Source organism: Oncorhynchus mykiss, chromosome 23 (genome assembly GCF_057628025.1).
Source record: "Oncorhynchus mykiss isolate SJ-2025 chromosome 23, ASM5762802v1, whole genome shotgun sequence".
Lineage (NCBI taxonomy): Eukaryota > Metazoa > Chordata > Actinopteri > Salmoniformes > Salmonidae > Oncorhynchus > Oncorhynchus mykiss.
This window is the reverse complement of record NC_143044.1, coordinates 40757528-40901706: the sequence shown is the minus strand read 5'-3', so window position 1 is coordinate 40901706 and position 144179 is coordinate 40757528. Positions and strand designations below refer to the sequence as shown.

At 42.6% G+C, this 144179-nt stretch overlaps 3 protein-coding genes across 10 annotated transcripts; 2 read left to right on the top strand and 1 right to left on the bottom strand.

The window, feature by feature from the left end:
- The first annotated feature begins 39092 nt into the window (after nucleotides 1-39092).
- Nucleotides 39093-45227, top strand: LOC110503026 (galanin receptor 2a-like). Its single transcript, XM_090217493.1, has one exon. The coding sequence runs from the start codon at nucleotides 40435-40437 to the stop codon at nucleotides 41746-41748; it is 1314 nt and encodes a 437-aa protein (XP_090073619.1). The 5' UTR covers nucleotides 39093-40434; the 3' UTR covers nucleotides 41749-45227.
- A 16063-nt stretch (nucleotides 45228-61290) lies between these two features.
- On the bottom strand, nucleotides 61291-81895 carry LOC110502945 (COP9 signalosome complex subunit 1). Its single transcript, XM_090217485.1, has 14 exons — nucleotides 81353-81895; nucleotides 77733-77825; nucleotides 77364-77545; nucleotides 77087-77254; nucleotides 76471-76606; nucleotides 76040-76117; nucleotides 75865-75925; nucleotides 70038-70123; nucleotides 69593-69687; nucleotides 69384-69489; nucleotides 69064-69144; nucleotides 66908-67045; nucleotides 65428-65562; nucleotides 61291-62413 (listed from the first exon to the last, which is right to left on the bottom strand). The coding sequence occupies exons 1-14, from the start codon at nucleotides 81383-81385 to the stop codon at nucleotides 62339-62341; spliced, it is 1467 nt and encodes a 488-aa protein (XP_090073611.1). The 5' UTR covers nucleotides 81386-81895; the 3' UTR covers nucleotides 61291-62338.
- On the top strand, nucleotides 81885-120538 carry LOC110503025 (beta-1,3-N-acetylglucosaminyltransferase radical fringe). Of its 8 annotated transcripts, none has more exons than XM_090217490.1 (10): nucleotides 81885-82461; nucleotides 83033-83181; nucleotides 83898-84514; nucleotides 109330-109378; nucleotides 109556-109658; nucleotides 113492-113645; nucleotides 113775-113860; nucleotides 116684-116849; nucleotides 116955-117040; nucleotides 117342-120538. In XM_090217490.1, exons 3-10 carry the CDS (start codon nucleotides 83999-84001, stop codon nucleotides 117406-117408), a joined length of 1227 nt encoding a protein of 408 aa, XP_090073616.1. In that variant the 5' UTR covers nucleotides 81885-82461; nucleotides 83033-83181; nucleotides 83898-83998; the 3' UTR covers nucleotides 117409-120538. The 8 variants fall into 8 exon arrangements, with proteins under 8 accessions (XP_090073616.1, XP_090073617.1, XP_036816629.2 ...); XM_036960734.2 differs by having other exon boundaries at nucleotides 82058-82461; nucleotides 83110-83181; XM_090217491.1 differs by having other exon boundaries at nucleotides 81885-83181; nucleotides 113537-113645.
- Nucleotides 120539-144179: the final 23641 nt, after the last annotated feature.

Below are 144179 nucleotides of genomic sequence, written 5' to 3'. Positions count from 1 at the left end.
GTCACATTATGCTGGCTGTGATGTGTAATTCCTATGGGAAGCCAGCATTAGAATGTCCAACAGTTGGAATTTTTATTCACCCACAACCTGTATTCATAATGCCTGTTAGGGTTAGGAACATTGTCAGAATTAAGAATGTTGTCAGGAGACTACCTAGCCATTTAAACTGGAACAACCATTTCAGTAACGGGCTAAAAAGAATCTAACTAAATGATTGGATTAGTTTAGAAAAATTCATATTATTTATCTTTGTGTAGCATAAGATTAATTAATTAATCAATCAAAGTACTTGAAAAAACACAGATATTAAAAACTATTCAAAAAAAATAATACTTTCAGTAAAGCATGCTGGGTAAAAAGTTTATCTGTTATATTTTAAAATAATGTAGTTGGTGTGACTTCTCATTTAGTTTTGAGTCAGAACCACATAAACATTTGAAGTAATAATGGCTTTTCTTTGACTTTGATTGTCAAACCCTGATCTGTTTCCCCTGTCTTTGTGCTTGTCTGCACCTCTGCCTGCCGTTCTGTACCTTGCCATACTACCCTGGATTACTGACCTCTGCCTGCCGTTCTGTACCTTGCCATACTACCCTGGATTACTGACCTCTGCCTGCCGTTCTGTACCTTGCCATACTACCCTGGATTACTGACCTCTGCCTGCCGTTCTGTACCTTGCCATACTACCCTGGATTACTGACCTCTGCCTGCCGTTCTGTACCGTTCAGATTCTGCTCTGGACTACTGACCTCTGCGTGCCCTTGACCTGTCGTTTGCCTGTCCTCCTGTTTAAGTAATAAATGTTTGTTACTTTGAAACTGTCTGCATCTGGGTCTTTTCCTGAGCCTTGACATTGAGTTCAACTTACTATAATTATTTGAGTAAGAAATGCCTTGGGGTTAACAGTTTACCAGTAAAGATTTATGAAGTAGGAAATGAAGATACCACACTTTCTGGAATATGTTGGATTCCCAGTAATCCCTATCCTGTCCCTGGTCTACCTTCTGACAGTTAATAATGTGTGCTGAAGTTGCCTCTGTAGATACACACCTGTTTCTCTTCAAATCCCTTAAGTTCGTTGAAATTTAGAACAAATCCTGCAGGGGAGACAACAAATGCAGAAGCACTTATTAAAGTTCTTGTGGATGCTTATTTTTTAGTGCCACTGAAGCCCTGTTTATACGTGGTTCTAACATGCGGCCTTCGTCCTGATCTTGTTCACATGCTGATTGTGCCCAGATTTTTAGACAACTGTAGATGATTAAAAGACGCATTGTGATCTGATTGTGATTGTGACACTTATAAGTGTAAACAGACAACATCAGGTTAAGATCAGGACAAGTTCAGGACGAAGGACGCGTGTAAATGGCAGGTATAAACAGGGCTAGAGAGAAACTCAAGGGAAACCTGTATTTTCTCTAATAGTGGCAGAAGACTACTTATAGTTATTTCTGCTGGCCATGATGCACGGTTCCAATTTCATATGATGACCCTTGCATTATAACACAAGGACGATATCACACCTTTTGTGTGCAATAAGGGAGAAGCTGGGCAGATCGACACGTACACACACACCTAAATGCGCCACGCACACACACACACCAGGCACGTCCATAGACAGGAGTCTACCAGTGCTAAGCACATGTCCCTTTGTGCTCTCACTAGTCAAGTGAAGTGTCATTTTGGGTGGTATATAACAAAAAAATGGTATTGTTGTTCTGAACGCCCGGTATCCAAACATGCATGGCTTGAGAGGCTTGAGATGTGGTCACCAGTAGAGTGTGTGAAGCTAGCTACCTAGTTTAGATATCAACAGTAGTGCCACAGCTACATAACATTTTATTAACACTTGATAACACTTGATTTACATCATTATAGAGCTGCTGCTTCAAGGAGCGGGACTCTAACCCAGAAGAAATCCTGCTATGCACTCCGACAAACCATCAAACAGGCAAAACTTCAGTACAGGGCCAAGATCGAATCGTACTGCACCGGCTCTGACGCCAGTCGGATGTGGCAGGGCTTGCAAACTATTACAGACCACAAAGGCAAGCTCAGCCTCAAGCTGCCCAGTGACACAAGCCTACCAGATGAGCTAAATTACATCTATGCTCGCTTCGTGGCAAGTAACACTGATACATGCATGAGAGCATCAGCTGTTCCGGACGACTGTGTGATCATGCTCTCTGTAGCCGATGTGAGTAAGACATTTAAACAGGTCAACATTCAGACGGATTACCAGGACGTGTACTCCGAGCATAAGCTGACAAACTGGCAAGTGTCTTTACTGACATTTTCAACCTCTCCCTGTCTGTAATACCAACATGTTTCAAGCAGACCACCATAGTCCCTGTGCCCAAGAACACTAACGTAACCTGCCTAAATGACTACCGACCCGTAGCACTCACTTCTGTAGCCATGAAGTGCTTTGAAGGCTGGTCATGTCTCACATCAACACCATTATCCCGGAAAACCTAGACCCACTCCAATTTGCATACCGCCCCAACAGATCCACAGATGATGCAATCTCTATTAACACAGTGATTTCTGTAGTCATCATGTTGACTTGGGATGAATTTCTGGCTCTTCAAGTTTTGAGGTTGTAGCCCAAGCCAACAGCTGTGACATTTGTGCTATTTCACTCATTTCAGTATTCATGGCTTAGTTGTTATTGTGTTGTTGTTTTAATGTGTTATTTTTGTCTAAAAAGACACATGTCTTGTGCCATTGTTAGAAATGTCTTAGATTCACTCGAGGAGGGGTATTCAACTCTTACCCTACAATGTCCGGAGCCTGCTGGTTTTCTGTTCTACCTGATCATTATTTGTACCCACCAAGTGTCCCAGGTCTAACTCAGTCCCTGGTTAGAGGGGAAACATTTAAAAAGCAGTGGGACTGGCTTCCAGATCCAGAGTTGAGCTTGAGGGTACTAGAGCTTTAAAAGTATATGGGTTGCTGTGTAGCCTGAATATCTTTCACTCAGTTTCCCTGTATTCCAAAACATACAATGACAACAATGCCCTTTCTGTCTCTGTTTTTCTCTTTCTCTCTCTCCTCCTCATCCTCACTCCATCCTAGTCATTGTGTTAACCATGAGCACCTAGCAGTAGGTACAGTACATGAGATGTTTCTGCTCCCTGTCTCTCTCTCTCCTCCTCATCCTCACTCCATCCTAGTCATTGTGTTAACCATGAGCACCTAGTAGTAGGTACAGTACATGAGATGTTTCTGCTTCCTGTCTCTCTCTCACCTCCCTCTCTCCCTCTCCATTATCACCTGGGCTGTTTGTCCACTCTAACAGAAAACGGTCATTTATATGGTAATTCTGGGTATGCCCATCAATGTAAAAATGTATAGGGGATAGATTGGAGTGGCTGCAAGTCTTGAACCTTTACTAGTTGAGCATTTTGCCATGTGTCGTGGAAATTCAGTGCTGAGAGAGATTTGGTCATTTCTTCAAACAATCATCTTTATTTAAAATTGATTAATTATTGCAATAATGAGGCTGGTCGACCCCCCCACCCTTGAGTGTTGGACCGAGTAACCTAACCTTTACACAAATGCAGAGTACTATATATAGCTGACACTAACAATGCTCAGTCTTGGTTGGTTCAAACCCCCCCCCCCATGCAGACCAAAGTGCATCATAAGCAACTCTGGGTTCGTCCTGTCGTTATCTGCATGTGGGTTGTTGTCTTAACCCCACCCTGACTTAGTTTCCCAGATGCAAGGATGATTTTGAGACAATGAGGAATTGTTCTACTCCTAAACTATCCCTAGTTAAACACATGATTGTCTATGTAATGCAGTCTTTAACTTATTTGTCAGCTCACACCATCTCTGTTGACCATACGCCGGGTGAGCTGCAGGGAACTAGAGCGCAGACCATAAAAACACAGGATTTGTTCCTTCTGTAGCAATCTATTGGTCTCTTTTGTCTAACCATTTGTGATGTCCAGTTCACACCGTCCATCTCCTTGGTTTGTAGAGATTGTAATTCCAACCATTTCAACATGTACAGTGCCTTGCAAAAGTATTCTGTAAATAGTTATGCACGCTCAAGTTTTCTTTTTTTGTGTCTGATTTCTTATTTGTTTCACAATAAAAAATATTTTGCATCTTCAAAATGGTAGGCATGTTGTGTAAATCAAATGATACAAACTGCCCAAAAATCAAATGTAATTCAGGTTGTAAGGCAACAAAATAGTAAAAATGCCAAGGGGTGTGAATACTTTCGCAAGCCACTGTAGTTATCACACCTTAATCATCTAATTGTATTCTATATACGACCAAGGTCTTGGCAAAATGACCCTATCATTGTCATTGCCTAACGTCACATCTAGGACGTTCCTAATTCACGGTGTGTTGCTTAGGGCACTATCCTAAGTTGATAACTACATAAAAAGTCTACAGCTGTAAGGCACCAGTTTTGGGCAGTCTACAGGGATGACCTATGGACCTCTGGGGAAAAACTGGTGAGTACTGTAGCTGTAGAGTCAAAGGCCTCAGAGTAAATGTTAAACTTTACTAAGGCTGGTATTTTGTTCGGACCCTTAAGTGATCCGGCCATAAATCCTCATTAAATATTCCATTGTACATGTGTGTTTGTGCTTACACAAGCACACATACCAAGGGAAAGAAACAAAGTATCTGGGTAGGCTGCAACCTGTTCAGAATGAGTCTGATGTCACCAGATAATTTCCAGGTCAATGCCTGGAGGTCAGTAAGAATTGATGCCAACCTCAAGATGTGTTAAGGGGACCTGTAGTAGTTTTACTACGCGTCAATGTGTCTTACACCATTTTATTGGTGATAGGTATGAAGGTGTCTATTTCATAGCTATGTTATCCACGGAGGAGCTAACCTCACGATGGAAGTACTCTCTTAGCACTGAACCAGTCCTATGCAGTGTGATCATGGTTCATGACTTCTAATAACCTTCCTCCTGAATGAAGGGTTCTATTTATTAGTGGCATGTGTGTTAACCATCAGAAGAGTGTTCTGGAGATTCCCTTACACGTGTTGCAATCTGAGTGACTACTAACTCCTCTATCGCTATTCTCAATAGCAATTTGACCGATTGTGGCTGGACTGACTGTGCTGGCATTGTCACTGGTACTCAAGGGGACCAGTTGTCCTATCGATTTATTCTGAAATGTTATCCTACCAGAACACATAATTAGAGCATGTTACTACACATGGCAAGGAATGATTATTTTTTCCATTTGTTTTGTAGGTAGAACGTCCACTGCACCTCAGTACTATCTTAGATGTGTTCTAAGGTTATCCCCGTCGAGGGGCCTGTCTGAACCACACTGTTCTCATAGGGGAATTTACAACTAGATTTGTTTTCTGCTCCCCTATGTCCGGCAACTCCCTGTCTAGTCCTTGTGACTTATCTTTTTCCCTTATCTCAAAATGTGTTTGCTTTAGTTCTTCACTTAGTAGAACTTCTAGAAAACATTGGTCTATGTTTTGATCGTCCTTTAACCCTTGTGCTCTGACAATTGGTATGGGTTGAGTGCAGGAACGTAGCGAACAGCGGTAGCGGTAGTTGTGTCGATGACGACTTACTTTACAGTTATTTTGACGTGGTGGTTTTTGGAGTTTTGGTTCATGGTAGAAACAGTTGTTGTGCGTCATCTCTCAACGCTCCAATACCTGATAATACACCCTCTAACTGGAGTGAGTGGTCCAGGTCAAACTTCAAAACCGAGATGTCAAGGCTCTTGGGGTTTTGATGCCTCAAAATCTGTGCTTGCAAGCTCTCTGAGTTGTAAGATAGGCAAGCCAATGTGGACTGTAGGGCCCAAGTAGGTAATGAAGGTGGGATACATGTTCAACAGAAACATTTGTTTGAATGGTAACCGCTCTTCCATTCCTGTTTCAGTGAGTAGGCAAAAGTAAGCTGAACGAAGCCTATGATAGTAAGCTTGTGGGTGTTCATTCCGAGCTTGTTCGACAGTGTTAGCCAGTGAGCTATTGTGTTTGTGAGAATCAGCACTGTACAAATTGGCTTAATTATTTATTTACTAACTAAATAACAACAGAATTATATAAACACACACACGCAATAGGTCATATGTTGGTTACTAACATGATACAAAGAAAAGTCCCTGATGGACGAAATCGATATGACGGCTTGGTAGACAAGGGAAAGGGGTGGGGACAGCTCAAGAGCGGGAAACTCAGAGTGGACCCACATACATGCAGTTGATAACTACAATCATGGAAATGCTAATACTTTGAACATGAACAGCCGCTCATTCGAAAATAAATGGCAATTTACATATTTAGGAGAGTATGCATTTGTGTCTCTCTCTGTGATCGCCAGTCCTTCTGCTGGAGAGAGTCGACAAAGTCTATGGTTGCGTTCCTCTGGTCGCCATGAACTTTGTAGCTCTGTTATTATGGAAACGTCAGGCGTACTGATGGTTGTTGCATAGGGAAATGTTCTTGAGAATGGATCTTTCAGAGTAGCATTGTTCTTAGAGTTGATCTGTTAGAATAGATGCTTCTGCTGTAGTTGGTATCCTCGTCCTAGTCTTACGCACATTTTCAGCTGCAGACTGGTAAAGCGGTGTCTAAGATTTGCTCCTTCTGTAGAAATATATTGGTCTCTATTGTAGAACCATTCTCATTCTCCTCCAGTCTCCTTGGTTTGTAGAGATTTAAATTCCAGCAATTTCAACATGTAGCTACCGCTCCATGCTCTCTGGTCTAATGTAAATTTTGTCACGGGTGGTTTTATACACTTCTGGAAAAAGGGGGCATTCTATGACGCCGACGTATTGTCTGTGCTCACGTGGGTGTGGTCACTGACTAGTTAAAACTTTATATGAAAAACCATTCTCTCATTGAGAAGGCTAACATCACATTTCATCTTCTCATAATTAGTTTCATATTTAATCATATACGTTCCACAACATTTAGATGTCTGGTAACTGGTAAATATCCACATACAGAGATACAGTTATGTTGTTCTGCTGTGGTAGTTACATTACAAATAAGTAAGGAATTCGACATGATTGTTCTTTATGTACCCACGGACAATTTCAACTGATTGGAATACAGAAATATTGTTTCATTATTCAACCTTTTGAGGTTACCGTACTGCAAAGTCTTTCTCTGTGGTAACAAAGGGATTATCGACTTTCATTTAGGCTGAGTGGGGAAAAGAGTTTCGGTATTTACGACCGTCATAAACCTGATATGGGAGAGAGAGAGGGGGGCCTATGATCCTCACCAAAAAGGGGATGTCATGACAATGTTTATCACTGACAGTATGTAGGTAGAGGTACATATTTGTCCCCTGACAGTAGGTAGGTAGAGGTACATATTTATCACTGACAGCAGGTAGGTAGAGGTACATATTTATCACTGACAGTATGTAGGTAGAGGTATATATTTGTCACTGACAGTATGTAGGTAGAGGTACATATTTATCACTGACAGTATGTAGGTAGAGGTATATATTTGTCACTGACAGTATGTAGGTAGAGGTACATATTTATCAATGACAGCAGGTAGGTAGAGGTATATATTTGTCACTGACAGTATGTAGGTAGAGGTACATATTTATCAATGACAGCAGGTAGGTAGAGGTACATATTTATCATTGACAGTAGGTAGGTAGAGGTACATATTTATCACTGTCAGTAGGAAGGTAGAGGTACATATGTATCACTGACAGCAGGTAGGCAGAGGTACATATTTATCACTGACAGTAGGTAGGCAGAGTACATATCACTGACAGTAGGTAGGTAGAGTACATATCACTGACAGTAGGTAGGCAGAGTACATATCACTGACAGTAGGTAGGTAGAGTACATATCACTGACAGTAGGTAGATAGGGAAGTATCACTGACAGTAGGTAGGGAGAGTACATATCACTGACAGTAGGTAGGTAGAGTACATATCACTGACAGTAGGTAGGTAGAGTACATATCACTGACAGTAGGTAGGCAGAGTACATATCACTGACAGTAGGTAGGTAGAGTACATATCACTGACAGTAGGTAGGTAGAGTACATATCACTGACAGTAGGTAGATAGGGAAGTATCACTGACAGTAGGTAGGGAGAGTACATATCACTGACAGTAGGTAGATAGGGAAGTATCACTGACAGTAGGTAGGGAGAGTACATATCACTGACAGTAGGTAGGTAGAGTACATATCACTGACAGTAGGTAGGTAGAGTACATATCACTGACAGTAGGTAGGCAGAGTACATATCACTGACAGTAGGTAGGTAGAGTACATATCACTGACAGTAGGTAGGTAGAGTACATATCACTGACAGTAGGTAGATAGGGAAGTATCACTGACAGTAGGTAGGGAGAGTACATATCACTGACAGTAGGTAGGTAGAGTACATATCACTGATATTAGGTAGGTAGAGTACATATCACTGACAGTAGGTAGGCAGAGTACATATCACTGACAGTAGGTAGGTAGAGTACATATCACTGACAGTAGGTAGGCAGAGTACATATCACTGACAGTAGGTAGGTAGAGTACATATCACTGACAGTAGGTAGGCATAGTACATATCACTGACAGTAGGTAGGTAGAGGTACATTTTCATCACTGACAGTAGGAAGGTAGAGTACATATCACTGACAGTAGGTAGGTAGGTAGAGATACATATTTATCACTGACAGTAGGTAGGCAGAGTACATATATCTGACAGTAGGTAGAGCTACATATTTATCACTGACAGTAGGTAGGCAGAGTACATATCACTGACAGTAGCTAGGTAGAGGTACATATTTATCACTGACAGTAGGTAGGCAGAGTACATATCACTGACAGTAGGTAGGCAGAGTACATATCACTGACAGTAGGTCGGTAGAGGTACATATTTATCAATGACAGCAGGTAGGTAGAGGTATATATTTGTCACTGACAGTATGTAGGTAGAGGTACATATTTATCAATGACAGCAGGTAGGTAGAGGTACATATTTATCATTGACAGTAGGTAGGTAGAGGTACATATTTATCACTGTCAGTAGGAAGGTAGAGGTACATATGTATCACTGACAGCAGGTAGGCAGAGGTACATATTTATCACTGACAGTAGGTAGGCAGAGTACATATCACTGACAGTAGGTAGGTAGAGTACATATCACTGACAGTAGGTAGGCAGAGTACATATCACTGACAGTAGGTAGGTAGAGTACATATCACTGACAGTAGGTAGATAGGGAAGTATCACTGACAGTAGGTAGGGAGAGTACATATCACTGACAGTAGGTAGGTAGAGTACATATCACTGACAGTAGGTAGGTAGAGTACATATCACTGACAGTAGGTAGGCAGAGTACATATCACTGACAGTAGGTAGGTAGAGTACATATCACTGACAGTAGGTAGGTAGAGTACATATCACTGACAGTAGGTAGATAGGGAAGTATCACTGACAGTAGGTAGGGAGAGTACATATCACTGACAGTAGGTAGATAGGGAAGTATCACTGACAGTAGGTAGGGAGAGTACATATCACTGACAGTAGGTAGGTAGAGTACATATCACTGACAGTAGGTAGGTAGAGTACATATCACTGACAGTAGGTAGGCAGAGTACATATCACTGACAGTAGGTAGGTAGAGTACATATCACTGACAGTAGGTAGGTAGAGTACATATCACTGACAGTAGGTAGATAGGGAAGTATCACTGACAGTAGGTAGGGAGAGTACATATCACTGACAGTAGGTAGGTAGAGTACATATCACTGATATTAGGTAGGTAGAGTACATATCACTGACAGTAGGTAGGCAGAGTACATATCACTGACAGTAGGTAGGTAGAGTACATATCACTGACAGTAGGTAGGCAGAGTACATATCACTGACAGTAGGTAGGTAGAGTACATATCACTGACAGTAGGTAGGCATAGTACATATCACTGACAGTAGGTAGGTAGAGGTACATTTTCATCACTGACAGTAGGAAGGTAGAGTACATATCACTGACAGTAGGTAGGTAGGTAGAGATACATATTTATCACTGACAGTAGGTAGGCAGAGTACATATATCTGACAGTAGGTAGAGCTACATATTTATCACTGACAGTAGGTAGGCAGAGTACATATCACTGACAGTAGCTAGGTAGAGGTACATATTTATCACTGACAGTAGGTAGGCAGAGTACATATCACTGACAGTAGGTAGGCAGAGTACATATCACTGACAGTAGGTCGGTAGAGGTACATATTTATCACTGACAGTAGGTAGGCAGAGTACATATCACTGACAGTAGGTAGAGCTACATATTTATCACTGACAGTAGGTAGGCAGAGTACATATCACTGACAGTAGGTAGGTAGAGGTACATATTATATCACTGACAGTAGGTAGGCAGAGTACATATCACTGACAGTAGGTAGAGCTACATATTTATCACTGACAGTAGGTAGGCAGAGTACATATCACTGACAGTAGGTAGAGCTACATATTTATAACTGACAGTAGGTAGGCAGAGTACATATCACTGACAGTAGGTAGGTAGAGGTACATATCACTGACAGTAGGTAGGTAGAGGTACATATTATATCACTGACAGTAGGTAGGCAGAGTACATATCACTGACAGTAGGTAGAGTTACATATGTATCACTGACAGTAGGTAGGTAGGTAGAGGTACATATTATATCACTGACGGTAGGTAGGTAGAGATGCATATTTATCAATGACAGTAGGTAGGTAGGTAGAGATACATATTTATCAATGACAGTAGGTAGGTAGGTAGAGATACATATTTATCACTGACAGTAGGTAGGCAGAGTACATATCACTGACAGTAGGTAGGCAGAGTACATATCACTGACAGTAGGTAGGTAGAGTACATATCACCGACAGTAGGTAGGCAGAGTACATATCACTGACAGTAGCTAGGTAGAGGTACATATTTATCACTGACAGTAGGTAGGCAGAGTACATATCACTGACAGTAGGTAGGTAGAGGTACATATTATATCACTGACAGTAGGTAGGCAGAGTACATATCACTGACAGTAGGTAGAGGTACATATTTATCACTGACAGTAGGTAGGCAGAGTACATATCACTGACAGTAGGTAGAGCTACATATTTATCACTGACAGTAGGTAGGCAGAGTACATATCACTGACAGTAGGTAGAGCTACATATTTATCACTGACAGTAGGTAGGCAGAGTACATATCACTGACAGTAGGTAGAGCTACATATTTATCACTGACAGTAGGTAGGTAGAGTACATATCACCGACAGTAGGTAGGCAGAGTACATATCACTGACAGTAGGTCGGTAGAGGTACATATTTATCACTGACAGTAGGTAGGCAGAGTACATATCACTGACAGTAGGTAGAGCTACATATTTATCACTGACAGTAGGTAGGCAGAGTACATATCACTGACAGTAGGTAGGTAGAGGTACATATTATATCACTGACAGTAGGTAGGCAGAGTACATATCACTGACAGTAGGTAGAGCTACATATTTATCACTGACAGTAGGTAGGCAGAGTGCATATCACTGACAGTAGGTAGAGCTACATATTTATAACTGACAGTAGGTAGGCAGAGTACATATCACTGACAGTAGGTAGAACTACATATTTATCACTGACAGTAGGTAGGCAGAGTACATATCACTGACAGTAGGTAGGTAGAGGTACATATTATATCACTGACAGTAGGTAGGCAGAGTACATATCACTGACAGTAGGTAGAGTTACATATGTATCACTGACAGTAGGTAGGTAGGTAGAGGTATATATTATATCACTGACGGTAGGTAGGTAGAGATGCATATTTATCAATGACAGTAGGTAGGTAGGTAGAGATACATATTTATCAATGGCAGTAGGTAGGTAGGTAGAGATACATATTTATCACTGACAGTAGGTAGGCAGAGTACATATCACTGACAGTAGGTAGGTAGGTAGAGATACATATTTATCACTGACAGTAGGTAGGCAGAGTACATATCACTGACAGTAGGTAGAGCTACATATTTATCACTGACAGTAGGTAGGTAGAGTACATATCAGCGACAGTAGGTAGGCAGAGTACATATCACTGACAGTAGCTAGGTAGAGGTACATATTCATCACTGACAGTAGGTAGGCAGAGTACATATCACTGACAGTAGGTAGGTAGGTAGAGATACATATTTATCACTGACAGTAGGTAGAACTACATATTTATCACTGACAGTAGGTAGGCAGAGTACATATCACTGACAGTAGGTAGGTAGAGGTACATATTATATCACTGACAGTAGGTAGGCAGAGTACATATCACTGACAGTAGGTAGAGGTACATATGTATCACTGACAGTAGGTAGGCAGAGTACATATCACTGACAGTAGGTAGAGCTACATATTTATCACTGACAGTAGGTAGGCAGAGTACATATCACTGACAGTAGGTAGAGCTACATATTTATCACTGACAGTAGGTAGGCAGAGTACATATCACTGACAGTAGGTAGAGGGACATATTTATCACTGACAGTAGGTAGGTAGCGGTACATATTTATCACTGACAGTAGGTAGGCAGAGTACATATCACTGACAATAGGTAGAGGTACATATTTATCGCTGACAGTAGGTAGAAGTACATATTTATCACTGACAGTAGGTAGGTAGAGTACATTTGTATCACTGACAGTAGGTAGGCAGAGTACATATCACTGACAGTAGGTAGAGGTACATATTTATCACTGACAGTAGGTAGGCAGAGTACATATCACTGACAGTAGGTAGGTAGAGGTACATATTATATCACTGACGGTAGGTAGGTAGAGATGCATATTTATCAATGACAGTAGGTAGGTAGGTAGAGATACATATTTATCAATGACAGTAGGTAGGTAGGTGGAGATACATATTTATCACTGACAGTAGATAGGCAGAGTACATATCACTGAAAGTAGGTAGGTAGGTAGAGATACATATTTATCACTGACAGTAGGTAGGCAGAGTACATATCACTGACAGAAGGTAGAGCTACATATTTATCACTGACAGTAGGTAGGTAGATTACATATCACCGACAGTAGGTAGGCAGAGTACATATCACTGACAGTAGCTAGGTAGAGGTACATATTTATCACTGACAGTAGGTAGGCAGAGTACATATCACTGACAGTAGGTAGGTAGAGGTACATATTATATCACTGACAGTAGGTAGGCAGAGTACATATCACTGACAGTAGGTAGAGCTACATATTTATCACTGACAGTAGGTAGGCAGAGTACATATCACTGACAGTAGGTAGAGCTACACATTTATCACTGACAGTAGGTAGGCAGAGTACATATCACTGACAGTAGGTAGGGGTACATATTTATCACTGACAGTAGGTATAAGTACATATTTATCACTGACAGTAGGTAGGTAGAGTACATTTGTATCACTGACAGTAGGTAGGCAGAGTACATATCACTGACAGTAGGTAGGTAGAGGTACATATTTATCACTGACAGTAGGTAGGTAGAGGTACATATTTATCACTGACAGTAGGTAGGCAGAGTACATATCACTGACAGTAGGTATAGCTACATATTTATCACTGACAGTAGGTAGGTAGAGTACATATCAGCGACAGTAGGTAGGCAGAGTACATATCACTGACAGTAGGTAGGTAGAGGTCCATATTCATCACTGACAGTAGGTAGGTAGAGGTCCATATTCATCACTGACAGTAGGTAGGTAGAGGTCCATATTTATCACTGACAGTAGGTAGGTAGAGGTCCAAATTCATCACTGACATTAGGTAGGTAGAGGTCCATATTCATCACTGACAGTAGGTAGGTAGAGGGACATATTTATCACTGACAGTAGGTAGGTAGAGGTCCATATTTATCACTGACAGTAGGTAGGCAGAGTACATATCACTGACAGTAGGTAGAGCTACATATTTATCACTGACAGTAGGTAGGCAGAGTACATATCACTGACAGTAGGTAGAGCTACATATTTATCACTGACAGTAGGTAGGCAGAGTACATATCACTGACAGTAGGTAGAGGGACATATTTATCACTGACAGTAGGTAGGTAGCGGTACATATTTATCACTGACAGTAGGTAGGCAGAGTACATATCACTGACAATAGGTAGAGGTACATATTTATCGCTGACAGTAGGTAGAAGTACATATTTATCACTGACAGTAGGTAGGTAGAGTACATTTGTATCACTGACAGTAGGTAGGCAGAGTACATATCACTGACAGTAGGTAGAGGTACATATTTATCACTGACAGTAGGTAGGCAGAGTACATATCACTGACAGTAGGTAGGTAGAGGTACATATTATATCACTGACGGTAGGTAGGTAGAGATGCATATTTATCAATGACAGTAGGTAGGTAGGTAGAGATACATATTTATCAATGACAGTAGGTAGGTAGGTGGAGATACATATTTATCACTGACAGTAGATAGGCAGAGTACATATCACTGAAAGTAGGTAGGTAGGTAGAGATACATATTTATCACTGACAGTAGGTAGGCAGAGTACATATCACTGACAGAATGTAGAGCTACATATTTATCACTGACAGTAGGTAGGTAGAGTACATATCACCGACAGTAGGTAGGCAGAGTACATATCACTGACAGTAGCTAGGTAGAGGTACATATTTATCACTGACAGTAGGTAGGCAGAGTACATATCACTGACAGTAGGTAGGTAGAGGTACATATTATATCACTGACAGTAGGTAGGCAGAGTACATATCACTGACAGTAGGTAGAGCTACATATTTATCACTGACAGTAGGTAGGCAGAGTACATATCACTGACAGTAGGTAGAGCTACACATTTATCACTGACAGTAGGTAGGCAGAGTACATATCACTGACAGTAGGTAGGGGTACATATTTATCACTGACAGTAGGTATAAGTACATATTTATCACTGACAGTAGGTAGGTAGAGTACATTTGTATCACTGACAGTAGGTAGGCAGAGTACATATCACTGACAGTAGGTAGGTAGAGGTACATATTTATCACTGACAGTAGGTAGGTAGAGGTACATATTTATCACTGACAGTAGGTAGGCAGAGTACATATCACTGACAGTAGGTATAGCTACATATTTATCACTGACAGTAGGTAGGTAGAGTACATATCAGCGACAGTAGGTAGGCAGAGTACATATCACTGACAGTAGGTAGGTAGAGGTCCATATTCATCACTGACAGTAGGTAGGTAGAGGTCCATATTTATCACTGACAGTAGGTAGGTAGAGGTCCAAATTCATCACTGACATTAGGTAGGTAGAGGTCCATATTCATCACTGACAGTAGGTAGGTAGAGGGACATATTTATCACTGACAGTAGGTAGGTAGAGGTCCATATTTATCACTGACAGTAGGTAGGCAGAGTACATATCACTGACAGTAGGTAGAGGTACATATTTATCACTGACAGTAGGTAGAAGTACATATTTATCACTGACAGTAGGTAGGTAGAGTACATTTTTATCACTGACAGTAGGTAGGCAGAGTACATATCACTGACAGTAGGTAGAGGTACATATTTATCACTGACAGTATGTAGGCAGAGTACATATCACTGACAGTAGGTAGGTAGAGGTACATATTTATCACTGACAGTAGGTAGGTAGAGGTACATATTTATCACTGACAGTAGGTAGGTAGAGTACATATCACTGACAGTAGGTAGGTAGAGGTCCATATTCATCACTGACAGTAGGTAGGTAGAGGTCCATATTCATCACTGACAGTAGGTAGGTAGAGGTCCATATTTATCACTGACAGTAGGTAGTTAGAGGTACATATTTATCACTGACAGCAGGTAGGTAGAGTACATATCACTGACAGTAGGTAGGTAGAGGTCCATATTCATCACTGACAGTAGGTAGGTAGAGGTCCATATTCATCACTGACAGTAGGTAGGTAGAGGTCCATATTCATCACTGACAGTAGGTAGGTAGAGGTCCATATTCATCACTGACAGTAGGTAGGTAGAGGTCCATATTCATCACTGACAGTAGGTAGGTAGAGGTCCATATTCATCACTGACAGTAGGTAGGTAGAGGTCCATATTCATCACTGACAGTAGGTAGGTAGAGGTACATATTTATCACTGACAGTAGGTAGGTAGAGGTACATATTTATCAATGACAGTAGGTAGGTAGGTAGAGATACATATTTATCAATGGCAGTAGGTAGGCAGGTAGAGATACATATTTATCACTGACAGTAGGTAGGCAGAGTACATATCACTGACAGTAGGTAGGTAGGTAGAGATACATATTTATCACTGACAGTAGGTAGGCAGAGTACATATCACTGACAGTAGGTAGAGCTACATATTTATCACTGACAGTAGGTAGGTAGAGTACATATCAGCGACAGTAGGTAGGCAGAGTACATATCACTGACAGTAGCTAGGTAGAGGTACATATTCATCACTGACAGTAGGTAGGCAGAGTACATATCACTGACAGTAGGTAGGTAGAGGTACATATTATATCACTGACAGTAGGTAGGCAGAGTACATATCACTGACAGTAGGTAGAGGTACATATTTATCACTGACAGTAGGTAGGCAGAGTACATATTACTGACAGTAGGTAGAGCTACATATTTATCACTGACAGTAGGTAGGCAGAGTACATATCACTGACAGTAGGTAGAGCTACATATTTATCACTGACAGTAGGTAGGCAGAGTACATATCACTGACAGTAGGTAGAGGGACATATTTATCACTGACAGTAGGTAGGTAGCGGTACATATTTATCACTGACAGTAGGTAGGCAGAGTACATATCACTGACAATAGGTAGAGGTACATATTTATCGCTGACAGTAGGTAGAAGTACATATTTATCACTGACAGTAGGTAGGTAGAGTACATTTGTATCACTGACAGTAGGTAGGCAGAGTACATATCACTGACAGTAGGTAGAGGTACATATTTATCACTGACAGTAGGTAGGCAGATTACATATCACTGACAGTAGGTAGGTAGAGGTCCATATTCATCACTGACAGTAGGTAGGTAGAGGTCCATATTCATCACTGACAGTAGGTAGGTAGAGGTCCATATTTATCACTGACAGTAGGTAGTTAGAGGTACATATTTATCACTGACAGCAGGTAGGTAGAGTACATATCACTGACAGTAGGTAGGTAGAGGTCCATATTCATCACTGACAGTAGGTAGGTAGAGGTCCATATTCATCACTGACAGTAGGTAGGTAGAGGTCCATATTCATCACTGACAGTAGGTAGGTAGAGGTCCATATTCATCACTGACAGTAGGTAGGTAGAGGTCCATATTCATCACTGACAGTAGGTAGGTAGAGGTCCATATTCATCACTGACAGTAGGTAGGTAGAGGTCCATATTCATCACTGACAGTAGGTAGGTAGAGGTACATATTTATCACTGACAGTAGGTAGGTAGAGGTACATATTTATCAATGACAGTAGGTAGGTAGGTAGAGATACATATTTATCAATGGCAGTAGGTAGGTAGGTAGAGATACATATTTATCACTGACAGTAGGTAGGCAGAGTACATATCACTGACAGTAGGTAGGTAGGTAGAGATACATATTTATCACTGACAGTAGGTAGGCAGAGTACATATCACTGACAGTAGGTAGAGCTACATATTTATCACTGACAGTAGGTAGGTAGAGTACATATCAGCGACAGTAGGTAGGCAGAGTACATATCACTGACAGTAGCTAGGTAGAGGTACATATTCATCACTGACAGTAGGTAGGCAGAGTACATATCACTGACAGTAGGTAGGTAGAGGTACATATTATATCACTGACAGTAGGTAGGCAGAGTACATATCACTGACAGTAGGTAGAGGTACATATTTATCACTGACAGTAGGTAGGCAGAGTACATATTACTGACAGTAGGTAGAGCTACATATTTATCACTGACAGTAGGTAGGCAGAGTACATATCACTGACAGTAGGTAGAGCTACATATTTATCACTGACAGTAGGTAGGCAGAGTACATATCACTGACAGTAGGTAGAGGGACATATTTATCACTGACAGTAGGTAGGTAGCGGTACATATTTATCACTGACAGTAGGTAGGCAGAGTACATATCACTGACAATAGGTAGAGGTACATATTTATCGCTGACAGTAGGTAGAAGTACATATTTATCACTGACAGTAGGTAGGTAGAGTACATTTGTATCACTGACAGTAGGTAGGCAGAGTACATATCACTGACAGTGGGTAGAGGTACATATTTATCACTGACAGTAGGTAGGCAGATTACATATCACTGACAGTAGGTAGGTAGAGGTACATATTATATCACTGACGGTAGGTAGGTAGAGATGCATATTTATCAATGACAGTAGGTAGGTAGGTAGAGATACATATTTATCAATGACAGTAGGTAGGTAGGTGGAGATACATATTTATCACTGACAGTAGATAGGCAGAGTACATATCACTGAAAGTAGGTAGGTAGGTAGAGATACATATTTATCACTGACAGTAGGTAGGCAGAGTACATATCACTGACAGAAGGTAGAGCTACATATTTATCACTGACAGTAGGTAGGTAGAGTACATATCACCGACAGTAGGTAGGCAGAGTACATATCACTGACAGTAGCTAGGTAGAGGTACATATTTATCACTGACAGTAGGTAGGCAGAGTACATATCACTGACAGTAGGTAGGTAGAGGTACATATTATATCACTGACAGTAGGTAGGCAGAGTACATATCACTGACAGTAGGTAGAGCTACATATTTATCACTGACAGTAGGTAGGCAGAGTACATATCACTGACAGTAGGTAGAGCTACACATTTATCACTGACAGTAGGTAGGCAGAGTACATATCACTGACAGTAGGTAGAGGTACATATTTATCACTGACAGTAGGTAGAAGTACATATTTATCACTGACAGTAGGTAGGTAGAGTACATTTGTATCACTGACAGTAGGTAGGCAGAGTACATATCACTGACAGTAGGTAGGTAGAGGTACATATTTATCACTGACAGTAGGTAGGTAGAGGTACATATTTATCACTGACAGTAGGTAGGCAGAGTACATATCACTGACAGTAGGTATAGCTACATATTTATCACTGACAGCAGGTAGGTAGAGTACATATCAGCGACAGTAGGTAGGCAGAGTACATATCACTGACAGTAGGTAGGTAGAGGTCCATATTCATCACTGACAGTAGGTAGGTAGAGGTCCATATTCATCACTGACAGTAGGTAGGTAGAGGTCCATATTTATCACTGACAGTAGGTAGGTAGAGGTCCATATTCATCACTGACATTAGGTAGGTAGAGGTCCATATTCATCACTGACAGTAGGTAGGTAGAGGGACATATTTATCACTGACAGTAGGTAGGTAGAGGTCCATATTTATCACTGACAGTAGGTAGGCAGAGTACATATCACTGACAGTAGGTAGAGGTACATATTTATCACTGACAGTAGGTAGAAGTACATATTTATCACTGACAGTAGGTAGGTAGAGTACATTTTTATCACTGACAGTAGGTAGGCAGAGTACATATCACTGACAGTAGGTAGAGGTACATATTTATCACTGACAGTATGTAGGCAGAGTACATATCACTGACAGTAGGTAGGTAGAGGTACATATTTATCACTGACAGTAGGTATGTAGAGGTACATATTTATCAATAACAGTAGGTAGGTAGAGTACATATCACTGACAGTTGGTAGTGGTACATATTTATCACTGACAGTAGGTAGGTAGAGTACATATCACTGACAGTAGGTAGGTAGAGGTCCATATTCATCACTGACAGTAGGTAGGTAGAGGTCCATATTCATCACTGACAGTAGGTAGGTAGAGTACATATCACTGACAGTAGGTAGGTAGAGGTACATATTATATCACTGACAGTAGGTAGGCAGAGTACATATCACTGACAGTAGGTAGAGCTACATATTTATCACTGACAGTAGGTAGGCAGAGTACATATCACTGACAGTAGGTAGAGCTACACATTTATCACTGACAGTAGGTAGGCAGAGTACATATCACTGACAGTAGGTAGAGGTACATATTTATCACTGACAGTAGGTAGAAGTACATATTTATCACTGACAGTAGGTAGGTAGAGTACATTTGTATCACTGACAGTAGGTAGGCAGAGTACATATCACTGACAGTAGGTAGGTAGAGGTACATATTTATCACTGACAGTAGGTAGGTAGAGGTACATATTTATCACTGACAGTAGGTAGGCAGAGTACATATCACTGACAGTAGGTATAGCTACATATTTATCACTGACAGCAGGTAGGTAGAGTACATATCAGCGACAGTAGGTAGGCAGAGTACATATCACTGACAGTAGGTAGGTAGAGGTCCATATTCATCACTGACAGTAGGTAGGTAGAGGTCCATATTCATCACTGACAGTAGGTAGGTAGAGGTCCATATTTATCACTGACAGTAGGTAGGTAGAGGTCCATATTCATCACTGACATTAGGTAGGTAGAGGTCCATATTCATCACTGACAGTAGGTAGGTAGAGGGACATATTTATCACTGACAGTAGGTAGGTAGAGGTCCATATTTATCACTGACAGTAGGTAGGCAGAGTACATATCACTGACAGTAGGTAGAGGTACATATTTATCACTGACAGTAGGTAGAAGTACATATTTATCACTGACAGTAGGTAGGTAGAGTACATTTTTATCACTGACAGTAGGTAGGCAGAGTACATATCACTGACAGTAGGTAGAGGTACATATTTATCACTGACAGTATGTAGGCAGAGTACATATCACTGACAGTAGGTAGGTAGAGGTACATATTTATCACTGACAGTAGGTAGTTAGAGGTACATATTTATCACTGACAGCAGGTAGGTAGAGTACATATCACTGACAGTAGGTAGGTAGAGGTCCATATTCATCACTGACAGTAGGTAGGTAGAGGTCCATATTCATCACTGACAGTAGGTAGGTAGAGGTCCATATTCATCACTGACAGTAGGTAGGTAGAGGTCCATATTCATCACTGACAGTAGGTAGGTAGAGGTCCATATTCATCACTGACAGTAGGTAGGTAGAGGTACATATTTATCACTGACAGTAGGTAGGTAGAGATACATATTTATCACTGACAGTAGGTAGGCAGAGTACATATCACTGACAGTAGGTAGAGCTACATATTTATCACTGACAGTAGGTAGGCAGAGTACATATCACTGACAGTAGGTAGAGCTACATATTTATCACTGACAGTAGGTAGGCAGAGTACATATCACTGACAGTAGGTAGGCAGAGTACATATCACTGACAGTAGGTAGAGGTACATATTTATCACTGACAGTAGGTAGGTAGAGGTCCATATTCATCACTGACAGTAGGTAGGTAGAGGTCCATATTCATCACTGACAGTAGGTAGGTAGAGGTCCATATTCATCACTGACAGTAGGCCTGTCCATGATTGGGGACATATGGTCTCTTGAGTATTACAATTGGCGGCTCTCAATATTCTGAACCAGATTTCTCAGCCTAATCAATGAGAACATGAACGATGAATCTTCCGCTCATCACTGAGATGACAGCGCTGATATCGCCCAGGCCCATTTCCCTCGGAAAGGTCCAATCTTCCAAATGGAAGTAATAAAATATGGTTGAACCACTGATTTGGAACTGCTGTTATTGCAATGAATCCTCAAACTGCTGAGGTCTGAGTCTTAACTAGGGCCAGGATTTTTTTTTCTGACCATGTCAAAGAAACAGGAAAAACTCCAGGTCTTGGTAATGAGGACAGAGGGAGAATCTCAATTGCATAGTCATCGTGTCCTCACTTCTTGCCTCCTTCTCAAAACCCATTGGACGAAAAATCAAGAGGTCCCACCCCTCTGACCTTCTCCTCCAATTTGTTTTGAGAAGGAGGTGAAGAGTATTCAATTTCTCTCTCTCTCTCTCCCTCTTTCTTTCTCTCTCTCCTCTCTCTCCTCTTTCTCATTTTCTCTCCCATTCTCTCGCTCCTTCTTTCTCTCTCCTTCTCTCTCTCTCAGACATCAAGTACATTCAGTCTCTGATTGACAGTCTCTGATTGACAGTCCCTGAGTGGTATGGTAGGTAGATAAATAGCACCAGGCTTCCCATTGGGTTTCTTAACCTTAACTGCTCTCTGCAAAAAACCTGACTTAATGAGGAAAACTACAGAAGAGAATTGCTTATAACTGAAGACATAATTTGGCTTCTAATCTCTAGAAAGTTTTTGTTGTTCCTGTTAAATTGTATCGTGTCCAAAATGACTTTTAAGATTAGACTACCTCAGAGAACGTATCCCAAGTCTGACTGGTGTTTCACTTAACAGCAGGTGTTTGGCTATATTGAGCCCAATGGCATTTGAAATTGAGATTTGCACTACAGGTTGTGCTTACAGAAAAAGTTAAGACAGACTTGAACAAAGCTCTCAGTCTAGGGCTGTTAGAATGGACATTTGATTTGATTGAATAGGTTCCCATGATTATCTGGAATAAAAGGACAGAGAACCTGTGGTAAACCATAATCTATTATTATTCTGAATTCTCTAAATATGAATCCACATTTCCATTAGTGCAATTAAGAAAGCATTTAAAAATCGGACACCAAAAACACAAAACATGTCATGCCCTGACCGTAGAGATCTTTTTATTCTCTTTGTTTGGTTGGTCAGGGTGTGACGGGTGGGAAACTCTATGTTCTTTGTCTCTATGTTTTGGCCCGGTATGGTTCTCAATCAGGGACAGCTGTCTATCGTTGTCTCTGATTGGGAATCATACTTAAGCAGCCTGTTTTGCCACCTTAGTTTTGTGGGATGTTGTTTTTGTACATCTCTGTGTAGCCTACCGAATGTTACGTTCCTTTTCCTTTTTGTTGTTTTTAGGTGTTCATTTTTAATAAAGACAAAATCTACGCCTACCACGCTGCACCTTGGTCCGATCATTTCCACGAGCGTAACAAAACATGCTACATTAAAAGATAAATCTGTGAGCTGCCAGTAGTGACCTGGCCTTAAGAAAAAACACAAAAAAACAAGCATCTTTGCCTTTCCTGCACTGACACTTGACTGCTGAATGACTCAAATGTAAATGTCAACCCAGTCACTGTGACATCATCAGTCTGTTCTGGTGAGGTGTGCGTCTGTGTTATTAGAAACACCTCACCAGAACAGGCTGGTGATGTCATGGTAATTGGTTTGACATTAAGTACACCCAGGGATAAGGCCAGGTCTCTAATGGTGGGTTCTACTTTGTGTTTACCTGACCCTCTCACTCCGGCTATCTCGTGTTTCAACGTTTGTGTTGCCTCTGAGAGAGAAAGGAGCTCAGGTCCTTTATCATGCTAGAGTGGCATATTTATTAACCATTCACCTGCTGAACCTGTTGTTCACCAGACAGGAAAAGCAATTCAAAGAGTTCAAACAGAGGTTAACTCCACACCCTCCAAATTAACCAAACGTTTCATTACAATTCCATTGGAATTTAAACCATAGAATAAGATCGGTCAATTAATCGAATTCCCTCAAATACATAGACCAGGATTCAGACTGATCCGCATTAGGTCCGGATTCATCTCAAACTGAGTTTGCCAAACGGTGTAAATCTATGACTCTGTAGTATGTCTGTACTTCAGTTAATTAGGCCTTGGTGACAGCTTGGAATGGGGTTACACAGAGTAGCCTACAGCAGGTGGGTTATGATAGGCAGGGAGGTCACGGGTTGAATCAAATTAGAATGTAATGTGTAATTTCTTCAGGAGCACAGCATGTTCCAGGATTCAGTCAGGAGCACAGCATGTTCCAGGATTCAGTCAGGAGCACAGCATGTTCCAGGATTCAGTCAGGAGCACTGCATGGTCCAGGATCCAGTCAGGAGCACTGCATGTTCCAGGATCCAGTCAGGAGCAGTGTATGGTCCAGGATTCAGCCAGGAGCACTGCATGATCGAGGATTAAGTCAGGAGCACTGCACGGTCCAGGATTCAGTCAGGAGCACTGCATGATCCAGGATTATGTCAGGAGCACTGCATGGTCCAGGATTCAGTCAGGAGCACTGCATGATCCAGGATCCAGGCACTGTTTGGTCAATGATTCAGTCAGAAGCACTGCATGGTCCAGGATTCAGTCGGTAGCACTGCATGGTCCAGGATCCAGGCACTATTTGGTCAATGATTCAGCCCTGCACGGTCCAGTATTCAGTCAGGAGCACTGCATGGTCCAGGATCCAGGCACTGTTTGGTCAATGATTCAGTCAGAAGCACTGCATGGTCCAGGATTCAGTCGGTAGCACTGCATGGTCCAGGATCCAGGCACTATTTGGTCAATGATTCAGTCAGAAGCACTGCATGGTCCAGGATTCAGTCGGTAGCACTGCATGGTCCAGGATCCAGGCACTATTTGGTCAAGGATTCAGCCCTGCACGGTCCAGTATTCAGTCAGGAGCACTGCATGTTCCAGGATCCAGTCAGGAGCACTGTATGGTCCAGGATTCAGCCAGGAGCACTGCATGATCGAGGATTAAGTCAGGAGCACTGCACGGTCCAGGATTCAGTCAGGAGCACTGCATGATCCAGGATTATGTCAGGAGCACTGCATGGTCCAGGATTCAGTCAGGAGCACTGCATGGTCCAGGATCCAGGCACTGTTTGGTCAATGATTCAGTCAGAAGCACTGCATGGTCCAGGATTCAGTCGGTAGCACTGCATGGTCCAGGATCCAGGCACTATTTGGTCAATGATTCAGCCCTGCACGGTCCAGTATTCAGTCAGGAGCACTGCATGGTCCAGGATCCAGGCACTGTTTGGTCAATGATTCAGTCAGAAGCACTGCATGGTCCAGGATTCAGTCGGTAGCACTGCATGGTCCAGGATCCAGGCACTATTTGGTCAATGATTCAGTCAGAAGCACTGCATGGTCCAGGATTCAGTCGGTAGCACTGCATGGTCCAGGATCCAGGCACTATTTGGTCAAGGATTCAGCCCTGCACGGTCCAGTATTCAGTCAGGAGCACTGCATGGTCCAGGATCCAGCCACTGCTTGGTCCAGGATTCAGTCAGGTGCACTGCATGGTCCAGGATTCAGTCAGGAGCACTGCACGGTCCAGGATCCAGCCACTGCATGGTCCAGGATCCAGCCACTGCTTGGTCCAGGATTCAGTCAGGTGCACTGCATGGTCCAGGATTCAGTCAGGAGCACTGCACGGTCCAGGATTCAGTAGCAAAGATGTACTCCAAAATGAACTTGAGAACAATATTTATTTCACCTCCCAAGTTGATCAAACATCACTCATAGACAGTAACTCACACAACATCACTCCTTCAGAAAATAACTCACACAACATCACTTATACAGACAATAACACACACAACATCACTCATACAGACAGTAACTCATACAGACTGGTATTTCCCTCAACAGCATCCAGGTGCAGTGCTTTACAGAACACAACTAAAGTACCCACACCCCTGCTCTCATCTCTTATCCTTCCATATCATATGCCATACCCTGCCATACCCTGTCATACCCTGCTGTACCCTGACATACCCTGTCATACCCTGCTGTACCCTGACATACCCTGTCATACCCTGCCATAACCTGCCATACCCTGCTGTACCCTGCCATACCCTGTCATACCCTGCCATAACCTGCCATACCCTACTGTACCCTGCCATACCCTGTCATACCCTGCCACAACCTGCCATACCCTGCTGTACACTGCCATACCCTGTCATACCCTGCTGTACCCTGCCATACCCTGTCATACCCTGCTATACCCTGACATACCCTGTCATACCCTGCCATAACCTGCCATACCCTGCCATACCCTGCTGTACCCTGCCATAACCTGCCATACCCTGCTGTACCCTGCCATACCCTGTCATACCCTGCCATAACCTGCCATACCCTGCCATAACCTGCCATACCCTGCTGTACCCTGCCATAACCTGCCATACCCTGCTGTACCCTGCCATACCCTGTCATACCCTGCTGTACCCTGTCATACCCTGCCATAACCTGCCATACCCTGCCATAACCTGCCATACCCTGCTGTACCCTGCCATAACCTGCCATACCCTGCTGTACCCTGCCATACCCTGTCATACCCTGCTGTACCCTGACATACCCTGACATACCCTGTCATACCCTGCTGTACCCTGCCATACCCTGTCATACCCTGCTGTACCCTGCCATACCCTGTCATACCCTGCTGTACCCTGACATATCCTGTCATACCCTGCTGTACCCTGACATACCCTGCCATAACCCGCCATACCCTGCTGTACCCTGCCATACCCTGTCATACCCTGCTGTACCCTGACATACCCTGTCATACCCTGACATACCCTGTCATACCCTGCTGTACCCTGCCATAACCTGCCATACCCTGCTGTACCCTGCCATACCCTGCTGTACCCTGCCATACCCTGCTGTACCCTGCCATACCCTGCTGTACCCTGCCATACCCTGTCATACCCTGCTATACCCTGTCATACCCTGCTGTACCCTGACATGTTTAAGTAAGTAATAGCGCAGATGGTTTCAGCTTGAACATCCTAACACACACCAGATGGCCATGCCCTTGGTCATCTCATCAGCATATTTCTGCTGGAAATACTCCAGAGCTGCCATGTCTACTCACTGTCTCAACTGTCCTATGGGTAGAGTTATCTTAGCACCCTGGGTAGAAGAACTGTCTAATTGGGATTAAAATTACACAGGGTTGGAGGGCGTTCTGTATATCCTTCCTCTGGACACCCATTTCCATGTCTATTTTGATCAGGTTTTGTGCGTGTTTCTGAAATGGTCTCAGTATGAGTTTGTTGTGTGTTTGAGTGTGTGTTTGAGTGTGTCTTAGTGGAGGCTTCTGAGGGGAGGACAGTTTACAATAATGGCTGGAACAGAGCAAATGAAATGGAATCAAACAATGTGTTTGACGTATTTGATACCATTCCACTCATTCTGCTCCAGCCATTACCAGGAGCCTGTCCTCCCAAATTAAGGTGCCATCAACCTCCTGTGGTCTGTCTGTAGGGCATTCAGGGTTCGGGCTATGTATCCTTCCTTTTCATGTATTCTCCCTTTCGTTATTGGTTAAGATTTGGGCATGTTAGGGCAGCAGGGTAGCCTAGTGGTTAGAGTGTTGCACTAGTAACCGGAAGGTTGCAAGTTCAAACCCCTGAGCTGATAAGGTACAAATCTGTCGTTCTTCCCCTGAACAGGCAATTAACCCACTGTTCCTAGGCCGTCATTGAAAATAAGAATTTGTTCTTAACTGACTTGCCTGGTAAAATAAAAATAAATGTTTCTGAATTGGTCTCTGCATGTGTGTGTCTGTACTGTATTTCAGGGTTACACAATGACCAAATTATATGCATGATCATTTTTTCTACCCCGACCAGATGTGATCATGACACACAGGTTAAATGATCCTCTTGGGTTTTCTTGTATTGCTCTTTGTTTTTGTTGTCAGTGTTGTTTTGTTTCGCATTGTATGAATGTGTTGTCTACTAATGCTGTCACGTAGCTAGGAGTGGTGGGTGCGGAGTCAGGCGCAGAGAGCAGAGGTTTAGCGAAAACAGTATTTATTCCGGTAAGGTAATTGTCATGCCAACAACAACAGGCGAAAATAATGACAGACTCAAAACAGGACACCAAACAAAAAACTAAAAAACACAACCATCCACAAACAGAACAGAGAATGAGCCCGCACAAAAGCAGGCGGCATAGAAGTTTTAAATAGCCCTGAACCAAACCCCAAACGAGAAACAGGTGAAACAAATACAGACATAACCAACAGAAAAGGAAAAGGGATCGGTGGCAGCTAGTAGACCGGTGACGACGACCACCGAGCGCCACCCGAACAGGAAGAGGAGTCACCTTCGGTGGAAATCGTGATAAATGCTGTGTGGCCCGTTTGCCCCGTGTGGCTCATGTGGCTCATTTGGGTCATGTGGGTCATGTACCACCAGATGGCTGTGTGGCCCGTGTGGCTCGTGTGGCCCATGTACCACCAGGTAGCCGTGTGGCACGTGTACCACCAGATGGCTGTGTGGCCTGTCTGCTTTGTGTGGCCCGTGTGGCTTTTGTACCACCATATGGCCTGTGTGGCCCGTGTGGCTTGTGTGGCCCGTGTGGCTTGTGTGGCCCATGTGCTTTGTGTGGCCCGTGTGGCTCGTGTGGCCTGTTTGGCTTTTGTAACATCAAATGGCTTGTGTGGCCCGTGTGGCTTTTGTACCAGCAGATGGCTTGTGGCTTGTGTGGATCGTGTGGCCCATGTGACCTGTGTGGCCTGTGTGGCCACCAGATGGCTGTGTGGCTCGTATACCACCAGATGGCTGTGTGGCTCGTATACCACCAGATGGCTGTGTGGCTCGTGTACCACCAGATGGCTGTGTGGCTCGTGTACCACCAGATGGCTGTGTGGCTCGTGTACCACCAGATGGCTTGTGGCTTGTGTGGGTCATGTGGCCCATGTGACCTGTGTGGCCCGTGTGGCCACCAGATGGCTGTGTGGCTCGTATACCACCAGATGGCTGTGTGGCTCGTATACCACCAGATGGCTGTGTGGCTCGTGTACCACCAGATGGCTGTGTGGCACGTGTACCACCAGATGGCTGTGTGGCTCGTGTACCACCAGATGGCTGTGTGGCTCGTGTACCACCAGATGGCTGTGTGGCTCGTGTACCACCAGATGGCTGTGTGGCTCGTGTACCACCAGATGGCTGTGTGGCTCGTGTACCACCAGATGGCTGTGTGGCTCGTGTACCACCAGATGGCATGTATTGTTTTGTCTTCCACAAAAATAAATACCTTCAATAAAATATTTAAAAGAGAAAATATCCAAAATCAACTGTGAAACATTCATTGAGGTTTAGCTAGATAGTTGTTGCTAGCAGTTTGTCCTGAGAGATCAATTGGCTTCTTATTTTACCTGACATGCATATGGTTCTCTGTCTAGCTGGTTCTTTGTAGAATTTTGACCTGGAGTCATACAAAATCGTGTTTCTCTAGTCTACTTTTCTCTACAACAATTCATCCACAGATAAAAGGGGAAAGCTAGTTAGTTTTTAGTTATCTTTGAAGATTATGTGAATCCATTCCAACCCACTGAATGACTAGATGACCAGGACAGTGGCCCATAATAACTTCCCCACTCACATCGCCTGCAGCCAGTGGGGTTAAAATGCATAATAACTTCCCCCTCTCACATCGCCTGCAGACAGCGGGGTTAAAATGCATAATAACTTCCCCCTCTCACATCGCCTGCAGACAGCGGGGTTAAAATGCATAATAACTTCCCCCTCTCACATCGCCTGCAGACAGTGGGGTTAAAATGCATAATAACTTCCCCCTCTCACATCGCCTGCAGCCAGTGGGGTTAAAATGCATAATAACTTCCCCCTCTCACATCGCCTGCAGACAGTGGGGTTAAAATGCATAATAACTTCCCCCTCTCACATCGCCTGCAGCCAGTGGGGTTAAAATGCATAATAACTTCCCCCTCTCACATCGTATGCAGCCAGCGGGGTTAAAATGCATAATAACTTCCCCCTCTCACATCGCCTGCAGCCAGTGGGGTTAAAATGCATAATAACTTCCCCCTCTCACATCGTCTGCAGCCAGTGGGGTTAAAATGTTTAATAACTTCCCCCTCTCACATCGTCTGCAGCCAGTGGGGTTAAAATGCATAATAACTTCCCCCTCTCACATCGTATGCAGCCAGCGGGGTTAAAATGCATAATAAGAGTAGGGGGGAAGGGGGCGGGTGGTGTAGAGACTGGTAATGACTCACTGTGTAATTGTGTCTCTCACTGCAACCATTTCTAAACAAACAATGGTCTGAAGAGGAAGGTTATACAGTTAATGTCTGGTCGGCATCTTACATTATCCACACACACACCAAAATGCACAAACACACATACCGATTCACGCCTAGGCAAACACAGACTCAAACACACACACGCACCCCCTAAGCCACACACACTGACCCCCACCGTCTCCATTAACCAGGAACCACAGTGGGATCAGCCTTGATAAGCTCCAATCAGACACCTCTCATTTAAACAAGCAGCACAGAGGGAAATTAACCTAGCCATATGTTATGATGGGGCGATGAGTTGGGAAGCAGGTGCAGGGGAAATGTTTTAATAAAACAACAAAACCAAAACCACGACACCAACATAAGGCAGAATGCCGATACACAAGAACAATACCAACTGGTGAGTGAACATGGGAGACTGACATATAAAGGGGAGGAGATGAAGGTAATGGAGTCCAGGTGTGAATCATAATGATTAACAGGTGCGCATAATGATGAGTGCCAGATGTGCGTAACGACAAATCCCAGGACCAGTGGGTAGTACTCTGGCGATGTCATAGGCCGAAGGGAAGGAGCAGGAGCAGACGTGACAGTACTGACATGCGGCCCTGGCCGCAGGACGACGCCGACCAGGGAGACAACCCCGAGGACGAGGAGCGGGTCGGTCCGGGTGGCGAAGGTGGAAATCAGGGATGATGTTGGGGTCCAGAATGTCCTCCACCGGAACACAACACCGCTCCTCTGGGCCATACCCCTTCCAGTCCACCGGATACTGTACCTGACCCCCACACGTGGGTAGTCCAGTAGGGTTCTGACAGCATACGCCGGGCCCCCCTTGATGTCCAGGTGGAGGTGTGTCGTGGGGGACAGCATCAGCATGGTGAACTAGAGGCCGGAGAGGGCGCACACGTGACAGTACCCCCTCCCCAATGCGAGCCTCCGGCCGCAGGACGCTGACCAAAAGACGATCCCAGGGATCAGGAGCGGACCGGTCACCTCTGCAGAGGCGCAGGAAACCTGTCAATCCGGCTGAGACGCAGGAGCATGGCGACCTAGAGCGCCGGAGAGAGAGCAAACAGGACAGTACCCCTTCCCCGGCGCGTTCGGGTCCAGGACGCCAACCCATGGGATGATCCCGGGGATCAGGAGCGGACAGGTCACCCCTGCTGATGCGCGGGAACCTGTCGCCGGCTGGGATGTGGGAACCTGACAGACGGCTGAGGCAGGGGAGCCTGACGATCTGGCTGAGGCATGAGAGACTTACGAGCTGGCAGAGGCAGGGGAGCCTGGTGATCTGGCTGAGGCATGAGAGACATACGAGCTGGCAGAGGCAGGGGAGCCTGGCGATCTGGCTGAGGCATGAAGGACTGTAGCGGATCCCGGACCCGACGTCATGCCACCTGACACAAAATACCAACTCGCTGATGCTTCCCTTAGGTGAGGCGTTATTCTGTAGCGATGTGTGCTGAGAGTCGGGAAGCACGTTCAGGGAGTGAGTGTTTTAATAAATAAATGCAACATAAAACAAGAACCACGAACAACACACAGACTAAACTCTAGAACAGAAACAATAACGCCTGGGAAGGAACCAAAGGGAGTGACATATATAGGGAAGGTAATCAGGGAGGTGATGGTGAGTGATGACGTGCAGGTGCGCATAACGATGGTGACAGGTGTGCGCCATAATGAGCAGCCTGGTGACCTAGAGGCCAGAGAGGGAGCACACGTGACACTATAACCAGATGACCCAGAGAGCTGATATTCCTAACAACATAGTGGTGGCTGACAGTGTCCAATGTCATGCTTTATCCCAAAAAAGCTGCATAATTGTACTAGAGAAATGCCAGTCATGCATAAGAGACAGGAAAACAATATAAGACCTAGATTTGTTCTTCATTGTCGTCCTGTTACACGCCACTCGCCACCATTTCTGGTTTTGGTGTGTGTTTAGAATGTAACGGTTGCAACGGGAGATCATGCTATCATAATTTAAAAAATGTAAACATTTGTAGGATGATTTTTATTTGTATAATAACTAGATGATCCAAAATTGATAAGCCTGTAGTCTATATGTTGTAGACTAACTATACTGAGCAAAAATATAAACTTAACATGCAAAAATGTAAAAGATTTTACTGAGTTACAATTCATATAAGGAAATCACTCAATTGAAATAAATAAATGTACATGACTGGGAATATGGATAAGCACCTGTTGGTCACAGATACCTTTTGAAAAAAATTAGGGGCGTGGATCAGAAAACCAGTCCGTATCTGGTGTGACGCCATTTGCCTCATACAGTGTAACACATCTCCTTCACATAGAGTTGATCAGGCTGTTGATTGTGGCCTGTGGAATGTTGTCCCACTCCTCTTCAATGGCTGTGCGAAGTTGCTGGATATTGGCATGAACTGGAACACGCTGTCGTACCAGAGCATTCCAAACATGCTCAATGGGTGGTGGCATGACTGGTGAGTATGCAGGCCATGGAAGAACTGGAACATTTTGAAGTTCCAGGAATTGTGTACAGATCCTTGCGACATGTGGCAGCGAATTATCATGCTGAAACGTGGTGATGACGGCGGATGAATGGTACCACAATGGACCTCAGGATCTTGTCACGGTATCTCTGTGCATTAAAATTGCCATCGACAAAACTGCACATTTTAAAGTGGCCTTTAATTGTCCCCAGCACAAGATGCACCTGTGTAATGATCATGCTGTTTAATCAGCTTCTTGATATGCCCCACCTGTTAGGTGGATGGATTATCTTGGCAAAGGAGAAATTCTCACTAACAGGGATGTAAACAAATTTATGCACAAATTTTGAGAGCAGGCACAGTGCCAGGATTTTTTTCTCTCCCGGTGCTAAGTGGGAGCTTGGCCAATACGTGGGGGTGCTAAGAAAATAGTCAATTTTCATGACTTCAAAGTTATAAGGAAGTTCTTGTTTTTTCAATGAAAGCAGATATGGCACACAGCACATTCAATAAAATGTAGTTTTTAATTGAATTTGGCCAAAGAATATTCAACAAAATAGCTATAAGCCTAATACAAGTGGCCACAAGGCAGTGACAAAAACGTCTTTCATGTGCAAAGATGAAAGACTTCTGCACCGGACAGCGCCCATGCACTGCATGGGTGCTGTCCAGTGCTGAAGTCTTTCAGCAATAACAACACAATACATCCAAAATGTGACAACAACAAGTGCATTTATTCCATATACATAATCAAACAACATTGGTAATAATGTCTTGGATGAAATGGCTATCACAACATCAGAAATTAAATTAATAATATCTACAGTGCAGCTACAACAAAAAGTGCATTTACCCTATGCCTGTCGACTGTGCACACATGGTGTAAAACAAGCCGTCTATCATCACAATCCTAGCGATTATATTTCTATTGCAGTAATATTTATAGGCCGACTGGTCGACAATATGCATGTGTCTTCTTGTTCCATCCAGATCCAGATCAGATTGAATCATGTTCCCACCACCAGACAGGCGCTCTGTCAATAAATAAAAGGCCTTTCAGTTACTCACCAAGTGTTGTTTAATAGAAGGACGATACGTCCGTTGTTGTGGTTCAGTGCAAATTATTCTATAATCTTCTGGACATCTAGGGCCTTGGTTCTTTCTATGTGTATGGACAGGCAGGCAAGGTTGCTGAGTTGAGGGTTTGCCATTCTGTTTCTCAGCTAGGTTTTTACACACCGCATGCAGGAAAAACTGTGCTCACATGACACTGCGGTTACTGGCAGTGTGACAGATATGCGTAAAAGATTATAGAGATCCACGAAGGAGTCTTTGTAAGGTTTAAGCATGGACGGGAACTCCAGTGTGCTGCTAACTGTTTCGCCCTGTTATTTTTTCTTTCCATGAGCCGGCGCACTTGGTGCACCTCAGCCAGCAGATTGTCCTCTCTGATTCCATAGTGCTGTGCCATGGGCACAAGGCTGTTCTTTTCAAGGAATGTGTCATGCTTGGGGTTGAGGGCTGACGTTCCCATGAGAACTGCACCTGCTTCTGTGGAAAAGCGTTGGGTCATTTCATTCACCAGTCGGTCAATGACAGGGTAGAATGAGGATGTTCAGAATTCATCCAGAGAGAGACTTAATGTCCATTAAGGTTGCAATGATACAAATGTCTTACATCATTTAAAACCTCTTGGTGCTAGGGGACAGAATTTTCACTTTTGGATAAATAGCGTGCCCAATTTAAACTTCCTTCTACTCATGCCAAGACTATAAGATATGCATATTATTCATAGATTTGGATAGAAAACACTCTGAAGTTTCTAAAACTGTTTGAATCATGTCTGTGAGTATAACATAACTTATGTAGCAGGCAAAACCCAGAGGACTAACTGTTCAGAATTTTTGTTTTTTGCCTCTCTCTGTTCCCTGCCTTGTTATTGCCAAGGGATATTTCTTAGGGACCTGTCTTCAGTTCCTACCGCTTCCACTGGATGTCACCAGTCTTTGGAATTTGGTTGAGGTTATTCCTTTGTGCAATGAAGAAGTAAGCCAACTAGGAACTGGGTACACTTTTGTGAGTTGCGCAAGACGTGAAAAGTGGCGCTGATTTGTTTTCATTCCTGTATTAAACACAGATTGCCCCGTCTACAATTTGATCGATTATTAACGTTTAAAAATACCTAAAGTTGGATTAATAAAGTAGTTTGAAATATTTTGGCAAAGTTTATAGGCAACTTTTGAAATATTTTGTAGTGACGTTGCGTTTTTTGTAAGCTGTTTTTTTCTGGATCAAACGCGCTTTATAAATGGACATTTTGGATATATATGGACGGAATTAATCGAACAAAAGGACCAATTGTGATGTTTATGGGACATATTGGAGTGCCAACAAAAGCAGCCTGTCAAAGGTAATGCATGTTTTATACTTTATTTCAGCGTTTTGTGTAGCGCCTGCAGGGTTGAAATATGCTAACTTCTTTGTTTACTGCTGGTGCAGATGGTGCAGGCTATCAGATAATAGCTTCTTATGTTTTCGCCGAAAATCATTTTTTAAATCTGACATGTTGGCTGGATTCACAACGAGTGTAGCTTTAATTGAGTATCTTACATGTGTGATTTAATGAAGTTTGAATTTTATAGTATTTTATTTGAATCTGGCGCTCTGCATTTTCCCTGGCAATTGGCCAGTTGAGACATTTGTGTCCCGCCTATCCCTAACTAGTTTTAAAAGCTTAACTTCTTGTTAATCCAACCGCGTTGTCACATTTCAAAAAGGCTTTACAGCGAAAGCATACCATGCAATTATCTGAGGACAGGGCCCCACATCAAAATACTTTTCCAACCAGCACCGGCTTCACAAAAATCACAAATAGCAATACAATAAATCACTTACCTTTGAAGATCTTCCTCTGTTTGCAATCCCAACTGTCCCAGCTACACAATGAAGGTTTGTTTTGTTCGATAAAGTCCTTCTTTATATCCAAAAAGTCAGTTTAGTTGGTGCTATTGATTTAAGTAATCCACTCCTTCAACATGCAAACAAAGGAATCCAAAAAGCTACCGGTAAACTTCATCCAAACAAGTCAAACAATGTTTCTAATCAATCCTCAGGTACCCTAATATGTAAATAAACGATAATATGTCAGACGGAAAGAAGGGTGTTCAATAGAAAAGGAAAATAAGAAGAACGTACCCTCGTTCACAAGCGCCAAAAGTATACCTGTCCTGATGAGAACACCTTGGATAAACTACAATTACTTGTTGTTTTTCAAGAAACAAGGCTGAAACCTTTTCTAAAGACTGTTGACATCTAGTGGAAGCCATAGGAATTGCAATGTGGGTCCTATGTTTTTGTATATCCCATAGGCTAGCATTGAAAAGGCCTGTGACCTCAAAAAAGAAACATTTCTGGATGGATTTTCCTCTGGTTTTTGCCTGCCATATCAGTTTTGTTATACTCACAGACATTCATTTAGCAGTTTTAGAAACTTCAGAGTGTTTTCTATCCACTTCTACCAATTATATGCATATCCTAGCTTCTGGGCCTGAGTAACAGGCAATTTACTTTGAGCACATCAGTCATCCGGAAATTTAGGACAAATGAGCCTGAGAAAACCTTGTACATGTCTTGCACAATAACAAAAAAATCACCCGCTGGCTTCATGTTTCTGACTCAGTCCACCAAAACAAGATTAAGACGGTGTGCGTGGCAATGAATGTAGATTGCCTGAGGGGCCTCTTCTCTGAATTTCTCCTGGACCTCGTTGTGAACACCGGACATGACGGCCGCGCCGTCATAACACTGAGCAATACAGGCCGTGTGATCAATGTTACATTTACTAAGAGTCTCTTTGATCGTAGTGAAAGGGGACTCATAATCTGATCCGTCAGCTGGAGTGAAATGAAGAAATTCCCCCACAACTTCCTAATTTTTTACGTTAACGCACCCCCACAGAAACTTGTTCCGTTTTACTGAGGTCCTTACTCTCATTTACCATCATTGCAAATAGTTCGGCCTTTTGTAATTCACGACTCATCTGATCCATAATCATATTTGCCATAATGTCTAGTATTTAATTCTGTATATCATGATGTGTGTACTTAGCATATCTAGGATAATCTGAGATTTTCTGTGCAAAAAGTCCCTGTTATTCAGTGTAACGCAATGACTCCACAACTGCTCTCATATACTCTCTGTGAAAGTCCCTGGTATTCAGTGTAACACAATGACTCCACAACTGCTCTCATATACTCTCTGTGAAAGTCCCTGGTATTCAGTGTAACACAATGACTCCACAACTGCTCTCATATACTCTCTGTGAAAGTCCCTGGTATGTGGTGTAACACAGTGACTCCACAACTGTTCTCATATACTCTCTGTTCTCTCAGACTATTTTCAAATGTCCATCACTTAGAGCATTGCATATTGTTGAGCCAAATTCTTTCTGAATAGTCCACTCATTCCACGCTGTCATTGAATATTTATGCTCTACACTAGCATTGTGCGTCTTGAACAAACTTTTCTCCTTCTTCCAGTTCTGGTAGCCATTGTGGGTAAATGCCGCCTTCCCTCCACCATGGTTTCCTGGACGTTGAAAGTGGTGGCATGCAAAGCAGAAAGCACAGTCCTTTGAAATAGAATATTCCTGCCATTTGTAATCCTCATACCATCTACGATTGAAACAGCGATCTTGCTGTTCAACTTTTGTGGCTGGATAACGCCGAAGAAGAGGGCGCCTTGGTTCTTCAATAGGTGACTGGCTTAAATCAGAGGGAGTGGTGGCTGTGCTAACAGTGCAGCTAACGGTGGCTGTGGAACAGCTAGCAGCGACAACCTGCTCTGGTGCTCCCTCACATCGTGGCTCATGAGTTTCTCTCTCTGACTCATCTTTCTTATCTCCCTCTTCTTCTTTTGCCCCCTCGGAGACAGGGTCTGGGTCTGGATTTTTATTTTCTACCCGCACTCAGAAAACAGCCCCACCGCAACGGGGCAAGATGGGCGACTAGCTAGCTAGAAGTTAGCTCACATTACGTAGCCTAACGTGCGCGAGCACACACATCACACACATCACCCCCCCCACACAGCCAGGGATCGGATTGGGAACAAAATGTCTGGTTATTAACTTTTACATATTTCTTTATTAAAAAATATAAAAAATACTAAAATGCTTGAGGAGGCTTAACTGGGGCTACGCAGATTTGTGACATGGCTATTGCACCCCCTAGTCCCGGTGTAGCCTCAGTATATATACAGTGCCTTCAGAAATTATTCATACCCCTTGACTTATTCCACATTTTGTTGCATTAAAGCCTGAATTCAAAATGGATTAAATAGATTTTTTTTTATCTCACCCATCTGCACACAATAACCCATAATGGCAAAGTGAAAACATATTTTTAAGACATTTATGCTAATTTATTGAAAATAAAATACTGAAATATCCTTGAGTCAATTCTTTGTAACACCACCTTTGGCAGTGATTAGATGTGAGTCTTTCTGGGTAAGTCTCTAAGAGCTTTCTGCACCTGAATTGTGCATATTTTCCCATTATTGTTTTCAATTGGTTCTTGATCATTGCGAGACAAACATTCTTTGACATAGATTTTCAAGAAAATTTTAAACAAAACTATAAATCGGCCACTCAGGAACATTCACTGTCTTTTTGGTAACCAACTCCACTGTAGATTTGGCCTTGTGTTTTAGGTAATTGTCCTGCTGAAAGGTGAATTCATCTCACAGTGTCTAGTGGAATGCAGACTGAACCAGGTTTTCATCTAGGACATTGCCTGTGTTTGCCTGTGTTTACATTTCATTTATTTTTAATCTTGAAAAACTCCCCAGTCCTTAACAATTACAAGCATACCCATAACATGATGCAGCCACCACTATGCTTGAAAATATGGAGAGTGGTTCTCAGTAATGTGTTGTATTGGATTTGCCCCTTTCAGGTCAATGATAAAATATGCATTAAAGATGTCAGTCTAACGCAGACCGTGGGGGACAGAAGAAGGACACCAGATTGGCGCACATTCAACCAATTTGATCTAACATCCGATTTGATCTAAAATATGTATTGTAACAGGCCCACAATGTGGTTACTAAAGTCCAATTTTGATATTTTGGGCTGTTTCGCTGCATAACATTTTAGAAGTTGTTCCTTTACAGGTTTATAAAAAGTGACTTCTAAATGCTAATTCCTGTTTGTAAAATCTGGTAGCATAGCTAGCATACAGGAATTTGTGGTGTTAATCAAAGTCATTTTTAACTGCAATACTGTTGATTGGTGAAGATGACATGAACATGTATTGGGGTTGACATCCATAGAAGCATTATACTACGATTTTTACAACATAACGTGAAATAGACATATAAACAATAGCCTAAATGTAGGCAAATTTAGCTGGCGGCAAATGAGGAGATTTGGGATCTTTCCCTCACAGCATCTTTCCCCATGAGTTTCCATAGCAATTCCATTGTTTGGGTCGAGTTCCATTGACCTCTTTACCGCATCTATGGGTAGACTGGTAGCCATTTTGAGTGTACCAATGCCAGGAAGTAAAACCGGGAAGTGTACCATTCAATCTGTACTGTGATTTGTTGAGTTAACTCAACTGACATTACAAAAAAATACATTCCATCGCAAGAGCCACATCAGTTAATATCATTTGAATGAACATTCTACATAACCTTGGAAATGATTGTATCACAATAGCAGACATCCGTTGCGAGTGTAACCATGATTCTACCAGTCAATTGACAGGGTTAGAGCTTCTGAGCTTCTATTCATTCTATTTATATGATCATAACAACAGGCCTTCTGCAACATTGCATCATTTTCGTGATCTTGTCCCGTCTATGGGACAAGGCCAAAGTAAAATGGAGACTCAACCTTAGGTAACTTTAATTGTGTGCCTGCCTTTCAAATGGTGCCTGAAGATCCGATTTCAGGACCTTGGAAAATCACCGCAACTCAGTGCAAGAAAAGCACTGACCGCGACTTCAGCACCACCACTGGTGAAGAGCGCCACTCCAAGTGAGCCTTGCCTAGCACAGCAGTTGTGGATTCTACACACCTGTGTGGGCTTGCTGGTGTGTGGGTAGGCCTAAAACATTTATGTACTCCCTGTCCTTCCTCATGGGGCCCGGAGGGAACATCATGGCTCAACTGGTCCTCACCCGAAAGAGGACCGGTCTGGCGGGGGTGTCGACAACCCACAGACTGCTGGTCAATCTGGTGGTGTGACATTATGGTGGTGAGTGTGATTGACGGACCAGAGTTTGGGCATGAAGAAAGCATGGCGTAGCACAGCATCCCTCTAACATAATCTCTAGACACTTCATTAAGATTTCAGTGGTTGCCATGGCGCAGACTAGTTTGATTGCATTCTTATAGCCTACCTCTTCTTGTATATCATCCAAATCTGATAGCTCAACACCCATGATGATGTGAAGTGTGAAAATATTTTTTCAGCACCATCATCACCAAGCTACAGTGTAAAAGATGCATGTGCGTCACTTCCGGTGCCTACATTATAGGACAAGTTGATGGGCTACTGCAACGCATCGGTCTGAGAGAGAGAGAGAGAGAGAGAGAGAGAGAGAGAGAGAGAGAGAGAGAGAGAGAGAGAGAGAGACTCAATCCTATCCCTTCATTCGGAATGAGGGTTTTATTCATTTCTGGAAGCGTTCCATTGCAAAAGCTTGCCACCTCCCATCGGCCCTCTTCCACTCACTTTCCCTTCACTGATCAGAATTAGTATTTTAGGTGAGGTCAATGGATCCAGTCAAAAGAGTTAGCTGTCATCTATCCATACCTGTGTACGATATAGGAGAGGGGACGAAGACAGAGAGGATGCGACAACTTTTGGAATGAGATGCGGCCAGGGCTGAGTGCGTGCGGGGGTATCCTGTTTTTCAGTTAATCGCAATGGGTATTAGATAATTAGGATCTCTTTCGACAAGGCGTCAAAGATGTGTTGGTGAAATCCTCATCTCACCACGGAAACGGGCTGCGCGCAGCTCAGCTCAGCTCTCTGTCTCACCTGTGTGCGCGTCTGATTTGGGCACTCCACACAGCGCAAACGATGTAAGAACAAGCGGGAGATGAATCTAACGAATTTTTACTCAGATTTTGGACGTTTATTTTCTACGAATATTTCACTTGGGGGACCTCAACATGAGCACAACAACTGGAGTTTACCGGAGGATACCAAACCCTACCCGCAATTGTTCTTATTTTCGGGACACGAACCGAGTACCATCGTGTTGGTGGTTATGTACTCCCTGTCCTTCCTCACCGGGCTCGGAGGGAACATCATGGCTCTTCTGGTCCTCACCCGAAAGAGGACCGGTCTGGCGGGGGTGTCAGCGACCCGCAGACTGCTGGTCAATCTGGCGGTGTGTGACATGATGGTGGTGTGTGTGTGCATGCCAGTTAACCTGGGACACCAGGTCTACAACGCCTGGGTGTTCGGGGAGTTTCTGTGCCGTACCGTGCCGTTCGTTCAGGCTGTGTCGGTGTCTGCGAGCGTCCTGAGCCTGGCCGTGATCAGTCTGAACCGCTACTACAGCGTGCACAACCCTCTACACGCCCGGTCCTTTTTTACCGGGCGGCGGATACTGTGTATGATCTGTGTGGTGTGGATCGTGTCGTCGGGGCTGTGCATACCGCTCCTCTTCATGAATACCACCCAAACTCTGTCGCTGCTGGACATCACCCTCACTGTGTGCGTGGAGAGCTGGAACCAAGTCAAACTGAAACAGAGATATAGCTTTCTGCTCTTCTGCTCTCTCTATGGATTCCCGGTGCTGTTTAACCTGGTCATCAGCGTGCTGACCGGCTGGAAGCTGTGGGGCAACGACGAAAAACGGACGCAAGATTCGAATACATTTGGCGTTACGCTATCACTGTCCCGTCTGAAAGTGCGTAAAAGGATCGCCAAGATGGTGCTGTCGCTGGTTGTGCTTTTTACCCTGTCTTGGCTGCCTCTGTATGTAGTGGACATATGGTTAGACTTTAACATGACTTCATCTTTAGAGAAAGAGGAGGATGATGTGAACCATGTATATCACGAGTGGATTCTACAGGGGAGACCCTTCGCGCTATGGCTGGGTCTAACCAACTCCGCTCTCAACCCGCTCTGTTATTGCTTCGTGGGTAATTTACACAGGTCTGCAAAACGATTCAGGAAAAGCTACAGACAGAAACTGTCATCATTGTTAAGTCTGTCGCCACAGCAGTCCTCTATGCCTATGGGCAGCACCTCAGTGCCCAAGCTCGTGCCCTATAGCAGGGCGCAATCGGAGAAGCGCGGCGCAGAAAGGCGCGCATCGAGCAGATATGCCAATCCAGGCAACAAACTAATCAAAAGCAAGAGCCTATCGTCTGTGACAGTGTGTGAGACTGTTTTTGACTGATTGACAGACAGACGGATCAAATGTTGGCCTACGTGGTATATCACATACTTATTTGTCCAATGGACAGGAAAACGTTCTTCCTACAGTTAAACATAGGATATTCTGTGAAAATGTGTCTGTTTTCCAACGGAACCTCCGAAGCAAATGGAGATATTTGCCATAACTGAGATTATAGAGTGTGTTGCCCTTTTAATTATGAAGTGTGGTGCCGTCTTTATTATGGAGTGTGTTGGAGTGTGTGCCCCATGATTCCAGGACCGTTGATTAATCAAACGGTCGATGTAAATGATGAGCATGAGGTCCTATACCTAATGATCTTTGGTGATTTGGTTTCACTGAATCCAATTTCAAATGAAAGATATTTGATGTTGTTCTCATGGAGTGTACACAATAATGGCATGCATCTCATTAAATATTTGTGCAAAAGGCTAGTAGCCTTTATTTCGTGATTTAAAATAACGTTCGCATTTATACTGTATGTGTAGGCTACAATGTCTAGCCTATTCCCTGTACTATTTATAGTATTATTATTTTTGTAATTTAAGTCCTATGAAGTAGAACTCATTCCATTCCAAAGTCAAGAACAAAATGAGCTGTATCCAAAACTTAAATCTCGTCAATTATAATGAAACCATTATGCATTATTTCAATTATAAGGCTAATATTGTATGACTATCATCATAATCTGCAGTTATAAATCCATTCAAATTGCTTCCATAATTGTGTTAAATTAGATTATTATTATACTACTATCATCATCTTTTATATTCCTAGTAATTATTCCAAGTCCGTTCAAATTGCCTCCATAAAGGACGGTAGAGGGTCTAGATTAGAGTCTAGATGGATATCTCCATTCATTATTTCTCTGGCGAGGCTGTGACGCGGGTCTCTTGGCAGACGGATCGCTCCCTGCTGAATGGCACGGTGACGAGTTGAGTTGGCTCCGCCGCGAGGTGTGATGTGGCCCCGCTGGCGGCCGGGACACGGAGCCCGATGTCCGGATTAATGGTACTGGTGAGACGGCCCGATCCATGGTCTGTGGTTGTCTATCGCTGCCCAACGACAATCCCATGTTGACGCATATAGCGGAGCCCTGGCACCAAAACCAATCTCCTACCATCTGCAGTTATTCCCATGAACTTTTCCAGTGATATTTTGTTGTTGTAGAAAGTTCGCATAGAAAATAGATTCGACAACTGCTACGGTTCGTTTCCATGTAACAATCTTGTGTCGATAAAAAAAAAAAACTATAGACGTAATGATGTCACACAAAAAAACACTTTCACAAAAACCTACAGTGTCGGATAAAAATGAAGTGGTTGTTTCCATTTCCCATTTAGGCAAATTGTGCATTAATAAACTGGAAACAGCCTGTATTCCCCCCACTATTTGTTTTATGTCTTGGTTTGCCAGGTGTTGTGCCGAAAATCTTCCCCCTGACAGAATTATCCCCGCTCTTCGCGTGAACGCGCACACACTCAAATGCTTCATTGATGCAATTTTCTTGCTAGTTGAGATTTCTGCTTTTCACTCCGTTGTCAGTTCAGCCTACATTTCACTGATCTTAGTATCAGAAAGCTTTTTTGATATATATTTGTGTTCTTCAAGGCAGCTGTCAATTATTTAATTTTTGTAATAATTTTTTTATAGCGGTTTGATTGCGGGGGGGCACAAGTAATGTCTGCAGTTTTCTGTTTGGCTATTTGTTAGTCTATATTTGTCATCTCTCCCATGTCTTATTCGACTAGTAGTTGTTCTTAAGTGTTTATTGCTTGCCTACATTTTACTCCCTCCTCTATGTTTAATATAACACATACATTAAATATTAATTTCGGTTGCCTATCTTGACGAGAAGTTTGTTCTATAGAAAGTATTTGACTCTGATGTGTGCCACAGAAAGTATTTGACTCTCGTGACAAAATTATATTTCTGGATTGCAAGGCCTGTCACCCTTCATAATAATTTTGGTAGCTCATGTTGACCAGTAGCTTGAAAGTATTTCTCTAGTGACAAAATTAAGGAATTAAGGGGAGGGGGGCTTCGGCAGGCAAGAAAATTCCTAATTTCCTTAATGTACCAACGTATCGCCATGGTCCATGCCATGGTGAAACTTGCACTCTACACTTCTGTATATCTGAAATAATTGGATAGTGAAACCTGCATCCAGCCAACAAGAAAAGCAATTCAGCCGTTCTTGAAAGTCAGGACATTTTATAGTTGAAAAATAGATTTAGCAGACTGTAGGTGCAACAGTATAGCTTCCGTCTCTCTCCTCGCCCCGAATCAGGGACCCTCTGCACACATCAACAACTGACACCCACGAAGCATCGTTACCCATCGCTCCACAAAAGTCGTGGCCCTTGCAGAGCAAGGGGAACAATTACTTCAAGGTCTTAGAGCGAGTGACGTCACCGATTGAAACGCTATTAGCGCGCAACCACCGCTAACTAGCTAGCCATTTCACATCGGTTACATAGGCATTTAGAATTAAATGTATATAGAACTTCACATTTGTGTGGAGTGGAGCCTCATAGTTTGACCTGCATGTTGACATGTACCTTCAAATTATTATTTATAAAAAAAAACGTAGTTTCCATCATCATTTGTCGCAATTAAGACCGTTGGACAAAATTACAATCCACCAGTGTTGGATAAAAATGACGTAATTAACCAGGTTTCCAACCTTTTTGTGCATGTAAAGTAGCCTACATGTCGGATAACATGACAGGCCCGATGGAAACAGAACATTTGTCTGTAAACTTTCCAAATGTCGACAAAACAAAATACGCTACACAAGGTGGAATCTTTTTGTGTCGGTCAAATGTATTATGTGAGAAATGTCGGTGGAAACGCTTATTTATGCGAAAATATTGATTTAACAACCATCATATGGAAGTAAACTTGGAGTCACATGATGACATTGTTTGAGGTCCTCCCACTACGACTCGTCGGGAAAGCATGCAGTTTATTAGGCAACAGATTAAATAAATTATGATGAATTCCCCAGGGTTGTGAAAGTGCAAGGTGATAAGCTTGATGACCCTTTCCAGTAAATATCAAGGGTCTAATAAATTCTGGTGACATGATCATCGATGCTTGGCTGTCGTTTGACAAATAAAAATAATCTATACTTTGTCCATAATAATCTAATTGATGTGTGGGTCAATGGAAACCTGCCTACTGAGGCCACATTTATCTACACACAACATGGAGCAACATCACTAGATATATTGGAAAGGTGTTACTTATTTTGCTTCTTTAAAGGGCGATGGATACATTTACGGGGCTAATTGCAACCATCAATGTGCACCAGATTTTAGCCAGCTAATAGATGCGACAGTTGCCTGCTAGGGTGTTTCCATTTAACTATCTTGTGTGGATAAAAACTGCTAGAACTATTGAAGTCCGCATTAATAAATTGCCGTCAGCCTGTTTGCCCTTCCATCATATTTTATCACAATAAAGAAAGTTCGACAAAAGAATGCTTTTACTTGTCTTAAACGGGATCAGTGTCGCTATAAAGGAACAGTTGAGCTAATGTGATTAGCATGACAGTTGTAAGTAACAGCAAACCTTCCAGGATATAGACATGTCTTATATGGGCAGAAAACTTAAATTCTTGTTAATCTAACTGCACAGTCCAATTTACAGTAGCTATTACAGTGAAAAAAGACCATGGTATTGCTTAAGAGTGCACAACAATACAAAACCTTTATCACGGCAACTGGTTTGATGCATTCACCTCTGAAGGTAAATAATGTACTTACATTCAATAAACTTGATCTGATTTGTCATCTTGTTGGTCCCAGAGATAAAATATAGCATAGTTTTGTTTGATAAAATACATTTTTATATTCAAATGTAGGAACTGGGTTCTACAGTTTGAACCCCTGATCTCTCTGGCTCCACACCCACCCCGTCCGGTCATCTAGATGTGTGAAAGTTTGTGTATAAGCTAATGATGTATGACATTCCTGGGAGTGTGTCAACTTAAAAGTTGTATTACCATATCCTTTTTGTATGTTCTCTATAGTTATGTACTTGAAAATGTATAAATTGACCAATTCAGCACATTTGGGCAGACTTGATACTGTGCGGTATTGCAATGCTCCACTGGATAAATCTGAAACTTTGCACACACACCGCTGTCATCTAGTGGCCAACATCTAAATTGCGCCTAAACTGCAATATTATATTATGGCCTTTCTCTTGCATTTCAAAGATGGAAAAAAAATACAAAATTGAAAAACGCATGTTTTATCTTTTACCAGATCTAATGTGTTATATTCTCCTACATTCATTTCACATTTCCACAAACTTCAAAGTGTTTCCTTTCAAATGGTATCAATAATATGCACATCCTTGCTTCAGGTCCTGAGCTATAGGCAGTTAGATTTGGATATATAATTTTAGGCGAAAATTGAAAAAAGGGTCAGATCCTTAAGAGGGTTGGGGTTAGGGGGATAAGGTGACATTACCTAACATTCATTTAATACACCAATGGTAACATGATATTCTCTTACCTAATGTTAGCTAGTTACTGGCTAACTAGGTCTTCAGCCAGCATGATTCTAAAGGCGGCAGAGGGTCGTTCAAAACTCTGACGCAGTTGTCACATCAACACATCCCTCAGTGCTGCTGTTAACAGAGTCACAAAAGACATGCCAAACGGGAGATGTATAAACATTTTTACATCATTGATGCAATTTTAATGTTGTTTGAGTTGACTGTTTGTGTATCACCAAATTTGCTTGAGATAATTTTACTCTGTTCACTGCATCCAAGTTTCTTGACATAGCCATTTCAAAGAGCTGTCAGGCAAGCCGAGCTCATGAATATAAGCTCCATGTGCACTCAGCCTGTCTTTTCAAACTTCCTGGTAGTTAGCCATGAGAGAAAATATATATTTACTCACATTTTTAGCATTTCTATCCCCCTAAAATATTATGGGTGATATTTTAATCACTCAAAAGGCTGTTTTACATGGGAATCGGAAAGACTGTTTGGCCCTTTCTGATCAAGAGGGTAAAAGGAAACACTGTAGGCTACACATTTGACATTTGAAACTAAATCATGATTGTGTTGTAGCCTATTTTAGATTAAACTATTTGACAATCATTCATTACAACTGAAATAAAGTATTTCATTTCTTCGTTTACCACGGCAAATCTATTGTGACAATTTATCCCACACATTTTATTAATTGAAAACTCATGTTGGTGCAAGCTCTTATACACTGAACAAAAATATAAATGCAACATGTAAAGTGTTGGTCTCATATTTCTTGAGCTAAAATAAAAGATCCCGGTTATTTTTCATATGCAGAAAAAGTGTATTTCCCTCAAATGTTGTGCACAAATTTCTTTGCACCCATGTTAGTGAGCATTTCTCCATTTCCAAGATAATCCATCCACCTGACAGGTGTGACATATCAAGGATCTGATTAAACAGCATGATCATTACACAGCTGCAACTTGTGTTAAAGGCCACTCTAAAATGTGTAGTTTTGTCACACAACACAATGCGACAGATGTCTCAAGTTTTGAGGAAGAGTGGATCTGGCATGTTGACTACAGGAATGTCCAGCAGAGCAGTTGCCACAGAATTGAATGTTCGTTTCTCCACCATAAGCTGCCTCCAATGTCGTTTTAGAGAATTTGGCAGTACGTTCAACCGGCCTTACAACCACAGATCACATGTACCTAGGACAGCCCAGGACCTCTACATCCGGCTTCTTCACCTGCGGGATCTTCTGAGACCAGCCACCCGGACAGCTGATGAAATTGTGGGTTTACACAACCAAAGAAGTTGTCCTCACTAGGGTCTTGACCTGATTGCAGTTTGGCACACTGGCACACTGGAAAAGTGTGCTCTTTACGGATGAATCCCGGGTTCAACTGTACTGGGAAGATGGCAGACAGTGTGCATGGCGTTGTGTGGGCGATCGGTTTGCTGATCTCAACGTTGTGAACAGAGTGCTCCATGGTGGCGTTGGGGTTATGGTATGGGCAGGCATAAGCTACGGATAACGAACACAATTACATTTTATCTATGGCAATTTGAATGCACAGAGATACAGTGATGAGATCCTGAGGTCCGTTGTCGTGCCATTCATCGGCAGCCATCACCTCATGTTTCAGCATGACAATTCACGGTCCCATGTCACAAGAATCTGTACACAATTCCTGGAAGCTGAAAATGTCTCAGTTCTTCCATGGCCTGCATACTCATCAGACATCGAGCATGTTTGGGATGCTCTGGATCAACGTGTACATCAGCGCGTTCCAGTTCCTGCAATATCCAGCAACTTTGCATAACCATTGAAGAAAAGTAGGACAACATTCCACCGGCCACAATCAAACTCTATGATAAAGAGACGTGTCGCACTGCATGAGGCAAATGATGGACATACCAGATACTGACTGGTTTTCTGAACCACGCCCCTACCTTTATTAAGATATCTGTGACCAACAGATGCATATCTGTATTCCCAGTCATGTGAAAGCCATATATTAGGGCCTAATGAATTTATTTAAAATGACTGATTTCCTTGTATGAACTGTAACTCAGTAAAATCTTTGAAATTGTTGCATGTTGTTTATTACCTCATACCTCTGCACATTGACTCAGTACTGGTACCCCGTGTATATAGCCAAGTTATCATGACTCATTGTGTATTTATTCTTGTGTTGTTTTTTCTCTCTGCATTGTCGGGAAGGGCCCGTAAGTAAGCATTTCACTGTTATTCTACACCTGTTGTATACAAAGCATCTGACAAATACATTTGATTGGAAGAGAGAGTATGTGATACGTGATTGTGATACAACTCTGATATGTGGTTGTCTCGCCTGGCTATATTGAGATGAATGCCCTAGCTGTGGGTCCCTCTGGATGGGAGTGTCTGCTACATTGTAATGTAGTGCTTTATGTATTATTTTTCTCTGTTTTGCTTCCTGTTTGGACCCCAAGTAGAGTAGCCTCTGCAGCAGCTAATTGGGGATCCTAATAAATACTACTAATACTACTGAATGCAACTAACACTACTAAATACTACGACAGCCAGTCATCAATGTTCTTACCAACAGCAGGAGCCGGGAGTGAGCATAGCTAGTTAAGCTCATCAGGCTCAGGTGCAGCAACTCCAAGTGTTTCGGTTGCCATGGTGACTAACAAGGAGGCAGTAATTACAATTAAACAATTAGAGAGACAGAAAATAGAGAGCAAATCAAAATAACTTCAAAGACAAATAAGGACCAGTGTCTTCCACACCCTGGCTCAACCCTAAACCTAGCCATAACCCCAGCCATCACCTTAACCCTAACCCTATATTCATCAAACTGTTGCAGTAGATAGTTTGTTGAACATTTCAGCATCTACACATCACAGGAGGCTGGTGGCACCTTAATTGGGGAGGACGGGCTCGCGGTAATGGCTGGAATTAGTAGAATGGTTTCCATGTCTTTGATGCCATTCCATTTACTCCGTTCCAGCCATTATTACGAGCTGCCCTCCCTTCAGCAGCCTCTACTGCTACACATTATCTATATGGGACTCTGCAAATAAAGTGTGACCAAATGTTTTTTTAAATCTGTGCATAAAAGCAGGCCTAGCGTGTTGCTATGGTTTTACAGCCTCCATTCATCCAGTCAGTATACTCTTAGTATAATTACTGATAATTGTCGGTGATGGTTTTGACGGAGACATAAGAGTGAGAAGGGAACTCAGAGTACATTAACGAATCCTTCATGGTCTCTCACAACCCTTCAAGCTTCTCTGCCTCAGCTTCTTCTGTGAACTTAATGGAGATAATGGAGTCGTGATTAAAATAGCCATGTAGGTCTTTCAATTAAGACATTTTAATAACTTTATTTTGATGAATGCATGTGAGATATACCAGAGTTCCCTAATACCACTGTTCCCTTAAAAATGTGATTCATATCTCAATGGCAGTACTGGTCTGGATAAACAAAAGGACAAATATAAAAATGACATTCTCCACGATGTGACATGATAGGCCTGCAACACAGTATAATTAAATCAAATCACATTTTATTAGTCACATGCGCCGAATAGAACAAGTGTAGACCTTACAAGTGAAATGCTTCCTTACGAGCCCCTAACCAACAATGCAGTTGAAAAAAATATGTATAAGAATAAGAAATTAAAGTAAGAAGTAATTAAAGAGCAGCAGTAAAATAGTGAGACTATATACAGGGGGATACCGGTACAGAGTCAGTGTGCAGGGGCACCGGTTAGTTGAGGTAATATATACATGTAGGTAGCGTTATTAAAGTGACTATGCATAGATGATAACAACAGAGTAGCAGCAGTGTAAAAGAGGGGGAAAGGGGGGCTGGGGGCTGGGGGGGTAATGCAAATAGTCTGGGTAGCCATTTGATTAGGTGTTCAGGAGTTTATTTTAATTGTATTTTTTTATTTTACCTTTATTTAACCAGGTAGGCTAGTTGAGAACAAGTTCTCATTTAAAACTGCGACCTGGCCAAGATAAAGCATAGCAGTGTGATCAGACAACAACACAGAGTTACACATGGCTTAAACAATAAACAAGTCAATAACATAGTAGAAAAAAAATTCCAGATACATTGTGTGCAAAAGGCATGAGGAGGTAGGCAATAAATAGGCCATAGGAGTGAATAATTACAATGTAGCAGATTAACACTGGAGTGATAAATGATCAGATGAACATGTGCAGGTAGAGATACTGTTGTGCAAAAGAGCAGAAACGTATATCAAATAAAAACAGTATGGGGATGAGGTAGGTAAATTGGGTGGGCTAAATACCGATGGACTATGTACAGCTGCAGCGATCGGTTAGCTGCTCAGATAGCAGAAGTATAAAGTTGGTGAGGGAAATAAAAGTCTCCAACTTCAGCGATCTTTTGCAATTCGTTCCAGTCACAGGCAGCAGAGAACTGGAAGGAAAGGCGGCCAAATGAGATTATGGCTTTAGGGATGATCAGTGAGATACACCTGCTGGAGCGTGTGCTAAGGGTGGGTGTTGCCATCGTGACCAGTGAACTGAGATAAGGCAGAGCTTTACCTAGCATAGACTTGTAGATGATCTGGAGCCAGTGGGTCTGGCGATGAATATGTAGCGAGGGCCAGCCGACTAGGGCATACAGGTCGCAGTGGTGGGTGGTATAAGGTGCTTTAGTAACAAAACGGATGTCACTGTGATAAACTGCATCCAGTTTGCTGAGTAGAGTATTGGAAGCTATTTTGTAGATGACATCGCCGAAGTCGTGGATCGGTAGGATAGTCAGTTTTACATGGGTAAGTTTGGCGGCGTGAGTGAAGGAGGCTTTGTTGCAAAATAGAAAGCTGACTCTAGATTTGATTTTGGATTGGAGATGTTTGATACGAGTCTGGAAGGAGAGTTTACAGTCTAGCCAGACACCTAGGTACTTATAGATGTCCACATATTCTAGGTCGGAACCATCCAGGGTGGTGATGCTAGTCGGGCGTGCGGGTGCAGGCAGCGAACGGTTGAAAAGCATGCATTTGGTTTTACTAGCGTTTAAGAACAGTTGGAGGCCACGGAAGGAGTGTTGTATGGCATTGAAGCTCGTTTGGAGGTTAGATAGCACAGTGTCCAAGGAAGGGCCAGAAGTATACAGAATGGTGTCGTCTGCGTAGAAGTGGATCAGGGAATCGCCCGCAGCAAGAGCAACATCATTGATATATACAGAGAAAATAGTCGGCCCGAGAATTGAACCCTGTGGTACCCCCATAGAGACTGCCAGAGGACCGGACAACATGCCCTCCGATTTGACACACTGAACTCTGTCTGCAAAGTAGTTGGTGAACCAGGCAAGGCAGTCATTAGAAAACCCGAGGCTACTGAGTCTGCAGATAAGAATATGTTGGTTGACAGAGTCGAAAGCCTTGGCCAGGTCGATGAAGACGGCTGCACAGTACTGTCTTTTATCGATGGCGGTTATGATATCGTTTAGTACCTTGAGCGTGGCTGAGGTGCACCCGTGACCGGCTCGGAAACCGGATTGTACAACGGAGAATGTACGGTGGGATTCGAGATGGTCAGTGATCTGTTTGTTGACTTGGCTTTCGAAGACCTTAGATAGGCCGGGCAGGATGGAAATAAGTCTGTAACAGTTTGGGTCCAGGGTGTCTCCCCCTTTGAAGAGGGGGATGACCGCGGCAGTCTTATGGCTTGGGGGTAGAATCTGTTTAGAAGCCTCTTGGACTTGGCACTCCAGTACCGCTTGCCGTGTAGTAGCAGAGAGAACAGTTTATGACTAGGTTGGATAGAGTCTTTGACAATTTTTAGGGCCTTCCTCTGATACCGCCTGGTATAGAGGTCCTGGATGGCAGAAAGCTTGATTTACTGGGCCGTTTGCACTACCCTCTGTAGTTAGTGCCTTGTGGTCGGAGGCCGAGCAGTTGCCATACCAGGCAGTGAAGCAACCAGTCAGGATGCTCTCGATGGTGCAGCTGTAGAATCTTTTGAGGATCTGAGGACCCATGCCAAATCTTTTCAGCCTCCTGAGGGGGAATTGGTTTTGTCGTGCCCTCTTCATGTTCTTAGTCCTGTATTGATGCTTTGCCTGTTTGATGGTTCGTCGGAGGGCATAGCGGGATTTCTTGTAAGCTTCCGGGTTAGAGTCCCACTCCTTGAAAGCAGCTGCTCTAGCCGTTAGCTCAGTGCAGATGTTGCCTGTAATCCATGGCTTCTGGTTGGGGTATGGTTGGGGTATGTACGTACGGTCACTGTGCGGACAACGTCAATGATGCACTTATTGATGAAGCCAATGAATGATGTGGTGTACTCCTCAATGCCATCGGAGGAATCCCGGAACATATTCCACTCTGTGATAGCAAAACAGTCCATCTGCTTCATCTGACCACTTTTTTATTGATCTAGTCACTGGTGCTTCCTGCTTTAATTTTTGCATGTACGCAGAATCAGGAGGATAGAATAATGGTCAGATTTGCCAAATGGAGGGCGAGGGAGAGCTTTGTATGTGTCTCTGTGTGTGTAAAGGTGGTCCAGAGTTTTTATAACTACTGGGTCTGGATACCTGACGATTTCTGTATTCAACAACACTAAATTTTTTCCTGTCTAAAGACAAGCTTTTTAGAGCAGAACCAGACATGGCACCCAGGCTAACAAGGAAGATATCAAAGCTTTGGTCCTCCTCACTGTGTTCTCTCCATGGTGAATACTGCAGGTACAAAACAATCTAGGATCAGATTACCTTCATCAAATCTTAACCTTAACCATTAGGAACCATTAGAAGACTAGCTTGGCACATTTGACTCATTATGACTTCTCATCATGCTATTTATTCTCAGGCTGGAAAAATGAAGATGGGGCTGGATGTGAAACACTCAACTGGCCTGGCATGCCAACACACAGCTTTCATTACCTGTCTGCTCTCTCTCTCACACACACACACTCTTTCGCTCTCGCTCTCTCTTTCTCTTCTGGCCATCTCTTTTCTGCAGTTTCCCTGACTGTCTATTTCTGTCTTTCCAAGTCTCTCTCTCTCTCGTCACTCTCTCTTTCTGTCTTTTTCATACAGCTTCAACTAATGGTATTACCTTGTCCACCTCACTGTCCAGCCAGTAGACAGCTTCTTCTACAAGTCCTGCTATACTTATGTTGTTCACCATCTTAAACCTAACTCCATCTCTCAGAGTTATCTCCCATTTCCCAGAACTTTTTATGAAGGTTTCCACATTAATAAAACCAATGCATAGAATAATGAAACCAGCATTATGTTTTTATTATTATGCTGGTGGTGAAGCTGAGTGCTGCCCACATTTTTTTTTTTTGGCATATTGTGTTCTCTCATATTCATGAGAAGTGCTCAGGGAAAAAACAAACAAATTGAAAATGTGGGCGGGGAGGAGCAATCAGTGCTTTAACGCTTTATTCTCAAGGCAGGTCAGAACAAGTTTGATTGCTAAAATATCAGCTGTATGTGATGTTAATGGTTTATCTGCTATTTGGCTTCCCATGGTCTCTGGAGTAATTCAAGCCCCAAAAATATAAGAGCAGGCGTAATTATGAAAAAATGATATATAATTCTGCCTACCTTACATGAATACGAGAACAGCAAATGTATTTTCTACTCTGGGCAAACTAATGGTTGAGATATTCAGACGTGTGCCCGACCCAGTGGCAAGCAGAGTTTAGATTTCTTTTTATAGTTCCCATCTTTCCAGTATATCAAATCAAATTGTATTAGTCACTTGCGCCAAATACAACAGGTGTAGTAGACCTTACAGTGAAATGCTTACTTACGAGCCACTAACCAACAATGTAGTTTAAAAATACAGATAAGAACAAGAGATAAAAGTACTATTTGGCACTCCGGTACCGCTTGCCGTGCAGTAGCAGAGAGAACAGTCTATGACTAGGGTGGCTGGAGTCTTTGCTCTCGATGGTGCAGCTGTAAAACCTTTGAGAATCTGAGGACCCGTGCCAAATCTTTTCAGTCTCCTGAGGGGGAATAGGTTTTGTCGTGCCCTCTTCACGACTGACATAGACATATCTGATATTGGCAGAAAGATTAAATTATTGTTAATCTAACTGCACTGTCCAATTTATAGTAGCTATTACAGTCAAATAATCCAATGCTATTGTGTGAGGAGAACAAACAATTTTGAACATGAAAAGTTATTAATAAAGACACATTTGGGGAGTCGATACAACATTTTGAACAGAAATGTAATGGTTCATTCGATCAGTCTAAAACTTTGCACACACAGTTGAAGTCGGAAGTTTACATACACCTTAGCCAAATACATTTAAACTCAGTTTTTCCACAATTCCTGACATTTAATCCTAGTAAACATTCCCTGTCTTAGGTCAGTTAGGATCACCACTTTATTTTAAGAATGTGAAAAGTCAGAATAATAGTAGAGAATTGTTTATTTCAGCTTTTATTTCTTAAATCACATTCCCAGTGGGTCAGAAATTTACGTACACTCAATTAGTATTTGGTAGCATTGCCTTTAAATTGTTTAACTTGGGTCAAACGTTTCGGGTAGCCTTCCACAAGCTTCCCACAATAAGTTGGGTGAATTTTGGCCCATTTCTCCTGACAGAGCTGGTGTAACTGAATCAGTTTGTAGGCCTACTTGCTCGCACACGCTTTTTCAGTTCTGCCCACAAATCTTCTATGGATTGAGGTCAGGGCTTTATGATGGCCACTCCGATACCTTGACTTTGTTGTCCTTAAGCCATTTTGCCACAACTTTGGAAGTATGCTTGGGGTCATTGTCCATTTGGAAGGCCCATTTGCGACCAAACTTTAACAGGTATATCAGAAGCTCTGTTGCATTGCTATGGGCTTATTTTGGAGTTAAGCTTGTTGACTGCCTTCCCGCCTTTGGGACGACTCCTATTGTTAGAGCGGAGACATGAGCATCTCGTTATTATATACAGATATCTGGCTTCAGTCAAGGCCGGTAGCATTTCATGAGCAATCCAATCTTCAAAACAAGGCCAAATCAGGAAGTGCAATGATAAACTGTAGCCTGGGTATCAGACTTGTTTCTGTATTTCAACAATGCTACCTCACCGTAACAAATAAGACATCTTGACCTGACCGCTAAAAAACGATGTTAAAACATAGAGGCAGGCTGCAGGGTATCCTTGATCCTGTTGAATAAAACAAAACACGAGGGAGACAAATAATCAATGCACTGAAAACAAACAGGACATACACTGAGTGGACAAATCCTTAGGGACACCTGCTCTTTCCATGAAATGTTTTATTGAACCTTTATTTTACTATGCAAGTCAGTTAAGAACAAATTCTTATTTACAATGAAGGCCTACCCTGGCCAAACCCAGACGACGCTGGGCCAATTGTGTGCCGCCCTATGGGACTCCCAATCACGGCCGGTTGTGAGCCACATAGACTGAAAAGGAAACGGGGATACCTAGTCAGTTGTACAACTGAATGCATTCAACTGAAATGTGTCTTCCGCATTGAACCCAACCCTTCTGACTAGGTGAATCCAGGTGAAAGCTATGATCCCTTATTGATGGCACTAGTTAAATCCACTTCAAATCAGTGTAGATGAAGGGGAGAAGACTGGTTAAAGAAATATTTTTAAGCCTAGAGACAATTGAGATATGGATTGTGTATATGTGCCATTCAGAGGGTGAATGGGCAAGTCAACAGGGTATGGTAGTAGGTGCCACCACCCAAAGGACATCCAGTCAACAAGAACTGCGGAAAGCATTGGAGTCAACATCGGCCAACAAACCTGTGGAATGCTTTCGACAACATGTAGAGTCCATGCTCCAACGAATTGAGGATGTTTTGAGGGCAAAAGGGGGTGCTACTCAATATTAGGAAGTTCCTAATATTTTGTCATCTCTGTGAATAGTACATACTAAATACACATCTCACACAAAAATAACAAAAAACTATAAATGCAATAAATTGTGCTGTCGTGAAAAGATTACACAATGGTTATGCTTTTATATAATCCAGTATTTGTGTTTTACAGTCTATCGGTGACGTGTAATCCTCTTAGACGTCTCCCCTGTAAAAGAGGTATTCTGACCTCAAATGGGACTTCCTGGATAAATAAAGGTTAAATAAGAAATACAAATAAATGATTCTGACAACCACACTAATCTTTAGACCTCTCCCCTGTTTGGAAGGAGAGTTGTCCTTAAATTAAACCATGATTATGATCTATTTCTGAGGAGAGTCATTAATATGGACCTGACCCTGTAAAAGGCTCTGTGGTTTGGAAAGAAAAGGACATATCCGAAACAAATCAAGAATGTCCTGGGAGGACAAGAGCATAAAGTTAAGTTTCTAGACATTGTGGGTCAGTAGTCGTTTTGGACAGGTCAATAACTCAGTCCCCTAGATGTTTTATTACGACTCTGCAGATATTTGTGTCAGAAACAGATCAGTTAAGAAGGACAGGTAGAGGGAGAGATAGAAGACTGACAAATAGACAGACAAAAGGGAGGGATGAAAAGAGACCAGAAAGAGCAGGTGTATTGGTATAGCCTGGCTACCAACCAGATAGACAGAAAGACAAACCTCCCCCACATACATACAAAGCTTTCACAGACACTGAAATGTAGTATTTATAAAAGTCAACTTGGTCATTTTCCAACAAGTCTAACTAATCCTTTACCATCTGTTTTGGTATTCAGTATACCTGGGGGGAAAAGCTCTCCCTCGCTGTGAACCATGTGGGTCGCGTCAGCCAGGCTATACCAATACACCTGCTGATACATACCAATTGCGGTAAACTATGCTGACAAAATAACTGGATCAAACATACACATACTAATTTCCCCTGTGAGTAAAGTTGTACCCCCAATATCTCTCTCATACATTTAAATAATTAAAACAAGGGTACACCATCAGTTGTCAGAGGTTTTGATGTGGGAGATATAACAAAGCGCAGGAATCAGATGACATCACAATCAAGAAGAAAAATAAATCAGATCTAATTAGTTTCTTCATCATGCCCTCTGCTTAAAGTATTGACCTGATCTATATCTAATTACCTTGTACAAGGAAAATAAACGCTTTCACAGTCCACAGGTCCAAATCAAATTCAAGGAAACGTTTAGTATTATAAAGAGTCATGAGTACATGGAACTCCCATCTTCTATAGCGCAAAAAAACAGCAAATCTGGTTTCAAATAACAAATAAAACAGCACAACATCTCTCTCCGTGTGACCTACTTGTTGTGTGTATGGGAACGCAAGGGGGGGGGGGCAACCAGGGGAGTTCTGAGGTACCAGAACGCATGATCATTTTTTTTCTCATAATAAAGCATTGAATGCTGTTAGGTTGTAATTCTCAGAGTAAACCACTCAGCAGACATTATGAAAGCTGAACCAAGTGTATTGCTTACCAGAGGGTGAATACAGCTGCATTCAGACAAAACAGGTTTCCACCACCACAAGTATATATACTCCAATTTAGGCACTCTTCCTTCTCGCAAATCTTTACTTCTTTTAAGGTTTGACAGGAAGACGAAGTAATAGGGTAATAAACCATAATTTCTCCCTTAAGGGGATCTGACCTGACCTCAACCCCTCATGTGCCTAATCCACAGATGTCCATTCATATCCCCTATAGCAATCCTGTGACTTCTTCCCGTCCACCCAACACATTCCAAAGACATCTGGCTCCTACAGATAACCATTAACTTCTGATGTAAAAACCAGTCTCTTTCACCCCTCAGATATTATACTGCTGAGTATAACAATGTTCCAAGTTTAACTCAGAATCGAACAATCATCGCATTTGCATAGTGGCATAGAGCAGTAGAGTGGAGCCATCTACATTTTGGTATTTCATGCAATTCTACATCATTTTGAATAATGACTGACTTTAGCAGAATCTTTTTTAATACCACACAAGTGATCGAAATGACAGGCTACTTTGACACTGACAAACTGACATCAATAAAGTCAACATGGCTGACCATGTCACATGCTGACCACATGGATAGTGACACGTGAATGAGTGTTGCAAAATAAATATACACATACATGTTCTTCAATCATTGCACCCACACTGCTCACGAGCGTCAGCGTAGCCAGGCGCTAAACTAGGTCTTGGTTCTATTTGTGATGCTTGACGAGCTGCAAGTCCCGCCTCTCCCATCTCCTCATTGGTTTTTAGGAGCATATACCCACGTGGGTGATTGAAAGATGAACTGAGGTCCATACTCCAGTCCAGTTGGTATTGGTAAGGCACCTTAAAGTTGGTTGCCAATCGCCATATACAGTCCAAAGAAGAAGCCTGAAGGAGGAGAATTGACTAGAAACGAACTCGGTTTACACTTATCTGTGGATTAATTGTCAGAGTAGAGAACCTTGTGCATTTCAGGTAAAATAGCAACCCAATGTTTATATCCAAGGACAAATTAGCTAGCAACAGCAAGCTAAATTGCCATAAATGTTGAGTGCTTTTTGACCTGTCCCCAAATTAATAAAGTTGGTTCAGAGTTCATTTTGATATTTCAACCTGCGTGTCCTGATTGCGTCTAGTGTGGGTGGAGAAAATAAACATGCGAGTGGTCTGGTCAGCATGTCAGGCTGCAGTCCAAACACGTTATTTTTATCCCCTCTGCCCTTGTGCCACTTTCCCTCGGGGGAATCCACAAAACCGGATGCAGTTTGATTGCCATCTTAAGTCAAGGTCCAATTCACTAACTTTTCCCCTTCGGTATGGAGACAGATACCTGCCAAAAGGTTGAACGTACGTATGGTTAGGATTGTAAGAAAATCCATAAGTAAATTGTTAGGATCGTAAGAAAAGCCATGTGTGAAACATGGAACGTAATGTTAAAATAGATCTGTAAATGTACAAACCCTATGTTGACTATGAATGAACATTTATATGTTCAATTCTTATTTTAGGTCTCCCTTTACTCGGCTACAGATCTTTTTTATTCTGTACTTTTCTATGCTTACAAACTTTTGTTAGTAATGTGGCATCTGCTATGATGAAATTTCACATTTACTTTCACGTTTCACGCATGGCTTTTCTTACTATCCTAACGATTTACGTATGGATTTTCTTACAATCCTAACGATATTTACAGTGGGGAGAGCAAGTTTCCTACTTACAAAGCATGTAGAGGTCTGTAATTTATCATAGGTACACTTCAACTGTGAGAGACGGAATCTAAAACAAAAACCCAGAAAATCACATTGTATGATTTTTAGGTAATTAATTTGCATTTTATTGCATGACATAAGTATTTGATACATCAGAAAAGCAGAACTTAATATTTGGTACAGAAACCTTTGTTTGCAATTACAGAGATCATACGTTTCCTGTAGTTCTTGACCAGGTTTGCACACACTGCAGCAGGTATTTCGGCCCACTCCTCCATACAGACCTTCTCCAGATCCTTCAGGTTTCGGGGCTGTCGCTGGGCAATACGGACTTTCAGCTCCCTCCAAAGATTTTCTATTGGGTTCAGGTCTGGAGACTGGCTAGGCGATACATGGCCCCATCCATCCTCCCCTCAATATGGTGCAGTCGTCCTGTCCCCTTTGCAGAAAAGCATCCCCAAAGAATGATGTTTCCACCTCCATGCTTCACGGTTGGGATGGTGTTCTTGGGGTTGTACTCATCCTTCTTCTTTCTCCAAACACGGCGAGTGGAGTTTAGACCAAAAAGCTCTATTTTTGACTCATCAGACCACATGACCTTCTCCCATTCCTCCTCTGGATCATCCAGATTGTCATTGGTAAACTTCAGACGGGCCTGGACATGCGCTGGCTTGAGCAGGGAGACCTTGCGTGCGCTGCAGGATTTTAATCCATGACGGCGTAGTGTGTTACTAATGGTTTTCTTTGAGACTGTGGTCCCAGCTCTCTTCAGGTCATTGACCAGGTCCTGCCGTATAGTTCTGGGCTGATCCCTCACCTTCCTCATGATCATTGATGCCCCACGAGGTGAGATCTTGCATGGAGCCCCAGACCGAGGGTGATTGACCGTCATCTTGAACTTCTTCCATTTTCTAATAATTGCGCCAACAGTTGTTGCCTTCTCACCAAGCTGCTTGCCTATTGTCCTGTAGCCCATCCCAGCCTTGTGCAGGTCTACAATTTTATCCCTGATGTCCTTACACAGCTCTCTGGTCTTGGCCATTGTGGAGAGGTTGGAGTCTGTTTGATTGAGTGTGTGGACAGGTGTCTTTTATACAGGTAACGAGTTCAAACAGGTGCAGTTAATACAGGTAATGAGTGGAGAAAAAGAAAAACTAACAGGTCTGTGAGAGCCGGAATTCTTAATTGTTGGTAGGTGATCAAATACTTATGTCATGCAATAAAATGCAAATTAATTACTTAAAAATCATAATGTTATTTTCTGGATTTTTGTTTTAGATTCCATCTCTCACAGTTGAAGTGTACCTATGATAAAAACAATTACAGACCTCTACATGCTTTGTAAGTTCAACCTTTTGGCAGGTATTTGGCGCCATACCTCGGCCCTCGATTTAGCTCCATTTTTGGCATGTTATAAAAAAGTATGAAACTATCTTGATTAAAAATATATATATGGACATTCATTTTAGCTTTGGCAAATTGGCTTAGTCTCATAGTGAGGAGCCTATAAAACATGGTTAGGTCATAAACTTGTTTTTTGGAATTCTGAAATGTATTGGAATAAATGACTAAACTATAAAACTAGCTAGCCAGCTATGAGTAACTGTAGTAACCTGACAGGATTGCTAGCTAGCTACATTAACTTACAAGGTACATTAATAGCTTTAGGTTGCTTGTTTTTTAAGCTCAACTTCAAAGATTTCCACCAAGGACGTTTCCTCTGTGATCGTCGTTCTCCTTTGCTTGGGTAAGGGACATTTGAGATACATTCAGATATGACCATGTAAAACATCATTCAAGGGCTGAGGGTTTAGTGCCGATGGCTGTCTACTTTGAGTTTGAAACGCTGCCTTAAAATAGCAGTCCCGGGCTGAAAAATCTACTTTTTTTATATGCATTTTTTAAAACGAATTAACAAAGAGGCTACTCGAAATTAACTTTGATCACTTTTATTAGAATTTTTACATTGCAGAAAGTCTAAATTATTTTTCAAACCAAGAGGTACCAGATCCAGCCAAATATGTCCCAGAACAAAACAGTGCGGGATCCGGCTCAAATTAAGCACCGGCAACGGATAGATGCACACTCACTACATGTTCATGCTTTTTAAATGTATGCAAATTGTAAAGCCTTTTGACTGTAATGTCTTTTTCTTTATATGTCGGACCCCAGTAAGACTAGGCGTCACTATGGGGATCCGAATAAAACTAATCAAATCATAACATTGAAAGTCATTGCAATCTTCCTCAAAAATAATGTTTTATTAGTATCAGCATTCTGTGATTTAGTAGTCATAAATAAACAATGTTAAGGAGGGGTCTGTGTGTGTGTGTGTGTGAGAAATCGGCTTATTGTGCAACTTGTAAAAAACACATATTGAGAGAAGACAAAATGTCCTGACCAAGCTTCTGATTATCATACATATTTATTTTAAAATCAGATCTTGTGGACATTGGTTCTTAGGTATGTGTGTGTTCTGTTTAATCTTCAGTGGGTGAATTCAAAGTCTGTCATCATCAGAAAGAAAAATGAAAGCGAGGGAAGAAAGGTGCATCTCATACAAAGGACAAAAAGAGGACACTACTAAGAAGAGAGCGCCACACACGCAGCCTTCCCGCTATAACATTAACACACAGATTGCTCATCAAGTCTTCAGTCTACACAGACGATCACTTCTCACATGAACAAAGTCCTAGGCTGCATCCAAAATGGCACCCTTATTCGCTATATAGTGCACTACGGTTGACCAGAGCTCTATTGGCCAAACATGGTGCACTATATATTGAATAAAGGTGCCATTTGAGTTGCAAGCTATGAAAGTTGACGTTTCAGTTTGTATGTTTCTTTCAGCAGGCAGATGCAGCACTGAGTCGGAGGAGGAGCCTCAGAGATGGAGGGATGGGGTGGAGGGGTGCTAGTTCCCCCTGGCGGAACCCACTGACATGGTAACTTCCTGTAAGACAGAGGTCTCAGGGGAATGTTCACATGTTGGTGCTCATTCGTGATTGGCTGTTGGCAGAGTTAAGTTCGCCTTGGCTTCCCTCTCTGGGAGGAGACTGGAGGGAGATCGAGAGGGAGAGAAGGAGGGAAAAACAAGGTTGAGTGGTGGACGTTCTGGTGGACGTTCTCTATAAGCTAAGTAGGGAAAAATATATCTTAATTCTCATCCTGCATGCTGATGTGTTTACCAGTTTTCAGACGTAAGAACACATACAGTTAACTGCCAAAATAATAGAAACACTTGAGGAAATGAGGGATACAAAGTATATTGAAAGCAGGTGCTTCCACACAGGTGTTGTTCCTGAGTTAAGTAATAAACATCTCATCATGCTAAGGGTCATGTATAAAAATGCTGGGCAGGCCATTATTTTGGCTACCATGGTTATTAGGCTTGGGTATTTGGAAATAGCCACGGGATGGTTTTTCAATACCGTCAAAACCGCTGAAACTATTTCTTTGATGTTTTCCCAAAAAATAATCATATTAATAGCTACTTTTTAAGTAAATACCTGCAGTCAACTTGGGCAAAACGTTAGGAGATAAAGCAGATTGTGTTCTTCATTTCACCTGTCACATTATGAAGCTTTCCATAGTTCCCCAGAACAGTTGAGCCAGTCACGTGTTTGTAAATAGCACAACGGGAGAACGCAGGAGCAGATGAGTCCAGCTGTGTATTGACAGGGGTCGCGTTTTATATTGAAAGTCAGTGGGGTTTTTTTCATAATACAGTTATGAGGGGCGTTTTCCTTCACAGAAAATACATTAGTGCAACACATTTGGCAGAAAATATACTGAACAAAAATAAAACGCAACATGCAACAATTTAAAAGATTTTACTGAGTTACAGTTCATAAGGAAATCAGTCAATTGAAATAAAAGTAAATAGGCCCTAATCTATTGATTTCACATGACTCGGCAGGGGTGCAGCCATGGGTCGGCATAGACCCACCCACTTGGCAGCCAGGCCCACCCACTGGGGAGCCAGGCCCAGTTAATCAGAATTAGTCTTTCCCCACAAAAGGGCTTTATTACAGACAGATATACTCCTCAGCAAAACTTGAGACATCTGTTTGTGTGACATTGTGTGACAAAAATGCACATTATAGATTGGCCTTTTATTGTTCCCAGCACAAGGTGCACCTCTGTAATGATCATGCTGTTTAATAGGCTACTTGATATGCCACAAATGTCAGGTGGTTGGATTATCTTGGCAAGGAGAAATGCTCACAAACAGGGATGCAAACACATTTCTGCACAAAAGTATAGAAAAATAATGTTTATGTACATCTGGAAAATGTCTGGGATCTTTTATTTCAGGTCATAAAACATGGGACCAACACTTTACATGTGGCACTTTTATTTTTGTTCAATGTAGCTACCCTTTTGCATCTCTGGGTAGCCCCCATTCAGTGGACTGCTAAGCCCTCAGCAGGCTGCTTTTGCATCTCTGGGTAGCCCCCATTCAGTGGACTGCTATGCCCTCGGCAGGCTGCTTTTGCATCTCTGGGTAGCCCCCATTCAGTGGACTGCTAAGCCCTCGGCAGGCTGCTTTTGCATCTCTGGGTAGCCCCCATTCAGTGGACTGCTAAGCCCTCGGCAGGCTGCTTTTGCATCTCTGGGTAGCCTCCATTCAGTGGACTGCTATGCCCTCGGCAGGCTGCTTTTGCATCTCTGGGTAGCCCCCATTCAGTGGACTGCTATGCCCTCGGCAGGCTGCTTTTGCATCTCTGGGTAGCCCCCATTCAGTGGACTGCTAAGCCCTCGGCAGGCTGCTTTTGCATCTCTTGGTAGCCCCCATTCAGTGGACTGCTATGCCCTCGGCAGGCTGCTTTTGCATCTCTGGGTAGCCCCCATTCAGTGGACTGCTATGCCCTCGGCAGGCTGCTTTTGCATCTCTGGCGTATAGCCTCCATTCAGTGGACTGCTTAGCCCTTGGCAGGCTGCTTTTGCATCTCTGGGTAGCCCCCATTCAGTGGACTGCTATGCCCTCGGCAGGCTGCTTTTGCATCTCTGGGTAGCCCCCATTCAGTGGACTACTATGCCCTCGGCAGGCTGCTTTTGCATCTCTGGGTAGCCTCCATTCAGTGGACTGCTAAGCCCTCGGCAGGCTGCTTTTGCATCTCTGGGTAGCCCCCATTCAGTGGACTGCTATGCCCTCGGCAGGCTGCTTTTGCATCTCTGGGTAGCCCCCATTCAGTGGACTGCTATGCCCTCGGCAGGCTGCTTTTGCATCTCTGGGTAGCCCCCATTCAGCCTACATTTTTGCCATTGATTTAATACAGTATATATCTGAGGCAATCCAAATCAAAATGTATTTGTCACATGCGCCGAATACAACAAGTGTAGATTTTACAGTGAAATGCTTACCTCCAAGCCCTTAACCAACAGCGAAGTTCAAGAGGAGTTAAGATAACATTTACCAAGTAGACTAAAATAAAAAGTGATAATTAAAAGTACCATAAGAATAATAATAACAAAGCTATATACAGGCAGCACCGGTAAATGGTTCCTATGCAGTGAAAATGGCACTAAACCCTTGTTCATCCTGTACATCAGGTGGCAGCTGAGAGAATGTCCGTTTGTGAATTCTCAGAGTGGAGAAGTGCAACAGAAGCACAAAATTAGTCTGATGCCGAGCAGAAATTACAATAAGGATTTCAGATCCGTTTACAAAACGCTCGTTAGCATATTTAGCTAGCAGCCTCGATGGAAGGTGACTGACTATAACTTGTGCAAATTTTTGGAGCGACTGGGGGGGAGAGGGATAGAGACTCCACTGAATCTAAGGTATTTTATTTCAAAACCCCTGATGTGTGGAAATGAGCTGTGGTGGGTGGCTGAGAGGAGAGGGGGAGGACAGCCTGGAGAGAAGACGGGGTGGACCAGAGGGCAACGAGAGAGAAAATGAAAGGAAGACAAGCAGAGATGGGAAAGAGACAGAAAGAAGAGAGATAGTACACTGAAAGGGAGGCTGTTTGAGGCTGTTGTGAGGGATGTCCATATCCCAGAGGGAGAAGAGCAAAGAGAAGGCTGCCATAAAACCCCTGGGAGATCCCATGCACAGCGGTACCTTGACGTGTATCTGGTTGCGCAGCACAGCAGCTCGTAGGATCATGGCTTTGGCTCGCCTCTGGAACTCTTTGCCCATGTGGATCGACTTCTCAAACGTGTGGCTCCGCTGATCGACATCCCGCGCATACAGGATCTAAGATGAGGAAAGAGAGTACTTTATTGTCTGTCTGTAGAGAAACGTGCTTGGCATCTCAAAGAGAGAAGGGAGGAGAGAGACATGCTGGGGATAAGAGTGATGTGACAAACCATTTGGATCACTGTCAAATCAATATACCATGTTGCATTACAAGTCTTGCATTACAAGACAATGAAAGAGTGATCTGAGCTCATTTTGTGTGCATGTGTGTGTGAGAGAGATGGGGGTGGATATGTGTCTTGACTCTTGAGTGTGGGTTACCTTGCTGTGAGAGTCTATACGTGTGTGTGTGTTACCTTGCTGTGAGAGTCTATACGTATGTGTGTTACCTTGCTATGAGAGTATATACTTGTGTGTGTGTGTGTGTGTGTGTGTCCTTGCTGTGAGAGTCTATACGTGTGTGTGTTACCTTGCTGTGAGAGTCTATACATGTGTGTGTTACCTTGATGTGAGAGTCTATACGTGTGTGTGTGTTACCCTGCTGTGAGAGTCTATACGTGTGTGTGTGTTACCTGCTGTGAGTCTATATGTGTGTGTGTGTGTGTGTGTGTGTGCGTTACCTTGCTGTGAGTGTTACCTTGCTATGAGAGTATATACTTGTGTGTGTGTGTGTGTGTTACCTTGCTGTGAGAGTCTATACGTGTGTGTGTTACCTTGCTGTGAGAGTCTATACATGTGTGTGTGTGTTACCTTGCTGTGAGAGTATATACTTGTGTGTGTGTGTGTGTTACCTTGCTGTGAGAGTCTATACGTGTGTGTGTGTGTGTTACCTTGCTGTGAGAGTCTATACATGTGTGTTTTACCTTGCTGTGAGAGTCTATACGTGTGTGTGTGTGTTACCCTGCTGTGAGAGTATATACTTGTGTGTGTGTGTGTGTGTGTTACCTTGCTGTGAGAGTCTATACGTGTGTGTGTTACCTTGCTGTGAGAGTCTATACATGTGTGTGTTACCTTGATGTGTGAGTCTATATGTGTGTGTGTTACCCTGCTGTGAGAGTCTATACGTGTGTGTGTGTTACCTTGCTGTGAGAGTCTATATGTGTGTGTGTGTGTGTGTGTGTCCTTGCTGTGAGAGTCTATACGTGTGTGTGTGTGTTACCTTGCTGTGAGAGTCTATACGTGTGTGTGTATTACCTTGCTGTGAGAGTCTATACGTATGTGTTACCTTGCTATGAGAGTATATACTTGTGTGTGTGTTCTTGCTGTGAGAGTCTATACGTGTGTGTGTGTGTTACCTTGCTGTGAGAGTCTATACATGTGTGTGTTACCTTGCTGTGAGAGTCTATATACATGTGTGTGTGTGTTACCTTGCTGTGAGAGTCTATACGTGTGTGTGTGTTACCTTGCTGTGAGAGTCTATACGTGCGTTGATCAGTCCCTCCAGTATGAGCTGGGTCAGTTCATCCTCCAGAGATAACACTGTGGTGTTGAAGGACTGGGACATCTTAGTCATGTCTGCAGACACGTACGGGCTGAAGTACTGTCACACACACACACACACGCATGAAAAGTACAGAGATACTGTCGGCACGCACACACATGCCCCTCACCCACACCACTATACCCACTACACCTAAACAAAACAACAGTATAGATTAGAGCAGACCTTCCTGCAAACACACCCAATAATACTGGCCATGGGAGCAAGGGGACAGGAACTGCTGAATGTTTCATGTTCATTTTTTTGACTACATATTTATAACATTACACCAGCGTAACTCACACAATCATCCCACTGTGGTAAAACAGAAAAGGCACACCAAGATGTTAAGTAGAACTAATTTAGTCCACTACCTGCTGGTCCAGTTAACCCTGGTTGTCCATCCACTACCTGCTGGTCCAGTTAACCCTGGTTGTCCATCCACTACCTGCTGATCCAGTTAACCCTGGAAGTCCATCCACTACCTGCTGGTCCAGTTAACCCTGGTTGTCCATCCACTACCTGCTGGTCCAGTTAACCCTGGTTGTCCATCCACTACCTGCTGGTCCAGTTAACCCTGGAAGTCCATCCACTACCTGCTGGTCCAGTTAACCCTGGTTGTCCATCCACTAACTGCTGGTCCAGTTAACCCTGGAAGTCCATCCACTACCTGCTGGTCCAGTTAACCCTGGTTGTCCATCCACTACCTGCTGGTCCAGTTAACCCTGGTTGTCCATCCACTACCTGCTGGTCCAGTTAACCCTGGAAGTCCATCCACTACCTGCTGGTCCAGTTAACCCTGGTTATCCATCCACTACCTGCTGGTCCAGTTAACCCTGGTTGTCCATCCACTACCAGCTGGTCCAGTTAACCCTGGAAGTCCATCCACTACCTGCTGGTCCAGTTAACCCTGGTTGTCCATCCACTACCTGCTGGTCCAGTTAACCCTGGAAGTCCATCCACTACCTGCTGGTCCAGTTAACCCTGGTTGTCCATCCACTACCTGCTGGTCCAGTTAACCCTGGAAGTCCATCCACTACCTGCTGGTCCAGTTAACCCTGGTTGTCCATCCACTACCTGCTGGTCCAGTTAACCCTGGTTATCCATCCACTACCTGCTGGTCCAGTTAACCCTGGTTATCCATCCACTACCAGCTGGTCCAGTTAACCCTGGTTATCCATCCACTACCTGCTGGTCCAGTTAACCCTGGTTGTCCATCCACTACCTGCTGGTCCAGTTAACCCTGGTTATCCATCCACTACCTGCTGGTCCAGTTAACCCTGGTTGTCCATCCACTACCAGCTGGTCCAGTTAACCCTGGTTGTCCATCCACTACCTGCTGGTCCAGTTAACCCTGGTTGTCCATCCACTACCTGCTGGTCCAGTTAACCCTGGTTATCCATCCACTACCTGCTGGTCCAGTTAACCCTGGAAGTCCATCCACTACCAGCTGGTCCAGTTAACCCTGGTTGTCCATCCACTACCTGCTGGTCCAGTTAACCCTGGTTGTCCATCCACTACCTGCTGGTCCAGTTAACCCTGGAAGTCCATCCACTACCAGCTGGTCCAGTTAACCCTGGTTGTCCATCCACTACCTGCTGGTCCAGTTAACCCTGGTTGTCTATCCACTACCTGCTGGTCCAGTTAACCCTGGAAGTCCATCCACTACCTGCTGGTCCAGTTAACCCTGGTTGTCCAAAGTGGCAGCCAATTGACACCCTAGAGCTATGGTCAAAAGTAGTGCACCATATAGGGAATAGGGTGCCGTTTGGGACTTATCCCCTGTAGATGTTTGCCGCTAGGGGTCAGAGGTATTCAGAATCCTCAGCTAAATGTAGTTTTGATCGCTGCCTGAGCTATAAGTATGACAGAGAGAGAAGTTTTGTATCTGATTCTTTCCCTCCAGACGCATGATTGCCTATTATTTAAGTCGATGGGGGAACCCTTGATTGACAAATTGATTATTAGAACTCAAACGTAGTTGTGAGTGTTCAAGGAAGACAACAGAATACCCAATGGTGATGTTCAGTATTATATGGAGTACTGGAGATTTTTTTTTTCTGTCCCATCTGTCTCACCTGTATGAGAGCTCTGTTCCTGATCAGTGTGTAGAGCGTCTGTACGTGGGGGGCCAGGTACATGTCTAACAGCAGGTTATCCTGAGAGAAAAGAGGGTGGCAGTCTGAATTTAGGACAGCTTTCAAACACGTGTTATCAACATCATCATCAACATAATGAAAACGCATCATTGTTTTCAACGTATCAAATCATGTTACTTGCTTTAGTTACTTTGTTTCATTCCCGTTTCCAACTTCTACTCTACCAGTTTTGTGGTATTCACACCAATGCATCATTAGTATTGATTACTGATCTTACATCTTTAAAACATCAATCTCACCTTGATCTCGTCCAGCATTTTGAGACAGGAAGCGTACTTTGACTCGTAGAACTTAAAGATGATGTCACGGACCTGAGGTTCCAACTCTAGGAATAATTTAAAGGAGCTGGGACGACAAAGACATGAATCAATGACGGTGGACTGTTGGACATATCAATTACGATACATGAACACACACAGTTTATACAGCAGAACACAGGCGTACACACCTGCTTGAGATGACGTTTTTCTGCAGCTCCTGTCTGTCAAAGGTGGCGAGGGCACACATCCCTCCATACACAGCTACATTACTGGGGGACAGGAGCTGGAGACGCACGCACACACGCAATCAATAGCGCCATAAAGTACAGGACATTGGAACATCAACAGAAACAATAATTAGCATTTGTCTAGTAGCAATTGTTGATTAACAATAACACATTATGGAGAACTCTCCATTCATCAACAGCAACATTTTGTTTTTTAAAATATGTTCTTACTTTCTCTGGTAACAGGGGACTGCGAAAGTACAGAGTTCACTTTTAAAAAGGCAACTCAGGGAAGTCACAGACTTCACCTTTAAGATACTACACAGACAGAAAGACAGGCAGACAGGCAAGCCGACAGACAGGCAAGCCGACAGGCCTCAGTGAAGTCACAGACAGGCAGACTAACCTCAGCGAAGTCACAGTGGTCGAAGGAGGCCAGCAGGAAGCACTTGGCTGCTTGTTTGTACTTTCTGGAGGCCAGCTCTGCTAGGCCTGGGGGACAGAACCACAGACAGACGGGGAGGAGGAACAACAACGAGAGGTCAAATTAAACTGGGGAGAAAACCCGGTAAAAGCACAATGGATTAGTCGGTTTAAAACTAATCCATTTTCATTTAAACAAAGTATTAGCATGAGCGTCTGCACCCTTTAAAGGTTGGCATCTGTTGTTAGCGTGTTTGTTGAAGGTTGGCATCTGTTAGTGTTTTTATACCTTCTAGAGAACGGGTGAAAACACTTACAGTTGAAGTTGGAAGTTAACATACACCTTAGCCAAATACATTTAAAAACTCTGTTTTTCACAATTCCTGACATTTAATCCTATTAAAAATTCCCTGTCTTAGGTCAGTTAGGATCACCACTTTATTTTAAGAATGTGAAATGTAGGAATAATAATTATTTCAGCTTTTATGTCTCATCACATTCCCAGTGCGTCAGAAGTTTACATACACTCAATTAGTATTTGGTAGCATTGCCTTTAAATAGTTTAACTTGGGTCAAACGTTTCGGGTAGCCTTCCACAAGCTTCCCAAAATAAGTTGGGTGAATTATGGCCCATTCCTCCTGACAGAGCTGGTGTAACTGAGTCAGTTTGTAGGCCTCCTTGCTCACACATGCTTTTTCAGTTCTGCCCACATATTTTCTATAGGATTGAGGTCAGGCCTTTGTGATGGCCACTCCAATACCTTGACTTTGTTGTCCTTAAACCAAATGAAACTGCCTATTTTTCAGGCCCAGAATCTAGAATATGCATATAATTGTCAGATTAGGATAGAAAACACTGTCAAAATATTGTCTGTGAGTATAACAGAACTGATATTGCAGGCGAAAACCTGAGGAAAATCCAACCATGATGAAACCTCTCTGTTCCATTGCATGCCTTCCCTCCAATTAAAGGGATATCAACCAGATTCCTTTTCCTATGGCTTCCACATGGTGTGAACAGTCTTTAGACATAGTTTCAGGCTTTTATTCAGAAAAATGAGCGAGAAAGATCACACGTCATTGGATGGCTGGGTGCCAGCAGAGTTTTGCATGCGTGACCAGCTTGGAGCAAACATTTTCTCTCTCACTCCTATTGAAAAAGCTACGGTCCGGTTGAAATATTAACGATTATTTATTGTAAAAACAACCTGAGGATTGATTATAAAAAAAGTTTGACATGTTTCTACGAACGTTAGGGATACTATTTGGAATTTTCATCTGCCCCATCGTGACCGCTCGAGCCTGTTGATTTCTGAACATAACGCGCCAACCAAAAGAAGGTTTTTGGATTTAAAAATAATCTTTATGGAACAAAAATAACATTTATTGTGTAACTGGGAGTCTTGTGAGTGCAAACATCCGAAGATCATCAAAGGCAAGAGATTCATTTTATTGCTTTTCTGACTTTCGTGACCAATCTACTTTGCTGCTAGATGTTTGTAATGTTTTGTCTGCTGAGAGAGATGTCCTAAGCTTGGATAGCTTTCGCCGAAAGGCTTTTTGAAATCTGACACGCCAGGTGGATTAACAATAAGCTAAACTGTGTTTTGCTATATTGCACTTGTGATTTCATGAAAATTAAATATTTTTAGTAATTTAATTTGAATTTGGCTCTCTGCAATTCAGCGGATGTTGACGAAAATGATCCCACTAACGTGCGCCAAGATTAAGCCGTTTTGCCACAACTTTGGAAGTACGCTTGGAGTCATTGTCCATTTGGAAGACCCATTTGTGACCAAGCTTTAACTTCCTGATTGATGTCTTAAGATGTAGATATATTGAAGCAACATCATTTTCCTACCTCATGATGCCATCTATTTTGTGAAGTGCATCAGTCCCTCCTGCAGCAAAGCACCCCCACAACATGATGCTGCCACCTCCGTGCTTCACAGTTGGGATGGTGTTCTTTGGCTTGCAAGCCTCCCCCTTTTTCCTCCAAACATAACAATGGTCATTATGGCCAAACAGTTCTATTTTTGTTTCATCAGACCAGAGGATATTTCTCCAAAAAGTACGATCTTTGTCCCCATGTGCAGTAGCAAGCCGTAGTCTGGCTATTTTATGGCGGTTTTGGAGCAGTCTTCTTGCTTGTGTAGCGGCCGTTCAGTTATGTCGATATAGGACCCGTTTTACTGTGGATATAGATACTTTTGTACCCGTTTCCTCCAGCATCTTCACAAGGTCCTTTGCTGTTGTTCTGGGATTGATTTGCACTTTTTGCACCAAAGTATGTTCATTGCTAAGAGACAGAATGCATCTCCTTCCTGAGCGGTATGACGGCTGAGTGGTCCCATGGTGTTTATACTTGCGTACTATTGTTTGTACAGATGAGCGTGGTACCTTCAGGCTTTTGGAAATTGCTCCCAAGGATGAACCAGACTTGTGGAGGTCTACAATATTTTTTCTGAGGTCTTGGCTGATTTCTTTTGATTTTCCCATGATGTCAAGCAAAGAGGCACTGAGTTTGAAGGTAGGCCTTGAAATACATCCACAGGTACACCTCCAATTGACTCAAATTATGTCAATTATCTTGTCAGAAGCTTCTAAAGCCATGACATCTTTTTCTGGAATTTTCCAAGCTGTTTAAAGGCACAGTCAACTTGGTGTATGTAAACTTCTGACCCACTGGAATTGTAATACAGTGAATTATAAGTGAAATAATCTGTCTGTAAACAATTGTTGGAAAAATTACTTGTGTCATGCACAAAGTAGATGTCCTAACCGATTTGCAAAAACTGTAGTTTGTTCACAAGAAATGTGTGGTGTGGTTGAAAAACGAGTTTTAATGACTCCAACCTAAGTGTATGTACATTTCCGACTTCAACTGTTTTACACAGCAAATTGGCCATTGTTACCTACATGTTGATTTTTCAGTGTGTTAAATGAACACTCATTGGTGTAAAATAACCCCAGTTTTATTGTTAATACTAGAGTTGAATCAAAACCACACGCATCATTGTCATATTTCCCAGTATGCTGTTTTGCAGGCATATTTTTTCTAATTGCTTGTTTCAATATCTATGTTTGTGTACATTGATTGAGTAATTAATCTTATGCTACTCAAATATAAAAAGGACATATTTCTAAACTAATCCAATTTAGTACTTACTACTGAATGGTTGCTCCAGTTTAGATGCTTTAGGTAGTCTCAAATCTTAGTCTTAGCCAACCCTGGCAGTCATTGTGAATGCAGGTTGTAGGTGATTTTTGCCAAAGTTTGGATATCCCCACACTGGCTGGATTTCAATAGGAATTACACATCAATTTGCAAACCAGCATAATGTGACTTGCAGGCATGCTGTGGCCTGTAAGACATTAGTTTCAGGCCACTTTATTAAGGTAAAACTATGACCTAAAATTAAGGCATATTAAATAAGTATTATATTGTGTTAAAGGCCCAGTTTTTCCTGTGTTTTGTATAAAATTGTGCAACAGCTGATGAAACTAACACTTTAAAAAGTGTGAAAAGATTAGATCAGTGTTATTTCCTGAGAAAGGTTCCTGAGAACCTTCTAATCAGCCTGTTTGCATGGGTGGGAGTTTCGGCTTGCCTGGTGACACCACCAGGCGGTAAATTGATGAATAAATAGAATTTGTAATGTGTTATTATTCAAATGACAATAAAGCTACTCAATTCGTCATTATGTTCTTCATTCTCTCTGGTAAATTTTACATACACAAAAACAAACATTTGAAATCTGTCCCGAAATGCAATATATTTTTTACTTGAAATCAAATATTTAGCAAAATCTCCAGAATTAGTCAATAACAACAAAACATCTACGTATTCTTACAACTCATAGGTGTATACCACTGTAATCCCTGACTTGATTATATTTATTTTATTTGAGGTACTTTAACTTTTGAAACACGTAGTGATTTTTATTTATTTGCTTTATTTTAATGTTATTGTATGTTTAAGAAAAATATATACTTGTAGTGATGTCCTATTTCTATTTGCTATTATTGTAATTTGAAATGTAATAAAAAATAAATACAAATAAACATAGAGTTCCAAAAAATAAATATATAAAGAGCTCTCTCCCAATAACACCCAGTTTAAGTTCCCTTCCCTACCTCAGACAGTCCTGGCAAAATTCTTGCCTGAGAAATCTTTTTTTTTTTGCTAACAAGCGATTTTTGTCCATTTTAAATGGAAAACTATTACAGTAAGGTATTTAATTGTTATCTAGAAATGATTTGATATACAAATGGTTGCATTGGGCTTTTAAAGAATAGCATTTTAAGGTTGAAATAATAGCTTAGGATCGGACTTGGTCAGTGGTGGGAAAAGTACCCAAATGTCATACTTGAGTAAAAGCAAAGACACCTGAATAGAAAATTACTCAAGTAAATGTCACCCAGTAAAATACTAATTGAGTAAAAGTATAAAAGTATTTGGTTTTAAATATGCTTAAGTATCAAAAGTAAATGTAATTGCTAAAATATACTTAAGTATTAAAGTAAAGTATGAATAATTTCAAATTCCTTATATTAAGAAAACCGTAGGCACAATTTTTAGTTTTTGTTTTAAATTTACAGATGGCCATGAGCACATTCCAACAGTCAGACATAATTTACAAATGAAACATTTGTATTTAGTGAGTCCACCAGATCAGAGGCAGTAGGGATGGGCAGGGATGTTCTCTTGATAAGTATGTGAATTGGACACTTTTCTATCCTGCTAAGCATTAAAAATGTAATGATTATTTTTGGGTGTCAGAGAAAATGTATGGAGTAAAAAGTACATCATTTTACTTAAGAATGTAGTAAAGTAAGAGTAAAAGTTGTCAGAAATGTAAATAGTGAAGTACAGATACCCAAATAGTTTTGCTATTTTTGCAACCGGAATTCTGGGCAGGTAAGCTGGCGGTGGTGCGAAAGGGCTGGGTTTTTGATGAATAAACAAGTTGTGGCCCCTCAGTGGCCAATCAGAAAGTGCTCCATGGCTAAATATGTGGTTGCTTCAAGTTGTGCATTTACAGTCTTTTATGTATTGCGTTGTTATCAACTCCAATTCAAATGTTAGTCCATTAAATAGCCTGCCCCATATTTGCAAAATATTTTGAACGTGTTTGCAGTCCACATTGTTCTAATTGCATTCACACTGATATAAGGGCTAGGCCTGTTGTAAATTGTAGTCTGGACATGGTAAACATAGTCAATAAGTAAGATTAAATTCACTAGGCTATTGATAAGGCCTAAACAAATACAGTGTACAATTATAATCAAATTCTAATAAATATTTAACTTGTTTTAAAAAGGTAATGCCTGAAACTGTATTTAGACACCATAAAGGCAGACTATGACGGGTTTTATGCACAGCCAAACTTTTCACAGGAGCTGGATAAAGAGCCAATATACAGACAGCGGGGGAATATCCACTCACCATTATACTGCTATAAATGTCATGTTTTATAAACATCATGGAACCATCTTGGCGATCACATTTGCACTTCTTCAGAAATAGCATTGCATTTGAGCCATGTATGTCCTCACCATAAACCCATGGATGGTAAATCTTTCTAATAAGTTAATTAATCAAATTAAACAAAAACAATCCGTCTTTTAAATTAACAACAATATTTCTAAATAGGATCGTGTCAGAAGCATGATGTCATAAATCACATATCCTGTGCCATGAGCATAAGGCACTGTGTGCACACGTAGGCCTAAGAGCTTTGGCAATAGTATACACTAACCCTCCTTGCTCTGTACATCTCTTTGTAGCACAACAAAGAGTGAATTACCTGCAGCACATTTTAATTTGGTGAGGACTGACTGACTCTGGCAATCTCTCTCCCCTCGTTGCTGAAACAAAAAGAACAAAGATATTCCCTCAGTAAAGAAGAACACTTCTGGGTTTGTCTTTTAGAAGACAGTAGAAGACTTAAGCTTTCTCTCTCAGAGGAACCAATAACTTACCTCTGCTATCTCTGGAGTGGATTCAGCTTTGCTCACATAACTAAGGACGTGGGACCAGTTCTGGAGGTAGACGCTAACCTGATGGATGAAAACACACATTTCAGTAAGAAAGCCTACAGGACACAAATTTCAAGACTGCCCTCTAGTGTTTGTCAGTGGAGTTAATCAGATAACAGAGAAAGCAAGAGTTCAAGCGAGTAAGGGAGAGAGAATGAGAGAGAGAGGAATATAAAATCTTATTGGTCACATACAGTGGTTAGCAGATGTTATTGCAGCGAACTGTGTAGCGAAATGCTTGTAAAAGAAATTGCCTTGGGGCTAGAAGCTCGGCTGCCGTCTCTATTGACGCCCTTAAAAAAAATATCCCTTCTGCTCTCTGGACAAAAAATAATACATCAGAACATTGACCACTAACTATAATGGTGACATACCTTGATGACATTAAGACACATGTTTATTACATGCTTGGCGCTAGTGCAGTAGTCTCGGGCTCTGGAGTAGCACTTGAGGGCGTTGCTGAGGTCACCGCAGTCCAAGTAGTGGTCCCCAAGATCATCATGACCCCGCCTGAAGTGAAAATAAATAGCATGGAGAGGGTTCGGGTCAATACCAGAGGGGTGGAAGGTAGCCTAGCCATTAAGGGCGTCGGGCCGGTAACCAACTAGGTGGAAAATCTGTCGATGTGCACTCGAACGTAGCACTTAACTCTAATTGCTCCTGTAAATCACTCTGGATTAGAGCATATGCAAAATGACTGAAATGTCAAATATAGGCAGGAACGGAAAATGTCTGTTTCTCCCCCTTTGGCCTGAACAAAACACTATGCAGAATGACTGATCTACAAATGAACTTTACAACTTTTCATTGCAAATTACCTTACATTAAAAATGAGTACTACTTGTCAACTACTCAGTGATTACTTCTAAGTGATCAATATTTAGAAATCAATCCAGCACCTTACTCAGGCCGATCCTCTTGGAGGTGAGGATTATTCAAATCGGGTTTATTATCTACTTGGTGCTAACAATCGTAGCTTCTCCAATCCACCTGATGCTCTCTTTGATGGAGTTGCCTTTGTAGTTCTTCAGGTCAGTGTCCAGTTTCTCCAGTTTGAGCAGGGCTTTTTTCCTGGTCGACTCGGCCCACGCTGTGTCTAGAGGAGGGGGATCGACTGCCCCGCCCTCCACAACGGCATCTGTAGCCACCTGGACCTCTCTGAACACACACACACACACACCTCAAATGAATCAAACACTCAACGAAAACAACTGAAGACACTTTCCAACAACAGGCTAAGCTAGGCCCGAGCTACAGCTACACGTACCTGGTGGCCTCTGTGAGTTTGCGGTGGATCTCCTCGTACACGTCAACATTGAAGGTCCTGTGGATGAAGGACAGGGCCATCTTCAAGGCTTCTGCCCGGAGCTGGGGACAGTGCTCTGCTATGAACTGCAGCCTCTCAATGCGCATCAGACCACTGTAGCTGGACGCATACTGCTCCAGGTCCTAGAGAGAGAAAGACAGAGACACACCTCAGTGAGTGAGATTTTTCACTCAATATTACACATACCGATTCTATAGATTAATTTGATCTCAGTAGAATGTGTAATTTGTGTGGTATTGGAGTCCAGTCTACAGGAAACAAGTGGGCTTTTACAATATTAATAGGGGGAAACCCTGGATAGATTCATACCAGTGTGGGGTTTTCCACCACATAGTTGACATCTGGTGCATTGTGCTGGTCCTCTTGTGGGTCAGCATCTATCTGCATGGGCTCCACAACCCCCTGAAGAAGAGAGGACATACACTGAAGTGTCATATAACAGTGTGGAACAATCAACGAGGGGAATACTGACTGCAATAGGGCTGTCCCCGGCTAAACAAAATATTGGTTGACCTAGAGGGAGTCCGATAAGCAATTGATTTGATTGTGCCCATCTGGGCTCAGACTTGTTGCTCTGTTTTTTTTTTAAAAAAGACAGCGAGTGACTGTGTGACTAGCACCTGTTGTCACTCTTTCCTCCCTGCTGCAGTCACCACCAGTGTTTATCGTGCTGTCCGTGTTCCTGAAGCCGCAACATAATTACAGCCATTTGACTGAAAAGTTCTGTTACTGAAATCCCATTTGTTTAGGAAAAACATTCCCTATTCCTTCAACTTTTGCTCTCATTACGTGACACATGTAAGCATCGCATGGATGTGACCAATAGGGCCTGACCTAAAGCCCATCAGAATCACATCAATAAATTGGTTATAACAAACTGGGAACAGCAAAATGGAAGCAGAGGACAAGACAAACTTGAAACAGGGGTATGTTTACTGGTTGCTAATGAGGTAAATGGGGAAGTCAGATGTGTGGAATAAATTTCACTAGTTGTGGAAAATACTGGAGATCAAAAAATTCAAGGTAAGGAGCAGGCACTGCGTACATATGTGTTCCAATGTGGTGCTCCAAACAGGTGCGGTTAGATTACAATATAATTTTTCTGACCGTTTGGAACAATGTAAACAAAACAAATTATAAGCATACCAGAGAGTGTGTTGTAACATTTTTTTTGTAAAGCCTTTATTACAGCAAAGACTAAAAACAGTCGCATTCATTCATGAATGCAATTTCCAAAATGGAACAGTTTATTGTTTAAGCTAATTATTCAAGGCTTGCTTTGTTTTAAAACTAGAATGCTTGATTGCATTTCAAATCATGAATGACTCATATGCTGTGTGATGACATGAATGAATACATGATACAGTAGCCTATATAAAGTATTGAAATACAGGCCTAAGTAAGTTACGGTATTAAGACTAAACAGGATGTACTCTTTGGCCTACAGCTTGATGGTGGTTATACAAGGCTGCTATATTAAGCCTACTAATGATATTACTTATTAGAAATGATGATAATAATATAAATGACAATAAGAGGACAAGTAAAAGGCGTGTTACTACTTGCATTATTTTTCAGACCATTTGGAACAGTGTAAACACTGTTTACAGTAGGCAATTATAAATAATACCAGAGAAAAGTGAAAAGCCTTTATTACAGCAAAGCAAAGAATTCCCAAAATGTGGGAACTTGTTTACTTAACATGTCATTGAGTCAGGCTTGGTGCTCACAGAAGAAGTAGGCTATTAAACAAACACTCAAACAGGCAACAGAAGCAGGATCGGTCTTATTTCTGTACATATACAGTACCAGTGAAAAGTTTGGACAGGGGTTTTTCTTTATTTTTTACATTTTTCTACACTGTAGAATAATGAAGTCACCAAAACTATGATATACCACATGGAATCATGTAGTAACCAAAAAAAGTGTTAAACAAATCAAAATATATTATATTTGAGATTCTTCAAAGTAGCCACCCTTTGCCTTGATGACAGTTTTGCCCACTCTTGGCATTCTCTCAAACAGCTTCATGAGGTAGTCACCTGGAATGCATTTCAGTTAACAGGTGTGCCTTGTTAAAAGTGAATTTGTGGAATTTCTTTCCTTCTTAATGCGTTTGAGCCAATCAGTTGTGTTGTGACAGGGTAGGGGTGGTATACAGAAGAAAGCCCTATCTGGTAAAAGACCAAGTCCATATTATGACAAGAACAGCTCAAACAAGCAAATAGAAATGACATTGTATCATTACTTTAAGACATGAAGGTCAGTCCATGGGGAAAATTTTGCAAAAACCATCAAGCACTATGAAGAAACTGGCTCGCAAGAGGACCGCCACAGGAAAGGAAGACCCAGAGTTACCTCTGCTGCAGAAGATAAGTTCATTAGAGTTAACTACACCTCAGATTGCAGCCCAAATAAATGCTTCACAGAGTTTAACAGACATCTCAACATCAACTGTTTGTTCAGAGTACTGCATGAATCAGGCCTTCATGGTCAAATTGCTGCAAAGACCACTACTAAAGGACACCAATAAGAAGAAGAGACTTGTTTGGGGCAAGAAACACGAGCAATGGACATTAGACTGGTGGAAATCTGTCCTTTTGTCTGATTAGTCCAAATTTGAGAATTTTGGTTCCAACCGCCATGTCTTTGACACAGAGTAGGTGAACGGATGATCACCGCATGTGTAATTCCCACCGTGAAGCACGGAGGAGGAAGTGTGATGGTGCTTTGCTGGTGACACGGTCTGTGATTTAAAATTCAAGGTATATTTAACCAGTATGGCTACCACAGTATTTTGCAGCAATACGCCATTCCATCTGGTTTGCGCTTAGTGGGACTATCATTTGTTTTTCAACAAGACTCAAAGACTCAAAACACACCTCCAGGCTGATCAAGGAGCATGATGGATTGCTGTATCATATGACCTGGCCTCCACAATCACCCAATTGAGATGGTTTGGGATGAGTTGGACTGCAGAGTGAAGGAAAAGCAGCCAACAAGTGTTCTGCATAGGTGGGAACTCCTTCAAGACTGCTGGAAAAGCATTCCAGGTGAAGCTGGTTGAGAGAATCCCAAGAGTGTGCAAAGCTGTCAAAGGCAAAGGGTGGCTACTTTGAAGAATCTCACATATAAAATATATTTGGATTTGTTTAACTTTTTTGGTTACTACATGATTCCATATGTGTTATTTCATAGTTGTGATGTCTTCACTATTATTCTACAATGTAGAAAATAGTACAAATAAAGAAAAACCCTGGAATGAGTAGGTATGTCCAAACTTTTGACTGGTACAGTATGTATGTATATATATATATTTTTTTTTGCTGCTGCTGCTCGACCAAAAGTAGAGTTGACTAAAAGACATCACGGTCGACCAACAGCCTATTGACCAAACAATCGAGGGGTCAGCCCTAGTCTGCAACCAGGTTAACAAGGTAATCAATAGTCATACACTAACGTTACACTACCACAGTGGCCAGATGTCCTACTGGATATTTACATTGGAGACACAATGCAAAATTTAAAAAAGGGCTTGCTAAACTACTAGCTGACTTAGCTAGCTAGTTAAATACCCCATGACTGTCAAGTGTCTGAACTGAAGCCATAAATTACCAGCGAACAGCTTCCTGAAATGCATAGGCACCTTTCTCAAAAACAAGTAGATCATTCTAACACTTAGTTGGTATGGAATAACAATGAATGGAAATATAACGCTGTATATTTAGCTATATGAACTTGCGAAAGTTAGCCTAGCTTGCCAGTACGGCTAGCGGCCCTAACTAGCAACTCAATTGATCATTGGAAGGAGGCTCTCGTGCTTATCGAATTTTCCTCGCTCCAAAGTAAACGCGGGCACAGCCTTCTCCACGTGCATCCCCGCCACACCGTTGCTGGGTAAAAATGCATTAAAATCGATTATTAATTACCTGAAAGTTGAATACTTGCACAGGCAACGGCATCTTTTCCCGTTGCTGTCGTTCTGCATCAACAGCGGTTATCACATCCGGCGCATGGGTTCACAGCAGGGATCGTTACGTAACGACGTCTGCTCCGCTCCAGATGTGTCGGGATGCAGACGAAAAAAAGATGAAACATGGTCGAAAACTGATAGGTAGCCTAGCTGTAGCCTGGGATGTAATCATTTCTCCAAACAGTTTGCTTCCGTTTAAGAAAAGTTTTGCAACAGAATTGGCGTAATGAATACACCCTTAGGCTACTATGCTACAGGGACAGATTCATTATGCGGAAATCGATCCGCCATTTCCTGGTTGCAAAAATCCTGATTGTTCGCTTCGCCTAATTTCAGTTTGTGACAAAACAAGCAGTCATTGGATAGAGAATCAGTGTACGATCTAAACCGCTGTGGAATGTATATTTCCATAACCAATAATATTGTATATTCATCTGTTTGAAGCTGGCGTGTAAAACCGAATGTAAAAGACACAAAACGAAACTTCAGCACGGGAAGCATAGAAGTAGCACACATAGAACAGAAGTACCGCTTCGTATACTTGCTTTCAATATGAATGAAATATCTATAACTCATATTTCTATGTGAATGTGTTCGATTCTCCCAAAAAGTTACATATTGTAGCAAGGGCCAGGTCAGCATCACCAGCCAGAGGGCGCTCAGTTTCAGATGATTTTATTTTGGAGAGGAAGTTAATAGGTGGTTTGAGAGGAATCGGAGAAACATAAACCGTTTATAATCGCAATGGAAACACATGATGTTGTTTAATTCACTTGCATTTGACTTGCGGAGTGCACAGCTTGGCTACTTTGAATCGCGGTCGTATAAGCGAGCTGCTGAAAGCGATGGTTAAAGTTTGAGACCGATCGAATCAAAATCAAGACGATGAGACAAAAAAGAGACGATCGTTGAAGAGGATTAAAAGCGCCCGGAAACCTTTATTTATCTCTTCTTTGGTCAGATTCTGCTCACTTAATTCATTATTGGTGACCAGTTCCCTGGTGTTTTGTTTTACAAAATGTACAAGATGTAAATCCACAGCCATGTGGTTTATTTTCTTTCCATGTAAGTAAGTTATTAGGCCTACAATGTAGCTATTTTCTTCATCACAGAATAGGTGTTTTAAGTAAATCGGTATACTTAGGGTTATTGTACATTATTGCCTCAATATCGATTAGGAAGTGCTACATTTTCATATAATGTAGCCTAATTCAAAATAATTTATTAGACCACAGACTCTTGCCTCTCTTGTTTACCGTAGGACAGCCTACATGCACGAAATGGACACAAAACAACTCCTAAACATCTTTTTAAACTTTAAATTGACTTTTTAAGAGCCGATAATGTTGCTAAATCGTATTGTTTTTGCATTCATACATTTTTTAAATCACCAAGCCCACAGCAGTCAGACCTGTTTCTATTGGCAGTGCCCCAATCTGCCAGATTTGCGATGCATAATCTTCAGAGGAAAAAAACTATTTCTATTTTTGACTGTTTTAGATAATCCCAAACTAGGCAAGTTAACATTTATTTTATGCATTAGGATTATTTATTTACATCCGTCCTGTAAATGATTCATATCTAATTCATAAACCATTCTTTCTCCTTCATGCTATATCCACATATATGTGCTAAGAGCTCATATTTCTCTAAGGAGGCTAATTTTAGTAAAGAAAAAAGGGTTGGATTTCATCCCTCTGCTTCCTACAACAGACATCTGTTACCAGTTGAAGTATCATTCACTCTGAAAATAGCAGCAAACAGGAAATTGCTCACACACTGAAGGTAAGTCTTGCTATTTAATGTGACACTTATAAACTGACAAATTGCAGGGCGTGAGTGATGATGTGCCAAGAGGAGAACTTCCAGACTCTACATGCCTGTCTTTGCCAATTCAGCAAAAGTTAGTCGTCAGACAGAAGAGGGAGTTTCTGCCATTTGAGATGGACAGAATATTTATACAGTTGTACAGCGAAAACTTGGTCCTTTTACGTAGAAACAGTCTGGTCTGTCTGTCACCCAGGCTATAGTAAACCCAATGCAGGAGCCAGTTTCCAGCTAGATTATGTTCTCAAGTGTGTCACTGTCATTTTATGATCAAATCAAATCAACCTTCATTTGCCATATGCGCCGAATACAACAAGTGTAGACTTTACAGTGAAATGCTTACTTACATGCCCTTAACCAACAGTGCAGTTCAAGAATAAGAAAATATTTACCAAGTAGGCTATAACAAAAAGTAACAGAATAAGAATAACGAGGCTATATACAGGGGGCACCAGTACCAAGTCAGTGTGCAGGGGTACAGACTAGTTGAGGTAATCTGTACATGTAGGTGGGGGCGAAGTGACTATGCATAGGTAGCAAACAAACAGAGTAGCAGCAGTGTACAGGGGGAGGGGTCGTCAATGTAAATTGTCCGGTGGCAATTTTTATGAATCAGTCTAATGGCTTGGGGGTGAGGGTGATGATGATGATAATGATGATGTTGTGTGTCGAAGTCTCTTCAGGTTCCCGTGTGAGGTCATACAGATGGGACACGGCGGTGTGGGGAGCAAAGCTGGCGCTGGCGGCTGACAGGCCCCTCCAGTGGCCAATCAGGATGCATGTCTCCTCAATGGGTGTCAGCAAGCTCTGCTTCCTGTTCTCCCTGGCTCTCTGTGCCCTGTTGCTCCTCATCCCCACCCTCCAGCCCTCACAGCATCAGGGGGACCTTCCCCGGCCCCGGGCCCACAACAAGCCTGCCTGGCACCCTGGACGTCTGGTGGTTCCTCTCCAGGCAGATATGGGGAAAGTGACAGTGGGGCGTAATGGGATTGATGGTGACTCTATGGGGCAAAGTACACCAAGAGAGACCAAGAGGACTGTGGATGGGGACTGGGTGTATACAGCTCGTCGAGCTGACACCCAGGGCGCTGGGAAGCATATAGACTCTCAGACAGGGTCAGACGGGGACTTTCTCCACAGAACTGGGGGTGTGATGGGGGCTGGAGGGTCTCGGCCCAGGAACCCTCTGGAGCTGAAAGACATTTTCATAGCGGTGAAGACCACCAGGAAGTACCACAAGTCCAGATTGGATCTGCTGTTCCAGACCTGGGTGTCCAAAGCCAAAGAACAGGTAGGGAGGAACACACGTAGGCATACACACACATTTTGTCCACAGGGTAGATTTGTCTTGTACTGTTACCAAGTCCTCCAGGACACCTTTCTCTCTTTCTCTTTCTCTCTCTTAAAATATCATATAGAACATACTGTCTCATATAGAACATATAATTAATTAAGCAATGAGGCACGAGGGGGTGTGGTATATGGCCAATATACCATGGCTAAGGGATGTTCTTATGCACAACGCATCGCAGAGTGCCTGGATATTGGCTATATACCCCAAACCCCCGAGTTGCCTTATTGCTATTATAAACTGGTTACCAACGTAATTAGAGCAGTAAAAATAAATGTATTGTCATACCCGTGGTATGCGGTCTGATATACCACAGCTGTCAGCCAATCAGCCTTCAGGGCTCGAACCACCCAGTTTAAAATATAGAATATATCATATATATTCTCTCAAACATTTATCTGCAGATGGTAGTCTTATACTCAGCTGGCCCCTCCCTGGATTTTGTGTTAAACGCTCTACAACAAAGTTTTCTTAGTGCCCAACCAGCTTTCTCTGTCTTCTCCTGAACACCTCCAAAAAAAACAAAGGTCATGTGGTTTGGTAAGAAGAATGCCCATCTTCCCACAGGTGTTATTACTACCTCTGAGGGTTTAGAGCTTGAGGTTGTCACCTCATACAAGTACTTGGGAGTATGGCTAGACACTGTCCTTCTCTCAGCACATATCAAAGCTGCAGGATATAGTTAAATCTAGACTTGGTTTCCTCAATCGTAATCACTCCTCTTTCACCCCAGCTGCCAAACTAACTCTGCTTCAGATGACCATCCTACTCATGCTAGATTACGGAGACATCATTTATAGATCGGCAGGTAAGGGTGTTCTCGAGCGGCTAGATGTTCTTTACCGTTTGGCCATCATATTTACTACCAATGCTCCTTATAGGACACATCACTGCACACTATACTCCTCTGTAAACTGGTCATCTCGCAAGACCCATTGGTTGATGCTTATTTATGAAACCCTCTTAGGCCTCACTCCCCCCTAGCTGAAATATCTACTGCAGCCCTTATCCTCCACATCCAATACCGGTTCTATCAGTCACATTCTCTTAAAGGTTCCCAAAGCACACACATCCCTGGATTGCTTGTCTTTTCAGTTCGCTGCAGCTCTCGACTGGAACGAGCTGCAAAAACCACTCAAACTGGACAGTTTTATCTCATTCTCTTCATTCAAAGACTCAATCATGATCACTCTTACTGACAGTTGTGGCTGTATCATATACAGGTTGAAGTCGGAAGTTTACATGCACCTTAGTCAAATACATTTAAACTCAGTTTTTCATACTTCCTAACATTTAATCCTAGTAAAAAGGCCCTGTCTTAGGTCAGTTAGGATCACCACTTTATTTTAAGAATGTGAAATGTCAGAATAATAGTAGAGGGAGTGATTTATTTCAGCTTTTATTTCCTTCTTCACATTCCCAGTGGGTCAGAAGTTTACATACACTCAATTAGTATTTGGTAGCATTGCCTTTAAATAGTTTAACTTGGGTCAAACGTTTCGGGTAGCCTTCCACAAGCTTCCCACAATAAGTTGGGTGAATTTTGGCCCATTCCTCCTGACAGAGCTGGTGTAACTGAGTCAGGTTTGTAGGCCTCCTTGCTCACACACACTTTTTCAGTTCTGCCTACACATTTTCTATAGGATTGAGGTCAGGCCTTTCTGATGGCCACTCCAATACCTTGACTTTGTTGTCCTTAAGCCATTTTGCCACAACTTTGGAAGTATGCTTGGAGTCATTGTCCAATTAGAAGACCCATTTGTGACCAAGCTTTAACTTCCTGATTGAGATGTTGCTTCAATATATCTACATCATTTTCCTACCTCATGATGCCATCTATTTTGTGACGTGCATAAGTCCCTCCAGCAGCAAAGCACCCCCACAACATGATGCTGCCAACCCCATGCTTCACAATTGGGATGGTGTTCTTTGGCTTGCAAGCCTCCCCCTTTTTCCTCCAAACATAATGATGGTCATTATGGCCAAACAGTTCTATTTCTGTTTCATCAGACCAGAGGATATTTCTCCAAAAGTACGATCTTTGTCCCCATGTGCAGTTGCAAACCGTAGTCTGGCTATTTTATGGCGGTTTTGGATTAGTGTCTTCTTCCTTGCTGAGCGGCCTTTCAGGTTATGTCGATATAGGACTCGTTTTACTGTGGATATAGATACTTTTGTACCCGTTTCCTCCAGCATCTTCACAAGGTCCTTTGCTGTTGTTCTGGGATTGATTTGCACTTTTCGCACCAAAGTACGTTGATCTCTAAGAGACAGAATGCATCTCCTTCCTGGGCGGTATGGCAGCTGCGTGGTCCCATGGTGTTTATACTAACGTACTATTGTTTGTACAGATGAGTGTGGTACCTTCAGGTGTTTGGAAATTGCTCCCAAGGATGAACCAGACTTGTGGAGGTCTACACATTTTTTTTCTGAGGTCTTGGCTGATTTCTTTTGATTTTCCCATGATGTCATGCAAAGAGGCACTGAGTTTGAAGGTAGGCCTTGAAATACATCCACAGGTACACCTCCAATTGACTCAAATTGTCAATTAGCCTATCAGAAGCTTCTAAAGCCATGACATCATTTTCTGTAATTTTCCAAGCTGTTTAACGGCACCGTCAACTTAGTGTATGTAAACTTCTGACCCACTGGAATTGTGATACAGTGAATTATAAGTTAAATAATCGTTGGAAAAATTACTTGTGTCATGCACAACGTAGATCTCCTAACCGACTTGCCAAAAATATAGTTTGTTAACAAGACATTTGTGGAGTGGTTGAAAAACTAGTTTTAATGACTCCAACCTAAGTGTATGCAGACTTCTGACTTCAACTGTAAAATATGGCGTATCATATAGAACATACTGTATCATATAGAACATACTGTATCATATAGAAATCGTCATATAGAGCACATCATATAGAACATATCATATAGAACATACTCTACCATATAGATGATATTATATAGAACATACTGTATCATATAGAACACATCATATGGAATATACTGTATCATGGGTCGGCAGGTAGCCTAATGGTTTGAGCTTTGGACTAGTAACCGAAAGGTTGCAAGATCGAATCCCCGAGCTGACGAGATAAAACATCTGTCGTTCTGCCCCAGAACCAAAACAGTTAACCCACTCTTCCTAGGCCGTCATTGAAAATAAGAATTTGTTCTTAACTGACTTACCTAGTTAAATAAAGGTTACATTAAAAAAATACCACGTTATAGAACCTACTGTATCATAGAGAACACATCATAAAACACATCATGTAGAACATATAATATAGAACACATCATATAGAACACACTGTATCATAGAGAACACATCATAAAACACATCATGTAGAACATATAATATAGAACACATCCTATAGAACACACTGTATTAAATAGAGCACATCATATAGAACACACTATCATATGAACAAATCATATAGAACACATATAGAACATACTGTATTATATAGAGCATATCATATAGAACATACATACTGTATCATATAGAACACACACAGAACATACTGTATTATATATATATAGAGCATATCGTATAAACAAATCATATAGAACAGACATACTTTATCATATATCATATAGAACACACCGTATTATATAGAGCATATCATATGAACAAATCATATAGAACATACATACTGTATCATATGAACAAATCATATAGAACATACATACTGTATCATATGAACACACTGTATTATATAGAGCATATCATATAGAACACACTGTATCATATAGAACACATCATATAGAACACACTGTATCATATAGAACACATCATATAGAACACACTGTATCATATAGAACACACTGTATCATATAGAACACATCATATAGAACACACTGTATCATATAGAACACATACTGTATCATATAGAACACATCATATAGAAAACATCATATAGAACATACTGTATCATATAGAACATACTGTATCATATAGAACACACTGTATCATATAGAACACATCATATAGAACACACTGTATCATATAGAACACACTGTATCATATAGAGCATATCATATAGAACACACTGTATCATATAGAACACATCATATAGAACACACTGTATCATATAGAACACACTGTATCATATAGAACACATCATATAGAACACACTGTATCATATAGACCATATCATACAGAACACACTGTATCATATAGAACACACTGTATCATATAGAACACATCATATAGAACACACTGTATCATATAGAGCAAATCATATAGAACACACTGTATCATATAGAGCATATCATATAGAACACACTGTATCATATAGACCATATCATACAGAACACACTGTATCATATAGAACACACTGTATCATATAGAGCATATCATATAGAACACACTATCATATAGAGCATATAATATAGAACACACTGTATCATATAGAACACATCATATAGAACATACTGTATCATATAGAACACACTGTATTATATAGAGCATATCATATAGAACATACTGTATCATATAGAACACACTGTATCATATAGAACACATCATATAGAACACACTGTATTGTATAAAACACATCATATAGAACACACTTTATTATATAGAGCATATCATATGAACAAATCACATAGAACATACTGTGTCATATAGAACATATTATATAGAACACACTGTATAATATAGAACATGCTGTATCATATTGTAGCATATAGAACATATCATATAGAACATGCTGTATCATATTGTAGCATATAGAACATATCATATAGAACATGCTGTATCATATAGAACATGTCATATAGAACATACTATCATATAGAACGTATCATATAGAACATACTGTATCATATAGAACATACTGTATTATAAAGAGCATACTGTATCATATAGAACATACTGTATTATGTAGAACATATAATATAGAATATAGAACATACTGTATTATAAAGAACATACTGTATCATATAGAACACACTGTATCATATAGAACATATCATATTGTAGCATATAGAACATATAGAACATACTGTATCATATAGAACACATCATTTATAACGTATCATATAGAACATACTGTATTATAAAGAGCATACTGTATCATTTAGAACATACTGTATTATATAGAACATACTGTATCATATAGAACATATCATATAGAATATAGAACATACTGTATTATAAAGAACATACTGTATCATATAGAACATATCATATAGAATATAGAACATACTGTATTATAAAGAACATACTGTATTATAAAGAACTTACTGTATCATTTAGAACAATGTATTATATAGAAGACATCATATAGAACATACTGTATCACATAGAACACACTGTATCATATATAATATATTATACAGTATGTTCTATATCATTTAGAACATACTGTATTATATAGAACACATCATATAGAACATACCGTATCATATTGAACATATCATGTAGAACATGTCATATAGAGGTTATTTTTGTTTGGCATACATTTTTAAGTGAAAAATAGCCAGCGTAATTCTGTTGACATGGACTTGCCCATTGCCAAGAGTATCAGCTCATGTGGTTCAGAATGAAAATAAGCGTGTCAAGAGCATAGAGGTCATTTGGAATCAATTGACTCTTTGGATCTGGTTCTATAACTCGTCTAGCAAACCACATGATGGTACAGAAGGACAGAACAGATGTTGGAGTAGACAGTAGTAGAGGTGGTATAGAAGGACGGAACATATGTTGGAGTAGAGGTGGTACAGAAGGACAGAACAGATGTTGGAGTAGACAGTAGTAGAGGTGGTATAGAAGGACGGAACAGATGTTGGAGTAGAGGTGGTACAGAAGGACAGAACAGATGTTGGAGTAGAGAGGGTATAGAAGGACGGAACAGATGTTGGAGTAGACAGTAGTAGAGATGGTATAGAAGGACGGAACAGATGTTGGAGTAGACAGTAGTAGAGATGGTATAGAAGGACGGAACAGATGTTGGAGTAGACAGTAGTAGAGATGGTATAGAAGGACGGAACAGATGTTGGAGTAGACAGTAGTAGAGATGGTATAGAAGGACGGAACAGATGTTGGAGTAGACAGTAGTAGAGGTGGTACAGAAGGACAGAACAGATGTTGGAGTAGAGAGGGTATAGAAGGACGGAACAGATGTTGGAGTAGACAGTAGTAGAGATGGTATAGAAGGACGGAACAGATGTTGGAGTAGACAGTAGTAGAGATGGTATAGAAGGACGGAACAGATAGAGCATAGAGGTCATTTGGAATCAATTGACTCTTTGGATCTGGTTCTATAACTCGTCTAGCAAACCACATGATGGTACAGAAGGACAGAACAGATGTTGGAGTAGACAGTAGTAGAGGTGGTATAGAAGGACGGAACATATGTTGGAGTAGAGGTGGTACAGAAGGACAGAACAGATGTTGGAGTAGACAGTAGTAGAGGTGGTATAGAAGGACGGAACAGATGTTGGAGTAGAGGTGGTACAGAAGGACAGAACAGATGTTGGAGTAGAGAGGGTATAGAAGGACGGAACAGATGTTGGAGTAGACAGTAGTAGAGATGGTATAGAAGGACGGAACAGATGTTGGAGTAGACAGTAGTAGAGATGGTATAGAAGGACGGAACAGATGTTGGAGTAGACAGTAGTAGAGATGGTATAGAAGGACGGAACAGATGTTGGAGTAGACAGTAGTAGAGATGGTATAGAAGGACGGAACAGATGTTGGAGTAGACAGTAGTAGAGGTGGTACAGAAGGACAGAACAGATGTTGGAGTAGAGAGGGTATAGAAGGACGGAACAGATGTTGGAGTAGACAGTAGTAGAGATGGTATAGAAGGACGGAACAGATGTTGGAGTAGACAGTAGTAGAGATGGTATAGAAGGACGGAACAGATGTTGGAGTAGACAGTAGTAGAGATGGTATAGAAGGACAGAACAGATGTCTGAGTAGAGATGGTATAGAAGGACGGATGTTCTACTGAACGGTGGCTCAGTGGCCATAGGATCGTGTGTGTGTGTGTGTGTGTGTGTGTGTGTGTGTGTGTGTGTGTGTGTGTGTGTGTGTGTGTGTGTGTGTGTGTGTGGAACCATGGCTGGCAGGGGATATGGAATGGTTAAGCACATGACAGCTTGTGTATGTGGTGTAAAGGCATGGCAGCTGCTGGTTGTATGCCCTGGGTGTCTCAGTAGGGTTGGGAAGCATGTGTGTGTGGTGGTAGACCCTGGGTTCCCAGAGGGAGGAAGTTCCTGAGCAACTAGAGGAGAGCAGGAGACATGAGTAGGAGGAACACACTGCTGTGTTTGTTCTCTCACTCTACAGGAATCTGCCCCCCTCCTCCTCCACCTCCCCCACCTCCCCTTTAGATGGCAGGGGTGCATTGGGAATCTGTGGGAGAAGGGTTGGGTGGGTGAACTGGGAAGGAAGGGGGAGAGGGTGCTGGGCCGGTTGGGGAGAGGGGACATGTCTTTAGGTAAAGGGGTTGGGATAGGAGCAGGAAGAATGAGCAGGGGGCTGGGGGTCAGGAGAAATGTGTTTAGTGGATAAGTCAGGGTGAATAACAAGGGAGGGAGAAAGGGGGAGAATTCTCTGGTGTAATCCCTCTCCAAACACAGGGGCTCCCCAGTCCCAACACAGGGATCTATAGGAGGCTGTAGAATATATTATATATCAGCGGTCCCCAGCCAGGGATCTATAGGAGGCTGCATCAAATGATCTGGCCTCCACAATCACCTGACCTAAACCCAATTGAGATGGTTTGGGATGAGTTGGACCGCAGAGTGGAGGAAAAGCAGCCAATAAGTGCTCGGCATATGTGGGAACTCCTTGTTGGAAAAGCATTCCAGGTGAAGCTGGTTGAGAGAATGCCAAGAGTGTGCAAAGCTATCATCAAGGCAAAGGGTGGCTACTTTGAAGAATCTCAAATATAAAATATATTTTGAATTGGTTAACACTTTTTTGGTTACTACATGATTCCATATGTGTTATTTCATGGTTTTGATGTCTTCACTATTATTCTACAATGTAGAAAATAGTACAAATTAAGAAAAACCCTTGAATGAGTAGGTGTTTCCAAACTTTTGACTGGTACTGTATCAAATTGTATTTGTCACATGTGCCGAATACAACAGGAATACAACTGTGAAGTGCTTACTTATACAAGCCCTTATCCAACAGTGCAGTTCAATAAATAGTTAAGAAAATATTTACTAAATAAAGTAAAAGTGACACAGTAGAATTACATAACAATAACGAGGCTATATACAGGGGTCCCGCTACTGAGTAAATGTGCAGGGGTGCAGGTTAGTCAAGGTAATTTGTACATGTAGGTTGCATAGGTGTGTATGTCAACAGGCTAAAGAGCACAGCTGGGGAGAACTGTGTTATGGAGTAGGACCAGAACTGTGTCATGGAGTAGGACCAGAACTGTGTCATGGAGTAGGACCAGAACTGTGTCATGGAGTAGGACCAGAACTGTGTCATGGGGTAGGACCAGAACTGTGTCATGGGGTAGGACCAGAACTGTGTCATGGGGTAGGACCAGAACTGTGTCATGGAGTAGGACCAGAACTGTGTCATGGAGTAGGACCAGAACTGTGTCATGGAGTAGGACCAGAACTGTGTCATGGGGTAGGACCAGAACTGTGTCATGGGGTAGGACCAGAACTGTGTCATGGGGTAGGACCAGAACTGTGTCATGGGGTAGGACCAGAACTGTGTCATGGAGTAGGACCAGAACTGTGTCATGGGGTAGATCCTGAACTGTGTCATGGGGTAGGACCTGAACTGTGTCATGGTGAGGACCTGAACTGTGTCATGGAGTAGGACCAGAACTGTGTCATGGAGTAGGACCAGAACTGTGTCATGGGGTAGGACCAGAACTGTGTCATGGGGTAGGACCAGAACTGTGTCATGGGGTAGGACCAGAACTGTGTCATGGGGTAGGACCAGAACTGTGTCATGGGGTAGATCCAGAACTGTGTCATGGAGTAGGACCAGAACTGTGTCATGGAGTAGGACCAGAACTGTGTCATGGAGTAGGACCAGAACTGTGTCATGGAGTAGGACCAGAACTGTGTCATGGGGTAGGACCAGAACTGTGTCATGGGGTAGGACCAGAACTGTGTCATGGGGTAGGACCAGAACTGTGTCATGGAGTAGGACCAGAACTGTGTCATGGAGTAGATCCAGAACTGTGTCATGGGGTAGATCCAGAACTGTGTCATGGAGTAGGACCAGAACTGTGTCATGGGGTAGATCCAGAACTGTGTCATGGAGTAGGACCAGAACTGTGTCATGGGGTAGATCCAGAACTGTGTCATGGGGTAGATCCAGAACTGTGTCATGGAGTAGGACCAGAACTGTGTCATGGGGTAGGACCAGAACTGTGTCATGGGGTAGGACCAGAACTGTGTCATGGAGTAGGACCAGAACTGTGTCATGGAGTAGGACCAGAACTGTGTCATGGAGTAGGACCAGAACTGTGTCATGGGGTAGGACCAGAACTGTGTCATGGGGTAGGACCAGAACTGTGTCATGGGGTAGGACCAGAACTGTGTCATGGGGTAGGACCAGAACTGTGTCATGGGGTAGGACCAGAACTGTGGCATGGGGTAGGACCAGAACTGTGTCATGGGGTAGTACCAGAACTGTGTCATGGGGTAGATCCTGAACTGTGTCATGGGGTAGATCCTGAACTGTGTCATGGCGTAGGACCAGAACTGTGTCATGGGGTAGATCCTGAACTGTGTCATGGGGTAGGACCTGAACTGTGTCATGGTGAGGACCTGAACTGTGTCATGGGGTAGATCCTGAACTGTGTCATGGGGTAGATCCAGAACTGTGTCATGGGGTAGATGCAGAACTGTGTCATGGGGTAGATCCTGAACTGTGTCATGGGGTAGATCCTGAACTGTGTCATGGGGTAGATCCTGAACTGTGTCATGGGGTAGATCCTGAACTGTGTCATGGGGTAGATCCAGAACTGTGTCATGGGGTAGATCCAGAACTGTGTCATGGGGTAGATCCAGAACTGTGTCATGGGGTAGATCCAGAACTGTGTCATGGGGTAGATCCAGAACTGTGTCATGGGGTAGGACCAGAACTGTGTCACGGAGTAGGACCAGAACTGTGTCACTGGGTAGGACCAGAACTGTGTCATGGAGTAGGACCAGAACTGTGTCATGGGGTAGGACCAGAACTGTGTCATGGGGTAGGACCAGAACTGTGTCATGGGGTAGGACCAGAACTGTGTCATGGGGTAGGACCAGAACTGTGTCATGGGGTAGGACCAGAACTGTGTCATGGGGTAGGACCTGAACTGTGTCATGGGGTAGATCCTGAACTGTGTCATGGCGTAGGACCAGAACTGTGTCATGGGGTAGATCCTGAACTGTGTCATGGGGTAGGACCTGAACTGTGTCATGGGGTAGATCCAGAACTGTGTCATGGGGTAGATCCTGAACTGTGTCATGGGGTAGATCCTGAACTGTGTCATGGGGTAGATCCAGAACTGTGTCATGGGGTAGATCCTGAACTGTGTCATGGGGTAGATCCTGAACTGTGTCATGGGGTAGATCCAGAACTGTGTCATGGGGTAGATCCTGAACTGTGTCATGGGGTAGATCCAGAACTGTGTCATGGGGTAGATCCAGAACTGTGTCATGGGGTAGATCCAGAACTGTGTCATGGGGTAGGACCAGAACTGTGTCATGGGGTAGATCCAGAACTGTGTCATGGGGTAGGACCAGAACTGTGTCATGGGGTAGGACCAGAACTGTGTCATGGAGTAGGACCAGAACTGTGTCATGGGGTAGGACCAGAACTGTGTCATGGGGTAGGACCAGAACTGTGTCATGGGGTAGGACCAGAACTGTGTCATGGAGTAGGACCAGAACTGTGTCATGGGGTAGGACCAGAACTGTGTCATGGGGTAGGACCAGAACTGTGTCATGGGGTAGGACCAGAACTGTGTCATGGGGTAGGACCAGAACTGTGTCATGGGGTAGATCCTGAACTGTGTCATGGGGTAGATCCTGAACTGTGTCATGGGGTAGATCCTGAACTGTGTCATGGGGTAGGTCCAGAACTGTGTCATGGGGTAGATCCTGAACTGTGTCATGGTGAGGACCTGAACTGTGTCATGGGGTAGATCCTGAACTGTGTCATGGGGTAGATCCTGAACTGTGTCATGGGGTGAACCCAGAACTGTGTCATGGGGTAGATCCAGAACTGTGTCATGGGGTAGATCCTGAACTGTGTCATGGGGTAGATCCAGAACTGTGTCATGGGGTAGATCCTGAATTGTGTCATGGGGTAGATCCTGAACTGTGTCATGGGGTAGATCCTGAAGTTTTCCCTTAATGAAAGATTCCCATGTGTCAAATAGTGTGTTTAAAGTTGGAATGGGTTCCCATTTGTCAGTTCTGATTAACTTGAAGAGAAAGGAGTGAAGGGCTACTTCATACTCTTTCCATAGCCAACATAGTCACATTAAAACACACCTTCACACTTATGGTTATTTCACACTCAGAATACTTTAAAACACACTGCATCTTGAAACGCGTCTTGAAACGCACATAAAGTACTCTGCCTCACACCTATGCAACTTTTTTTATGCCAGCACACCTTTGCACTGCTTGAGTAAACAGCAGGGATGTTAGCTCAGCCACTGAAGTTTAGGGACCAACCAGAAACTGATGTGTGTCCCAAATAGCACCGTATGGACCCTGATGTACTACATGTGCGCTATATAGGGAATAGGGTACCATTTGAGTCAGAGAGAGAATGTGACTGTGGTTAATATCACCGGTCTGTTCAGAGCCTATAAAACAGATCAGCAGTGAGGCCCTACAACACAAAGAGTTCCAGTGTTCAGCTGCACATTAACAGGACCAAACACACTGGCCCAATTTGCTCAGTAACTAACGTCACAGATGTTGGACCACCGTTTCTAACCAGCTCTTTTTGTGTTGACATAAAAAGATTCTACCTCCCAGGCTGCTCCAGCAGTGTGTCCCAAATGGCACCCTATTCCCTTTATAGTGCACTACTTTTGACCAGGACCATAGGGATGCCATTTGGGACAGCCCAGAAGATGACTGTTCAAAGACTGCGTTGTGCCAAAGGCCCAATGTGTGTCTACAGTCTACTAACCACCTGCACAACATTTGACTAAAAGTCTTGTTGTCCAAGTGTGACAACCTACCTATCATTTTAACTGTTGGCTCAGACTGTTGTAGCTCTCATAGGCTTTAGGTCAACAAGGTTGAGCCACTCAACAGACAATTTTAGGAGCATCCGTTAAGAGCAGCAGCTGGGTTGTTCTACTAATTTGTAGATCATGTGGATGTGACAGACTCTTCAGTTGTTTTACTGTTAGGAAACCCAGATGGTTTGAAGAGTAGTGGGATCTATAGAGGGACAGGGCTCTGATTGGTGTCTGAGGTTCGATGGAATGGAGCTTTCAAACAGTCAGTCTGGCTCATGCAGGGTTTATGGAGTAGTATGAAGTTGCTACAAGACACTGATCTAAGGTCTGTTTTGTGTTTCTCCTCACTAATGGTTAAAGTTAGAATTTATGGTGGGTAAGCTGATCCTAGATCTGTGACTATGGGCAATATCTACCTAGAGCATTTAAAGGATGCCTGCTGTGTTTATTTGGGCCTGTTAAAACCCTATGAGAGAGCAGCCATTTCTCTTCAGGCCCTATCTTGCTGAGTGAACACAATCTCAAGGCTAACCTTGTCTCTGTATAAGTGGGAGGGTTTCTCTGAAGAAATGAGAGAAATGGAACCACACTGAGTCACAGCTTTACTCTCTGAGTCTTTCAAATGTGGAAACTTCTTCTAGGAATCCTTCTACAGTGTTCATAATAAAGTTGGTGGAAAAGGACTTGAGGGAAGGATGAAAGTTACTGTAGAATGAAGGGATTGGAAGCCTTCACCTGCACGGTAAAGCAACTTTTAAACAACTAGAGTAGAACCATGGTATTTTGAAATGTTTATACAAGATGTTATCACTTTTGTCGTGTGTGTGTGTGTGTGTGTGGGTGCGTGCATGTGCGTTGTTTCAACAGCCTGTCAGAGAATGTACAGTGCCTTCAGAAAGTATTCATACCCCTTATTCCACATTTTATTACAGCCTGAATTCAGAAAGGATTTAAAAAAAATAAATGTATATCACCCATCTCCACACAATACCCCATAATGAAAAATTATTTCAATTTTATGTGGGAATAGTCACTGTATTCTTGCTAACTCCCCAGTCCTTAACGATTACAAGCATAGCCATAACACACATAATGTTGCAGCCACCACTATGCTTGAAAATATGGAGAGTGGTACTCAGTAATGTGTTGTATTGGATTTGCCCCAAACATAACACTTTGTATTAGGACAAAAAGTGAATTGCTTTTTTTTTCAGTATTACTTTAGTGCCTTGTTGCAAACAGGATGCATCTTTTGGAGTCATTGTATTCTGTACAGGCTTTCTTCCGGTCACTCTGTCAATTAGGTTAGTATTGTGGAGTAACTCCAATGTTGATCCATCTTCAGTTTTTTCCTATGACAGCCATTAAACTTGTAACTGTTTTAAAGCCCCCATTGTCCTCATGGTGAAATCCCTTTGTTTGCCTGGCATGGCCTGGCTCTGCCTGGTAGGCTATTTGTTTGTGTGTGTGTGTGTGTCACATGCCTGTGGTGTCCTGTGTAGGTTTCTGGCAGGAATGCCCCGGCGTCTCCCAGGGCACAGAAGAAAAAGAGGGCATGCCTCTGGGTCGAGGCAGGGATGAGACAACTGAATCATAAAAGAAGGGGGATGAGGGACAGGATGGAGGGAGGATGACTGAGGGGAGGGAGGGAAGAATAAATGACAGTAGGAAGGGGTAAAGGACAATAAGGAGAGAGAGGGAGGAGGAAATGAAAGAGGAACCATGGTTGAATCAAGCAGGGTAAAGTAGAGAAATAGAGAAAGCCATGGTTGAGGCGAGCAGGGTAAAGGAGAGCGAGAAAGCCATGGTTGAGGCTAGCAGGGTAAAGGAGAGCGAGAAAGCCATGGTTGAGGCTAGCAGGGTAAAGGAGAGAGAGAGAGAGAAAGCCATGGTTGAGGGGAGCAGGGTAAAGGAGAGAGAGAGAGAGAGAGAGAGAGAAAGCCATGGTTGAGGCTAGCAGGGTAAAGGGGAGAGAGAGAGAGAGAGAGAGAAAGCCATGGTTGAGGCTAGCAGGGTAAAGGAGAGAGCGAGAGAGAGAGAAAGCCATGGTTGAGGCTAGCATGGTAAAGGAGAGAGAGAGAGAGAAAGCCATGGTTGAGGCTAGCAGGGTAAATGAGAGAGAGAGAGAGAAAGCCATGGTTGAGGCTAGCAGGGTAAAGGAGAGAGAGAGAGAGAGAGAAAGCCATGGTTGAGGCTAGCAGGGTAAAGGAGAGAGAGAGAGAGAGAGAAAGCCATGGTTGAGGCTAGCAGGGTAAAGGAGAGCGAGAGAGAGAAAGCCATGGTTGAGGCTAGCATGGTAAAGGAGAGGGAGAGAGAAAGCCATGGTTGAGGCTAGCAGGGTAAAGGAGAGAGAGAGAGAAAGCCATGGTTGAGGCTAGCAGGGTAAAGGAGAGAGAGAGAGAGAGAAAGCCATGGTTGAGGCTAGCAGGGTAAAGGAGAGAGAGAGAGAGCGAAAGCCATGGTTGAGGCTAGCAGGGTAAAGGAGAGAGAGAAAGCCATGGTTGAGGCTAGCAGGGTAAAGGAGAGAGGGAGAGAGAAAGCCATGGTTGAGGTGAGCAGGGTAAAGGAGAGAGAGAGAGAGAGAGAGAGAGAGAGAAAGCCATGGTTGAGGCTAGCAGGGTAAAGGAGAGAGAGAGAGAGAGAGAAAGCCATGGTTGAGGCTAGCAGGGTAAAGGAGAGAGAGAGAGAGCGAAAGCCATGGTTGAGGCTAGCAGGGTAAAGGAGAGAGAGAAAGCCATGGTTGAGGCTAGCAGGGTAAAGGAGAGAGAGAGAGCGAAAGCCATGGTTGAGGCTAGCAGGGTAAAGGAGAGAGAGAGAGAGAGAGCCATGGTTGAGGCTAGCAGGGTAAAGGAGAGAGAGAAAGCCATGGTTGAGACTAGCAGGGTAAAGGAGAGAGAGAGAGAGAGAAAGCCATGGTTGAGGAGAGCAGGGTAAAGGAGAGAGAGAGAGAGAGAAAGCCATGGTTGAGGCTAGCAGGGTAAAGGAGAGAGAGAGAGAGAAAGCCATGGTTGAGGTGAGCAGGGTAAAGGAGAGAGAGAGAGAAAGCCATGGTTGAGGCTAGCAGGGTAAAGCAGAGAGAGAGAGAAAAAGCCATGGTTGAGGCTAGCAGGGTAAAGGAGAGCGAGAAAGCCATGGTTGAGGCTAGCAGGGTAAAGGAGAGCGAGAAAGCCATGGTTGAGGCTAGCAGGGTAAAGGAGAGAGAGAGAGAGAAAGCCATGGTTGAGGCTAGCAGGGTAAAGGAGAGAGAGAGAGAGAAAGCCATGGTTGAGGCTAGCAGGGTAAAGGAGAGAGAGAGAGAGAAAGCCATGGCTGAGGCTAGCAGGGTAAAGGAGAGAGAGAGAGAGAGAAAGCCATGGTTGAGGCTAGCAGGGTAAAGGAGAGAGAGAGAGAGAAAGCCATGGTTGAGGCTAGCAGGGTAAAGGAGAGAGAGAGAGAGAAAGCCATGGTTGAGGCTAGCAGGGTAAAGGAGAGAGAGAGATAGAAAGCCATGGTTGAGGCTAGCAGGGTAAATGAGAGAGAGAGAGAGAAAGCCATGGTTGAGGCTAGCATGGTAAAGGAGAGAGAGAGAGAGAGAGAAAGCCATGGTTGAGGCTAGCAGGGTAAAGGAGAGAGAGAGAGAGAGAGAGAGAGAGAGAGAGAGAGAGAGAAAGCCATGGTTGAGGCTAGCAGGGTAAAGGAGAGAGAGAGAGAGCCATGGTTGAGGCTAGCAGGGTAAAGGAGAGAGGGAGAGAGAAAGCCATGGTTGAGGCGAGCATGGTAAAGGGGAGAGAGAGAGAGAAAGCCATGGTTGAGGCTAGCATGGTAAAGGAGAGAGAGAGAAAGCCATGGTTGAGGCTAGCAGGGTAAAGGAGAGAGAGAGAGAAAGCCATGGTTGAGGCTAGCAGGGTAAAGGAGAGAGAGAAAGCCATGGTTGAGGCTAGCAGGGTAAAGGAGAGAGAGAGAGAAAGCCATGGTTGAGGCTAGCAGGGTAAAGGAGAGAGAGAGAGAAAGCCATGGTTGAGGCTAGCAGGGTAAAGGAGAGAGAGAGAGAGAAAGCCATGGTTGAGGCTAGCAGGGTAAAGGAGAGAGAGAGAGAGAAAGCCATGGTTGAGGTGAGCAGGGTAAAGGAGAGAGAGAGAGAGAAAGCCATGGTTGAGGCTAGCAGGGTAACAGAGAGAGAGAGAGAGAAAGCCATGGTTGAGGCTAGCAGGGTAAAGGAGAGAGAGAGAGAGAGAAAGCCATTGTTGAGGTGAGCAGGGTAAAGGCTAGATAGAGAGAAAGGGGCCAGTGTTGTCTGACTTAGAATAGTCTGGTTATTGTTTGATCCATGAATCAGCATGTCTAGGACATGGTTGTGCAAGCCACATTTCTCCTCTCTCACCCCCTCTCCTCCCTCTCTCTCTAAAAGGTTGAAAAATATAGCCATTTCAAGTGTTCTATTATCAGCTATGTACAGTGTTTTAGCAATGTGCAAATAGCTGTAGTACGATTTGTGGGGGAAGATAAACAGATAGATATTGGCGGTATTTATAGTGTTGTTTGTGCTCCAGTAGTTGCCCTTTCCTCATTGCAACAGGCCATAGATCGTGCTGTTGTGATTGCACATTGTGGTATTTAACCAAACAGATATGGGAATTTATTAGTGTTTGATTTGTTTTCAAATTCTTTGTGGATCTGTGGGAAGTGTGTCTGTAATGTGGTCATACATTTGGTAGGAGGTCAGGAAGTGCAGCTCAGTTTCCACCTCATTTTGTGGACAGTGGGCACATATCCTGTCTTCTCTTGAGAGCCAGGTCTGCCTACGGCGACCTCTCTCAAGAGCAAGGCTATGCTCACTGAGTCTGTACATCAAGGATTTTTTAAGTGTGTGTCAGTCACAGTGGTCAGGTATTCTGCCACTGTGTACTGTCTGTTTAGGGCCAAATAGCATTCACGTTTTCTTTGTTATTTTAGTTGACCCTTTCCAGTTTGTCAAATAGTTGTCTTTTTGTTTTCTCATGATTTGGTTGGGTGTAATTATGTTGCTGTCCTGGGGCTCTGTGGGGTCTGTTTGTTTTTGTGAGCCCTAGAACTGAGCCCCAAAACCAGATGGCTGAGTGGACTGTTCTCTAGGTTCATCTCTCTGTAGGTGATGGCTTTGTTATGGAAGGTTTGGGACTTTCTTCCTGGTTGTAGAATTTAACGACTTTTCTGGATTTTGATAACAAGGGGGCATAGAGTCCTAATTCTGTACACAAAGTATATTTTTTGTATATTCTCCATGTAGTCTCAATTGGGTGTTTTTCCTATTTTGTGAATTATTGGTTGGTGAGCGGACCCCAGACCTCACAACCATAAAGGGCAATGGGTTCTATAACTGATTGAAGTCATTTTTTTGCCAGTTCCTAATTGGGATGTCGAGTTTTATGTTCCTTGTGATGGCATAGAAGAAGGCCCTTCTTGCCTTGTCTCTTAGATCGTTCACAGTTACCTGTGGTGTTGAGGTAGGTATAATTATTTGTGTGCTCTAGGGCAACGGTGTCTCGATATAATTTGTATTTGTTATCCTGGCCACTGGACCTTTTTTGGAACACCATTATTTTTTGTCTTACTGAGATTTGTCTGACAGACTCTGTGCAGAAGATCTAGGTGCTGCTGTAGGCCCTCCTTGGTTGGGGACAGAAGCACCAGATCATCTGCAAACAGTAGACATGTGATTTCCGAGTCCAGTAGGGTGAGGCCAGATGCTGAGGACTGCTCTTGTGCCCTTGCCAATTCATTGATATACACTGAGTGTACAAAACATGACATAGACTGAGCAGGTGAAAGCTATTATCCCTTATTGAGGTCAGTGTTGATGATGGGGAAGAGACAGGTTATTGAAGGATTTTAAGCCTTGAGACAATTGAGACATGGATTGTGTATGTGTGTCATTCAGAGGGTGAATGGGCAAGACAAAATATTTAAGTGCCTTTGAATGGAGTATGGTAGTAGGTGCCAGGCGCACTGGTTTTAATGTGTCAAGAACTGCAACGCTGCTGGGTTTTTGACACTCAACAGTTTCCTGTGTGTACCAAGAACGTTTTTACAAAAACAAATAAACAGGATGATGAACAGAAAATAATCAACTCAAAAGACAACCCAACTCAGTAATTACATTGGATGAGCAACAAGACAAAATACAAACTCTCCAACCCAAAAAGGCCTGTGGTGTTGATGGTAACCTAAATTAAATAGGAAAATATACAGACCACAAATTCCAAACAAAAGTTGAGACAAATTTGATCCCAATAATGACAGTGCAGTTGATACAGATTCCAATCTCGGAATAATCCTTTGCAGTATCATCAACAGCATCCTCCAACATTTCCTCATTGGGGTGACCAGACCTTGGTTCAAATATTGGAGAAGATGCCAGAGCTGAGGATAATGTTGAAGAGTTTAAGAATAGCCCATTAGAATTTGTGGTCTCTATTTTCTCATTTTGTTTAGGTTACCATCAACACCACAGGACTTTTGGGGTTGGAGGGTTTGTATTTTGTCCTGTAACTCATTCAATGTAACTAGAGAAACCAGTTTGTTTCCGTAGTCTTTAATAACTGATTCTAAGTTTAGTAAATGATCATTTATATGCTTTTGTTCTTGGTTCTTTGTTATGTGGCTGAAAGGGTTGGAGAAGGGGTTTATCCGTTCATCTCCATTTTGGATAGGTAGCTCTTCGTAGTTTTTTTTCTTCACATGAGTGATTTGATTCTATGGATTCTTCAGTCACATTGAGCTGTTATCTGTCATGCTGTTCCTTCTTTTTTCATAGTGTATTTCTGGACTGTTCTAGTGCGTCACCATAGTGAAGGACTAAGCTATGTTTTTCTGGGTAGTTTGTTGGATAGTTTTCTAAATTTTTTGTTTGATGCATTCTTCATCAAACCATTTTTAATTGTTGTTCGTTTTCTTAGGTTTTCTGCTGAATATTTAAATGTGATATGTTAAATATACTGTTCAGGCTTCCTACTGCTAAGTTTACTCCTTCACTATAGCAGGGAAACATTTTGTCCAGGAAGTTGTCTAGGAGGGATTGGATTTGTTGTTGGCCAATAGTTTTTTGGTAGGTTGTGATTTTGCTGTGGTCTGATAGGTGTGTCAGTTGGTTGGCCGTGAACGCTCTGAGTCTCTGGGTTATGGTCAGTGATAAAGTAGTCTCCAGCACTACTGCCAAAAGATGAGCTATAGTCTGGTGTACCTACTGTATGAGTCCTATTGAAGCCTACCATTGACTATGTACAGACCCAGCGTGTGACAGCTGCTGGAATTGTGACCCTCATTTTAGCATCGTATGAAATTACAGTAGGCTACCGGTAGCCTGTATCAATTACGGTTTTCAGACATAATGGAATGTGGCCCCTTGAAAGCGCCTCAGCTACGGCATGTTTGTTTGTCTGTCTGTTCTGTTTTGTTTTTTTAAATGCCGACACAAAACCTTCTCTTGTGATATTAACTGACATTTTACTTGTCTGTAAAGAACTTCTGAAGCAGGATTTAAGTCCATCACTAGGCAACCAGAACGGTCAATCAAAATATCTTAAGCTGACCACTATCTCCTAAAAGAAACATAGGCAGGGCAGTTCAAGCATAGCCAATATGCAGTGATATTGCTACAGAACTTGTTTTAATTGGTTAATGTTGCATAGGCTTATGTTTTTTTTAAGTTATGTAAAAAAAAAAAAAAATCTGAGTGGTTGACCTCAGCTTGCATGTTTTGGCTCTCCTCTTGGGGCTGCTCGTCTGTGGGGCTGTTTGAGGAGTGGGTTTGATTCGACTCGCTCAGGATGGTGGGTTCGTCACCACAATTGAGCTTCTCCTGCTGTTCTCTCTTTAATCCTGTGAAAGTCCTGCTGAAACGGTATGAGGTTTCCCTGCACCATAACTGTTCCAGACGTGTACATGTTGAAACAGGCTGCCTCGGTGTCCTCAATGTCCAGTATTCTGAGTTTCCACCCTGAATTAATACCCTCTCTCCTGACAGAGGGGTAGTGTGCTCTTATGGCCCTGTGCCGTGCCAGGGGACTGGTCGGTGTGGAAGATGAGGTTGTTTAGCAAATAGTGTCTCTGGATATTCCTTGTGGAGCTTCTATTTGTACTTTTTACATACAGGATAATTTTAAAATTCTGGGGTGAACTGTACTTTGATTGCCTCTGCGTAGGGATGTGGCCTCTGCATAGGAGTGTGGCCTCTGCATAGGAGTGTGAGGCCTGTTAATTTGGGTTGAGGAGGCTGTGGTGCTCTGCTGCCATTGTTGTATTCAAGGAAATTCACACCTCTCACTTCACACCTCCGTGTAAATTGAATTTGCTGCCGGGACGTCTGTCCTAACTAAGCATTTGAGCCTTCATATAGTAAAATACCGCATCTTCTAGTAAAATCTCTGGGAAGTAGCTACAGATTGGAAATCTACTCAAATAGTTGTAGGTTGGGCGGTATTTAGGTTTTTGCTGTGCTTTTTCTGCTGGTTGCTGGTTAGTCCTTAGCAGTCTTTACCTGCTGGTTGTTGTGTTGCTGGGTAGTCCTTAGCAGTCTTTACCTGCTGGTTGTTGTGTTACTGGGTAGTCCTTAGCAGTCTTTACCTGCTGGTTGTTGTGTTGCTGGGTAGTCCTTAGCAGTCTTTACCTGCTGGTTGTTGTGTTACTGGTTAGTCCTTAGCAGTCTTTACCTGCTGGTTGTTGTGTTGCTGGGTAGTCCTTAGCAGTCTTTACCTGCTGGTTGTTGTGTTACTGGGTAGTCCTTAGCAGTCTTTACCTGCTGGTTGTTGTGTTACTGGGTAGTCCTTGGCAGTCTTTACCTGCTGGTTGTTGTGTTACTGGTTAGTCCTTAGCAGTCTTTACCTGCTAGTTGTTGTGTTACTGGTTAGTCCTTAGCAGTCTTTACCTGCTGGTTGTTGTGTTGCTGGGTAGTCCTTAGCAGTCTTTACCTGCTGGTTGTTGTGTTACTGGGTAGTCCTTGGCAGTCTTTACCTGCTGGTTGTTGTGTTGCTGGGTAGTCCTTGGCAGTCTTTACCTGCTAGTTGTTGTGTTACTGGTTAGTCCTTAGCAGTCTTTACCTGCTGGTTGTTGTGTTACTGGTTAGTCCTTAGCAGTCTTTACCTGCTGGTTGTTGTGTTGCTGGGTAGTCCTTAGCAGTCTTTACCTGCTGGTTGTTGTGTTGCTGGGTAGTCCTTAGCAGTCTTTACCTCCTGGTTGTTGTGTTGCTGGGTAGTCCTTGGCAGTCTTTACCTGCTGGTTGTTGTGTTGCTGGGTAGTCCTTGGCAGTCTTTACCTGTTGGTTGTTGTGTTACTGGTTAGTCCTTAGCAGTCTTTACCTCCTGGTTGTTGTGTTGCTGGGTAGTCCTTGGCAGTCTTTACCTGCTGGTTGTTGTGTTGCTGGGTAGTCCTTGGCAGTCTTTACCTGCTGGTTGTTGTGTTGCTGGGTAGTCCTTAGCAGTCTTTACCTGCTGGTTGTTGTGTTGCTGGGTAGTCCTTGGCAGTCTTTACCTGCTAGTTGTTGTGTTGCTGGGTAGTCCTTGGCAGTCTTTACCTGCTGGTTGTTGTGTTGCTGGGTAGTCCTTGGCAGTCTTTACCTGCTGGTTGTTGTGTTGCTGGGTAGTCCTTGGCAGTCTTTACCTGCTGGTTGTTGTGTTGCTGGGTAGTCCTTGGCAGTCTTTACCTCCTGGTTGTTGTGTTGCTGGGTAGTCCTTGGCAGTCTTTACCTGCTGGTTGTTGTGTTGCTGGGTAGTCCTTGGCAGTCTTTACCTCCTGGTTGTTGTGTTGCTGGGTAGTCCTTGGCAGTCTTTACCTGCTGGTTGTTGTGTTGCTGGGTAGTCCTTGGCAGTCTTTACCTGCTGGTTGTTGTGTTGCTGGGTAGTCCTTAGCAGTCTTTACCTGCTGGTTGTTGTGTTGCTGGGTAGTCCTTGGCAGTCTTTACCTGCTGGTTGTTGTGTTGCTGGGTAGTCCTTGGCAGTCTTTACCTGCTGGTTGTTGTGTTACTGGGTAGTCCTTAGCAGTCTTTACCTCCTGGTTGTTGTGTTGCTGGGTAGTCCTTAGCAGTCTTTACCTGCTGGTTGTTGTGTTGCTGGGTAGTCCTTGGCAGTCTTTACCTGCTGGTTGTTGTGTTGCTGGGTAGTCCTTGGCAGTCTTTACCTGCTGGTTCTTGTGTTGCTGGTTAGTCCTTAGCAGTCTTTACCTGCTGGTTGTTGTGTTGCTGGGTAGTCCTTGGCAGTCTTTACCTCCTGGTTGCTGGGTAGTCCTTGGCAGTCTTTACCTGCTGGTTGTTGTGTTGCTGGGTAGTCCTTGGCATTCTTTACCTGCTGGTTGTTGTGTTGCTGGGTAGTCCTTAGCCGTCTTTACCTGCTGGTTCTTGTGTTGCTGGTTAGTCCTTAGCAGTCTTTACCTGCTGGTTGTTGTGTTGCTGGGTAGTCCTTGGCAGTCTTTACCTCCTGGTTGCTGGGTAGTCCTTGGCAGTCTTTACCTGCTGGTTGTTGTGTTGCTGGGTAGTCCTTGGCAGTCTTTACCTGCTGGTTGTTGTGTTGCTGGGTAGTCCTTGGCAGTCTTTACCTCCTGGTTGTTGTGTTGCTGGGTAGTCCTTGGCAGTCTTTACCTCCTGGTTGTTGTGTTGCTGGGTAGTCCTTAACCGTCTTTACCTGCTGGTTGTTGTGTTGCTGGGTAGTCCTTGGCAGTCTTTACCTGCTGGTTGTTGTGTTGCTGGGTAGCCCTGGCAGTCTTTACCTGCTGGTTCTTGTGTTGCTGGTTAGTCCTTAGCAGTCTTTACCTGCTGGTTGTTGTGTTGCTGGGTAGTCCTTGGCAGTCTTTACCTCCTGGTTGCTGGGTAGTCCTTGGCAGTCTTTACCTGCTGGTTGTTGTGTTGCTGGGTAGTCCTTGGCAGTCTTTACCTGCTGGTTGTTGTGTTGCTGGGTAGTCCTTAACCGTCTTTACCTGCTGGTTCTTGTGTTGCTGGTTAGTCCTTAGCAGTGTTTACCTGCTGGTTGTTGTGTTGCTGGGTAGTCCTTGGCAGTCTTTACCTCCTGGTTGCTGGGTAGTCCTTGGCAGTCTTTACCTGCTGGTTGTTGTGTTGCTGGGTAGTCCTTGGCAGTCTTTACCTGCTGGTTGTTGTGTTGCTGGGTAGTCCTTGGCAGTCTTTACCTGCTGGTTGTTGTGTTACTGGGTAGTCCTTAGCAGTCTTTACCTGCTGGTTGTTGTGTTGCTGGGTAGTCCTTAGCAGTCTTTACCTGCTGGTTGTTGTGTTGCTGGGTAGTCCTTGGCAGTCTTTACCTGCTGGTTGTTGTGTTGCTGGGTAGTCCTTAACCGTCTTTACCTGCTGGTTGTTGTGTTGCTGGGTAGTCCTTGGCAGTCTTTACCTGCTGGTTGTTGTGTTGCTAGGTAGTCCTTAGCCGTCTTTACCTGCTGGTTGTTGTGTTGCTGGGTAGTCCTTGGCAGTCTTTACCTGCTGGTTGTTGTGTTGCTGGGTAGTCCTTGGCAGTCTTTACTTCCTGGTTGCTGGGTAGTCCTTGGCAGTCTTTACCTGCTGGTTGTTGTGTTGCTGGGTAGTCCTTAGCAGTCTTTACCTGCTGGTTGTTGTGTTGCTGGGTAGTCCTTAGCAGTCTTTACCTCCTGGTTGTTGTGTTGCTGGGTAGTCCTTGGCAGTCTTTACCTCCTGGTTGTTGTGTTGCTGGGTAGTCCTTGGCAGTCTTTACCTGCTGGTTGTTGTGTTGCTGGGTAGTCCTTGGCAGTCTTTACCTGCTGGTTGTTGTGTTGCTGGGTAGTCCTTAACCGTCTTTACCTCCTGGTTGTTGTGTTGCTGGGTAGTCCTTAGCCGTCTTTACCTGCTGGTTGTTGTGTTGCTGGGTAGTCCTTGGCAGTCTTTACCTGCTGGTTGTTGTGTTGCTGGGTAGTCCTTAACCGTCTTTACCTCCTGGTTGTTGTGTTGCTGGTTAGTCCTTAGCCGTCTTTACCTGCTGGTTGTTGTGTTGCTGGGTAGTCCTTGGCAGTCTTTACCTCCTGGTTGTTGTGTTGCTGGGTAGTCCTTAGCAGTCTTTACCTCCTGGTTGTTGTGTTGCTGGTTAGTCCTTAGCCGTCTTTACCTGCTGGTTGTTGTGTTGCTGGGTAGTCCTTGGCAGTCTTTACCTGCTGGTTGTTGTGTTGCTGGGTAGTCCTTGGCAGTCTTTACCTGCTGGTTGTTGTGTTGCTGGGTAGTCCTTAGCAGTCTTTACCTGCTGGTTGTTGTGTTGCTGGGTCGTCCTTGGCAGTCTTTACCTGCTGGTTGTTGTGTTGCTGGGTAGTCCTTAGCAGTCTTTACCTGCTGGTTGTTGTGTTGCTGGGTAGTCCTTGGCAGTCTTTACCTGCTAGTTGTTGTGTTGCTGGGTAGTCCTCGGCAGTCTTTACCTGCTGGTTGTTGTGTTGCTGGGTAGTCCTCGGCAGTCTTTAGCAGTAAAAATCCTTTCCAGTTGTTTCTGTCCAAATTCAGGTTGCACGTTTGAGTTCCGTTACGTCTGTGTCTGTCTGTCTATGTCTGTGTCCTCAAGACCTTTATATTGAGTTCCTTTAACACCATCTCTCTTTCTCTGTGTTTGTGTCCTTAAGACCTTTATATTCACAGATGGGGAGGATCAGGAGCTGAGGAGGAGAGCAGGTAAGACAATACACTTCCAAAGGTGGACAATGGAAGTACAAATAGGAGAGCAATTATTGTGTCACTGTACCTTTGTAATTGATGTTCTTAGAGAGGCTCATAATATGTTATCAGGGATATGTGTATTTGATACTCCATTATAACTGTCTCAACACCCTTTCTTATTCTCTCTGTCAGGGGATAACATCATCAACACCAACTGTTCAGCAGCACACACACGGCAGGCCCTGTGCTGTAAGATGTCTGTGGAATACGACAAGTTCATCGAGTCACAGAGGAAGTGAGTGTTCAGTCACACTTTACCTTACTGCCTGTGTAACCGGTGGGATTTGAACACAGGTCTCCCACGGGAGAAACCCAGGTCTTGACCATAACACCAAGAGGAAATTGGTGACACTGATTTTGATCTCGCAGGCGAGGCTACCTCATCACGTGATCATGAGTAGCCATGTCTGCTACACCTGTTATTTCCCATCACATTACACGCTAAGAACTTAACTATATATTAAGTCATTTATTATAATTGGCCAATAAGAAGCCAATTCAGAAGAAGTTCATGTTTACGAAGTCCCACTTGCTCTGTGTTTAAAGCCCATTGCAGTCAAAACATGACATGTATTTCCATACTATGAGGTTGGAATAATACTGTTGAATTGTAAAATGATGAGCTGTTTGAAAAGACCACCTGAAGTTTCAGCTTGTTTTGGAGAGATGGAGTTTTGGCCTGATTGGTGACATTCCAGGCAGTAGATTAGTTAAAGAACAAATTCTTGTTTTCAATGACGGCCTAGGAACAGTGCCTTGTTCAGGGGCAGAACGACAGATTTTTACCTTGTCAGCTCGGGGATTCGATCAAGCAACCTTTCGATTACTGGCCCAATGCTCTAACCACTAGGCTACCTGCCGCCAATAACAACTTCAGTTTTCCTCTCCCCACTCTGACCACTTCCAGACAGTCCTAGAAACATTCTTTCTTGAGAAATGGCTCCTTGGTAAGAAGCTATTCTTGTTTCCTTTTGACGATTTGAATTGAGAACAATCACAGTAAGATTTAATATTGGGAAACGGCTGCATTGGACCTTTAACCCTGCTTCCTTTGTCAAGAGTACTGAGCCCCCCCCCCCCCCCCCCCAGTTTCAGGAGACTGTAAAGAAATACGGCTCTTTCTTTAATGCTGAGAAAAGGCCTATTTTCAGTGTGGACACACCTACTCATTCCAGGGTTTTTCTTTATTTGTACTATTTTCTACATTGTAGAATAATAGTGAAGACATCAGAACTATGAAATAACACATGGAATAATGTAGTAACTAAAAAAAATTTAAGCAAATCAAAATATATTTCTTCAAAGTAGCCACCCTTTGCCTTGATGACAGCTTTGCCCACTCTTGGCATTCTCTCAACCAGCTTTATGAGGTAGTCACCTGGAATGCATTTCAATTAACAGGTGTGCCTTGATAAAAGTTAATATGTGGATTTTCTTTACTTCTCAATGCATTTGAGCCAATCAGTTGTGTTGTGACGAGGTAGGGTTGGAATAAAGACGATAGCCCTATTTGGTAAAATACCAAGTCCATATTATGGCAAGAACAGCTCAAACAAGCAAAGAGAAATTACAGTCCATCATTACTTTAAGACATGAAGGTCAGTCAATCTGCAAAATTTGAACAAATTTGAAAGTTTCTTCAAGTGCAAACAAGCACTATGATGAAACTGGCTCTCATGAGGACTGCCACAGGAAAGGAAGACCCAGAGTTACCTCTGCTGCAGAGGATAAGTTCATTAGAGTTACCAGCCTCAGAAATTGCAGCCCAAATAAATGCTTCACAGAGTTCAAGTAACAGACACATCTCAACATCAACTGTTCAGAGGAGAGTGTGAATCAGGCCTTCGTGGTTGAATTGCTGCAAAGAAACCACTACTAAAGGACACCAATAATAAGAAGAGACTTGCTTGGGCCAAGAAACATGAGCAATGGACATTAGAGCGGTGGAAATCTGTCCTTTGGTCTGATGAGTCCAAATATGAGAATTTTGGTTCTAACCACTGTGTCTTTGTGAGACGCAGAGTATGGATGATCTCCACATGTGTGGTTCCCATCATGAAATCATGAAGCATGGAGGAGGTGGTGTGATGGTGTGGGGTTGCTTTGCTGGTGACACTGTCTGTGATTATATTAAGAATTCAAAACACACTTAACCAGCATGGCTACCACAGCATTCTGCAGCGACACGCCATTCCATCTGGTTTGCGCTTAGTGGGACTATCATTTGTTTTTCAACAGGACAATGACCCCCAAAACACCTCCAGGCTGTGTAAGGGCTATTTGACCAAGAAGGAGAGTGCTAGAGTGCTGTATCAGATGACCTGGCCTCCACAATAACCCAACCTCAACCCAATTGAGATGGTTTGGGATGAGTTGGACCGCAGAGTGAAGGAAAAGCAGCCAAGTGCTCAGCATATCAAATCAAATGTGGGAACTCCAAGACTGTTGGAAAAGCATTAAAGGTGAAGCTGGTTGAGAGAATGCCGAGAGTGTCCAAAGCTGTCAAAGGCAAAGGATGGCTGGCTACTTTGAAGAATCTCAAATATAAAATATATTTTTATTTAACACTTTTTTGGTTACTACATGATTTCAATTATGTTATTTAATAGGGTTTGTCTTCACTATTTCTAAACTGTACAAAATAGCAAAAAATAAAGAAAAACCCTTGAATGAGTTGGTGTTTCCAAACCTTTGACTGGGACTGTATATAGAAAAGTATGTGGACACCCCTGCAAATTAGTTGATTTGGATATTTCAGCCAGATCCGTTGCTGACAGGTGTATAAAATAGAGCACACAGCCATGCAATCTCCATTGACAAACATTGGCAGTAGAATGGCCATACTGATGAGCTCAGTGATTTTCAACATGGCACCATCATAGGATGCCACCTTTCTAACAAGTCAGTTCGTCAAATTTCTGCCCTGCTAGAGCTTCCCCGGTCAACTGTACGTGCTGTTATTGTGAAGTGGAAACGTCTAGGAGCAACAACGGATCAGCCGCAAAGTGGTAGGCCACACAAGCTCACAGAACAGGACTGCCAAGTGCTGTAGTGCTTAGCGCATAACATTTGTCTGTCCTCGGTTGCAACACTCTACTGTGTTCCAAACTGCTTCTGGAAGCAGCGTCAGCACAATAATTGTTTGTTAGCAGCTTCATGAAATGGGTTTCAATGGCCGAGCAGCTGCACACAAGCCTAAGTTCACCATGCGCAATGCCAAGCGTCGGCTGGAGTGATGGAAAGCTTGACGCCATTGGATTCTGGAGCAGTGGAAACTGGGTTTAATGGATGACAGGAGAACACTACCTGCCCCAATGCATATTGCCAACTGTAGAGTTTGGTGGAGGAGGAATAATGGTCTGGGGGCTGTTTTTCATGGTTTGGACTAGGCCCCTTAGTTCCAGTGAAGGGAAATGTTAACGCTATAGCATACAATGACATTCTGTGCTGTTCTAGACTTCCAACTTTGTGACAACAGTTTAAGGAAGGCCCTTTCCTGTTTCAGCATGACAATGCAATGCGAGGTCCATACAAATAGGTGTGGAAGAACTTTACCCGCACAGAGCCCTGACCTCAACCCTGTCAAACACCTTTAGGATGAATTGTAACACCGACTGTGAGCCAGGCCCAATCGCCCAACATCCGTGCTCTAATGATCTTGTGGCTGAATGGAAGTCCCCGCAGCCATGTTTTACAATCTAATGGAAAGCCTTCCCAGAAGAGTGGAGGCTGTTATAGAAGCAAAGGGGGGACTAACCATATTAATGCCCATGATTTTGCAATGAGATGTTCGACAAACAGGTGTCCACATACTTTTGGTCATGTAGTGTATATCTTAGATTCTCTGTGTGGTTGGTTAAGGAGGTCAACAGATTAATAGGACTATATGTCTCCACATACCTCTGCTAATCACAGGCATTATTTGAAAACATGGACACGTTTCTTCCAGTCCCATGTCCTGTATTTGTTACTTGATGAACACCATCAACAACTTCTCAGTAACACTTGTATAACTGTTTATGTAATAGCTTGCATCTACCACCCCCCCCCCCCCCCCCCCCCCCCCAGGTGGTTCTGCCATATGGATGATGATAACTATGTGATTGTACCCAGCCTGCTGAAGCTGCTGTCCTCCTACCACCATACGCAGGATGTTTATCTGGGCCGGCCCAGCCTCGACCACCCCATAGAGGCCGCAGAGAGGGTCAAGAGTGACGGATCTGTGAGTACATCCAGTGTCAGTCTGTTTGTCTCTTTCTCCATCCCTCCATCTGTCGTTCTGTCTATACCTCCCTTCCTGTCTCTCTCTAACCTTCTCTTGTTCTCTCTGACCCTTGTTTTCTTCTCCCAGGTGTCAGTGAAGTTCTGGTTTGCTACAGGAGGAGCAGGGTTCTGTATCAGTCGTGGTCTGGCCCTCAAGATGAGTCCATGGGCTAGGTGAGTTTTAACAGTTCAACGTTTTTCAATGTTCTTCAGATGCACATATTATTGTGGCCGTTCAAGGTTAATTAAATGTAAAGGCAAAAATGTAGATTTCTGCCTAAATAGACACACCCAAAAGTAACTGATTTTAATGAGCAGTTAAATAAGGACATGCATTGAACTTGGGATCACACCTGATAAGGACATGGTCAGAACATAGGAATGGCACAGTTCAGATCACACAAGATCAAGCACACACAAAGTAACTGTTTTTTTTTGTGTTTTTTAATGTGATCTTTCATGGACAAGCTGTAAGTAGATGATTGATGAATAGAGTTGGAAACTCATCAGATGCCTTCCACAACAAGTCAAACACTTCTGGGAAACAAATGTGATTTATAGAAACAACAGCTCTAACTTTACAGATGTTTTAGTAAGAGGTATAAAAACACAATTTATACAATATCAACTTCTTCCAAACATTGTGGTGGTGTCAGGGAACATCCAAGTGTCCTTTCAACCTCCCAAACATCATCATCTTCTCTATGGGGAATAAAATGCAGGAATATAATAGGATCAATATTGCACTTGACAAATTTTACAAAACTGCATTATTCTAATATAAAAGCAATATACTAAAAGATAACACCCAGCCTAAACTGTGTTACACATTCCCTGCTGGTGACTTGTGGCATCTCAGAGACTAACTCTAAATGTCTAACTTCTCCAGTAGGCTCCCCTCCCCACTGGACATAGCTGGCCAGGGGGATTGTAGACTGGCCCTTCTCAACTGGCCAGGTGAGTGCAGCAAGCTCACCTCTGTCCACAAAGCATTTCTGAGTAGGAGTGCTGATCTAGGAGCAGTTTTGCTTTTTAGATCATAATGAATAAGATTATTTGGACACTGTCTGGAAAGTGCCTCAGACAGAGGTGTGAAACACATGCAGACACAATGCAAATAGCGGGGAGGGAGGCATCAGCCATCAATAATGTGTTGTTTTTGTTCACTCTGTTTGGGTGGGCCTGGCAGGGACTGGCTCCCCAGTGGGTGGGCACAGTACTCCCCTGCCTCCTAGTGGAAAACTAATTTGAATTATATTGCACAAACAGGACACAGTTACAAAGGCCTATACTGTGTGTAGGCTATACATACAGTTTAAAAAGCAGACCATAACAAAACAACAATACTGTTATGTAAAAGCCATATACTAGCATATACAAAGCAAACAGTGGGACACAAGTAGCCTACCTTTAGAAACAAAGTAACAAAGGCCATGAGAATTTGGTTACACAGAATATATACAACTTTTAGCAGCCTAGAAGGCCAGCATCCCGGAGTCGCCTCTACACTGTTGGCATTGAGAATGGTGTTTTGTGGGTACTATTTATGAAGCTGCCAGTTGAGGACTTGTGAGGCATATGTTTCTCAAATTAGACAGTCTAATGTACTTGTCCTCTTGCTCAGTTGTGCACTGGGGCCTCCCATTCCTCTTTCTATTCTGGTTTGGGCCAGTTTGCGCTCTTCTGTGAAGGGAGTAGTACACAGTGTTGTACGAGATTTTCAGTTTCTTGGCAATTTCTTGCATGGAATAGCCTTCCTTTCTCAGAACAAGAATAGACTGATGAGTTTCAGAAGAAAGGTCTTTGTTTCTGACCATTTTGAGCCTGTACTCGAACCCACAAATGCTGATGCTCCAGATACTCAACTAGTCTAAAGAAGGCAAGTTTTATTGCTTCTTTAATCATAACAACAGTTTTCAGCTGTGCTAACATAATTGCAAAAGGGTTTTCTAATGATCAATTAGCCTTTTAAAATTATAAACTTGGATTAGCTAACACAACATGCCATTGGAACACAGGAGTGATGGTTGCTGATAATGGGCCTCTGTACGCCTATGTAGATATTCCATTAAAAAAATCTGCCATTTCCAGTTACAATAGTCATTTTGCGGCGGCAGGTAGCCTAGTGGTTAGAGCGTTGGACTTGTAACCGAAAGGTCGCAAGATGGAATCCCCGAGCTGACAAGGTAAAAATCTGTCGTTCTGCCCCTGAACAAGGCAGTTAACCCACTGTTCCTAGACCGTCATTGAAAATAAGAATTTTTTCTTATCTGACTTGCCCAGTTAAATAAAGGTAAAATAAAAAATTATACAAATTTATGTGTATTTCTGACCAATTTGAAGTTATTTTAATGGACAAAAAAATGGCTTTTCTTTCAAAAACAAGGACATTTCTAAGTGACCCCAAACTTTTGAGCGGTAGTGTATATAAAATATGTAAGTACTTTGGAATGATAGACAGAATATAGGATACACAGGACTGGACACAGCTATACTGTAAATACAAAGAACAAGACCACAACTATATAAAACATACTAAATACATATAGTATAGAAAGTTTACAAAATAATTTACCTACAGATATAAAACGGACTCCAATCCTTCTAGAAAATTTTTTTTCTGCCGAGTCAGTCATCTTGGTCCAGGTCGCCCTCAGCATCTGTGTCTGACTCTCAAAACATTTCCTCCAAAGCAACTTTCTCGGTATACCTGGTTTTGTCATATTTTTACCCCCCTATTGGGTAGTTTCCAACTGTTGCATTCCTTAGAATTGTTGTTAAAACCGTTGCTACATATACTGTAGAGATACAGTACACATGAAAAGACCTCGGGAATCGATAGAACATCACTCAGAGATACACAAATACGAGAACATTCAAAATGGGGGAATCTTTCCTTTAAGCTATTATGCCAAACTGTTTTGAGCAGTTCACTCACTACCTCTTCTTCTCTCTCCTTTATTTTCCTCTCATCCTCTCCCCTCCTCCTCCCCCCAGTCTGGGCAACTTCATCAGCACGGCGGAGAAGATCCGTCTCCCTGACGACTGCACCATGGGTTACATCATTGAGGCGCTGCTGGAGGTGACACTGACACACACACACCTCTTCCACTCCCACCTGGAGAACCTGCAGAGGCTTCCCACAGACACCGTGCTGGAGCAGGTAGGGGTGGGGAGGAGAGAAATAGAGGGAGACTGAGAGAGAAAGAAATACAACAGATCCCAATTGATTTCAGCTATCAAAGAAAAATTGTGTGTCTGTGTCTAGGTCACTTTGAGCTACGGAGGTTTTGAGAACAGGAGGAATGTGATCAGCATTGGAGGAGCCTTCTCTCTGGTGGAGGACCCGTCACGGTAAACAGACAAACATTCTCCCAACATCCATCCAACATTTACCCAACATTGTCAGGCACTAGAAAATTACATGACACTGGTTTGCTTAACCTCTGCTGAATTGTGAGTGACACGTAAATGGTTATCCCCTCTCTCTCCACCAACACTTTTCTTTGTCTTACCATTTCCCTCTCTCCCCCCCTCCGTATCCCCTCTCTCTACTTCCATCTGGCCTCTCTCGCTCTTTCTCCCTCCCCTCAATCTCTTTCTGCCTCCATCTCTCCTCTCTCCCTCCGTCTGCCCTCTCTGTCTCTCTCTCTAGGTTTAAGACTGTCCACTGCCTCCTCTACCCAGAGACTGACTGGTGTCCTAGTTTGGGTCACCATTGATGACCACTACAGTACAGCATATCTACAATACTTCCTACCGGCCTGGTTGACTGGTGTCCTAGTATGGGTCACCATTGATGACCACTACAGTACAGCATATCTACAATACTTCCTAAAGGCCTGGTTGACTGGTGTCCCTGTGTATGCTAGCAATATCATTGCCATGGCAAAATTATGACAAGGCCAAACAGGTTCACTGGCACCCAGGCTAACCCTACAGAACCACTTCACTCAGATCAAATGGCTAGACGTCTGTGGGTCTTTGAGAGGACATGAGGCGAGAGAAGATGAGGTAACTGGTGTGAGGATCGCTTTGGTCATGGTGGGATGATGAAGAAACACCCCACTACTCTTTATTATCACTAGTGTACCCTCCAGTCAACGCAGGAAGTTGCCACTGTTGGCTGTTGCCATAGCGATGATTCACCACTCATTGCTTTTGTTGTAGCTTTGAATCCCAAACATACTATTGTGGTCCAGATATACAGTGGGGCAAAAAAGTATTTAGTCAGCCACCAATTGTGCAAGTTCTCCCACTTACAAAGATGAGAGAGGCCTGTAATTTTCATCATAGGTACACTTCAACTATGACAGACAAAATTAGAAACAAAATCCAGAAAATCACATTGTAGGATTTTTAATGAATTTATTTGCAAATTATGGTGGAAAATAAGTATTTGGTCACCTACAAACAAGCAAGATTTCTGGCTCTCACAGACATGAAACTTCTTCTTGAAGAGGCTCCTCTGTCCTCCACTCGTTATCTGTATTAATGGCACCTGTTTGAACTTGTTATCAGTATAAAATACACCTGTCCACAACCTCAAACAGTCACACTCCAAACTCCACTATGTCCAAGACCAAAGACCTGTCAAAGGACACCAGAAACAAAATTGTAGACCTGCACCAGGCTGGGAAGACTGAATCTGCAATAGGTAAGCAGCTTGGTTTGAAGAAATCAACTGTGGGAGCAATTATTAGGAAATGGAAGACATACAAGACCACTGATAATCTCCCTCGATCTGGGGCTCCACGCAAGATCTCACCCCGTGGGGTCAAAATGATCACAAGAACGATGAGAAAAAATCCCAGAACCACACGGGGGGACCTAGTGAATGACCTGCAGAGAGCTGGGACCAAAGTAACAAAGCCTACCATCAGTAACACACTACGCCGCCAGGGACTCAAATCCTGCAGTGCCAGACGTGTCCCCCTGCTTAAGCCAGTACATGTCCAGGTCCGTCTGAAGTTTGCTAGAGAACATTTGGATGATCCAGAAGAAGATTGGGAGAATGTCATATGGTCAGATTAAACCAAAATATAACTTTTTGGTAAAAACTCAACTCGTCGTGTTTGGAGGACAAAGAATGCTGAGTTGCATCCAAAGAACACCATACCTACTGTGAAGCATGGGGGTGGAAACATCATGCTTTGGGGCTGTTTTTCTGCAAAGGGACTAGGACGACTGATCCGTGTAAAGGAAAGAATGAATGGGGCCATGTATCGTAAGATTTTGAGTAAAAATCAGCAAGGGCATTGAAGATGAAACGTGGCTGGGTCTTTCAGCATGACAATGATCCCAAACACACCGCCCGGGCAACGAAGGAGTGGCTTCGTAAGAAGCATTTCAAGGTCCTGGAGTGGCCTAGCCAGTCTCCAGATCTCAACCCCATAGAAAATCTTTGGAGGGAGTTGAAAGTCTGTGTTGCCCAGCAACAGCCCCAAAACATCACTGCTCTAGAGGAGATCTGCAAGGAGGAATGGGCCAAAATACCAGCAACAGTGTGTGAAAACCTTGTGAAGACTTACAGAAAACGTTTGACCTCTGTCATTGCCAACAAAGGGTATATAACAAAGTATTGAGATAAACTTTTGTTATTGACCAAATACATATTTTCCACCATAATTTGCAAATAAATTCATTAAAAATCCTACAATGTGATTTTCTGGATTTTTTTTCTCATTTTGTCTGTCAGTTGAAGTGTACCTCTGATGATAATTACAGGCCTCTCATCTTTTTAAGTGGGAGAACTTGCACAATTGGTGGCTGACTAAATAATTTTTTGCCCCACTGTATCTTTGAAGAAGTATTCATGTATTTCGATTGTTGAAAAGGTACCTTAAGAAGCTGAACATGGTGAAATGTAAATGTATTTGCTTTTAGGTCCCAAAAATGTACTGGACTGGTGTTTTATTATGAGGGCTGATGACCAGAAATCATCAGAGGTGAATATCTGATATCAGTGTTACATTAAGTAATGCCTGAGAGCCGTTTGTGATTGTTTAACGGAGTCAAGAAGCTCACTCCACAGCTTGCTTGAAATGATCCTTTTGTATAGGTCAAACGTGTGTTTGTGAGCAGAGGATCACTAGTCCCCTGATATGGGGACAGGGACAGTGGAGGAAGCCATACTGTTAGCAGCATATTGAGGTTCACTCTAGACAACCCTTGATGTGCCCCTCATGTCCTGAAGTTAATTTCTTACCAGAAGAGGTTTCAAACTGGTGTCTGTACATGTGTGTGTGCAACCTAACTACTCAGTCAGAATGATTTTAACATCTTATAGCCAAAGATGATGCCAGTGCCTTATGTTTCAGTCAACTAGACTTTGGAAATGCACATGACAAATGTTTTAAAGGAATGAAACTGTGATCGTACTGTATGAATAAAAATGTGTGCACCACACACACACACACACACACACACAGCCCTGCCGTAACCAAAACAGACTCTGAACATGAGCACACTATCTTAAAGATCATTCATGAGATATTTGTTGTTGCCTCTAAGTGTTTCCCACAATGCATGTTACAAGTTATTTCTCTGTCAAAAAGACAGGTTTTGCACTCATCTCAATTCCTGTGTATAATATTTCTGTGTATTAAAAGTTACGGTAGTGTTGTAATGTGTGAGCTTGAGCTGGAAGTACATGTCTTTTCCTGATGGCTCACGCTCTCCCTTTTTGCACAAAAACACTAGAATCCAAAACCAGAATCTCTTTCCCCGCTGCAGGTCAGTGTCAGAGAGGGAGATAGGAGTCTGACTCAGACCTCATCTTTTGTCCTCCTTTTTACCGTTGATGTATTGTTTTGTGTTGAATAAAGCATGTTTTGCAGCATTACAAAACAACACCACTACTCTCTCTCGTCCCTTTGCTTCAGATTCATAGTTGTTTTTATCATAATTATTAAGACAATCTCAAGTACATACACAGTGATGCACAACAGGACAGTGGAACAATGCTGGTGTACTTACTGTTCTTATTACAGAAAGAACTAATGAAAGAGGCAGATCTGTTTGAGGTAGCATAATCAGCTTGGTTCTCACCCTTTGGAACAACATGTTCTTGGCCCATAAAGTTTGTCAGTGAGCTAATCCAGTGTTTCCCAACAGTACACATTCACATTTTAGCTCTGACAAACACATGATTCCACTTGTCAACTAACCATCAAGCCTTACCTCTATACATATACCTCTATCACACCAATATCCCTGCACATTGTAAATATGGTACTGGAACTGACCCTGTTTATAGTATGCTTACTTACTTTCTCATGTTCTTATTTGTTTGTGTGTTTTTGTTTTACCTTGTGTAATTTTTTTGTATTACATTTATTAATTACTGCATTGTTGGGTTTAGCGCTTGAAATAAAGGCATTTCACTGTACTTGTGCATGTGACATTGAAACTTGATTCAACTCATTGAGGGATTCAAGTGTGTTTGTCCAGGGCGACAACAAAAATGTGTGCTGTTGGGGGTTCTTGAGAACTGGAGTTGGGAAAAACTGAGTTAATGCATTGAGGCCTATGTAATGTTTGACTGGAACATAATTGTCCAGATGGCATTAGATTTATGCCTGATTACGTCACACTCCACTTTACCCTATCACAAACTGCCGTCAATACAACCTCATTTTCAGCAGAGTGGACGATTACTCTGAGATAATTGCTTTATGCACTGGGGTAGTAATTTCTCTCTCACGAGCTATGTTTCCATCCAATTGACGACAGATTTTCATGTGAATATTCTAAAATCGGCATAAAGAAATATGCACATTTTCCCACCAGAGATGTTTACATCAAATTGACTTGCTGCGGGAAAAAGTTTGTGCGTGGTGAGGTAGTGCACATAAAAATACATTTTGCAGTTACACGTGTACCGAATAAAAAATACAAGTAAAATGGGCTTCTGTTGTATTTTCTATGGTTTTCTCTCAAAAAATGTTGCGTTCTATAGCGAGTGCGCCCACTCTGGTATTGACACATGCACTCTTGCCAACAGCTGAGTCTAGAGGACTAAAGGACGTGGAGGACTAAACACCATATCATTTTGTGACTTCCAAATGTACTTTTATGATGGTTAGTATATCAGTAATTGCACATTAATGCGTTTCCACCACCATTTTCACATAATTAATTTGACAGAAAAAAAGATCCCATCATGTCGAACAAACAAATGATCTGTCTGCATTTTCTTACGAGATGTCGCCAAGCCAATAGATGACGCTGCTGTTATGTATATCTGAATGTGATACTATATAGTACTATTGAGCCAAGTTAAGCATAAAGACTTTATAATCAACATTACCTTGCTCTTGTATAGACTAAACACCATACAAAACATGGTGTCAGAACCACATAGGTATATCCTTGACGAATCAAAATATCAAAACAACACAGGGATAAATGCACCGTAGGAAGGGACGTGCCAACTAGCTAACCAGCTACAAAAGACAACAGTGGCTTACCCAGTAATTCCAGTACCAGAGCCTATGGGCATGAAAGGCGATACTTACAATAACTGGACATTCTTTCCAGCGCAACGGGAAAACTATGAGATATCTGCCAGTCTGGACAAAAAGGAATACAAAGTCTGCATAGTAACTCTGCTAACTGTGATGGGAAAGGAATGACATCTCTTACAGCGGCATCTTCATATGCCCGAAGCAGAGAAAACTGACCCGGTAAAAATGAAAGAGGCGCTACAGAAACAGTTTGCGCCATCCAGGAACGTGATTTAATGCTTGTCAACAAAGTCAGTGTGAAACATCAGAGCAGTACATTGCAAAATCTGAGGAAGCTAGCAGACGTAAGTTTTGCGCATTACAAGAGGAACTAGTTCGTGACAGGCTTGTCATAGGCACTAAAGATAAAGTTGCACGATTGCGAATGTTCAGAGAATCGACACTCACACTGAACAAAGCCATTGACGTGTAGTTCATGTGAACTAGCACAAAGGCAAATCAGGAAAATTGGTGGAGGTGAACCAGAGACTTGTACATTATACCTCCTGTGAGCAACATTCAGAATCAAAACGCCAAACATATAACAGACAGAGTTTACAGGAGATAAACAAAAATAGAATGCCAAATGACTTGGCATGTTATTGCTGTGCCCAGCATATGGTGTCACCTGTAAATCATGTGGCAAACAAAACCACTTAGCCAGAATGTGTAAACAAGCACAACACAAACCTAAACTCAATCTATTAGAGGAAGAATGAGTCAGATGACTAAACAACAGATGAAAAGTCTCACAGGATAATTCTGTGGAAGACAAGGCAGAAAAATGGTTCATTAACTTTAAGCTAGCTCCACTCAGTGATGAGCCATTGACATTTGACCCCAGCCATACAATTACATGGCAACTAGACACAGGATCAACAATGAATGTCATCAACTATGGGGACCTCCAGCGAGTCATGCAAGATAACAATCCAGTTCTCCTACCCAGGAAAGCTCCACTCAAACTATATGAAGGCACACTGATAAAGCCAACAGGAGAACGCAATCTCAAAGCAGATCATGATGTAAAAAATGTAACATCAAATTTCAGGTCATGGAGATGTAGCTGACACGTGTGAAAGACTCAGCCTACTACATGTGAACCACAGCCATGTGTTACATCACGTCGACACCCCAAGCACCACATCCACTGAGGTCATCATGACAACTGAGGAGATCATCTCCAAGGACAAGGAAGTGTTCGATGGACTCGGCTGCCTTCCTGGAGAGCTACACCTAGAAGTAGACAGTGCAGTCCGTCTTATGCAGCAGCTACCAAGACAGATACCTATTTTACTGAAGGAAAGGATCACAAAGGCCATACATTCAATGGACAATGCAGACATCATCACGAAAGTCAGAGACAACACCGTGGATCACCAACATGGTTGTCACTGAAAAACCTGATAAACCATGAATATGCATGACCCACAGTGCACTCAACAAAGCCTTAATGAGATTGCACATCCAGTTCAAATCTAATTTTATTTGTCACATGCAACGAATACAACAGGTACGTTACTGTGAAATGCTTACTTACAAGCCCGTAACCAACAATGCAGTTCAAGAAATAGAGTTACGAAAATATTTACTAAATAAGATAAAGTAAAAAATGTAATAGAAAGTACCACAATAAAATAACATAACAATAACAAGGCTATATACAGGGGGTACAGGTACCGAGTCAATGTGCTGGTGAGTCAATGTGCTGGTTAGTCAAGGTCATTTGTACATGTAGGTAGGAGTAAAGTGACTATGCTTAGATAATAAACAGCGAGTAGCAGCAGTGTAAAAACAAAGGGGGGTCAATGTAAATAGTCTCGGTGTCCATTTGATTAATTGTTCAGCAGTCTTATAGCTTGGGGGTAGAAGCTGTTAAGGAGCCTTTTGGACCAAGACTTGGCGCTCTGGTACTGCTTGCTGTGCGGTATCAGAGAGAACAGTCTATGACTTGGGTGACTGGAGTCTTTGACACATTTTTGGGCCTTCCTCTGATACTGTCTAGTATATACTGTACATTTGTAGTCGGAAGTTTACATACACTTAGGTTGGAGTCATTAAAAATCACAAATTTCTTGTTAACAATCTATAGTTTTGGCAAGTCGGTTAGGACATCTACTTCATCTACTTCAAATCAATCAGATTTGTGAAAATGGTCCCTAGCTGTGTGTTGCCGCTTTCCATGTTGTCTGTTGTCTGTAGCTTGTGAGGTGTGGAAACACTGTTGCTTTTATAAATTTTGTCTTGCTGCTTTTTGTTCTATGTTGCTATGTCTGTATGCTACGTCATGCTTGTCCTATGTTGCTCTGTCTATATGCTATGTATTGCTTGTCCTATGTTGCTATTGTCTATATTGTAATTGTTTTTAATAACCTAACTAGGGACTGAGGTTGAAAATTAGCCTGCTGGCTAAAACCGGCACTTTTACTGAAACGTTGATTAATGTGCACTGTCCCTGTAAAAATAAAATAAACTCAAACTCAAACTTTGTGCATGACACAAGAAATGTTTCCAACAATTGTTTACAGACAGATTATTTCACACTGTATCACAATTCCAGTGGGTCAGAAGTCTACATACACTAAGTTGACTGTGCCTTTAAACAGCTTGGAAAATTCTAGAAAGTTATAGCATGGCTCTAGAAGCTTCTGATAGGCTAATTAACATAATTTGAGTCAATTGGAAGTGTACCTGTGGATGTATTTCAAGGCCTATCTTCACACTCAGTGCCTCTTTGCTTGACATTATGGGAAATCTAAAGAAATGAGCCAAGACCTTTCCAAACACCTGAAGGTACCACGTACATCTGTTCAAACAATCGTAGGCAAGTATAAACACCGTGGGACCACGCAACTGTCATACCGCTCAGGAAGGAGATGTGTTTTGTCTCCTAGAGATGAATGTACTTTAGTGCGAAAAGTGCAAATCAATCACAGAACAACAGCAAAGGACCTTGTGAAGATGCTGGAAGAAACGGGTACAAAAGTATCTATATCCACAGTAAAACGAGTCCTATATCGACATAATCTGAAAGTCCGCTCAGCAAGGAAGAAGCCACTGCTCCAAAACCGCCATACAAAAGTCAGACTATGGTTTGTAACTGCACATGAGGACAAAGATCATACTTTTTGGAGAAATGTCCTCTGGTCTGATGAAACAAAAATAGAACTGTTTGGCTTTAATGACCATTGTTACGTTTGGAGGAAAAAGGGGGAGGCTTGCAAGCCGATGAACACCATCCCAACCGTGAAGCACGGGGGTGGCAGCATCATGTTGTGGGGGTGCTTTGCTGCAGGAGGGACTGGTGCACGTCACAAAATAGATGGCATCATGAGGAGGAACATTATGCAGATTTATTGAAGCAACACCTCAAGACATCAGTCAGGAAGTTAAAGCTTGGTCGCAAATGGGTCTTCCAAATGGACAATGACCCCAAGCATACTTCTAAAGTTGTGGCAAAATGGCTTAAGGACAACAAAGTCAAGGTATTGGAGTGGCCATCTGAAAGCCCTGACCTCAAGCCTATAGAAGATATGTGGGCAGAACTGAAAAAGTGTGTGCGAGCAAGGAGGCCTACAAACCTGACTCAGTTACACCAGCTCTGTCAGGAGGAATGGGCCAAAATTCACCCAACTTATTGTGGGAAGCTTGTGGAAGGCAACCCGAAATGTTTGACCCAAGTTAAACAATTTTAAAGGCAATGCTACCAAATACGAATTGAGTGTATGTAAACTTCTGACCCACTGGGAATGTGCTGAAATAAAGAATAGCTGAAATAAATCATTCTCTCTACAATTATTCTGACATTTCACATTCTTAAAATAAAGTGGTGATCCTAACCGACCTAAAACAGGGATTTTTACTTGGATTAAATGTCAGGAATTGTGAAAAACTGAGTTGAAATGTAGTTGGCTAAGGTGCATGTAAACTTTCGACTTCAACTGTAGGTCCTGGATGGCAGGAAGTCATGCCTTCTTCACGACTGTCTTGATGTATTTGGACCATGATAGTTTGTTGGTGATGTGGATACCAAGGAACTTGAAACTCTCGACCCGCTCCACTATAGCCCCATCGATGTTAATGGGGGCCTGTTCGGCCCTTCTTTTCCTGTAGTCCACAATCATCTTCTTTGTCTTGCTCATATTGAGGGAGAAGTTGTTGTCCTGGCACCACACTGCCAGATCTCTGACTTCCTCCCTATAGGCTGTCTCATCATTGCCGGTGATCAGGCCTACCACTGTTGTATCGTCAACAAACTTAATGATGGTATTGGAGTCGTGCTAGGCCACTCAGTCATGGGTGAACAGGGAGTACAGGAGGGAACTAAGCATGCAGCCCTGAAGGGCCCCGTTGTTGAGGATCAGTGTGCCAGATGTGTTGTTGCCTACCCTTACCACCTAGTGGTGGCCCGTCAGGAGGTCCATGATCCAGTTGCAGAGGGAGGTGTTTAGTCCCAGGGTCCTTAGCTTAGTGATGAGCTTTGTGGGCACTATGGTGTTGAACGCTGAGCTGTAGTTAATGAACAACGTTCTCACATAGGTGTTTCTTGTGTCCAGGTGAGAAAGGGCAGTATGGAGTGCGATTGAGGTTGCATCATCTGTGAATCTGTTGGGGCGGTATAAGAATTGGAGTGGGTCTAGGGTTTCCGGGATGATGGTGTTGATGTGAGCCATGACCAGCCTTTCAAAGCATTTCATGGCTACCAACGTGAGTACTACAGGGCGGTAGTCATTTAGGCAGGTTACCTTCGTATTCTTGGGCACGGAGACTATGGTGGTCTGTTTGAAACATTTAGGTATTACAGACTCGGTCAGGGAGAGGTTGAAAATTTCAGTGAAGACACTTGCCAGTTGGTCCGCGCATGCTCTGAGTGCACGCACTGGTAATTCGTCTGGCTCCGCGGCCTTGTGAATGTTGAGCAGTTTAAAGGTCTTACAACGGCTACGGAGAGCGTTATCACGCAGTCGTCCTGAATAGTTGGTGCTGTTATGCATGCTTCAGTGTTGCTTGCCTCAAAGTGAGCATAAAATATGTTTAGCTCGTCTGGTAGGCTCGCATCACTGGGCAGCTACAAGTAACAAATACTTAAGTAGCAGCATGTTGCTTTGAACATGTTGGTATTACAGACTCAGACAGGGTCCAACGCAAGGGTATTCTCAGTACTCGATGCCAAAGATGGATATTGACAAGTCAAACTTGATTAAGTGAGCAGCTATCTAAAACATTTCTGGACACCTATAGGCTGAGAATGCCATTTGGAATCAAGCCAGCAGCTGGAGAATACCAGCGCAAACAGTGTGAAGAACTACAGGGACTTAAAGGAGTGAATGTGATCACAGATGCCATTCTACCCTATAGATGTGGTGACACACACGAAGAAGCGATGGCAGATCATGACAGAAACCTCACAGCGCTCCTTCAGAGAGCAAGAGATGTCTACCTGAAGCTGAACAAAAATAAACTCTGGTTAAAGCTACCTAGTGTGACATACATGGGTCATCTTCTCACAACAGAGGGCCTTTGCCCTGACCCAGAGAAAATAACAGCCAGTCGGAGCATGGGTACACCGTTCTGCAAAGTTCATGCCCTGCCTATCTGATGTGTGTGAGCCGCTTAGAAGACTAACAAGGACATTGAATCAACATGGCTACCACAGCATGACGCAGCAGTTGAGACTACCAAACAGTTAGTCACACAACACCCAGTGCTCAAATACTGTGATCTGAATGATGCAGTTATACTGCAGTGTGATGCCAGTGAGACAGGTTTGGGGGCAGCCCTTCTACAGAAAACCTGTTGCATTTGCCTTCAGAGCATTGACTCAGACAGAACAAAGATATGCACAGATTGAGAAAGAATATCTCTCCATTTTTTTGCATGTGATAAGTTTGACCAGTACCTGCATGGCAGAGAGTTCATCACAATACACAAAGCTGTACTGGACAGGAAGTCAGCTACAGGTTCTTCTTTGCCAAGTTTGTATTGCACGTGGTGTTGGTATCTTTGTAACCTTAGCAGCATTCTCTGCAGTCGCTTAGGTGCTGTGAGTTGGGATTTCTTAAAAATTGTTGCATGCGGTTGCCATTCTTGACCAGTACCTGCATGTGTATTGTGATGAACTCTCTGCCATGCAGGTACTGGTCAAGAATGGCAACCACAAACCGCGTGCAATACAAACTTGGCAAAGAAGAACCTGTAGCTGACTTCCTGTCCAGTACAGCTCAATCAACCACAGAGCACAGACAAATGCAAACAACAGTCTCCAAGCATGAGTCTTTTTTATTTTATTTAACTAGGCAAGTCAGTTAAGAACAATTTTTTTTTTACAATGACAGCCTAGGAACAGCCTTGTTTAAAGGCAGAAAGACAGTGGGGAGGTTGAAGGTTGAAACCTTGTCAGCTCGGGGATTTGATCTTGCAACCTTTCGGTTACTAGTCCAACGCTCTAACCACTAGGCTACCCTGCCACCCCAGTCTAGCCACAACAGACCTGGAACAAGTGGGTCACACCAGTGATGTCAACATCTCAACTAAGACAAGGAAGTCAATCAAAGCACACTGTTCCCAGGACCCACTGTTTCAGGCTCTGTACTCACAAATCAACAACGGCTGGCCTGGAACCAAACAGGCTGTGAGTCACACACTGAAACAGACGTACAAAGAGGAGCTCATCGTAGAAAGGAAACAGGGTTTTCATCCCTAACATGTTACGTGCTGACTTTCTACACAAAATACAACAATGCAACAAGACAGAATCACAAACATCAAGTATTGCTGTTTGAGATTTGAAGAACTTTTATTTATGAAGCTCAACAGAAGTTGGGTGATGCAACAGGACAACAACCCGAAACACAGAAGTAAATCAACAACAGAACGGATTCAACAGAAGGAAATATGCCAGTCAGAGTCCTGACCTCAACCCGATTGAGATGCTGTGGCATGATCTCAAGAGAGCGGTTCACACACACATACACACACATTTATCTCCCTCCCAGTCCAACCTAGTTGGACGTATGTTTAATACTTTAATTATTCCTTATATATGCTACATAACTATAATCTCTAATGGTTAAGTTTCAGGGTAGAATTATTTAATCATTATCTCTAAACATATACATTATTTTATCATTAACTGACTTGCCTAGTTAAGTAAAGGTTAAATATTTTTTTAACAAAAATAAACTTGATGTGGAATAGAGTTCCATGTAGTCATGGCTCTATGTCGCACTGTGTGCCGACCATAGTCTATTCTGGACTTGGGGACTGTGAAGAGACCTCTTCTGGTATGTCTTGTGGGGTATGCATGGGTGTCCGAGCTGTGCGCCAGTAGTTCAAACAGACAGCTCGATGCATTCAACATGTCAATACCTTTCATAAATACAAGTAATGATGAAGCCAATCACTCCCCACTTTGAACCAGGAGAGATCGATATGCATATTATTAATATTAGCTCTCTGTGTACATCCAAGGGCCAGCCGTGCTGCCCTGTTCTGAGCCAATTGCAAAGTCCCATTTTGTGGCACCTGACCACACGACTGAACAGCAGTTCAGGTGCGACAAATCTGGGGGCTGTAGGACCTGCCTTGTTGATGGTGTTGTTATTTAGGCAGAGCAGCACTTTATTATGGACATACTTCTCCCCATCTTAGCTACTGTTGTGTCAATATGTTTTGACTATGACAGTTTACAATCCAGGGTTACTCCAAGCAGTTTAGTTTCCTCAACTTGATCAATTTCCACATTATTCATTACGAGATGTAGTTGAGGTCAAGGGTTTAGTGAATGTTTTGTCCCAAATACAATGCTTTTAGTTTTAGAAATATTTAGGACTAACTTATTCCTTGCCACCCACTCTGAAACGAACTGCAACTCTTTGTTAGGGGTTAGAGTAATTTCAGTTGCTATAGTAGCTGACTTCTATAGTGTTGAGTCATCTGCATACATAGACACACAGCTTTACTCAAAGCTGTCAATAGTAAAGATTGAAAATAGTAACGGGCCTAGACAGCTGCCCTGGGGAATTCCTGATTATATCTGGATTATGTTGGAGAGGCTTTCATTAAAGTACACCCTCTGTGTTCTGTCAGAAAGGTACAATGCCCTCCACTAATATTGGCACCGTTGGTAAATATGACCAAAACGGGCTGCAAAAAATTGTCTTCGCGGTTTATTCTCTTGGTCTTTCATCCAAAATATTCACAAAAACAGAACCTTCATTGAAGTAAAATGATTTTTAAAAATAAATGTGAAATAAATCATTTTCCCCAAAAACATGTGTGCCACAATTGTTGACACCCCTAGAAATTCTTATGAGTAAAATCTAACATTAATATATATTTTTAAGTTCACCTAAGTGATTATAAACATTTAAGAGGAAAGCCATGACTTCCTGTTTCACTTAGGTATAAATAAGTGGTGACATACAGGCCAAGTTCCCAAAGTCACCCATCACTATGGGAAAGACCTGAGAATACAGTAATGATGTGTGACAAAAGATTGTTTAGCTGCACAAATCAGGAAATGGCTATAAGAAAATAGCTCAATGGTTGAAAATGACCATTTCCATTATCAGGGCAATAATTAAGAAGTGTAATGCAACTGTAGATGCTAACAATCGGCCTGGAAGAGGACGTGTGTTTATATTGACCCCACGCACAGTGAGAAGGATGGTTTGAGTGGCCAAAAAATCTCCAAGGATCACAGCTGGAGAATGCAGATGTTAGTAGGGTCTTGGGGTCAGAAAAGTCTCAAAAACTATGATCAGACGCCACCTACATAACCACAAGTTGTTTGGGAGGATTGCCATAAAAAGCCTTTGTTGTCATAAAACTCAAGCGCCTACATTTTGCCAAATGTTTCTGGAACTTTATGGGGGACCGGGTTCTATGGTCAGATGAGACCAAAATGCAGCTTTTTGGAAATAAACGGCAGAGGTGTTTTTTTGTCGTAGACAGAAAGATAGCCATGCAGAAAAGTACTTCATCCCCACTTTAAAGTATGGTGGTGGATCTTTGATGTTGTGGGCTGCTTTTTTTCCAAAGGCCCTGGACAACTTGTTAGGATACAAGGTATCATGGACTCCATCAAGTACCAGCAGATATTAAATCAAAACCTGACTGCCTCTGCTAGGAAGCTTAAACTGGGCCATGGTTGGATCTTCCAGCAGGACAATGATCCAAAGCACACCTCAAAATCAACACAAAAATGGTTCACTGACCACAGAATAAAGGTTTTGCCCTGGCCATCCCAGTCTCCTGACCTAAACCCCATAGAAAATCTGTGGCATGAGCTGAAGAAAAGAGTCCACAACAGTGGACCTCGGAATCTGAAGGATCAGGAGAGATTCTGTATGGAGGAATGGTCTCAAATCCCTTGTCATTTGTTCTCCAACCTCATTACGCATTATAGGAGAAGACTCAGAGCTGTTACCTTGGCAGGAGGTTTCACAGAGTACTGAATTAACGAGTGCCAATAATTGTGGCACAAATACAGTACATTTGATTTTTGTGTATATTTTGAATGAAAGACCAAGAGGATAAAAAATAATAATTTCACAGTCCGTTTCGCTCATATTTACCAAGGGTGCCAAAATTAGTGGAGGGCACTGTAACTCTTTATCCACAATATAGCAGTGGGTGTAAAGCCATAACACATAAAAAATGTCCAGAAGCAGACTATGATCGATAATGTCGGAGAACCCTTTATGGACGGGCGAGAGGCAGGATAACTTGAGCCCTTTGCTCCCGGTGCCTGGTGCAGGCCTCCGACAGATGGAGAGGTCCCGCTCAATTCAGAGAAGGGATGGAAGGTTGTGTACATCGACTTCAAAATCGTAGTAGAAGGCACTGCGGCTGCAGACACAGGCACCCCCAGAGACGAAGGTGCAGGAAGATCAGGCTCCAGGACAGCAAAACTATTTGTTTGTATCCGCCCCCTGACCTCTCGGTGGGAGTGTAGACTGTTTTGCGGGAGGCCACTGTCTTCGGCTTCCACGGCTTGTGACATGCGACCATCGTTGATTGCCTTGCTCCTCTTGCTGTGCTCCTTCGACTCAACTATCAGATGGGGGAGCTCCAGGCAACACAGGCCAGTCGGATAATGACAAACAACAAGGCAGAGATGCATCCAACAAGCTCAAACTCCATCCAGCCACCGGCATAGAAAATGTAAATATTCCACTCTGCTTTTTCCCCAGTTTCTTTCATAGGCTGGTGACCTGCGTAATCAAGGAAGCCACCTCAAGCCTAAGATCCTCGGCAGGTAAACAATTGCCGCATTGGAACTCTGAGTGATCCGGTTTGTCCCTAAACAAAGCGTAGTATACAGTATACTGCTCCTACAGCGCAGGAACCGTTCATTTATTTCTCCAGACAAAGATGACTCCATTGCAAAACTCATCTGCTACCAACTTCGTTAGATTGATGGCTAGCAGCTTAGCCTCACGGTCAAGAAGGCTTCAACCTGTCTGTTATGCGGGATTCCGGGACAACAAATATAGTGCCTTGGAAAAGCATTCATCCCCCTTGGAGTTTTTCATATTTTGTTGCATTACAACCTGTAATTTAAATAGATTTTTATTTGGATTTCATGTAATGGACATACACAAAATATTCCAAATTGGTGAAGTGAAATGAAAAAACATTACTTGTTTAAAAAAAAGAAAAAAAAATGTCAAACTGAAAAGTGGTGCGTGCGTATGTATTCATCCCCTTTGCTATTAAGCCCCTAAAAAGATCTGGTGCAGCCAATTACCTTCAGAAGTCACATAATTAGTTAAATAAAGTCCACCTGTGTGCAGTCTAAGTATCACATGATCTGTCACATGATCTCAGTATATATACACACACCTGTTCTGAAAGGTCACAGAGTATGCAACACCATTAAGCAAGGGGCACCACCAAGCAAGCAGCACCATGAAGACCAAGGAGCTCTCTAAACAGGTCAGGGGCAAAGTTGTGGAGAAGTACAAATCAGGGTCGGGTTATAAAAAAATATCAGAAACTTTGAACATCCCACGGAGCATCATTAAATCCATTTTAAACAACAAACCTGCCAAGAGAGGGCCGTCCACCAAAACTCACAGATCAGGCAAGGAGGGCATTAATCAGAGAGGCAACAAAGAGACCAAAGATAACCTTGAAGGAGCTCCACAGCGGAGATTGGAGTATCTATCCATAGGACCATTTTAAGCCGTACACTCCACAGAGCTGGGCTTTATGGAAGAGGGCCAGAAAAAAGCCATTGCTTAAAGAAAAAAATAAGCAAACATGTTTGGTGTTCGCCAAAAGGCATGTGGGAGACTCCCGAAACATATGGAAGAAGGTACTCTGGATAGATGAGACTAAAATTGAGCTTTTTGGCCTTCAAGGAAAACGCTATGTTTGGCGCAAACCCAACACCTCTCATCACCCCGAGAATACCATCCCCACAGTGAATCATGGTAGTGGCAGCATCATGCTGTGGGGTTGTTTTTCATCGGCAGGGACTGATAAGCTGGTCAGAATTGAAGGAATGATGGATGGCGCTAAATACAGGGAAATTCTTGAGGGAAACCTGTTTCAGTCTCCCAGAGATTCTAGACTGGGACAGAGGTTCACCGTCCAGCAGGACAATGACCCTAGGCATACTGCTAAAACAACACTCGAATGGTTTAAGGGGAAACATTTAAATGTCTTGGAATGGCCTAGTCAAAGCCCAGACCTCAATCCAATTGAGAATCTGTTGTATGACTTAAAGATTGCATTACACTAGCGGAACACATCCAACTTGAAGGAGCTGGAGCAGTTTTGCCTTGAAGAATGGGAAAAAATCCCAGTGGCTAAATGTGTCAAGCTTATAGAGACATACCCCAAGAGACTTGCATCTGTAATTGCTGCAAAAAGTGGATCTACAAAGTATTGACTTTGAGGGGGTGAATAGTTATGCACGCACAAATTATTATATATTTTTTTATCTTATTTGTGTCTCGCAATAAAACAACATTTGCATCTTCAAAGTGGTAGGCATGTTGTGTAAATCAAATGATACACCCCCCCCCCAAAAAATCTATTTTAATTCCAGGTTGTAAGGCAACAAAATAGGAAAAATGCCAAGGGGGTGAATACTTTTGAAAGCCACTGTAGTGGTCCTAGCTGTGAAAAGTTAACCACGTTGCGGAGTCCACACAAAAACAAGTTCAGTATTCGTATTTTATGAATATTGGTTTAGTTTTAATAAAAAATTACAAACTGAGTGTTTTCCAGAATACAATGTTCAGCTGCGGACTCTGATGACTTTATAATCAAAATGACCTTGCTCTGATATAGAATAAACACCATACAAAACACATTTATAAAATTGTACCGAAACTTCCTGTTTCCATAAAAGCTGCAGTGATTTATTTTATAACTGGATAAAGACGTGATTAGTGAGACGATTGCTCATGGCCCGTATTCATAAAACATGTCAGAGTAGGATTGCTGATCTAAGATCAGTTTAGCCTGAATAATGAATAAAACAGGTGGGGACCTGATCATAGATCAGCATTTATATTCTAAGAGATACAGCCCGTTTTAGCATGGACATTGCCGTTCAGGACTTCCACCATTCTTCTGCCATTTTCAAGGTCATGTACAGACAAAATCATGTTTTTCATGAAATTGGATGATATTTGAGTAAAACTAGATCAAAGTATGATGACCAAAGTATGAAAATGACTGTTGCTTCTACATTGATAAAGGTTTATCATAAAGTTACTGGTCCCATCCCCAATGGAAAAAACTTGGATTCATTATTAATATGGTGATATCAACTCTCATTTTAATTAACACACCAAATGGTAAAACTATATTCTCTTGCCTAATTTAAATGTTGTAACCAAAATTGGAGAATGCGTGTTTTCAGAGTAGCGTGGTTTATGTAGCTAGCTGATCTACAACTTCCAAAATTTGACTGTGGGGTATCAGCAAATATATACTGAACAAAAATATCAACGCAACATGTAAGGCATTGGTCTCATGTTTTATGAGCTAAAATAAAGATCCCAGAAATGTTCCATACGCACAAAAAGTGTATTTCTCTCAATTTGTTTTGCACAAATTTGTTTTACATCCCTGTTAGTGAGCATTTCTCCTTTGTCAAGATAATCCATCAGCCTGACAGACGTGGCATATCAAGAAGTTGATTAAACAGCATGATCATTACACAGGTGCACCTTGTGCTGGGGACAAAGGCCACTCTAAAATGTGCAGTTTTGCCACACAACACAATGCCACATATGTCTTAAGTTTTGAAGGATTGTGCAATTGGCATGCTGACTGCAGGAATGTCCACCAGAGCTGTTGCCAGAGAAGTGAATGTCATTTCTCTACCATAAGCCACCTCCAATGTAGTTTTAGAGAATTTGGCAGTACGTCCAACTGGCCTCACAACCGCAGACCAATTGTAACCACGCCAGCCCAGGACCTCCACCTCTGGCTTATTCACTTGCGGGATCGTCTGAGACCAGCCACCAAGACAGATAATAAAACTGATGAGTATTTCTGTCTGTAATAAAGCCCTTTTGTGGGGAAAAACTCATTCTGATCGGCTAGGCCCTGCTCCCCAGTGGGTGGCCTATGCACTCCCAGGCCCACCAATGGCTGCGCCCCTGCCCAGTCATCTGAAATCCATAGATTAGGGCCTAATTAATTTCAATTGACTGATTTCCTTATAGGAACTGTAACTCAGTACAATTGTTGAAAATGTTGGGGTGGCAGGGTAGCCTAGTGGTTAGAGAAATGTTGCAAGTTCAAACCCCTGAGCTGACAAGGTACAAATCTGTCATTCTGCCCCTGAACAGGCACTGTTCCTAGGCCGTCATTGAAAATAAGAATTTGTTCTTAACTGACTTGCCTGGTTAAAAAAAATTTTGTGTTTATATTTTTGTTCTGTATTATTAAAAGTTTGCCCTATGTTAAAGATACTAATATGTTTCCCCTTTCATCTGTGTTTGGTGTTAGCTAGTTTCTGGCTAGCTAGGTCTTCAGCCTTCATGGAACAAAATGGTGGGGAATGTCAGTGATGTTGTGAACGGCAGATAATAAAATATGTAATTGATGCCATTTCAATGTTGTTTGAGATGCTCTGTGTATCACCACATTTTACCTGAGATGATTATACTCCAACACTGCAACCACATTTATTTACATAGGAGTTTCAAAGAGCTGTCAAGGCGAGCTCGTGAATATAGGCTACCTGCCAACTCAGCCTGTCTTTTCCAACTTCCTGGTAGTTAGCCAGAATTACTGTCCAGGACCTTAAAAATAGTCTACAGAGTGGGGATTCCTAGGGGTTGTAGTCTCAATGGAGCTGCCCATGCTGTCACATATGCTATAATATCACAAATATAAAGATGAGTCCTCTATCAATCTTTATGACATAGACCCCAGCACAACAATGACTCAACTGGCTGCTGGTGCATGATCCCTGCCTGCCTTGAGAGACTGGGGAAAATGAAAATGATATGTGGAGCCGCAAGCATAATTATCATCGGTGTCTTCTTTGGCTAACTAGATTATTAGATATAGGGGGACAAAAATGCACGATACATTGTCTCTCACCCTTTGTGCTCCCTTTTGTGCAACATTTAGCTGAACTCAGAGGACTCGGACCCGTAAATTCACCGTGAAGGTCTGAAGAAACATGGAAATATGAGATAAATGTAAAAAAAATATATTAAAAAATGTCACAGGTTTAAGACCGGTTCAGAGATGTATTTTGCTGATCGGAACTGTGGAATGGAATGGGGGAAATTATTATTAGTCACGGGAGCATGAAAAAGTAAGACAACTTTCACCACATGTAAAGATAGTGACACCGTCTGGTTTGCAGCAACAACACCTCCAAATGCACTTACAATAAGTAAACCAAACTTCTCCATATAGTTTTAAGCACAAACTAAGAGACATCCAGTGTGTCCTGAAAGACTCACTGCCTTAATTACAGTGTGTGTGTGTCTGTGTGGCCGAAGAGCCTATAGACAAACGGAATGTGTGTGTCAGGTTGGCCGTCACACAGAGAGCTCCGGTGAATAATGGACATTGTGTTTATGGATATTTTCACACAGGCATCGGCAGGCCACGGCACTCGCTCTGGCGCACTGCGGGGCAGAGGTCATGGCTGTCACAAGCACGCAGGCTGACCTGGACAGCATTCTGCTGCAGGTACCCCTCCCCCTGCACCACACGTTGCTTGCTCTATTATCCCTCTATAGGACCTCTCCTCTCTACCAGCCCTATACACATACCACCAGAGGCTGACTAGTTTCCCCGCTGCTTTCTTCATCTCCCTGGCCCATTGTTTCTGCTCCGCTCCGTGACGAGAGATGATGAGAGATTCGTTGTGGTGATTCTCCTGCTGTCCGCTCTCTCTCTGTGATTGGTTCTGGTGGTCCGTTCTCTCTGTGTGATTGGTTCTGATGTCTGGTGTCTGGTTCTGGTTGTTCCCTGCAGTGTCCATCAATCAAGCCAGTGTGTGTGGACCTAGGGAACTGGGGGGCCACAGAGGAGGCGCTATGGGAGGCTGTTGGTAAAGCTGATCTCCTGGTGAATAAAGCAGCCTGCGTCATGCTGGAGCCCTTCCTAGAGGTCGCCCCCAACCAGTTTGACACGTAAAGAAGCTCTCTTTGTTGTCCTTTGATTCATGTATTGATTCATATTCATTAAAGTGAAACACAAGTCACTCAAGGCAAGGTATTAGACCTGTGTTTTAGACCTAGAGTACATGTATTAGACCTGTGTTTTAGACCTAGAGTACATGTATTAGACCTGTGTTTTAGACCTAGAGTACATGTATTAGACCTGTGTTTTAGACCTAGAGTACATGTATTAGACCTGTGTTTTAGACCTAGAGTACATGTATTAGACCTGTGTTTTAGACCTAGAGTACATGTATTAGACCTAGAGTACATGTATTAGACCTGTGTTTTAGACCTAGAGTACATGTATTAGATCTACAGTACATGTATTAGACCTAGAGTACATGTATTAGACCTGTGTTTTAGACCTAGAGTACATGTATTAGATCTACAGTACATGTATTAGACCTAGAGTACATGTATTAGACCTGTGTTTTAGACCTAGAGTACATGTATTAGACCCAGAGTACATGTATTAGACCTAGAGTACATGTATTAGACCTGTGTTTTAGACCTAGAGTACATGTATTAGACCTGTGTTTTAGACCTAGAGTACATGTATTAGATCTACAGTACATGTATTAGACCTGTGTTTTAGACCTAGAGTACATGTATTAGACCCAGAGTACATGTATTAGACCTAGAGTACATGTATTAGACCTGTGTTTTAGACCTAGAGTACATGTATTAGACCTGTGTTTTAGACCTAGAGTACATGTATTAGATCTACAGTACATGTATTAGACCTGTGTTTTAGACCTAGAGTACACGTATTAGACCTGTGTTTTAGACCCAGAGTACATGTATTAGACCTAGAGTACATGTATTAGACCTAGAGTGCATGTATTAGACCTACAGTACATGTATTAGACCTGTGTTTTAGACCTAGAGTACATGTATTAGACCTGTGTTTTAGACCTAGAGTACATGTATTAGATCTACAGTACATGTATTAGACCTGTGTTTTAGACCTAGAGTACACGTATTAGACCTCTGTTTTAGACCCAGAGTACATGTATTAGACCTAGAGTACATGTATTAGACCTAGAGTGCATGTATTAGACCTACAGTACATGTATTAGACCTGTGTTTTAGACCTAGAGTACATGTATTAGACCTGTGCTTTAGACCCAGAGTACATGTATTAGACCTAGAGTACATGTATTAGACCTGTGTTTTAGACCTAGAGTACATGTATTAGACCTGTGTTTTAGACCTAGAGTACATGTATTAGATCTGTGCTTTAGACCCAGAGTACATGTATTAGACCTAGAGTACATGTATTAGACCTGTGATTTAGACCTAGAGTACATGTTTTAGACCTGTGCTTTAGACCCAGAGTACATGTATTAGACCTGTGTTTTAGACCCAGAGTACATGTATTAGACCTAGAGTACTTGTATTAGACCTGTGTTTTAGACCTAGAGTACATGTATTAGACCTAGAGTACATGTTTTAGACCTGTGCTTTAGACCTAGAGTACATGTATTAGACCTGTGCTTTAGACCCAGAGTACATGTATTAGACCTGTGCTTTAGACCCAGAGTACATGTATTAGACCTGTGTTTTAGACCTAGAGTACATGTATTAGACCTGTGATTTAGACCCAGAGTACATGTATTAGACCTAGAGTACATGTATTAGACCTGTGCTTTAGACCCAGAGTACATGTATTAGACCTGTGCTTTAGACCCAGAGTACATGTATTAGACCTGTGCTTTAGACCTAGAGTACATGTATTAGACCTGTGCTTTAGACCCAGAGTACATGTATTAGACCTGTGCTTTAGACCCAGAGTACATGTATTAGACCTGTGCTTTAGACCTAGAGTACATGTATTAGACCTGTGCTTTAGACCCAGAGTACATGTATTAGACCTGTGCTTTAGACCCAGAGTACATGTATTAGACCTGTGCTTTAGACCCAGAGTACATGTATTAGACCTGTGCTTTAGACCTAGAGTACATGTATTAGACCTGTGCTTTAGACCTAGAGTACATGTATTAGACCTGTGCTTTAGACCTACATAAAGTACAGTGTATTTGGAAAGTATTCAGACTTTTTCCACATTTCGTTACATTACAGCCTTATTCTAAAATGGATGAAATGTTCTCCAAAGCAATCTACACAAAATGACAAAACAGAAAGACATTTTTGCATATGTATAAAAACTTAAATAACTGTATGATTTAACATTTTATACTGGTGCTTTTCTATTTACCAATTTCTGTGTTTGTGCTTTTCTAATAACCGTTTTCTGTGTTCATGCAAGTGACTGACTGAACGAACCCTCACTATCAGTATCTGCAATTTGGCAGTACGTCCAGACCCTTGTTTTGAGAACAAAGGATATCTCTGTTTCAAGGTCTCAGCTTAGAGAGAAGAAGCCGCGTGAGGTATTGGTCTGTCACATGCATGACCCAGTACTGGTCAGTCACATGAAGGAAGCAAACGTTAGTGATGAATTAATTATGAATGAATAAGCTAAATCATGCAAATATAACTTGTCTGCATATAAGAGAACTAACGGGACTGCCCCGATAGAGCTCTTGATCGACATGTGTACATGGTGCATTGAGTTGGTTGGAACCTCTCCAGCACGCTGATAATAAACAATGATTTATACAAGATTGACTTTGAGTGTCCCATGTGTAAGAATTTCCAAAACAATTTGGTGTCAACGAACAGGATGATTGATTCTGCCTAAATCAAATCAAATTTTACTTGTCAAATACACATGGTTAGCAGATGTTAATGTGATTATTGCGAAATGCTTGTGCTTCTAGTCCCGAGCTTTCCAACTGGTGCCGCATTTTATGAAGTGTGAGGGAAATTCCAATTTGACCAAAAGACAACGAGACCCGCCCAGACCCTGACTGTGACTTGCCCAGGAGGAGACACGCCATCCGCAAAGAATTAAGGGATGATATTTAAATTAATTTAAATTAATCTGTATAAAAATATAAATAAATGGTAAAAAAATCTAATTAAGACGAGTACTGTATGAGAAGTCTATTCACTAGTCTAAGAGAAGACTAGAGTGAGGGCGTAACGGTATTCAAATCAAATCAAATGTTATGGGTCACATACACATGTTTAGCAGATTTAATGCGAGTGTAGCGAAATGCTTGTGCTTCTAGTTCCGACCATGCAGTAATGTCTAACAAGCAATCTAACAATTTCACAACAACTACCTTATACACACAAGTGTAAACGAATGAATAAGAATATGTACATATAAATATATGGATAAGCGATGGCCGAATGGCATAGGTAAGATGCAGTAGATGGTATAGAGTACAGTGTATACATATTAGATGAGTAATGTAGGGTATGTAAACATTACATAAAGTGGCATTGTTTAAAGTGACTAGTGATACATTTATTACATATTGCAATTTTTAATTATTAAGTGGCTAGATATTTGAGTCAGTATATTGGTAGCAGCCACTCAATGTTAGTGATTGCTGTTTAACAGTCTGATGGCCTTGATATAGAAGCTGTTTTTCAGTCTCTCGGTCCCTGCTTTGATGCATCTGTACTGACCTCGCTTTCTGGATGATAGTTGGGTGAACAGGCAGTGGCTCGGGTGGTTTTTGTCCTTCATGATCTTTTTGGCCTTCCTGTGACATCGGGTGGTGTAGAGGTCCTGGAGGGCAGGTAGTTTGACCCCGGTGATGCATTGTGCAGACCTCACTATCCTCTGGAGAGCCTTACAGTTGTGACAGTTTCCGTACCAGGCGGTGATACTTCCCAACAGGATGCTCTTGATTGTGCATCTGTAAAAGCTTGTGAGGGTTTTAGGTGACAAGCCACATTTCTTCAGCCTCCTGAGGTTGAAGAGGCACTGTTGCACCTTCTTCACCATGCTGTCTGTGTGGGTGGACCATTTCAGTTTGTCCGTGATGTACAGTGGGCAAAAAAGTATTTAGTCAGCCACCAATTGTGCAAGTTCTCCAACTTAAAAAGATGACAGAGGCCTGTAATTTTCATCATAGGTACACTTCAACTATGACAGACAAAATGAGAAGAAAAAAAATCCAGAAAATCACATTGTAGGATTTTTTATGAATTTATTTGCAAATTATGGTGGAAAATAAGTATTTGGTCACCTACAAACAAGCAAGATTTCTGGCTCTCACAGACCTGTAACTTCTTCTTTAAGAGGCTCCTCTGTCCTCCACTCGTTACCTGTATTAATGGCACCTGTTTGAACTTGTTATCAGTATAAAATACACCTGTCCACAACTTCAAACAGTCACACTACAAACTCCACTATGGCCAAGACCAAAGAGCTGTCAAAGGACACCAGAAACAAAATTGTAGACCTGCACCAGGCTGGGAAGACTGAATCTGCAATAGTTAAGCAGCTTGGTTTGAAGAAATCAACTGTGGGAGCAATTATTAGGAAATGGAAGACATACAAGACCACTGATAATCTCCCTTGATCTGGGGCTCCACGTAAGATCTCACCCCCGTGGGGTCAAAATGATCACAAGAACGGTGAGCAAAAATCCCAGAACCACACGGGGGGACCTAGTGAATTACCTGCAGAGAGCTGGGACCAAAGTAACAAAGCCTACCATCAGTAACACAATACGCCGCCAGGGACTCAAATCCTTCAGTGCCAGACGTGTCCCCCTGCTTAAGCCAGTACATGTCCAGGCCCGTCTGAAGTTTGCTAGAGAGCATTTGGATGATCCAGAAGAAGACTGGGAGAATGTCATATGGTCAGATGAAACCAAAATATAACTTTTTGGTAAAAACTCAACTCGTCGTGTTTGGAGGACAAAGAATGCTGAGTTGCATCCAAAGAACACCATACCTACTGTGAAGCATGGGGGTGGAAACATCATGCTTTGGGGCTGTTTTTCTGCAAAGGGACTAGGACGACTGATCCGTGTAAAGGAAAGAATGAATGGGGCCATGTATCGTGAGATTTTGAGTGAAAACCTCTTTCCATCAGCAAGGGCATTGAAGATGAAACGTGGCTGGGTCTTTCAGCATGACAATGATCCCAAACACACCACCCGGGCAACGAAGGAGTGGCTTCATAAGAAGCATTTCAAGGTCCTGGAGTGGCCTAGCCAATCTCCAGATCTCAACCCCATAGAAAATCTTTGGAGGGAGTTGAAAGTCCGTGTTGCCCAGCAACAGCCCCAAAACATCACTGCTCTAGAGGAGATCTGCATGGAGGAATGGGCCAAAATACCAGCAACAGTGTGTGAAAACCTTGTGAAGACTTACAGAAAACATTTGACCTCTGTCATTGCCAACAAAGGGTATATAACAAATTATTGAGATAAACTTTTGTTATTGACCAAATACTTATTTTCCACCACAATTTGCAAATAAATTCATTAAAAATCCTACAATGTGATTTTCTGGATTTTTTTTTTCTCATTTTGTCTGTCATAGTTGAAGTGTACCTATTTTGAAAATTACAGGCCTCTGTTATCTTTTTAAGTGGGAGAACTTGCACAATTGGTGGCTGACTAAATACTTTTTTGCCCCACTGTATATTTCGAGGAACTTAACTTTCCATCTTCTCCACTACTGTCCTGTCGATGTGGATAGGGAGGTGCTCACTCTGTTGCTTCCTGAAGTCCACGATCATCTCCTTTGTTTTGTTGACATTGAGTGTGAGGTTATTTTCCTGACACCACATGGAAAGCCCTGCTGACAGCTGTCTGTAAGCATTTATAAGAGATGTCTACATGGCCTGCAGCCACTGCAAAATAACGCAAGGTGTTTTTGAACACAAGGTGTTATTTAAATGAATAGGAAGTAGTGGCAAGAGAACCATTGAAGGTACATATGGTGCATAGCAAGTAACGACAAGAGAATTGTTGAAGATCACATGGGGATGGGATAATGAGGAGATTACAGAGTGTGTTTGGGAATAGTACTAAGTGAATGTGGATTTGAAAGTTGTGTGATTGTGAGAAATGACATATTAAGCTGATTGAAATTTGGATAATAAATTGATTGAAATTATAACTATTAAGATAGAAATTTGGATTTAAACTACTGATGGAAAATTGGATAATAAGAGATTGAAATGTAGCTATAAATCACTGAGTGAATGAGAGCTAGAATTTTCCCTAGAACTTCTAAGCCAACAGCTGGAGGCATGGCTTTCTCATATAGAGCTCCATTTTTATGGAATGGTCTGCCTACCCATGTGAGAGACGCAGACTCGGTCTCAACCTTTATGTCTTTACTGAAGACTCATCTCTTCAGTGGGTCATATGATTGAGCGTAGTCTGGCCCAGGAGAGTGAAGGTGAACAAAAAGGCTCTGGAGCAACGAACCGCCCTTGCTGTCTCT

Coding starts and splice junctions, on each gene's coding strand:
- LOC110503026 (XM_090217493.1), top strand. CDS start 40,435: ATGAATCTAACGAATTTTTACTCAGATTTTGGACGTTTATTTTCTACG.
- LOC110503025 (XM_090217486.1), top strand. CDS start 83,831: ATGAATCAGTCTAATGGCTTGGGGGTGAGGGTGATGATGATGATAATG. Junction 113,646..113,774: donor GGGTCAAGAGTGACGGATCT/GTGAGTACATCC, acceptor TTCTTCTCCCAG/GTGTCAGTGAAGTTCTGGTT. Junction 113,861..116,683: donor AAGATGAGTCCATGGGCTAG/GTGAGTTTTAAC, acceptor TCCTCCCCCCAG/TCTGGGCAACTTCATCAGCA.
- LOC110502945 (XM_090217485.1), bottom strand. CDS start 81,385: ATGCCGTTGCCTGTGCAAGTATTCAACTTTCAG. Junction 76,607..77,086: donor TCCATCAAAGAGAGCATCAG/GTGGATTGGAGA, acceptor TTTTCACTTCAG/GCGGGGTCATGATGATCTTG. Junction 69,688..70,037: donor ACCACTGTGACTTCGCTGAG/GTTAGTCTGCCT, acceptor GTGCGTCTCCAG/CTCCTGTCCCCCAGTAATGT.